This window comes from Crinia signifera, chromosome 19 (assembly GCF_055691185.1).
Source record: "Crinia signifera chromosome 19, ASM5569118v1, whole genome shotgun sequence".
Lineage (NCBI taxonomy): Eukaryota > Metazoa > Chordata > Amphibia > Anura > Myobatrachidae > Crinia > Crinia signifera.
The window spans coordinates 53,326,567-53,470,745 of record NC_139226.1 but is presented as its reverse complement, the minus strand read 5'-3'; the positions used below and the strand labels follow the sequence as shown (position 1 = coordinate 53,470,745).

At 45.7% G+C, this 144,179-nt stretch overlaps 2 long non-coding RNA genes across 4 annotated transcripts; both read left to right on the top strand.

Annotated features, from left to right (window-relative positions):
* Nucleotides 1-40,037: 40,037 nt before the first annotated feature.
* LOC146042545 (uncharacterized) lies at nucleotides 40,038-57,314 on the top strand. Its single transcript, XR_014463911.1, has 3 exons — nucleotides 40,038-42,588; nucleotides 51,375-51,525; nucleotides 55,576-57,314. It is a non-coding gene; the product is annotated as an uncharacterized LOC146042545 (long non-coding RNA).
* Nucleotides 57,315-65,009: 7,695 nt separating this feature from the next.
* On the top strand, nucleotides 65,010-120,698 carry LOC146042544 (uncharacterized). Of its 3 annotated transcripts, none has more exons than XR_014463907.1 (3): nucleotides 65,010-65,593; nucleotides 67,858-69,746; nucleotides 78,342-79,931. It is a non-coding gene; the product is annotated as an uncharacterized LOC146042544 (long non-coding RNA). The 3 variants fall into 3 exon arrangements; XR_014463908.1 differs by lacking the exons at nucleotides 65,010-65,593; nucleotides 78,342-79,931 and adding exons at nucleotides 89,305-89,438; nucleotides 120,429-120,698 and having other exon boundaries at nucleotides 67,160-69,746; XR_014463910.1 differs by lacking the exons at nucleotides 65,010-65,593; nucleotides 78,342-79,931 and adding exons at nucleotides 89,305-89,438; nucleotides 98,373-98,644 and having other exon boundaries at nucleotides 67,160-69,746.
* Nucleotides 120,699-144,179: the final 23,481 nt, after the last annotated feature.

The window sequence follows — 144,179 nt, the reverse complement described above, 5'->3', positions numbered from 1 at the left end:
CGTGGTGGTTTGGCGGTGAAAGCCGAAACCGGCGCATGAGATGTACCGGCTGCTGTGAGGTACTTATTTTCTACAAAAGTAGGTGAAAATTGTTATTTCCACCTTCTTTGGTAAAAAAAAGTGATCATTTATAGGCCCCATATATTACTTTCACACCGCTGTACCCTTTCACATTCGATTGGGGTGTGAAAATCGGAACCTGGGAATAATTTGTTCCGTACACGGCTATGTGCCTGGAGGGTAAAAGCTGGAACCTGTGAATGAAATGTTCCCGACTTGGCAAGGTGCTTGGGGGGTTAAGCCAGAACCGACGGATGAGATGTTCTGGCCACGACGATGTGCTTTTAGGAGTGAAAGCCAGAACCGACGCATGAGATGTTCTGGACGCGACGGGATGCTTTTGGGAGTGAAAGCCGGAACCGACGCAGAAAATGTTCCGGCCACGGCGTAATGGTTGAGGGGTGAAAACCAAAAACGGAGCATAGCATGAGATGTTCCGGCCGCTGTGACGTTCTTATTTTCTACAAAAGTAAGTGAAAATTATCATTTTCACCTACATTGGCAGAAATGAAGTGATAATATATAGGCCCCATATATCACTTTCACACCAGTGTACCCTATCACACTTGATTGGGATGTGGAAACTGGATCCGGCGAATAACTTGTCCATACAGTATGCAGCTATGTGCCTGGAGGGTGAAAGCTGGAACCTGTGAGTGAAATGTCACCGCCTTGGCAAGGTGCTTGGGGGTAAAGCCGGAACCGACGGATGAGATGTTCTGGCTGCGGCGAGGTGTTTTTGGAACTGAAAGCTGGAACCGACGCATGAGATGTTCTGGACGCGACGGGATGCTTCTGGGAGTGAAAGCCGGAACCGACGCAGAAAATGTTCTGGCCACGGCGTAATGGTTGGGGGATGAAAGCCAAAAACAGTATGAGATGTTCCAGCCACTGTGAGGTACTTATTTTCTATAAAAGTAAGTGAAAATTATCATTTTCACCTACATTGGTAGAAATGAATTGATAATATATAGGCCCCATACATCACTTTCACACCATTGTACCCTATCACACTTGATTGGGATGTGGAAACTGGATCTGGCGAATAACTTGTCCATATGCAGCTATGTGCCTGGAGGGTGAAAGCTGGAACCTGTGAATGAAATGTCACCGCCTTGGCAAGGTGCTTTTGTGGGTGAAACCTGGAACCGGCACAAGAAATGTTCCGGCGTGATGGTTGGGCAGTGAAAGCCAGAACCGGCGCATGAGATGTACCGACTGCTGCAAGGTACTTATTTTCTACAAAAGTAGGTGAAAATTGTTATTTTCACCTGCTTTGGTAAAAGAAAAGTGATAATTTTTAGACCCCATATACCACTTTCACACCGCTGTACCCTTTCACATTCGATTGGGGTGTGAAAACCGGAATCTGGGAATAACTTGTACGCAGCTATGTGCCTGGAGGGTAAAATCTGGAACTTGTGATGAAATGTTCCTGACTTAGCAAGGTGCTTGGGGGTTGAAGCCGGAACCGACGGATGAGATGTTCTGGCCGTGACGAGGTGCTTTTGGAAGTGAAAGCTGGAACCGACGCATGAGATGTTCTGGCCGCGACGGTATGCTTTTGGGAGTGAAAGCCGGAACCGACGCATGAGATGTTCTGGCACGCGACGAGGTGCTTTTGGGAGTGAAAGCCGGAACCGACGCAAGGAATGTTCCGGTCGCGGCGTGTGAGTTACTTATTTTCTACAAAAGTAGGTGAAAATTGTTATTTCCACCTACTTTGGTAAAAAAAATGTGATCATTTATAGGCCTCATATACCACTTTCACACCGCTGTACCCTTTCACATTAGATTAAGGTGTGAAAGCCGTAAACCGACGCATGAGATGTTCTGGCCTGCGACGAGGTGCTTTTGGGAGTGAAAGCCGGAACCGGTGCAGGAAATGTTATAACACTTGATTGGGGTGTGAAAACTGGATCTGGCGAATAACTTGTCCATATGCAGCTATGTGCCTGGAGGGTAAAAGCTGGAACCTGTGAATGAAATGTTCCCACCTTGGCAAGGTGCTTGGGAGGGGTTGAAGCCTGAACCGACGTATGAGATATTCTGGCTGCGACGAGGTGCTTTTGGGGGTGAAAGTTGGAACCGGCGCAATAAATGTTCTGGCCGCGGCGTGGTGTTTGGGGGTGAAAGCCGGAAGCGGCGCATGAAATGTTCCGGACGCGTTGAGGTGCTTTGGAGAGGTGCCAGATCCGGAGCATGAGATTGTCATGCTTTTGCGATGGGCTTGAAGGCGGGTGAAAGCCTAAACTGGCGCATGAGATGTTCCAGGCACTGTGACGTGCTTTGGGGGGTGATAGTCCCTGACAGCTCCTCAAGACTGGCTGCTGCAGAGCACATACCCGGGGACCTGCTCAGTTTGTAAAACTGAGTAACGGGTCCACAGTTAAGGGTCTAATATGTGCTGTAGCATGTATTTGCAATCACTGGGGCAGGAACTGATAAGGATGACTTGTGTTGTCTGTATAGTACTGCATTTATGTGTGTTACGATGTAAGACACATTATTAATAAATATGCATGTATGTCATGAACATATTATCGCGCCTCCTTCTTCTTTTTTTCAGGTAGACCTTCTCCACGAATGAATTGTGATGTCAACTACTTACCCAGCTACGTCTCTGGACTACTGTGACATCATTTTTACTACAGCATATTCCAAACGTCAAATTGCAGGAGCAGCTACCTACAACAGGTAAGCAGGCGCGATAATATCTTCCTGGCATACATGTATATTTATCAAATATGTATGGTCTTCCTTAAATTATGTTTAAAGTTTGATGAATTGAGGTCCTTATATTATTTTATGCAGACAGCGAGCCAAATCAGGGCTGATATCAGTGCGGGAGATAGCAGTGATATTGTCTGCATTGCTTTTTTATTGAATGTCAGTAATACTTTTTTCTACTAAAGTAGGTGAAAATAATAATTTTCACCTACTTTGGTAAAAAAAAAAAAGTGATAATTTATAGGCCCCATATACCACTTTCACACCGCTGTACCCTTTCACATTTGATTGGGGTGTGAAAACCGGAACCGGCGAATAGCTTGTTATGTACGCGGCTATGTGCCTGGAGGGTAAAAGCTGGAACCTGTGAATGAAATGTTCCCACCTTGGCAAGGTGCTTGGGGGGTAAAGCCGGAACCGACGGATGAGATGTTCTGGCCACGACGAGGTGCTTTTGGGAGTGAAAGCCAGAACCGACGCATGAGATGTTCTGGTCTGCGACGAGATGCTTTTGGGAATGAAAGCTGGAACCGACGCAGAAAATGTTCCGGCTGCGGCGTGATGGTTGGGGGGTGAAAGCCAAAAACGGAGCATGAGATGCTTCGGCCGCTGTGACGTACTTATTTTCTACAAAAGTAAGTGAAAATGATCAATTTCACCTACTTTGGTAGAAATGAAGTGATAATATATAGTCCCCATAAACCACTTTCACACCACTGTACCCTATCACACTTGATTGGGATGTGAAAACTGGATCCGGCAAATAACTTGTCCATATGCAGCTATGTGCCTGGAGGGTGAAAGCTGGAACCTGTGAATGAAATGTCACCGCCTTGGCATGGTGCTTTTGTGGGTGAAACCTGGAACCGGCACAAGAAATGTTCCGGCGTGATGGTTGGGCAGTGAAAGCCGGAACCGACGCATGAGATGTTCTGGACGCGACGGTATGCTTTTGGGAGTGAAAGCCGGAACCGACGCATAAGATGTTCTGGCCTGCGACGAGATGCTTTTGGGAATGAAAGCTGGAACCGACGCAGAAAATGTTCCGGTTGGGGGGTGAAAGCCAAAAACGGAGCATGAGATGTTTCGGCCGCTGTGTGGTACTTATTTTCTACAAAAGTAAGTGAAAATGATAAATTTCACCTACTTTGGTAGAAATGAAGTAATAATATATAGTCCCCATAAACCACTTTCACACCACTGTACCCTATCACACTTGATTGGGATGTGAAAACTGGATCCGGCAAATAACTTGTCCATATGCAGCTATGTGCCTGGAGGGTGAAAGCTGGAACCTGTGAATGAAATGGTACTGCCTTGGCAAGGTGCTTTTGTGGGTGAAACCTGGAACCGGTGAAAGGAATGTTCCAGTAGCGGCGTGGTGGTTTGGCGGTGAAAGCCGAAACCGGCGCATGAGATGTACCGGCTGCTGTGAGGTACTTATTTTCTACAAAAGTAGGTGAAAATTGTTATTTCCACCTTCTTTGGTAAAAAAAAGTGATCATTTATAGGCCCCATATATTACTTTCACACCGCTGTACCCTTTCACATTCGATTGGGGTGTGAAAATCGGAACCTGGGAATAATTTGTTCCGTACACGGCTATGTGCCTGGAGGGTAAAAGCTGGAACCTGTGAATGAAATGTTCCCGACTTGGCAAGGTGCTTGGGGGGTTAAGCCAGAACCGACGGATGAGATGTTCTGGCCACGACGAGGTGCTTTTAGGAGTGAAAGCCAGAACCGACGCATGAGATGTTCTGGACGCGACGGGATGCTTTTGGGAGTGAAAGCCGGAACTGACGCAGAAAATGTTCCGGCCACGGCGTAATGGTTGAGGGGTGAAAGCCAAAAACGGAGCATGAGATGTTCCGGCCGCTGTGACGTTCTTATTTTCTACAAAAGTAAGTGAAAATTATCATTTTTACCTACATTGGCAGAAATGAAGTGATAATATATAGGCCCCATATATCACTTTCACACCATTGTACCCTATCACACTTGATTGGGATTTGGAAACTGGATCCGGCGAATAACTTGTCCATACAGTATGCAGCTATGTGCCTGGAGGGTGAAAGCTGGAACCTGTGAATGAAATGTCACCGCCTTGGCAAGGTGCTTGGGGGTAAAGCCGGAACCGACGGATGAGATGTTCTGGCCGCGGCGAGGTGTTTTTGGAACTGAAAGCTGGAACCGACGCATGAGATGTTCTGGACGCGACGGGATGCTTCTGGGAGTGAAAGCCGGAACCGACGCAGAAAATGTTCTGGCCACGGCGTAATGGTTGGGGGATGAAAGCCAAAAACAGTATGAGATGTTCCAGCCACTGTGAGGTACTTATTTTCTATAAAAGTAAGTGAAAATTATCATTTTCACCTACATTGGTAGAAATGAAGTGATAATATATAGGCCCCATACATCACTTTCACACCATTGTACCCTATCACACTTGATTGGGATGTGGAAACTGGATCCGGCGAATAACTTGTCCATATGCAGCTATGTGCCTGGAGGGTGAAAGCTGAAACCTGTGAATGAAATGTCACCGCCTTGGCAAGGTGCTTTTGTGGGTGAAACCTGGAACCGGCACAAGAAATGTTCCGGCGTGATGGTTGGGCAGTGAAAGCCAGAACCGGCGCATGAGATGTACCGACTGCTGCAAGGTACTTATTTTCTACAAAAGTAGGTGAAAATTGTTATTTTCACCTGCTTTGGTAAAAGAAAAGTGATAATTTTTAGACCCCATATACCACTTTCACACCGCTGTACCCTTTCACATTCGATTGGGGTGTGAAAACCGGAATCTGGGAATAACTTGTACGCAGCTATGTGCCTGGAGGGTAAAATCTGGAACCTGTGATGAAATGTTCCTGACTTAGCAAGGTGCTTGGGGGTTGAAGCCGGAACCGACGGATGAGATGTTCTGGCCGTGACGAGGTGCTTTTGGAAGTGAAAGCTGGAACCGACGCATGAGATGTTCTGGCCGCGACGGTATGCTTTTGGGAGTGAAAGCCGGAACCGACGCATGAGATGTTCTGGCACGCGACGAGGTGCTTTTGGAAGTGAAAGCCGGAACCGACGCAAGGAATGTTCCGGTCGCGGCGTGTGAGTTACTTATTTTCTACAAAAGTAGGTAAAAATTGTTATTTCCACCTACTTTGGTAAAAAAAATGTGATCATTTATAGGCCTCATATACCACTTTCACACCGCTGTACCCTTTCACATTAGATTAAGGTGGGAAAGCCGGAAACCGACGCATGAGATGTTCTGGCCTGCGACGAGGTGATTTTGGGAGTGAAAGCCGGAACCGGTGCAGGAAATGTTATAACACTTGATTGGGGTGTGAAATCTGGATCTGGCGAATAACTTGTCCATATGCAGCTATGTGCCTGGAGGGTAAAAGCTGGAACCTGTGAATGAAATGTTCCCACCTTGGCAAGGTGCTTGGGAGGGGTTGAAGCCTGAACCGACGTATGAGATATTCTGGCTGCGACGAGGTGCTTTTGGGGGTGAAAGTTGGAACCGGCGCAATAAATGTTCTGGCCGCGGCGTGGTGTTTGGGGGTGAAAGCCGGAAGCGGCGCATGAAATGTTCCGGACGCGTTGAGGTGCTTTGGAGAGGTGCCAGATCCGGAGCATGAGATTGTCATGCTTTTTCGATGGGCTTGAAGGCGGGTGAAAGCCTAAACTGGCGCATGAGATGTTCCAGGCACTGTGAGGTGCTTTGGGGGGTGATAGTCCCTGACAGCTCCTCAAGACTGGCTGCTGCAGAGCACATACCCGGGGACCTGCTCAGTTTGTAAAACTGAGTAACGGGTCCACAGTTAAGGGTCTAATATGTGCTGTAGCATGTATTTGCAATCACTGGGGCAGGAACTGATAAGGATGACTTGTGTTGTCTGTATAGTACTGCATTTATGTGTGTTACGATGTAAGACACATTATTAATGAATATGCGTGTATGTCATGAACATATTATCGCGCCTCCTTCTTCTTTTTTTCAGGTAGACCTTCTCCACGAATGAATTGTGATGTCAACTACTTACCCAGCTACGTCTCTGGACTACTGTGACATCATTTTTACTACAGCATATTCCAAACGTCAAATTGCAGGAGCAGCTACCCACAACAGGTAAGCAGGCGCGATAATATCTTCCTGGCATACATGTATATTTATCAAATATGTATGGTCTTCCTTAAATTATGTTTAAAGTTTGATGAATTGAGGTCCTTATATTATTTTATGCAGACAGCGAGCCAAATCAGGGCTGATATCAGTGCGGGAGATAGCAGTGATATTGTCTGCATTGCTTTTTTATTGAATGTCAGTAATACTTTTTCTACTAAAGTAGGTGAAAATAATAATTTTCACCTACTTTGGTAAAAAAAAAAAGTGATAATTTATAGGCCCCATATACCACTTTTACACCGCTGTACCCTTTCACATTTGATTGGGGTGTGAAAACCGGAACCGGCGAATAGCTTGTTATGTACGCGGCTATGTGCCTGGAAGGTAAAAGCTGGAACCTGTGAATGAAATGTTCCCACCTTGGCAAGGTGCTTGGGGGGTAAAGCCGGAACCGACGGATGAGATGTTCTGGCCACGACGAGGTGCTTTTGGGAGTGAAAGCCAGAACCGACGCATGAGATGTTCTGGCCTGCGACGAGATGCTTTTGGGAATGAAAGCTGGAACCGACGCAGAAAATGTTCCGGCTGCGGCGTGATGGTTGGGGGGTGAAAGCCAAAAACGGAGCATGAGATGTTTCGGCCGCTGTGACGTACTTATTTTCTACAAAAGTAAGTGAAAATGATCAATTTCACCCTTCTTTGGTAGAAATGAAGTGATAATATATAGTCCCCATAAACCACTTTCACACCACTGTACCCTATCACACTTGATTGGGATGTGAAAACTGGATCCGGCAAATAACTTGTTCTAATGCAGCTATGTGCCTGGAGGGTGAAAGCTGGAACCTGTGAATGAAATGTCACCGCCTTGGCAAGGTGCTTTTGTGGGTGAAACCTGGAACCGGCACAAGAAATGTTCCGGCGTGATGGTTGGACAGTGAAAGCCGGAACCGGCGCATGAGATGTACCGACTGCTGCAAGGTACTTATTTTCTACAAAAGTAGGTGAAAATTGTTATTTTCACCTCCTTTGGTAAAAAAAAGTGATAATTTTTAGACCCCATATACCACTTTCACACCGCTGTACCCTTTCACATTCGATTGGGGTGTGAAAACCGGAATCTGGGAATAACTTGTACGCAGCTATGTGCCTGGAGGGTAAAATCTGGAACCTGTGATGAAATGTTCCTGACTTAGCAAGGTGCTTGGGGGTTGAAGCCGGAACCGACGGATGACATGTTCTGGCCGTGACGAGGTGCTTTTGGAAGTGAAATCTGGAACCAACGCATGAGATGTTCTGGCCGCGACGGGATGCTTTTTGGAGTGAAAGCCAGAACCGACGCATGAGATGTTCTGGACGCGACGGGATGCTTTTGGGAGTGAAAGCCGGAACCGACGCATAAGATGTTCTGGCCTGCGACGAGATGCTTTTGGGAATGAAAGCTGTAACCGACGCAGAAAATGTTCCGGCTGCGGCGTGATGGTTGGGGGGTGAAAGCCAAAAACGGAGCATGAGATGTTTCGGCCGCTGTGTGGTACTTATTTTTTACAAAAGTAAGTGAAAATGATCAATTTCACCTACTTTGGTAGAAATGAAGTGATAATATATAGTCCCCATAAACCACTTTCACACCACTGTACTCTATCACACTTGATTGGGATGTGAAAACTGGATCCGGCAAATAACTTGTCCATATGCAGCTATGTGCCTGGAGGGTGAAAGCTGGAACCTGTGAATGAAATGGTACTGCCTTGGCAAGGTGCTTTTGTGGGTGAAACCTGGAACTGGTGAAAGGAATGTTCCAGTAGCGGCGTGGTGGTTTGGCGATGAAAGCCGAAACCGGCGCATGAGATGTACCGGCTGCTGTGAGGTACTCATTTTCTACAAAAGTAGCTGAAAATTGTTATTTCCACCTTCTTTGGTAAAAAAAATGTGATCATTTATAGGCCCCATATATTACTTTCACACCGCTGTCCCCTTTCACATTCGGTTGGGGTGTGAAAATCGGAACCTGGGAATAATTTGTTCTGTACACGGCTATGTGCCTGGAGGGTAAAAGCTGGAACCTGTGAATGAAATGTTCCCGACTTGGCAAGGTGCTTGGGGGGTTAAGCCAGAACCGACGGATGAGATGTTCTGGCCACGACGAGGTGCTTTTAGGAGTGAAAGCCAGAACCGACGCATGAGATGTTCTGGACGCGACGGGATGCTTTTGGGAGTGAAAGCCGGAACCGACGCAGAAAATGTTCCGGCCACGGCGTAATGGTTGAGGGGTGAAAGCCAAAAACGGAGCATGAGATGTTCCGTCCGCTGTGACGTTCTTATTTTCTACAAAAGTAAGTGAAAATTATCATTTTCACCTACATTGGCAGAAATGAAGTGATAATATATAGGCCCCATATATCACTTTCACACCATTGTACCCTATCACACTTGATTGGGATGTGGAAACTGGATCCGGCGAATAACTTGTCCATACAGTATGCAGCTATGTGCCTGGAGGGTGAAAGCTGGAACCTGTGAATGAAATGTCACCGCCTTGGCAAGGTGCTTGGGGGTAAAGCCGGAACCGACGGATGAGATGTTCTGGCCGCGGCGAGGTGTTTTTGGAACTGAAAGCTGGAACCGACGCATGAGATGTTCTGGACGCGACAGGATGCTTCTGGGAGTGAAAGCCGGAACCGACGCAGAAAATGTTCTGGCCACGGCGTAATGGTTGGGGGATGAAAGCCAAAAACGGTATGAGATGTTCCAGCCACTGTGAGGTACATATTTTATATAAAAGTAAGTTAAAATTATCATTTTCACCTACATTGGTAGAAATGAAGTGATAATATATAGGCCCCATACATCACTTTCACACCATTGTACCCTATCACACTTGATTGGGATGTGGAAACTGGATCCGGCGAATAACTTGTCCATATGCAGCTATGTGCCTGGAGGGTGAAAGCTGGAACCTGTGAATGAAATGTCACCGCCTTGGCAAGGTGCTTTTGTGGGTGAAACCTGGAACCGGCACAAGAAATGTTCCGGCGTGATGGTTGGACAGTGAAAGCCGGAACCGGCGCATGAGATGTACCGACTGCTGCAAGGTACTTATTTTCTACAAAAGTAGGTGAAAATTGTTTTTTTCACCTTCTTTGGTAAAAAAAAGTGATAATTTTTAGACCCCATATACCACTTTCACACCACTGTACCCTTTCACATTCGATTGGGGTGTGAAAACCGGAATCTGGGAATAACTTGTACGCAGCTATGTGCCTGGAAGGTAAAATCTGGAACCTGTGATGAAATATTCCTGACTTAGCAAGGTGCTTGGGGGTTGAAGCCCGAACCGACGGATGAGATGTTCTGGCCATGACGAGGTGCTTTTGGAAGTGAAAGCTGGAACCGACGCATGAGATGTTCTGGCCGCGACGGGATGCTTTTGGGAGTGAAAGCCAGAACCGACGCATGAGATGTTCTGGACGCGACGGAATGCTTTTGGGAGTGAAAGCCGGAACCGACGCATAAGATGTTCTGGCCTGCGACGAGATGCTTTTGGGAATGAAAGCTGGAACCGACGCAGAAAATGTTCCGGCTGCGGCGTGATGGTTGGGGGGTGAAAGACAAAAACGGAGCATGAGATGTTTCGGCCGCTGTGTGGTACTTATTTTCTACAAAAGTAAGTGAAAATGATAAATTTCACCTACTTTGGTAGAAATGAAGTGATAATATATAGTCCCCATAAACCACTTTCACACCACTGTACCCTATCACACTTGATTGGGATGTGAAAACTGGATCCGGCAAATAACTTGTCCATATGCAGCTATGTGCCTGGAGGGTGAAAGCTGGAACCTGTGAATGAAATGGTACTGCCTTGGCAAGGTGCTTTTGTGGGTGAAACCTGGAACCGGTGAAAGGAATGTTCCAGTAGCGGCGTGGTGGTTTGGCGGTGAAAGCCGAAACCGGCGCATGAGATGTACCGGCTGCTGTGAGGTACTTATTTTCTACAAAAGTAGGTGAAAATTGTTATTTCCACCTTCTTTGGTAAAAAAAATGTGATCATTTATAGGCCCCATATATTACTTTCACACCGCTGTACCCTTTCACATTCGATTGGGGTGTGAAAATCGGAACCTGGGAATAATTTGTTCCGTACACGGCTATGTGCCTGGAGGGTAAAAGCTGGAACCTGTGAATGAAATGTTCCCGACTTGGCTAGGTGCTTGGGGGGTTAAGCCAGAACCGACGGATGAGATGTTCTGGCCACGACGAGGTGCTTTTAGGAGTGAAAGCCAGAACCGACGCATGAGGTGTTCTGGACGCGACGGGATGCTTTTGGGAGTGAAAGCCGGAACCGACGCAGAAAATGTTCCGGCCACGGCGTAATGGTTGAGGGGTGAAAGCCAAAAACGGAGCATGAGATGTTCCGGCCGCTGTGACGTTCTTATTTTCTACAAAAGTAAGTGAAAATTATCATTTTCACCTACATTGGCAGAAATGAAGTGATAATATATAGGCCCCATATATCACTTTCACACCATTGTACCCTATCACACTTGATTGGGATGTGGAAACTGGATCCGGCGAATAACTTGTCCATACAGTATGCAGCTATGTGCCTGGAGGGTGAAAGCTGGATTCTGTGAATGAAATGTCACCGCCTTGGCAAGGTGCTTGGGGGGTAAAGCCGGAACCGACGGATGAGATGTTCTGGCCGCGGCGAGGTGTTTTTGGAACTGAAAGCTGGAACCGACGCATGAGATGTAATGGACGCGACGGGATGCTTCTGGGAGTGAAAGCTGGAACCGACGCAGAAAATGTTCTGGCCACGGCATAATTGTTGGGGGATGAAAGCCAAAAACAGTATGAGATGTTCCAGCCACTGTGAGGTACTTATTTTCTATAAAAGTAAGTGAAAATTATAATTTTCACCTACATTGGTAGAAATGAAGTGATAATATATAGGCCCCATACATCACTTTCACACCATTGTACCCTATCACACTTGATTGGGATGTGGAAACTGGATCCGGCGAATAACTTGTCCATATGCAGCTATGTGCCTGGAGGGTGAAAGCTGGAACCTGTGAATGAAATGTCACCGCCTTGGCAAGGTGCTTTTGTGGGTGAAACCTGGAACCGGCACAAGAAATGTTCCGGCGTGATGGTTGGGCAGTGAAAGCCGGAACCGGCGCATGAGATGTACCGACTGCTGCAAGGTACTTATTTTCTACAAAAGTAGGTGAAAATTGTTTTTTTCACCTTCTTTGGTAAAAAAAAGTGATAATTTTTAGACCCCATATACCACTTTCACACCACTGTACCCTTTCACATTCGATTGGGGTGTGAAAACCGGAATCTGGGAATAACTTGTACGCAGCTATGTGCCTGGAAGGTAAAATCTGGAACCTGTGATGAAATATTCCTGACTTAGCAAGGTGCTTGGGGGTTGAAGCCCGAACCGACGGATGAGATGTTCTGGCCATGACGAGGTGCTTTTGGAAGTGAAAGCTGGAACCGACGCATGAGATGTTCTGGCCGCGACGGGATGCTTTTGGGAGTGAAAGCCAGAACCGACGCATGAGATGTTCTGGACGCGACGGAATGCTTTTGGGAGTGAAAGCCGGAACCGACGCATAAGATGTTCTGGCCTGCGACGAGATGCTTTTGGGAATGAAAGCTGGAACCGACGCAGAAAATGTTCCGGCTGCGGCGTGATGGTTGGGGGGTGAAAGACAAAAACGGAGCATGAGATGTTTCGGCCGCTGTGTGGTACTTATTTTCTACAAAAGTAAGTGAAAATGATAAATTTCACCTACTTTGGTAGAAATGAAGTGATAATATATAGTCCCCATAAACCACTTTCACACCACTGTACCCTATCACACTTGATTGGGATGTGAAAACTGGATCCGGCAAATAACTTGTCCATATGCAGCTATGTGCCTGGAGGGTGAAAGCTGGAACCTGTGAATGAAATGGTACTGCCTTGGCAAGGTGCTTTTGTGGGTGAAACCTGGAACCGGTGAAAGGAATGTTCCAGTAGCGGCGTGGTGGTTTGGCGGTGAAAGCCGAAACCGGCGCATGAGATGTACCGGCTGCTGTGAGGTACTTATTTTCTACAAAAGTAGGTGAAAATTGTTATTTCCACCTTCTTTGGTAAAAAAAATGTGATCATTTATAGGCCCCATATATTACTTTCACACCGCTGTACCCTTTCACATTCGATTGGGGTGTGAAAATCGGAACCTGGGAATAATTTGTTCCGTACACGGCTATGTGCCTGGAGGGTAAAAGCTGGAACCTGTGAATGAAATGTTCCCGACTTGGCTAGGTGCTTGGGGGGTTAAGCCAGAACCGACGGATGAGATGTTCTGGCCACGACGAGGTGCTTTTAGGAGTGAAAGCCAGAACCGACGCATGAGGTGTTCTGGACGCGACGGGATGCTTTTGGGAGTGAAAGCCGGAACCGACGCAGAAAATGTTCCGGCCACGGCGTAATGGTTGAGGGGTGAAAGCCAAAAACGGAGCATGAGATGTTCCGGCCGCTGTGACGTTCTTATTTTCTACAAAAGTAAGTGAAAATTATCATTTTCACCTACATTGGCAGAAATGAAGTGATAATATATAGGCCCCATATATCACTTTCACACCATTGTACCCTATCACACTTGATTGGGATGTGGAAACTGGATCCGGCGAATAACTTGTCCATACAGTATGCAGCTATGTGCCTGGAGGGTGAAAGCTGGATTCTGTGAATGAAATGTCACCGCCTTGGCAAGGTGCTTGGGGGGTAAAGCCGGAACCGACGGATGAGATGTTCTGGCCGCGGCGAGGTGTTTTTGGAACTGAAAGCTGGAACCGACGCATGAGATGTAATGGACGCGACGGGATGCTTCTGGGAGTGAAAGCTGGAACCGACGCAGAAAATGTTCTGGCCACGGCATAATTGTTGGGGGATGAAAGCCAAAAACAGTATGAGATGTTCCAGCCACTGTGAGGTACTTATTTTCTATAAAAGTAAGTGAAAATTATAATTTTCACCTACATTGGTAGAAATGAAGTGATAATATATAGGCCCCATACATCACTTTCACACCATTGTACCCTATCACACTTGATTGGGATGTGGAAACTGGATCCGGCGAATAACTTGTCCATATGCAGCTATGTGCCTGGAGGGTGAAAGCTGGAACCTGTGAATGAAATGTCACCGCCTTGGCAAGGTGCTTTTGTGGGTGAAACCTGGAACCGGCACAAGAAATGTTCCGGCGTGATGGTTGGGCAGTGAAAGCCAGAACCGGCGCATGAGATGTACCGACTGCTGCAAGGTACTTATTTTCTACAAAAGTAGGTGAAAATTGTTATTTTCACCTGCTTTGGTAAAAGAAAAGTGATAATTTTTAGACCCCATATACCACTTTCACACCGCTGTACCCTTTCACATTCGATTGGGGTGTCAAAACCGGTATCTGGGAATAACTTGTACGCAGCTATGTGCCTGGAGGGTAAAATCTGGAACCTGTGATGAAATGTTCCTGACTTAGCAAGGTGCTTGGGGGTTGAAGCCGGAACCGACGGATGAGATGTTCTGGCCGTGACGAGGTGCTTTTGGAAGTGAAAGCTGGAACCGACGCATGAGATGTTCTGGCCGCGACGGTATGCTTTTGGGAGTGAAAGCCAGAACCGACGCATGAGATGTTCTGGCATGCGACGAGGTGCTTTTGGGAGTGAAAGCCGGAACCGACGCAAGGAATGTTCCTGTCGCGGCGTGTGAGTTACTTATTTTCTACAAAAGTAGGTGAAAATTGTTATTTCCACCTACTTTGGTAAAAAAAATGTGATCATTTATAGGCCTCATATACCACTTTCACACCGCTGTACCCTTTCACATTAGATTAAGGTGGGAAAGCCGGAAACCGACGCATGAGATGTTCTGGCCTGCGACGAGGTGCTTTTGGGAGTGAAAGCCGGAACCGGTGCAGGAAATGTTATAACACTTGATTGGGGTGTGAAAACTGGATCTGGCGAATAACTTGTCCATACGCAGCTATGTGCCTGGAGGGTAAAAGCTGGAACCTGTGAATGAAATGTTCCCACCTTGGCAAGGTGCTTGGGAGGGGTTGAAGCCTGAACCGACGTATGAGATATTCTGGCTGCTACGAGGTGCTTTTGGGGGTGAAAGTTGGAACCGGCGCAGTAAATGTTCTGGCCGCGGCGTGGTGTTTGGGGGTGAAAGCCGGAAGCGGCGCATGAAATGTTCCGGACGCGTTGAGGTGCTTTGGAGAGGTGCCAGATCCGGAGCATGAGATTGTCATGCTTTTGCGATGGGCTTGAAGGCGGGTGAAAGCCTAAACTGGCGCATGAGATGTTCCAGGCACTGTGAGGTGCTTTGGGGGGTGATAGTCCCTGACAGCTCCTCAAGACTGGCTGCTGCAGAGCACATACCCGGGGACCTGCTCAGTTTGTAAAACTGAGTAACGGGTCCACAGTTAAGGGTCTAATATGTGCTGTAGCATGTATTTGCAATCACTGGGGCAGGAACTGATAAGGATGACTTGTGTTGTCTGTATAGTACTGCATTTATGTGTGTTACGATGTAAGACACATTATTAATAAATATGCATGTATGTCATGAACATATTATCGCGCCTCCTTCTTCTTTTTTTCAGGTAGACCTTCTCCACGAATGAATTGTGATGTCAACTACTTACCCAGCTACGTCTCTGGACTACTGTAACATCATTTTTACTACAGCATATTCCAAACGTCAAATTGCAGGAGCAGCTACCCACAACAGGTAAGCTGGCGCGATAATATCTTCCTGGCATACATGTATATTTATCAAATATGTATGGTCTTCCTTAAATTATGTTTAAAGTTTGATGAATTGAGGTCCTTATATTATTTTATGCAGACAGCGAGCCAAATCAGGGCTGATATCAGTGCGGGAGATAGCAGTGATATTGTCTGCATTGCTTTTTTATTGAATGTCAGTAATACTTTTTTCTACTAAAGTAGGTGAAAATAATAAGTTTCACCTACTTTGGTAAAAAAAAAAAGTGATAATTTATAGGCCCCATATACCACTTTCACACCGCTGTACCCTTTCACATTTGATTGGGGTGTGAAAACCGGAACCGGCGAATAGCTTGTTATGTACGCGGCTATGTGCCTGGAGGGTAAAAGCTGGAACCTGTGAATGAAATGTTCCCACCTTGGCAAGGTGCTTGGGGGGTAAAGCCGGAACCGACGGATGAGATGTTCTGGCCACGACGAGGTGCTTTTGGGAGTGAAAGCCAGAACCGACGCATGAGATGTTCTGGCCTGCGACGAGATGCTTTTGGGAATGAAAGCTGGAACCGACGCAGAAAATGTTCCGGCTGCGGCGTGATGGTTGGGGGGTGAAAGCCAAAAATGGAGCATGAGATGTTTCGGCCGCTGTGACGTACTTATTTTCTACAAAAGTAAGTGAAAATGATCAATTTCACCTACTTTGGTAGAAATGACGTGATAATATATAGTCCCCATAAACCACTTTCACACCACTGTACCCTATCACACTTGATTGGGATGTGAAAACTGGATCCGGCAAATAACTTGTCCATATGCAGCTATGTGCCTGGAGGGTGAAAGCTGGAACCTGTGAATGAAATGTCACCGCCTTGGCAAGGTGCTTTTGTGGGTGAAACCTGGAACCGGCACAAGAAATGTTCCGGCGTGATGGTTGGGCAGTGAAAGCCGGAACCGGCGCATGAGATGTACCGACTGCTGCAAGGTACTTATTTTCTACAAAAGTAGGTGAAAATTGTTATTTTCACCTCCTTTGGTAAAAAAAAGTGATAATTTTTAGACCCCATATACCACTTTCACACCGCTGTACCCTTTCACATTCGATTGGGGTGTGAAAACCGGAATCTGGGAATAACTTGTACGCAGCTATGTGCCTGGAGGGTAAAATCTGGAACCTGTGATGAAATGTTCCTGACTTAGCAAGGTGCTTGGGGGTTGAAGCCGGAACCGACGGATGAGATGTTCTGGCCGTGACGAGGTGCTTTTGGAAGTGAAAGCTGGAACCAACGCATGAGATGTTCTGGCCGCGACGGGATGCTTTTGGGAGTGAAAGCCAGAACCGACGCATGAGATGTTCTGGACGCGACGGGATGCTTTTGGGAGTGAAAGCCGGAACCGACGCATAAGATGTTCTGGCCTGCGACGAGATGCTTTTGGGAATGAAAGCTGGAACCGACGCAGAAAATGTTCCGGCTGCGGCGTGATGGTTGGGGGGTGAAAGCCAAAAACGGAGCATGAGATGTTTCGGCCGCTGTGTGGTACTTATTTTCTACAAAAGTAAGTGAAAATGATAAATTTCACCTACTTTGGTAGAAATGAAGTGATAATATATAGTCCCCATAAACCACTTTCACACCACTGTTCCCTATCACACTTGATTGGGATGTGAAAACTGGATCCGGCAAATAACTTGTCCATATGCAGCTATGTGCCTGGAGGGTGAAAGCTGGAACCTGTGAATGAAATGGTACTGTCTTGGCAAGGTGCTTTTGTGGGTGAAACCTGGAACCGGTGAAAGGAATGTTCCAGTAGCGGCGTGGTGGTTTGGCGGTGAAAGCCGAAACCGGCGCATGAGATGTACCGGCTGCTGTGAGGTACTTATTTTCTACAAAAGTAGGTGAAAATTGTTATTTCCACCTTCTTTGGTAAAAAAAATGTGATCATTTATAGGCCCCATATATTACTTTCACACCGCTGTACCCTTTCACATTCGATTGGGGTGTGAAAATCGGAACCTGGGAATAATTTGTTCCGTACACGGCTATGTGCCTGGAGGGTAAAAGCTGGAACCTGTGAATGAAATGTTCCCGACTTGGCAAGGTGCTTGGGGGGTTAAGCCAGAACCGACGGATGAGATGTTCTGGCCACAACGAGGTGCTTTTAGGAGTGAAAGCCAGAACCGACGCATGAGATGTTCTGGACGCGACAGGATGCTTTTGGGAGTGAAAGCCGGAACCGACGCAGAAAATGTTCCGGCCACGGCGTAATGGTTGAGGGGTGAAAGCCAAAAACGGAGCATGAGATGTTCCGGCCGCTGTGACGTTCTTATTTTCTACAAAAGTAAGTGAAAATTATCATTTTCACCTACATTTGTAGAAATGAAGTGATAATATATAGGCCCCATACATCACTTTCACACCATTGTACCCTATCACACTTGATTGGGATGTGGAAACTGGATACGGCGAATAACTTGTCCATATGCAGCTATGTGCCTGGAGGGTGAAAGCTGGAACCTGTGAATGAAATGTCACCGCCTTGGCAAGGTGCTTTTGTGGGTGAAACCTGGAACCGGCACAAGAAATGTTCCGGCGTGATGGTTGGGCAGTGAAAGCCAGAATCGGCGCATGAGATGTACCGACTGCTGCAAGGTACTTATTTTCTACAAAAGTAGGTGAAAATTGTTATTTTCACCTGCTTTGGTAAAAGAAAAGTGATAATTTTTAGACCCCATATACCACTTTCACACCGCTGTACCCTTTCACATTCGATTGGGGTGTGAAAACCGGAATCTGGGAATAACTTGTACGCAGCTATGTGCCTGGAGGGTAAAATCTGGAACCTGTGATGAAATGTTCCTGACTTAGCAAGGTGCTTGGGGGTTGAAGCCGGAACCGACGGATGAGATGTTCTGGCCGTGACGAGGTGCTTTTGGAAGTGAAAGCCGGAACCGACGCAGAAAGTGTTCCGGCCACGGCGTAATGGTTGAAGGGTGAAATCCAAAAACGGAGCATGAGATGTTCCGGCCGCTGTGACGTTCTTATTTTCTACAAAAGTAAGTGAAAATTATCATTTTCACCTACATTGGCAGAAATGAAGTGATAATATATAGGCCCCATATATCACTTTCACACCATTGTACCCTATCACACTTGAATGGGATGTGGAAACTGGATCCGGCGAATAACTTGTCCATACAGTATGCAGCTATGTGCCTGGAGGGTGAAAGCTGGAACCTGTGAATGAAATGTCACCGCCTTGGCAAGGTGCTTGGGGGTAAAGCCGTAACCGACGGATGAGATGTTCTGGCCGCGGCGAGGTGTTTTTGGAACTGAAAGCTGGAACCGACGCATGAGATGTTCTGGACGCGACGGGATGCTTCTGGGAGTGAAAGCCGGAACCGACGCAGAAAATGTTCTGGCCACGGCGTAATGGTTGGGGGATGAAAGCCAAAAACAGTATGAGATGTTCCAGCCACTGTGAGGTACTTATTTTCTATAAAAGTAAGTGAAAATGATCATTTTCACCTACATTGGTAGAAATGAAGTGAAAATATATAGGCCCCATACATCACTTTCACACCATTGTACCCTATCACACTTGATTGGGATGTGGAAACTGGATCCGGCGAATAACTTGTCCATATGCAGCTATGTGCCTGGAGGGTGAAAGCTGGAACCTGTGAATGAAATGTCACCGCCTTTTCAAGGTGCTTTTGTGGGTGAAACCTTGAACCGGCACAAGAAATGTTCCGACGTGATGGTTGGGCAGTGAAAGCCAGAACCGGCGCATAAGATTTACCAACTGCTGCAAGGTACTTATTTTCTACAAAAGTAGGTGAAAATTGTTATTTTCACCTGCTTTGGTAAAAGAAAAGTGATAATTTTTAGACCCCATATACCACTTTCACACCGCTGTACCCTTTCACATTCGATTGGGGTGTGAAAACCGGAATCTGGGAATAACTTGTACGCAGCTATGTGCCTTGAGGGTAAAATCTGGAACCTGTGATGAAATGTTCCTGACTTAGCAAGGTGCTTGGGGGTTGAAGCCGGAACCGACGGATGAGATGTTCTGGCCGTGACGAGGTGCTTTTGGGAGTGAAAGCCGGAACCGACGCAAGGAATGTTCCTGTCGCGGCGTGTGAGTTACTTATTTTCTACAAAAGTAGGTGAAAATTGTTATTTCCACCTACTTTGGTAAAAAAAATGTGATCATTTATAGGCCTCATATACCACTTAAACACCGCTGTACCCTTTCACATTAGATTAAGGTGTGAAAGCCGGAAACCGACGCATGAGATGTTCTGGCCTGCGACGAGGTGCTTTTGGGAGTGAAAGCCGGAACCGGTGCAGGAAATGTTATAACACTTGATTGGAGTGTGAAAACTGGATCTGGCGAATAACTTGTCCATACGCAGCTATGTGCCTGGAGGGTAAAAGCTGGAACCTGTGAATGAAATGTTCCCACCTTGGCAAGGTGCTTGGGAGGGGTTGAAGCCTGAACCGACGTATGAGATATTCTGGCTGCGACGAGCTGCTTTTGGGGGTGAAAGTTGGAACCGGCGCAGTAAATGTTCTGGCCACAGCGTGGTGTTTGGGGGTAAAAGCCGGAAGCGGCGCATGAAATGTTCCGGACGCGTTGAGGTGCTTTGGAGAGGTGCCAGATCCGGAGCATGAGATTGTCATGCTTTTGCGATGGGCTTGAAGGCGGGTGAAAGCCTAAACTGGCGCATGAGATGTTCCAGGCACTGTGAGGTGCTTTGGGGGGTGATAGTCCCTGACAGCTCCTCAAGACTGGCTGCTGCAGAGCACATACCCGGGGACCTGCTCAGTTTGTAAAACTGAGTAACGGGTCCACAGTTAAGGTTCTAATATGTGCTGTAGCATGTATTTGCAATCACTGGGGCAGGAACTGATAAGGATGACTTGAGTTGTCTGTATAGTACTGCATTTATGTGTGTTACGATGTAAGACACATTATTAATAAATATGCATGTATGTCATGAACATATTATCGCGCCTCCTTCTTCTTTTTTTCAGGTAGACCTTCTCCACGAATGAATTGTGATGTCAACTACTTACCCAGCTACGTCTCTGGACTACTGTGACATCATTTTTACTACAGCATATTCCAAACGTCAAATTGCAGGAGCAGCTACCCACAACAGGTAAGCTGGCGCGATAATATCTTCCTGGCATACATGTATATTTATCAAATATGTATGGTCTTCCTTAAATTATGTTTAAAGTTTGATGAATTGAGGTCCTTATATTATTTTATGCAGACAGCGAGCCAAATCAGGGCTGATATCAGTGCGGGAGATAGCAGTGATATTGTCTGCATTGCTTTTTTATTGAATGTCAGTAATACTTTTTTCTACTAAAGTAGGTGAAAATAATAAGTTTCACCTACTTTGGTAAAAAAAAAAAGTGATAATTTATAGGCCCCATATACCACTTTCACACCGCTGTACCCTTTCACATTTGATTGGGGTGTGAAAACCGGAACCGGCGAATAGCTTGTTATGTACGCGGCTATGTGCCTGGAGGGTAAAAGCTGGAACCTGTGAATGAAATGTTCCCACCTTGGCAAGGTGCTTGGGGGGTAAAGCCGGAACCGACGGATGAGATGTTCTGGCCACGACGAGGTGCTTTTGGAAGTGAAAGCCAGAACCGACGCATGAGATGTTCTGGCCTGCGAGGAGATGCTTTTGGGAATGAAAGCTGGAACCGACGCAGAAAATGTTCCGGCTGCGGCGTGATGGTTGGGGGGTGAAAGCCAAAAACGGAGCATGAGATGTTTCGGCCGCTGTGACGTACTTATTTTCTACAAAAGTAAGTGAAAATGATCAATTTCACCTACTTTGGTAGAAATGACGTGATAATATATAGTCCCCATAAACCACTTTCACACCACTGTACCCTATCACACTTGATTGGGATGTGAAAACTGGATCCGGCAAATAACTTGTCCATATGCAGCTATGTGCCTGGAGGGTGAAAGCTGGAACCTGTGAATGAAATGTCACCGCCTTGGCAAGGTGCTTTTGTTGGTGAAACCTGGAACCGGCACAAGAAATGTTCCGGCGTGATGGTTGGGCAGTGAAAGCCGGAACCGGCGCATGAGATGTACCGACTGCTGCAAGGTACTTATTTTCTACAAAAGTAGGTGAAAATTGTTATTTTCACCTGCTTTGGTAAAAGAAAAGTGATAATTTTTAGACCCCATATACCACTTTCACACCGCTGTACCCTTTCACATTCGATTGGGGTGTGAAAACCGGAATCTGGGAATAACTTGTACGCAGCTATGTGCCTGGAGGGTAAAATCTGGAACCTGTGATGAAATGTTCCTGACTTAGCAAGGTGCTTGGGGGTTGAAGCCGGAACCGACGGATGAGATGTTCTGGCCGTGACGAGGTGCTTTTGGAAGTGAAAGCCGGAACCGACGCAGAAAGTGTTCCGGCCACGGCGTAATGGTTGAAGGGTGAAATCCAAAAACGGAGCATGAGATGTTCCGGCCGCTGTGACGTTCTTATTTTCTACAAAAGTAAGTGAAAATTATCATTTTCACCTACATTGGCAGAAATGAAGTGATAATATATAGGCCCCATATATCACTTTCACACCATTGTACCCTATCACACTTGAATGGGATGTGGAAACTGGATCCGGCGAATAACTTGTCCATACAGTATGCAGCTATGTGCCTGGAGGGTGAAAGCTGGAACCTGTGAATGAAATGTCACCGCCTTGGCAAGGTGCTTGGGGGTAAAGCCGTAACCGACGGATGAGATGTTCTGGCCGCGGCGAGGTGTTTTTGGAACTGAAAGCTGGAACCGACGCATGAGATGTTCTGGACGCGACGGGATGCTTCTGGGAGTGAAAGCCGGAACCGACGCAGAAAATGTTCTGGCCACGGCGTAATGGTTGGGGGATGAAAGCCAAAAACAGTATGAGATGTTCCAGCCACTGTGAGGTACTTATTTTCTATAAAAGTAAGTGAAAATGATCATTTTCACCTACATTGGTAGAAATGAAGTGAAAATATATAGGCCCCATACATCACTTTCACACCATTGTACCCTATCACACTTGATTGGGATGTGGAAACTGGATCCGGCGAATAACTTGTCCATATGCAGCTATGTGCCTGGAGGGTGAAAGCTGGAACCTGTGAATGAAATGTCACCGCCTTTTCAAGGTGCTTTTGTGGGTGAAACCTTGAACCGGCACAAGAAATGTTCCGACGTGATGGTTGGGCAGTGAAAGCCAGAACCGGCGCATGAGATTTACCGACTGCTGCAAGGTACTTATTTTCTACAAAAGTAGGTGAAAATTGTTATTTTCACCTGCTTTGGTAAAAGAAAAGTGATAATTTTTAGACCCCATATACCACTTTCACACCGCTGTACCCTTTCACATTCGATTGGGGTGTGAAAACCGGAATCTGGGAATAACTTGTACGCAGCTATGTGCCTGGAGGGTAAAATCTGGAACCTGTGATGAAATGTTCCTGACTTAGCAAGGTGCTTGGGGGTTGAAGCCGGAACCGACGGATGAGATGTTCTGGCCGTGACGAGGTGCTTTTGGGAGTGAAAGCCGGAACCGACGCAAGGAATGTTCCTGTCGCGGCGTGTGAGTTACTTATTTTCTACAAAAGTAGGTGAAAATTGTTATTTCCACCTACTTTGGTAAAAAAAATGTGATCATTTATAGGCCTCATATACCACTTAAACACCGCTGTACCCTTTCACATTAGATTAAGGTGTGAAAGCCGGAAACCGACGCATGAGATGTTCTGGCCTGCGACGAGGTGCTTTTGGGAGTGAAAGCCGGAACCGGTGCAGGAAATGTTATAACACTTGATTGGAGTGTGAAAACTGGATCTGGCGAATAACTTGTCCATACGCAGCTATGTGCCTGGAGGGTAAAAGCTGGAACCTGTGAATGAAATGTTCCCACCTTGGCAAGGTGCTTGGGAGGGGTTGAAGCCTGAACCGACGTATGAGATATTCTGGCTGCGACGAGCTGCTTTTGGGGGTGAAAGTTGGAACCGGCGCAGTAAATGTTCTGGCCGCAGCGTGGTGTTTGGGGGTAAAAGCCGGAAGCGGCGCATGAAATGTTCCGGACGCGTTGAGGTGCTTTGGAGAGGTGCCAGATCCGGAGCATGAGATTGTCATGCTTTTGCGATGGGCTTGAAGGCGGGTGAAAGCCTAAACTGGCGCATGAGATGTTCCAGGCACTGTGAGGTGCTTTGGGGGGTGATAGTCCCTGACAGCTCCTCAAGACTGGCTGCTGCAGAGCACATACCCGGGGACCTGCTCAGTTTGTAAAACTGAGTAACGGGTCCACAGTTAAGGTTCTAATATGTGCTGTAGCATGTATTTGCAATCACTGGGGCAGGAACTGATAAGGATGACTTGAGTTGTCTGTATAGTACTGCATTTATGTGTGTTACGATGTAAGACACATTATTAATAAATATGCATGTATGTCATGAACATATTATCGCGCCTCCTTCTTCTTTTTTTCAGGTAGACCTTCTCCACGAATGAATTGTGATGTCAACTACTTACCCAGCTACGTCTCTGGACTACTGTGACATCATTTTTACTACAGCATATTCCAAACGTCAAATTGCAGGAGCAGCTACCCACAACAGGTAAGCTGGCGCGATAATATCTTCCTGGCATACATGTATATTTATCAAATATGTATGGTCTTCCTTAAATTATGTTTAAAGTTTGATGAATTGAGGTCCTTATATTATTTTATGCAGACAGCGAGCCAAATCAGGGCTGATATCAGTGCGGGAGATAGCAGTGATATTGTCTGCATTGCTTTTTTATTGAATGTCAGTAATACTTTTTTCTACTAAAGTAGGTGAAAATAATAGGTTTCACCTACTTTGGTAAAAAAAAAAAGTGATAATTTATAGGCCCCATATACCACTTTCACACCGCTGTACCCTTTCACATTTGATTGGGGTGTGAAAACCGGAACCGGCGAATAGCTTGTTATGTACGCGGCTATGTGCCTGGAGGGTAAAAGCTGGAACCTGTGAATGAAATGTTCCCACCTTGGCAAGGTGCTTGGGGGGTAAAGCCGGAACCGACGGATGAGATGTTCTGGCCACGACGAGGTGCTTTTGGAAGTGAAAGCCAGAACCGACGCATGAGATGTTCTGGCCTGCGAGGAGATGCTTTTGGGAATGAAAGCTGGAACCGACGCAGAAAATGTTCCGGCTGCGGCGTGATGGTTGGGGGGTGAAAGCCAAAAACGGAGCATGAGATGTTTCGGCCGCTGTGACGTACTTATTTTCTACAAAAGTAAGTGAAAATGATCAATTTCACCTACTTTGGTAGAAATGACGTGATAATATATAGTCCCCATAAACCACTTTCACACCACTGTACCCTATCACACTTGATTGGGATGTGAAAACTGGATCCGGCAAATAACTTGTCCATATGCAGCTATGTGCCTGGAGGGTGAAAGCTGGAACCTGTGAATGAAATGTCACCGCCTTGGCAAGGTGCTTTTGTTGGTGAAACCTGGAACCGGCACAAGAAATGTTCCGGCGTGATGGTTGGGCAGTGAAAGCCGGAACCGGCGCATGAGATGTACCGACTGCTGCAAGGTACTTATTTTCTACAAAAGTAGGTGAAAATTGTTATTTTCACCTCCTTTGGTAAAAAAAGTGATAATTTTTAGACCCCATATACCACTTTCACACCGCTGTACCCTTTCACATTCGATTGGGGTGTGAAAACCGGAATCTGGGAATAACTTGTACGCAGCTATGTGCCTGGAGGGTAAAATCTGGAACCTGTGATAAAATCTTCCTGACTTAGCAAGGTGCTTGGGGGTTGAAGCCGGAACCGACGGATGAGATGTTCTGGCCGTGACGAGGTGCTTTTGGAAGTGAAAGCTGGAACCGACGCATGAGATGTTCTGGCCGCGACGGTATGCTTTTGGGAGTGAAAGCCAGAACCGACGCATGAGATGTTCTGGCATGCGACGAGGTGCTTTTGGGAGTGAAAGCCGGAAACGACGCAAGGAATGTTCCTGTCGCGGCGTGTGAGTTACGTATTTTCTACAAAAGTAGGTGAAAATTGTTATTTCCACCTACTTTGGTAAAAAAAATGTGATCATTTATAGGCCTCATATACCACTTTCACACCGCTGTACCCTTTCACATTAGATTAAGGTGGGAAAGCCGGAAACCGACGCATGAGATGTTCTGGCCTGCGACGAGGTGCTTTTGGGAGTGAAAGCCGGAACCAGTGCAGGAAATGTTATAACACTTGATTGGGGTGTGAAAACTGGATCTGGCGAATAACTTGTCCATACGCAGCTATGTGCCTGGAGGGTAAAAGCTGGAACCTGTGAATTAAATGTTCCCACCTTGGCAAGGTGCTTGGGAGGGGTTGAAGCCTGAACCGACGTATGAGATATTCTGGCTGCTACGAGGTGCTTTTGGGGGTGAAAGTTGGAACCGGCGCAGTAAATGTTCTGGCCGCGGCGTGGTGTTTGGGGGTGAAAGCCGGAAGCGGCGCATGAAATGTTCCGGACGCGTTGAGGTGCTTTGGAGAGGTGCCAGATCCGGAGCATGAGATTGTCATGCTTTTGCGATGGGCTTGAAGGCGGGTGAAAGCCTAAACTGGCGCATGAGATGTTCCAGGCACTGTGAGGTGCTTTGGGGGGTGATAGTCCCTGACAGCTCCTCAAGACTGGCTGCTGCAGAGCACATACCCGGGGACCTGCTCAGTTTGTAAAACTGAGTAACGGGTCCACAGTTAAGGGTCTAATATGTGCTGTAGCATGTATTTGCAATCACTGGGGCAGGAACTGATAAGGATGACTTGTGTTGTCTGTATAGTACTGCATTTATGTGTGTTACGATGTAAGACACATTATTAATAAATATGCATGTATGTCATGAACATATTATCGCGCCTCCTTCTTCTTTTTTTCAGGTAGACCTTCTCCACGAATGAATTGTGATGTCAACTACTTACCCAGCTACGTCTCTGGACTACTGTGACATCATTTTTACTACAGCATATTCCAAACGTCAAATTGCAGGAGCAGCTACCCACAACAGGTAAGCTGGCGCGATAATATCTTCCTGGCATACATGTATATTTATCAAATATGTATGGTCTTCCTTAAATTATGTTTAAAGTTTGATGAATTGAGGTCCTTATATTATTTTATGCAGACAGCGAGCCAAATCAGGGCTGATATCAGTGCGGGAGATAGCAGTGATATTGTCTGCATTGCTTTTTTATTGAATGTCAGTAATACTTTTTTCTACTAAAGTAGGTGAAAATAATAAGTTTCACCTACTTTGGTAAAAAAAAAAAGTGATAATTTATAGGCCCCATATACCACTTTCACACCGCTGTACCCTTTCACATTTGATTGGGGTGTGAAAACCGGAACCGGCGAATAGCTTGTTATGTACGCGGCTATGTGCCTGGAGGGTAAAAGCTGGAACCTGTGAATGAAATGTTCCCACCTTGGCAAGGTGCTTGGGGGGTAAAGCCGGAACCGACGGATGAGATGTTCTGGCCACGACGAGGTGCTTTTGGGAGTGAAAGCCAGAACCGACGCATGAGATGTTCTGGCCTGCGACGAGATGCTTTTGGGAATGAAAGCTGGAACCGACGCAGAAAATGTTCCGGCTGCGGCGTGATGGTTGGGGGGTGAAAGCCAAAAATGGAGCATGAGATGTTTCGGCCGCTGTGACGTACTTATTTTCTACAAAAGTAAGTGAAAATGATCAATTTCACCTACTTTGGTAGAAATGACGTGATAATATATAGTCCCCATAAACCACTTTCACACCACTGTACCCTATCACACTTGATTGGGATGTGAAAACTGGATCCGGCAAATAACTTGTCCATATGCAGCTATGTGCCTGGAGGGTGAAAGCTGGAACCTGTGAATGAAATGTCACCGCCTTGGCAAGGTGCTTTTGTGGGTGAAACCTGGAACCGGCACAAGAAATGTTCCGGCGTGATGGTTGGGCAGTGAAAGCCGGAACCGGCGCATGAGATGTACCGACTGCTGCAAGGTACTTATTTTCTACAAAAGTAGGTGAAAATTGTTATTTGGTAAAAAAAAGTGATAATTTTTAGACCCCATATACCACTTTCACACCGCTGTACCCTTTCACATTCGATTGGGGTGTGAAAACCGGAATCTGGGAATAACTTGTACGCAGCTATGTGCCTGGAGGGTAAAATCTGGAACCTGTGATGAAATGTTCCTGACTTAGCAAGGTGCTTGGGGGTTGAAGCCGGAACCGACGGATGAGATGTTCTGGCCGTGACGAGGTGCTTTTGGAAGTGAAAGCTGGAACCAACGCATGAGATGTTCTGGCCGCGACGGGATGCTTTTGGGAGTGAAAGCCAGAACCGACGCATGAGATGTTCTGGACGCGACGGGATGCTTTTGGGAGTGAAAGCCGGAACCGACGCATAAGATGTTCTGGCCTGCGACGAGATGCTTTTGGGAATGAAAGCTGGAACCGACGCAGAAAATGTTCCGGCTGCGGCGTGATGGTTGGGGGGTGAAAGCCAAAAACGGAGCATGAGATGTTTCGGCCGCTGTGTGGTACTTATTTTCTACAAAAGTAAGTGAAAATGATAAATTTCACCTACTTTGGTAGAAATGAAGTGATAATATATAGTCCCCATAAACCACTTTCACACCACTGTTCCCTATCACACTTGATTGGGATGTGAAAACTGGATCCGGCAAATAACTTGTCCATATGCAGCTATGTGCCTGGAGGGTGAAAGCTGGAACCTGTGAATGAAATGGTACTGTCTTGGCAAGGTGCTTTTGTGGGTGAAACCTGGAACCGGTGAAAGGAATGTTCCAGTAGCGGCGTGGTGGTTTGGCGGTGAAAGCCGAAACCGGCGCATGAGATGTACCGGCTGCTGTGAGGTACTTATTTTCTACAAAAGTAGGTGAAAATTGTTATTTCCACCTTCTTTGGTAAAAAAAATGTGATCATTTATAGGCCCCATATATTACTTTCACACCGCTGTACCCTTTCACATTCGATTGGGGTGTGAAAATCGGAACCTGGGAATAATTTGTTCCGTACACGGCTATGTGCCTGGAGGGTAAAAGCTGGAACCTGTGAATGAAATGTTCCCGACTTGGCAAGGTGCTTGGGGGGTTAAGCCAGAACCGACGGATGAGATGTTCTGGCCACGACGAGGTGCTTTTAGGAGTGAAAGCCAGAACCGACGCATGAGATGTTCTGGACGCGACGGGATGCTTTTGGGAGTGAAAGCCGGAACCGACGCAGAAAATGTTCCGGCCACGGCGTAATGGTTGAGGGGTGAAAGCCAAAAACGGAGCATGAGATGTTCCGGCCGCTGTGACGTTCTTATTTTCTACAAAAGTAAGTGAAAATTATCATTTTCACCTACATTGGCAGAAATGAAGTGATAATATATAGGCCCCATATATCACTTTCACACCATTGTACCCTATCACACTTGATTGGGATGTGGAAACTGGATCCGGCGAATAACTTGTCCATACAGTATGCAGCTATGTGCCTGGAGGGTGAAAGCTGGAACCTGTGAATGAAATGTCACCGCCTTGGCAAGGTGCTTGGGGGTAAAGCCGGAACCGACGGATGAGATGTTCTGGCCGCGGCGAGGTGTTTTTGGAACTGAAAGCTGGAACCGACGCATGAGATGTTCTGGACGCGACGGGATGCTTCTGGGAGTGAAAGCCGGAACCGACGCAGAAAATGTTCTGGCCACGGCGTAATGGTTGGGGGATGAAAGCCAAAAACAGTATGAGATGTTCCAGCCACTGTGAGGTACTTATTTTCTATAAAAGTAAGTGAAAATTATAATTTTCACCTACATTTGTAGAAATGAAGTGATAATATATAGGCCCCATACATCACTTTCACACCATTGTACCCTATCACACTTGATTGGGATGTGGAAACTGGATACGGCGAATAACTTGTCCATATGCAGCTATGTGCCTGGAGGGTGAAAGCTGGAACCTGTGAATGAAATGTCACCGCCTTGGCAAGGTGCTTTTGTGGGTGAAACCTGGAACCGGCACAAGAAATGTTCCGGCGTGATGGTTGGGCAGTGAAAGCCAGAATCGGCGCATGAGATGTACCGACTGCTGCAAGGTACTTATTTTCTACAAAAGTAGGTGAAAATTGTTATTTTCACCTGCTTTGGTAAAAGAAAAGTGATAATTTTTAGACCCCATATACCACTTTCACACCGCTGTACCCTTTCACATTCGATTGGGGTGTGAAAACCGGAATCTGGGAATAACTTGTACGCAGCTATGTGCCTGGAGGGTAAAATCTGGAACCTGTGATGAAATGTTCCTGACTTAGCAAGGTGCTTGGGGGTTGAAGCCGGAACCGACGGATGAGATGTTCTGGCCGTGACTAGGTGCTTTTGGAAGTGAAAGCCGGAACCGACGCAGAAAGTGTTCCGGCCACGGCGTAATGGTTGAAGGGTGAAATCCAAAAACGGAGCATGAGATGTTCCGGCCGCTGTGACGTTCTTATTTTCTACAAAAGTAAGTGAAAATTATCATTTTCACCTACATTGGCAGAAATGAAGTGATAATATATAGGCCCCATATATCACTTTCACACCATTGTACCCTATCACACTTGAATGGGATGTGGAAACTGGATCCGGCGAATAACTTGTCCATACAGTATGCAGCTATGTGCCTGGAGGGTGAAAGCTGGAACCTGTGAATGAAATGTCACCGCCTTGGCAAGGTGCTTGGGGGTAAAGCCGTAACCGACGGATGAGATGTTCTGGCCGCGGCGAGGTGTTTTTGGAACTGAAAGCTGGAACCGACGCATGAGATGTTCTGGACGCGACGGGATGCTTCTGGGAGTGAAAGCCGGAACCGACGCAGAAAATGTTCTGGCCACGGCGTAATGGTTGGGGGATGAAAGCCAAAAACAGTATGAGATGTTCCAGCCACTGTGAGGTACTTATTTTCTATAAAAGTAAGTGAAAATGATCATTTTCACCTACATTGGTAGAAATGAAGTGATAATATATAGGCCCCATACATCACTTTCACACCATTGTACCCTATCACACTTGATTGGGATGTGGAAACTGGATCCGGCGAATAACTTGTCCATATGCAGCTATGTGCCTGGAGGGTGAAAGCTGGAACCTGTGAATGAAATGTCACCGCCTTTTCAAGGTGCTTTTGTGGGTGAAACCTTGAACCGGCACAAGAAATGTTCCGGCGTGATGGTTGGGCAGTGAAAGCCAGAACCGGCGCATGAGATTTACCGACTGCTGCAAGGTACTTATTTTCTACAAAAGTAGGTGAAAATTGTTATTTTCACCTGCTTTGGTAAAAGAAAAGTGATAATTTTTAGACCCCATATACCACTTTCACACCGCTGTACCCTTTCACATTCGATTGGGGTGTGAAAACCGGAATCTGGGAATAACTTGTACGCAGCTATGTGCCTGGAGGGTAAAATCTGGAACCTGTGATGAAATGTTCCTGACTTAGCAAGGTGCTTGGGGGTTGAAGCCGGAACCGACGGATGAGATGTTCTGGCCGTGACGAGGTGCTTTTGGGAGTGAAAGCCGGAACCGACGCAAGGAATGTTCCTGTCGCGGCGTGTGAGTTACTTATTTTCTACAAAAGTAGGTGAAAATTGTTATTTCCACCTACTTTGGTAATAAAAATGTGATCATTTATAGGCCTCATATACCACTTTCACACCGCTGTACCCTTTCACATTAGATTAAGGTGTGAAAGCCGGAAACCGACGCATGAGATGTTCTGGCCTGCGACGAGGTGCTTTTGGGAGTGAAAGCCGGAACCGGTGCAGGAAATGTTATAACACTTGATTGGAGTGTGAAAACTGGATCTGGCGAATAACTTGTCCATACGCAGCTATGTGCCTGGAGGGTAAAAGCTGGAACCTGTGAATGAAATGTTCCCACCTTGGCAAGGTGCTTGGGAGGGGTTGAAGCCTGAACCGACGTATGAGATATTCTGGCTGCGACGAGGTGCTTTTGGGGGTGAAAGTTGGAACCGGCGCAGTAAATGTTCTGGCCGCGGCGTGGTGTTTGGGGGTAAAAGCCGGAAGCGGCGCATGAAATGTTCCGGACGCGTTGAGGTGCTTTGGAGAGGTGCCAGATCCGGAGCATGAGATTGTCATGCTTTTGCGATGGGCTTGAAGGCGGGTGAAAGCCTAAACTGGCGCATGAGATGTTCCAGGCACTGTGAGGTGCTTTGGGGGGTGATAGTCCCTGACAGCTCCTCAAGACTGGCTGCTGCAGAGCACATACCCGGGGACCTGCTCAGTTTGTAAAACTGAGTAACGGGTCCACAGTTAAGGTTCTAATATGTGCTGTAGCATGTATTTGCAATCACTGGGGCAGGAACTGATAAGGATGACTTGTGTTGTCTGTATAGTACTGCATTTATGTGTGTTACGATGTAAGACACATTATTAATAAATATGCATGTATGTCATGAACATATTATCGCGCCTCCTTCTTCTTTTTTTCAGGTAGACCTTCTCCACGAATGAATTGTGATGTCAACTACTTACCCAGCTACGTCTCTGGACTACTGTGACATCATTTTTACTACAGCATATTCCAAACGTCAAATTGCAGGAGCAGCTACCCACAACAGGTAAGCTGGCGCGATAATATCTTCCTGGCATACATGTATATTTATCAAATATGTATGGTCTTCCTTAAATTATGTTTAAAGTTTGATGAATTGAGGTCCTTATATTATTTTATGCAGACAGCGAGCCAAATCAGGGCTGATATCAGTGCGGGAGATAGCAGTGATATTGTCTGCATTGCTTTTTTATTGAATGTCAGTAATACTTTTTTCTACTAAAGTAGGTGAAAATAATAAGTTTCACCTACTTTGGTAAAAAAAAAAAGTGATAATTTATAGGCCCCATATACCACTTTCACACCGCTGTACCCTTTCACATTTGATTGGGGTGTGAAAACCGGAACCGGCGAATAGCTTGTTATGTACGCGGCTATGTGCCTGGAGGGTAAAAGCTGGAACCTGTGAATGAAATGTTCCCACCTTGGCAAGGTGCTTGGGGGGTAAAGCCGGAACCGACGGATGAGATGTTCTGGCCACGACGAGGTGCTTTTGGAAGTGAAAGCCAGAACCGACGCATGAGATGTTCTGGCCTGCGAGGAGATGCTTTTGGGAATGAAAGCTGGAACCGACGCAGAAAATGTTCCGGCTGCGGCGTGATGGTTGGGGGGTGAAAGCCAAAAACGGAGCATGAGATGTTTCGGCCGCTGTGACGTACTTATTTTCTACAAAAGTAAGTGAAAATGATCAATTTCACCTACTTTGGTAGAAATGACGTGATAATATATAGTCCCCATAAACCACTTTCACACCACTGTACCCTATCACACTTGATTGGGATGTGAAAACTGGATCCGGCAAATAACTTGTCCATATGCAGCTATGTGCCTGGAGGGTGAAAGCTGGAACCTGTGAATGAAATGTCACCGCCTTGGCAAGGTGCTTTTGTTGGTGAAACCTGGAACCGGCACAAGAAATGTTCCGGCGTGATGGTTGGGCAGTGAAAGCCGGAACCGGCGCATGAGATGTACCGACTGCTGCAAGGTACTTATTTTCTACAAAAGTAGGTGAAAATTGTTATTTTCACCTCCTTTGGTAAAAAAAGTGATAATTTTTAGACCCCATATACCACTTTCACACCGCTGTACCCTTTCACATTCGATTGGGGTGTGAAAACCGGAATCTGGGAATAACTTGTACGCAGCTATGTGCCTGGAGGGTAAAATCTGGAACCTGTGATGAAATGTTCCTGACTTAGCAAGGTGCTTGGGGGTTGAAGCCGGAACCGACGGATGAGATGTTCTGGCCGTGACGAGGTGCTTTTGGAAGTGAAAGCTGGAACCAACGCATGAGATGTTCTGGCCGCGACGGGATGCTTTTGGGAGTGAAAGCCAGAACCGACGCATGAGATGTTCTGGACGCGAAGGGATGCTTTTGGGAGTGAAAGCCGGAACCGACGCATAAGATGTTCTGGCCTGCGACGAGATGCTTTTGGGAATGAAAGCTGGAACCGACGCAGAAAATGTTCCGGCTGCGGCGTGATGGTTGGGGGGTGAAAGCCAAAAACGGAGCATGAGATGTTTCGGCCGCTGTGTGGTACTTATTTTCTACAAAAGTAAGTGAAAATGATAAATTTCACCTACTTTGGTAGAAATGAAGTGATAATATATAGTCCCCATAAACCACTTTCACACCACTGTTCCCTATCACACTTGATTGGGATGTGAAAACTGGATCCGGCAAATAACTTGTCCATATGCAGCTATGTGCCTGGAGGGTGAAAGCTGGAACCTGTGAATGAAATGGTACTGTCTTGGCAAGGTGCTTTTGTGGGTGAAACCTGGAACCGGTGAAAGGAATGTTCCAGTAGCGGCGTGGTGGTTTGGCGGTGAAAGCCGAAACCGGCGCATGAGATGTACCGGCTGCTGTGAGGTACTTATTTTCTACAAAAGTAGGTGAAAATTGTTATTTCCACCTTCTTTGGTAAAAAAAATGTGATCATTTATAGGCCCCATATATTACTTTCACACCGCTGTACCCTTTCACATTCGATTGGGGTGTGAAAATCGGAACCTGGGAATAATTTGTTCCGTACACGGCTATGTGCCTGGAGGGTAAAAGCTGGAACCTGTGAATGAAATGTTCCCGACTTGGCAAGGTGCTTGGGGGGTTAAGCCAGAACCGACGGATGAGATGTTCTGGCCACAACGAGGTGCTTTTAGGAGTGAAAGCCAGAACCGACGCATGAGATGTTCTGGACGCGACAGGATGCTTTTGGGAGTGAAAGCCGGAACCGACGCAGAAAATGTTCCGGTCACGGCGTAATGGTTGAGGGGTGAAAGCCAAAAACGGAGCATGAGATGTTCCGGCCGCTGTGACGTTCTTATTTTCTACAAAAGTAAGTGAAAATTATCATTTTCACCTACATTGGCAGAAATGAAGTGATAATATATAGGCCCCATATATCACTTTCACACCATTGTACCCTATCACACTTGATTGGGATGTGGAAACTGGATCCGGCGAATAACTTGTCCATACAGTATGCAGCTATGTGCCTGGAGGGTGAAAGCTGGAACCTGTGAATGAAATGTCACCGCCTTGGCAAGGTGCTTGGGGGTAAAGCCGGAACCGACGGATGAGATGTTCTGGCCGCGGCGAGGTGTTTTTGGAACTGAAAGCTGGAACCGACGCATGAGATGTTCTGGACGCGACGGGATGCTTCTGGGTGTGAAAGCCGGAACCGACGCAGAAAATGTTCTGGCCACGGCGTAATGGTTGGGGGATGAAAGCCAAAAACAGTATGAGATGTTCCAGCCACTGTGAGGTACTTATTTTCTATAAAAGTAAGTGAAAATTATAATTTTCACCTACATTTGTAGAAATGAAGTGATAATATATAGGCCCCATACATCACTTTCACACCATTGTACCCTATCACACTTGATTGGGATGTGGAAACTGGATACGGCGAATAACTTGTCCATATGCAGCTATGTGCCTGGAGGGTGAAAGCTGGAACCTGTGAATGAAATGTCACCGCCTTGGCAAGGTGCTTTTGTGGGTGAAACCTGGAACCGGCACAAGAAATGTTCCGGCGTGATGGTTGGGCAGTGAAAGCCAGAATCGGCGCATGAGATGTACCGACTGCTGCAAGGTACTTATTTTCTACAAAAGTAGGTGAAAATTGTTATTTTCACCTGCTTTGGTAAAAGAAAAGTGATAATTTTTAGACCCCATATACCACTTTCACACCGCTGTACCCTTTCACATTCGATTGGGGTGTGAAAACCGGACTCTGGGAATAACTTGTACGCAGCTATGTGCCTGGAGGGTAAAATCTGGAACCTGTGATGAAATGTTCCTGACTTAGCAAGGTGCTTGGGGGTTGAAGCCGGAACCGACGGATGAGATGTTCTGGCCGTGACTAGGTGCTTTTGGAAGTGAAAGCCGGAACCGACGCAGAAAGTGTTCCGGCCACGGCGTAATGGTTGAAGGGTGAAATCCAAAAACGGAGCATGAGATGTTCCGGCCGCTGTGACGTTCTTATTTTCTACAAAAGTAAGTGAAAATTATCATTTTCACCTACATTGGCAGAAATGAAGTGATAATATATAGGCCCCATATATCACTTTCACACCATTGTACCCTATCACACTTGAATGGGATGTGGAAACTGGATCCGGCGAATAACTTGTCCATACAGTATGCAGCTATGTGCCTGGAGGGTGAAAGCTGGAACCTGTGAATGAAATGTCACCGCCTTGGCAAGGTGCTTGGGGGTAAAGCCGTAACCGACGGATGAGATGTTCTGGCCGCGGCGAGGTGTTTTTGGAACTGAAAGCTGGAACCGACGCATGAGATGTTCTGGACGCGACGGGATGCTTCTGGGAGTGAAAGCCGGAACCGACGCAGAAAATGTTCTGGCCACGGCGTAATGGTTGGGGGATGAAAGCCAAAAACAGTATGAGATGTTCCAGCCACTGTAAGGTACTTATTTTCTATAAAAGTAAGTGAAAATGATCATTTTCACCTACATTGGTAGAAATGAAGTGATAATATATAGGCCCCATACATCACTTTCACACCATTGTACCCTATCACACTTGATTGGGATGTGGAAACTGGATCCGGCGAATAACTTGTCCATATGCAGCTATGTGCCTGGAGGGTGAAAGCTGGAACCTGTGAATGAAATGTCACCGCCTTTTCAAGGTGCTTTTGTGGGTGAAACCTTGAACCGGCACAAGAAATGTTCCGGCGTGATGGTTGGGCAGTGAAAGCCAGAACCGGCGCATGAGATTTACCGACTGCTGCAAGGTACTTATTTTCTACAAAAGTAGGTGAAAATTGTTATTTTCACCTGCTTTGGTAAAAGAAAAGTGATAATTTTTAGACCCCATATACCACTTTCACACCGCTGTACCCTTTCACATTCGATTGGGGTGTGAAAACCGGAATCTGGGAATAACTTGTACGCAGCTATGTGCCTGGAGGGTAAAATCTGGAACCTGTGATGAAATGTTCCTGACTTAGCAAGGTGCTTGGGGGTTGAAGCCGGAACCGACGGATGAGATGTTCTGGCCGTGACGAGGTGCTTTTGGGAGTGAAAGCCGGAACCGACGCAAGGAATGTTCCTGTCGCGGCGTGTGAGTTACTTATTTTCTACAAAAGTAGGTGAAAATTGTTATTTCCACCTACTTTGGTAATAAAAATGTGATCATTTATAGGCCTCATATACCACTTTCACACCGCTGTACCCTTTCACATTAGATTAAGGTGTGAAAGCCGGAAACCGACGCATGAGATGTTCTGGCCTGCGACGAGGTGCTTTTGGGAGTGAAAGCCGGAACCGGTGCAGGAAATGTTATAACACTTGATTGGAGTGTGAAAACTGGATCTGGCGAATAACTTGTCCATACGCAGCTATGTGCCTGGAGGGTAAAAGCTGGAACCTGTGAATGAAATGTTCCCACCTTGGCAAGGTGCTTGGGAGGGGTTGAAGCCTGAACCGACGTATGAGATATTCTGGCTGCGACGAGGTGCTTTTGGGGGTGAAAGTTGGAACCGGCGCAGTAAATGTTCTGGCCGCGGCGTGGTGTTTGGGGGTAAAAGCCGGAAGCGGCGCATGAAATGTTCCGGACGCGTTGAGGTGCTTTGGAGAGGTGCCAGATCCGGAGCATGAGATTGTCATGCTTTTGCGATGGGCTTGAAGGCGGGTGAAAGCCTAAACTGGCGCATGAGATGTTCCAGGCACTGTGAGGTGCTTTGGGGGGTGATAGTCCCTGACAGCTCCTCAAGACTGGCTGCTGCAGAGCACATACCCGGGGACCTGCTCAGTTTGTAAAACTGAGTAACGGGTCCACAGTTAAGGTTCTAATATGTGCTGTAGCATGTATTTGCAATCACTGGGGCAGGAACTGATAAGGATGACTTGTGTTGTCTGTATAGTACTGCATTTATGTGTGTTACGATGTAAGACACATTATTAATAAATATGCATGTATGTCATGAACATATTATCGCGCCTCCTTCTTCTTTTTTTCAGGTAGACCTTCTCCACGAATGAATTGTGATGTCAACTACTTACCCAGCTACGTCTCTGGACTACTGTGACATCATTTTTACTACAGCATATTCCAAACGTCAAATTGCAGGAGCAGCTACCCACAACAGGTAAGCTGGCGCGATAATATCTTCCTGGCATACATGTATATTTATCAAATATGTATGGTCTTCCTTAAATTATGTTTAAAGTTTGATGAATTGAGGTCCTTATATTATTTTATGCAGACAGCGAGCCAAATCAGGGCTGATATCAGTGCGGGAGATAGCAGTGATATTGTCTGCATTGCTTTTTTATTGAATGTCAGTAATACTTTTTTCTACTAAAGTAGGTGAAAATAATAAGTTTCACCTACTTTGGTAAAAAAAAAAAGTGATAATTTATAGGCCCCATATACCACTTTCACACCGCTGTACCCTTTCACATTTGATTGGGGTGTGAAAACCGGAACCGGCGAATAGCTTGTTATGTACGCGGCTATGTGCCTGGAGGGTAAAAGCTGGAACCTGTGAATGAAATGTTCCCACCTTGGCAAGGTGCTTGGGGGGTAAAGCCGGAACCGACGGATGAGATGTTCTGGCCACGACGAGGTGCTTTTGGAAGTGAAAGCCAGAACCGACGCATGAGATGTTCTGGCCTGCGAGGAGATGCTTTTGGGAATGAAAGCTGGAACCGACGCAGAAAATGTTCCGGCTGCGGCGTGATGGTTGGGGGGTGAAAGCCAAAAACGGAGCATGAGATGTTTCGGCCGCTGTGACGTACTTATTTTCTACAAAAGTAAGTGAAAATGATCAATTTCACCTACTTTGGTAGAAATGACGTGATAATATATAGTCCCCATAAACCACTTTCACACCACTGTACCCTATCACACTTGATTGGGATGTGAAAACTGGATCCGGCAAATAACTTGTCCATATGCAGCTATGTGCCTGGAGGGTGAAAGCTGGAACCTGTGAATGAAATGTCACCGCCTTGGCAAGGTGCTTTTGTTGGTGAAACCTGGAAGCGGCACAAAAAATGTTCCGGCGTGATGGTTGGGCAGTGAAAGCCGGAACCGGCGCATGAGATGTACCGACTGCTGCAAGGTACTTATTTTCTACAAAAGTAGGTGAAAATTGTTATTTTCACCTCCTTTGGTAAAAAAAGTGATAATTTTTAGACCCCATATACCACTTTCACACCGCTGTACCCTTTCACATTCGATTGGGGTGTGAAAACCGGAATCTGGGAATAACTTGTACGCAGCTATGTGCCTGGAGGGTAAAATCTGGAACCTGTGATGAAATGTTCCTGACTTAGCAAGGTGCTTGGGGGTTGAAGCCGGAACCGACGGATGAGATGTTCTGGCCGTGACGAGGTGCTTTTGGAAGTGAAAGCTGGAACCAACGCATGAGATGTTCTGGCCGCGACGGGATGCTTTTGGGAGTGAAAGCCAGAACCGACGCATGAGATGTTCTGGACGCGACGGGATGCTTTTGGGAGTGAAAGCCGGAACCGACGCATAAGATGTTCTGGCCTGCGACGAGATGCTTTTGGGAATGAAAGCTGGAACCGACGCAGAAAATGTTCCGGCTGCGGCGTGATGGTTGGGGGGTGAAAGCCAAAAACGGAGCATGAGATGTTTCGGCCGCTGTGTGGTACTTATTTTCTACAAAAGTAAGTGAAAATGATAAATTTCACCTACTTTGGTAGAAATGAAGTGATAATATATAGTCCCCATAAACCACTTTCACACCACTGTTCCCTATCACACTTGATTGGGATGTGAAAACTGGATCCGGCAAATAACTTGTCCATATGCAGCTATGTGCCTGGAGGGTGAAAGCTGGAACCTGTGAATGAAATGGTACTGTCTTGGCAAGGTGCTTTTGTGGGTGAAACCTGGAACCGGTGAAAGGAATGTTCCAGTAGCGGCGTGGTGGTTTGGCGGTGAAAGCCGAAACCGGCGCATGAGATGTACCGGCTGCTGTGAGGTACTTATTTTCTACAAAAGTAGGTGAAAATTGTTATTTCCACCTTCTTTGGTAAAAAAAATGTGATCATTTATAGGCCCCATATATTACTTTCACACCGCTGTACCCTTTCACATTCGATTGGGGTGTGAAAATCGGAACCTGGGAATAATTTGTTCCGTACACGGCTATGTGCCTGGAGGGTAAAAGCTGGAACCTGTGAATGAAATGTTCCCGACTTGGCAAGGTGCTTGGGGGGTTAAGCCAGAACCGACGGATGAGATGTTCTGGCCACGACGAGGTGCTTTTAGGAGTGAAAGCCAGAACCGACGCATGAGATGTTCTGGACGCGACGGGATGCTTTTGGGAGTGAAAGCCGGAACCGACGCAGAAAATGTTCCGGCCACGGCGTAATGGTTGAGGAGTGAAAGCCAAAAACGGAGCATGAGATGTTCCGCCCGCTGTGACGTTCTTATTTTCTACAAAAGTAAGTGAAAATTATCATTTTCACCTACATTGGCAGAAATGAAGTGATAATATATAGGCCCCATATATCACTTTTACACCATTGTACCTAAATCACACTTGATTGGGATGTGGAAACTGGATCCGGCGAATAACTTGTCCATACAGTATGCAGCTATGTGCCTGAAGGGTGAAAGCTGGAACCTGTGAATGAAATGTCACCGCCTTGGCAAGGTGCTTGGGGGTAAAGCCGGAACCGACGGATGAGATGTTCTGGCCGCGGCGAGGTGTTTTTGGAACTGAAAGCTGGAACCGACGCATGAGATGTTCTGGACGCGACGGGATGCTTCTGGGAGTGAAAGCCGGAACCGACGCAGAAAATGTTCTGGCCACGGCGTAATGGTTGGGGGATGAAAGCCAAAAACAGTATGAGATGTTCCAGCCACTGTGAGGTACTTATTTTCTATAAAAGTAAGTGAAAATTATCATTTTCACCTACATTGGCAAAAATGAAGTGATAATATATAGGCCCCATATATCACTTTCACACCATTGTACCCTATCACACTTGATTGGGATGTGAAAACTGGATCCGGCATATAACTTGTCCATATGCAGCTATGTGCCTGGAGGGTGAAAGCTGGAACCTGTGAATGAAATGTCACCGCCTTGGCAAGGTGCTTTTGTGGGTGAAACCTGGAACCGGCACAAGAAATGTTCTGGCGTGATGGTTGGGCAGTGAAAGCCGGAACCGGCGCATGAGATGTACCGACTGCTGCAAGGTACTTATTTTCTACAAAAGTAGATGAAAATTGTTATTTTCACCTACTTTGGTAAAAAAAAAGTGATAATTTTTAAACCCCATATACCACTTTCACACCGCTGTACCCTTTCACATTCGATTGGGGTGTGAAAACCGGAATCTGGGAATAACTTGTACACAGCTATGTGCCTGGAGGGTAAAATCTGGAACCTGTGATGAAATGTTCCTGACTTAGCAAGGTGCTTGGGGGTTGAAGCCGGAACCGACGGATGAGATGTTCTGGCCGTGACGAGGTGCTTTTGGAAGTGAAAGCTGGAACCGACGCATGAGATGTTCTGGCCGCGACGGTATGCTTTTGGGAGTGAAAGCCGGAACCGACGCATGAGATGTTCTGGCACGCGACGATGTGCTTTTGGGAGTGAAAGCCGGAACCGACGCAAGGAATGTTCCGGTCGCGGCGTGTGAGTTACTTATTTTCTACAAAAGTAGGTGAAAATTGTTATTTCCACCTACTTTGGTAAAAAAAAAAATTGATCATTTATAGGCCCCATATACCACTTTCACACCACTGTACCCTTTCACATTAGATTGGGGTGTGAAAGCCGGAAACCGACGCATGAGATGTTCTGGCCCGCGACGAGGTGCTTTTTGGAGTGAAAGCCGGAACCGGTGCAGGAAATGTTATAACACTTGATTGGGGTGTGAAAACTGGATCTGGCGAATAACTTGTCCATATGCAGCAATGTGCCTGGAGGGTAAAAGCTGGAACTTGTGAATGAAATGTTCCCACCTTGGCAAGGTGCTTGGGAGGGGTTGAAGCCTGAACCGACGTATGAGATATTCTGGCTGCGACGAGGTGCTTTTGTGGGTGAAAGTTGGAACCGGCGCAATAAATGTTCTGCCCGCGGCGTGGTGTTTGGGGGGTGAAAGCCTGAAGCGGCGCATGAAATGTTCCGGCCGCGTTGAGGTGCTTTGGAGAGGTGCCAGATCCGGCGCATGAGATTGTCATGCTTTTGCGATGGGCTTGAAGGCGGGTGAAAGCCTAAACTGGCGCATGAGATGTTCCAGGCACTGTGAGGTGCTTTGGGGGGTGATAGTCCCTGACAGCTCCTCAAGACTGGCTGCTGCAGAGCACATACCCGGGGACCTGCTCAGTTTGTAAAACTGAGTAACGGGTCCACAGTTAAGGGTCTAATATGTGCTGTGGCATGTATTTGCAATCACTGAGCAGGAACTGATAAGGATGACTTGTGTTGTCTGTATAGTACTGCATTTATGTGTGTTACGATGTAAGACACATTATTAATAAATATGCATGTATGTCATGAACATATTATCGCGCCTCCTTCTTCTTTTTTTCAGGTAGACCTTCTCCACGAATGAATTGTGATGTCAACTGCTTACCCAGCTACGTCTCTGGACTACTGTGACATCATTTTTACTACAGCATATTCCAAACGTCAAATTGCAGGAGCAGCTACCCACAACAGGTAAGCAGGCGCGATAATATCTTCCTGGCATACATGTATATTTATCAAATATGTATGGTCTTCCGTAAATTATGTTTAAAGTTTTAAGAGGGAGTGGCTAAAAATCTTAGACACGTGTTCTTTTGCACTTATGAATTTGATCATAAAACAGAGGAATAATGACCTTAAAAAACTTGGGGATGAAATTCTTGCTTTGACTGAGATGGCTAAGCCCTTTAGTCAAACCAAAGAATATGAAGAGGCGGAGGATGAGATCACAAGAAGATTAAATAGGGTGGAGACCGATCTGATGGTTAAAAAGAGAAAGAAGTACCTGAGGGACAAAGATGATTATAAAGAGGGCCTACAGCATTGTATAACTAAAAAAGAAAAGAATTACAATAAATTTGAGGATAACAATCAGTATAGGGATTATCAACACCGTAGCCCGTATAAGAACTTTAGGGTTCCCCCATACAAAAAATACAATAATTTTAGAGAAGAAGGCTGGGGTCCCAAACGTTATAATGGAAGGAATAGATCGGGGGAGAGAAATTTTCCTACCAGACAGTTCACTAGAACATACAATGATAGACGAGAGAGATCAGAAAGAAGGGGGTCAGTGGGGAGAAATTACACCAGGCCCCATAATAATTACAAATGGAGAAGATCTCCGCCCCAAGATCATTTTCGGGGACAAAGAGAAAGGGACATTAACTCAGAAAGAAGGGATAAAAGAAACAGGGACACGCCTTACCGTGGACACAATGAGGAAGAAACTCAGAATAATTTTTTAGACAGGGGCACACAAAACCGAAGGAGGGACTAACATCGACAATAACCTCTAACACTAGAAATAATGTGATACAACCCCCAAAAAAACAGAAAAAAATAAAAAAATCTGCAAATAAAGTGAAGAGGTGGAAACAGAGAGGCAACAGGGGTAAAAGGAACTCTAAAAAGAATAAAAAGAAAAATAAGAAAAGAAAAAAGAATAGCCCGGGCCCCTCTAACACCTTAGAGGATAAATCGCAGAAAACAGTTGTATTCAATCTGAGTTCACATGTATTGAACATTGATGAACAAAAGGTCCTGGAAAAGGGGTTGAAATTTTCCCCTACGAGCACCCCTGACCAGTTTGATGTCTTCATCGATTTACAGAAAATGGTGAGGAAACTTACATTAAAGAGATTTTTTGAGGAGAAGGACTCTAATTTAGAATCTAATGGAACAGAAGAGACAATATCTGTCTTCAAAAAGAAATCCACGTTTTACCCCCAATACAAAAAGGGATGCTTCGTGGAGACATTTGACCGTCTAGTCAAAGAGGACCTAGAGAAATTACAACTCAGACCCATTAGGAATCCCAATTTCTCTAAAAAAGAAAGGGAGGCAGTTAAAAGCCTCAGGGACAATAAGGATATTACTATAAAGCCTGCCGATAAGGGGGGCAGCATAGTAGTCATGGATACCTCCAAATATCAGGAGGAAATAAATAGACAATTATCAGACTCCCAGACTTACAAAAAACTTAGGGGGAATCCCACCGATAAGATTAAGTCTAAATTAGAGAATTTTTTGGAAGTATATCTTAGGAAAAGTGTGATCACTAAAGAGGTCAAAGAGTACATCTCTATTTCCTCACCTTCTGTGCCAGTCATATATGTGTTACCTAAAATACATAAATGTAGAGAGAATCCACCAGGTCGCCCTATTGTAGCTGGCACAGGTTCCATTCTGTCTAATTTGTCTCATTATTTGGACTCCCAATGGTCCAAAAGGTACTGTCCTTCCTGAAGGACACTATTTCGGTCCTTCAGAAAATACAAGCAACAACATGGGAGGAAGGCAATTTTCTGGTCACAGCAGATGTGACCTCCTTGTATACGATCATTAGACACGACCTTGGACTCAGAGCGGTTGAGTACTTTCTGGACCTTGATATGACCCCAAATGACCTCAAAAATTTCATCTTAGAGGGAATTACTTTGATTTTAAGTAATAATTACTTTTGGTATGAGGGTTCTTACTATTTACAACTAACCGAGACTGCGATGGGTACCAGGCTGGCACCAAGCTATGCTAATTTGTTCATGGCATGGTGGGAGGCTACTTCTGTTTGGAGTGGCCATTCCTTTGGTGCCAGCCTGGTGTCGTGGTCCCGGTATATAGACGATATTTTGTTCGTCTGGAGGGGAGATGAGTCCTCTCTTGATACCTTTTCTCAGATGCTTAATGACAATGACTTGTCCATCAAACTGACATTTGAAAAAAGTGAAAAAGAGGTACATTTCCTGGATCTCTCCATCTACATAGAGAATAATATAGCAAAAACTAAGAATTATGTAAAAGGAACAGATTGCAATTCTTTTATTCCCTATGAGAGTAACCATCATGAGAATTGGAAGAAAAGTGTACCTAAGAGTCAGTTTTTTAGAATCAGGAGGAATTGCACTGATCTTGAAACGTATAACGAACAGGCAAAAATCCTCAAATCTCAGTTCCTGGCAAAGGGTTACAAACCAGAAATGGTGGAAACTGCCCTAAGGGAGGGGGCTAAACTTAATAGATTAGAAGCGATCAACAAACCCACCAAAAAAGAGAGAGACCAGAAAATGGGAGTACCCTTTATAACAAAGTACAATACACAGCATAAGCAGATCGAGCAAATCATTAAGCGACATTGGGGAATACTGAATAGGGATCCCCTATTAGCTAAACATATAGGATCAACACCAAAATTTATATATAGGAGAGCGGAGAATATCCGCAATATGGTGGTGAGGAGCGCCATTAATATACCTAATAATAAAAATAACATCAAATCAAAGGGTTTTTACAGGTGTGGTACCTGTAGTATGTGCAAGATATGCAAGTCTAGTAGTAGTAAAATCATGGAGTATGAGTCTTGTTACACAGGAGAGACCTATACCATCAGAGACTTCATCACATGTGACTCTAAGTACTGTATTTACTTATTGTGTTGCTCCTGTAATAAACAGTATATAGGTAAAACAACTAGAGCTTTGAAAACGCGCTTAGCGGAGCATGTGAGGAACATCAGGAAAGGGGTGGAAACCCACAATGTTTCACAACACTTTAAAAACTATCATGCGTGTGACCCCAGCCAAATAACTGCCTTTTGTGGTATTAGGGTTGTAAATCCCAATTGGAGACAGGATGACAGGGATGTCAAACTGTCCCAAATGGAGATGCGATTTATTTATAATTTAAAAACTTTGGTCCCCCGCGGTTTGAACGCCGATTTTGAGTTAAAATGTTTTCTTCTGTAACTATGTATTATCAGACTATTGCGGTTGGTAAACTATGACTAATACTGTGTATATTTTTTCTTGTATATTCCTGCATATGGATACTACGATCCTCGCTATACAGTTACGTTTGGTTAAAACACTACATCAAACAAATGATCTCCGTTTCATGGATACTAGGAGATTGTTTAGCGGTATCCATGACAACCTCCCTGTGAATGCTCTAGAGGCTGTAATCTAAAAGCCGGAAAGGATTTGACACGCAGATGCGTCCCAACAAACGGAAGCGCGAGTGTGCCTCATATAACAGCGCGGAAGCAAGATCAGCCAGCCGGGAGATCCTGCGTGATGCACTTGGTGGAAGTGACGCACGGAGTGAGTGGAGCGCATATGCGTTCCACCTGACGGAAGTCGTGTCTAAACCCGGAAATGGGGAGACGCGAGGTATTTGCGCTATGGACTATCAGTAAAAACTGGAGTGTCAGAGGACATAACAAATGGGCAAGTGCAATACATCGAAGGTGTTATTATGATTTATTTAGATCAATTGCTTTGTGTATTCGTGTTTGGTAAAATGTATTTAGGATTACTGTAGGATTTTATATGTTGGAAATAGGCTTAGTGAGTAATGTTATGAAATGGATTATGCCGGGTTTTATGTTAGGCCTGGAGGTTTTAGGGTATATAAACCCCCCCAGGACCTCATTTTAATTTATCCACACCCTGAGGAAGGACCAACAAGGTCAGAAACGCGTTGGTGTTTTGTTACAAGTTTTATCCAGGACCTCAAGATCTCCTGCCTTGCAAACATCTATTTGGACTTACAGCTTCGAATTGGGCCCCTATTCCGGATAAGGGTTTTCTGACGCAGCTGTAGTTCTTGGCTATGATTGGAGTGTCCTGTTTTATACAATAAATGTGATTATTTTTATACCTTTACAAATCACGCATCCTGGTGCCTATTTCCATCAATCAAAGAAACCTTTGGATGTATATAGGGCTCTGTCCCTAGGTAAGTCTATTTCCGATTGTGCCTTACATCAAGTGTTGCCATTTAAAGATACCTTTTTGTGAACCTCTCCTAGCTGGCCTAGGTGAGTTGAAGAACCTACATATTGGGTCATTGACACAATTTTGTTGGCTTACGTTAATTAGAAGTTTCTTCTTTTTTCCGGTGCCTCGAATTACCACCTTTGGAATTTGCAAAGGGCTGAGAGAAGAGAGAACAGTTTGAACAAGGATCTTGTGAATTAGCGCTGTTGGGATTTACTCTGTTGTCTGGTTATATGTTTAAAGTTTGATGAATTGAGGTCCTTATATTATTTTATGCAGACAGCGAGCCAAATCAGGGCTGATATCAGTGCCGGAGATAGCAGTGATATTGTCTGCATTGCTTTTTTATTGAATATCAGTAATACTTTTTTCTACTAAAGTAGGTGAAAATAATAATTTTCACCTACTTTGGTAAAAAAAAAAGTGATAATTTATAGGCCCCATATACCAGTTTCACACCGCTGTACCCTTTCACATTTGATTGGGGTGTGAAAACCGGAACCGGCGAATAGCTTGTTATGTACGCGGCTATGTGCCTGGAGGGTAAAAGCTGGAACCTGTGAATGAAATGTTCCCACCTTGGCAAGGTGCTTGGGGGGTAAAGCCAGAACCGACGGATGAGATGTTCTGGCCACGACGAGGTGCTTTTGGGAGTGAAAGCCAGAACCGACGCATGAGATGTTCTGGCCTGTGACGAGATGCTTTTGGGAATGAAAGCTGGAACCGACGCAGAAAATGTTCCGGCTGCGGCGTGATGGTTGGGGAGTGAAAGCCAAAAACGGAGCATGAGATGTTTCGGCCGCTGTGAGGTACTTATTTTCTACAAAAGTAAGTGAAAATGATCAATTTCAACTACTTTGGTAGAAATGAAGTGATAATATATAGTCCCCATAAACCACTTTCACACCACTGTACCCTATCACACTTGATTGGGAAGTGAAAACTGGATCCGGCAAATAACTTGTCCATATGCAGCTATGTGCCTGGAGGGTGAAAGCTGGAACCTGTGAATGAAATGGTACTGCCTCGGCAAGGTGCTTTTGTGGGTGAAACCTGAAACCGGTGAAAGGAATGTTCCAGTAGCGGCGTGGTGGTTTGGCGGTGAAAGCCGAAACCTGCGCATGAGATGTACCGGCTGCTGTGAGGTACTTATTTTCTACAAAAGCAGGTGAAAATTGTTATTTCCACGTTCTTTGGTAAAAAAAATGTGATCATTTATAGGCCCCATATATTATTTTCACACCGCTGTACCCTTTCACATTCGATTGGGGTGTGAAAATCGGAACCTGGGAATAGTTTGTTCCGTACACGGCTATGTGCCTGGAGGGTAAAAGCTGGAACCTGTGAATGAAATGTTTCCGACTTGGCAAGGTGCTTGGGGGGTTAAGCCGGAACCGACGGATGAGATGTTTTGGCCACGACGAGGTGCTTTTAGGAGTGAAAGCCAGAACCGACGCATGAGATGTTCTGGACGCGACGGGATGCTTTTGGGAGTGAAAGCCGGAACCGACGCAGAAAATGTTCCAGCCACGGCGTAATGGTTGAGGGGTGAAAGCCAAAAACGGAGCATGAGATGTTCCGGCCGCTGTGACGTACTTATTTCTACAAAAGTAAGTGAAAATTATCATTTTCACCTACATTGGCAAAAATGAAGTGATAATATATAGGCCCCATATATCACTTTCACACCATTGTACCCTATCACACTTGATTGGGATGTGAAAACTGGATCGGCGAATAACTTGTCCATACAGTATGCAGTTATGTGCCTGGAGGGTGAAAGCTTTAACCTGTGAATGAAATGTCAGCGCCTTGGCAAGGTGCTTGGGGGTAAAGCCGGAACCGACGGATGAGATGTTCTGGCCGCGGCGAGGTGTTTTTGGAATTGAAAGCTGAAACCGACGCATGAGATGTTCTGGACGCGACGGGATGCTTCTGGGAGTGAAAGCCGGAACCGACGCAGAAAATGTTCTGGCCACGGCGTAATGGTTGGGGGATGAAAGCCAAAAACAGTATGAGATGTTCCAGCCACTGTGAGGTACTTATTTTCTATAAAAGTAAGTGAAAATTATCATTTTCACCTACATTGGTAGAAATGAAGTGATAATATATAGGCCCCATATATCACTTTCACACCATTGTACCCTATCACACTTGATTGGGATGTGGAAACTGGATCCGGCGAATAACTTGTCCATATGCAGCTATGTGCCTGGAGGGTGAAAGCTGGAACCTGTGAATGAAATGTCACCGCCTTGGCAAGGTGCTTTTGTGGGTGAAACCTGGAACCGGCACAAGAAATGTTCCGGCGTGATGGTTGGGCAGTGAAAGCCGGAATCGGCGCATGAGATGTACCAACTGCTGCAAGGTACTTATTTTCTACAAAAGTAGGTGAAAATTGTTATTTTCACCTACTTTTGTAAAAAAAAAGTGATAATTTTTAGACCCCATATACCACTTTCACACCGCTGTACCCTTTCACATTCGATTAGGGTGTGAAAACCGGAATCTGGGAATAACTTGTACGCAGCTATGTGCCTGGAGGGTAAAATCTGGAACCTGTGATGAAATGTTCCTGACTTAGCAAGGTGCTTGGGGGTTGAAGCCGGAACCGACGGATGAGATGTTCTGGCCGTGACGAGGTGCTCTTGGAAGTGAAAGCTGGAACCGACGCATGAGATGTTCTGGCCGCGACGGTATGCTTTTGGGAGTGAAAGCCGTAACCGACGCATGAGATGTTCTGGCACGCGACAAGGTGCTTTTGGGAGTGAAAGCCAGAACCGACGCATGAGATGTTCTGGCCTGCGACGAGATGCTTTTGGGAATAAAAGCTGGAACAGACGCAGAAAATGTTCCGGCTGCGGCGTGATGGTTGGGGGGTGAAAGCCAAAAACGGAGCATGAGATGTTTCGGCCACTGTGAGGTACTTATTTTCTACAAAAGTAAGTGAAAATTATCAATTTCACCTACTTTGGTAGAAATTAAGTGATAATATATAGTCCCCATAAACCACTTTCACACCACTGTACCCTATCACACTTGATTGGGATGTGAAAACTGGATCCGGCAAATAACTTGTCCATATGCAGCTATGTGCCTGGAGGGTGAAAGCTGGAACCTGTGAATGAAATGTCACCGCCTTGGCAAGGTGCTTTTGTGGGTGAAACCTGGAACCGGCACAAGAAATGTTCTGGCGTGATGGTTGGGCAGTGAAAGCCGGAACCGGCGCATGAGATGTACCGACTGCTGCAAGGTACTTATTTTCTACAAAAGTAGGTGAAAATTGTTATTTTCACCTACTTTGGTAAAAAAAAAAAGATAATTTTTAGACCCCATATACCACTTTCACACCGCTGTACCCTTTCACATTCGATTGGGGTGTGAAAACCGGAATCTGGGAATAACTTGTACGCAGCTATGTGCCTGGAGGGTAAAATCTGGAACCTGTGATGAAATGTTTCTGACTTAGCAAGGTGCTTGGGGGTTGAAGCCGGAACCGACGGATGAGATGTTCTGGCCGTGACGAGGTGCTTTTGGAAGTGAAAGCTGGAACCGACGCATGAGATGTTCTGGCCGCGACGGTATGCTTTTGGGAGTGAAAGCCGGAACCGACGCAAGGAATGTTCCGGTCGCGGCGTGTGAGTTACTTATTTTCTACAAAAGTAGGTGAAAATTGTTATTTCCACCTACTTTGGTAAAAAAAAATGTGATCATTTATAGGCCCCATATACCACTTTCACACCGCTGTACCCTTTCACATTAGATTGGGGTGTGAAAGCCGAGGTGCTTTTTGGAGTGAAAGCCGGAACCGGTGCAGGAAATGTTATAACACTTGATTGGGGTGTGAAAACTGGATCTGGCGAATAACTTGTCCATATGCAGCTATGTGCCTGGAGGGTAAAAGCTGGAACCTGTGAATGAAATGTTCCCACCTTGGCAAGGTGCTTGGGAGGGGTTGAAGCCTGAACCGACGTATGAGATATTCTGGCTGCGACGAGGTGCTTTTGGGGGTGAATGTTGGAACCGGCGCAATAAATGTTCTGCCCGCGGCGTGGTGTTTGGGGGGTGAAAGCCGGAAGCGGCGCATGAAATGTTCCGGCCGCGTTGAGGTGCTTTGGAGAGGTGCCAGATCCGGCGCATGAGATTGTCATGCTTTTGCGATGGGCTTGAAGGCGGGTGAAAGCACTGTGAGGTGCTTTGGGGGGGTGATAGTCCCTGACAGCTCCTCAAGACTGGCTGCTGCAGAGCACATACCCGGGGACCTGCTCAGTTTGTAAAACTGAGTAACGGGTCCACAGTTAAGGGTCTAATATGTGCTGTAGCATGTATTTGCAATCACTGGGGCAGGAACTGATAAGGATGACTTGTGTTGTCTGTATAGTACTGCATTTATGTGTGTTACGATGTAAGACACATTATTAATAAATATGCATGTATGTCATGAACATATTATCGCGCCTCCTTCATATTTTTTTCAGGTAGACCTTCTCCACGAATGTATTGTGATGTCAACTACTTACCCAGCTACGTCTCTGGACTACTGTGACATCATTTTTACTACAGCATATTCCAAACGTCAAATTGCAGGAGCAGCTACCCACAACAGGCGCGATAATATCTTCCTGGCATACATGTATATTTATCAAATATGTATGGTCCGTAAATTATGTTTAAAGTTTGATGAATTGAGGTCCTTATATTATTTTATGCAGACAGCGAGCCAAATCAGGGCTTATATCAGTGCGGGAGATAGCAGTGATATTGTCTGCATTGCTTTTTTATTGAATGTCAGTAATACTTTTTTCTACTAAAGTAGGTGAAAATAATAATTTTCACCTACTTTGGTAAAAAAAAAAAAGTGATAATTTATAGGCCCCATATACCACTTTCACACCGCTGTACCCTTTCACATTTGATTGGGGTGTGAAAACCGGAACCGGCGAATAGCTTGTTATGTACGCGGCTATGTGCCTGGAGGGTAAAAGCTGGAACCTGTGAATGAAATGTTCCCACCTTGGCAAGGTGCTTTGGGGGTAAAGCCGGAACCGACGGATGAGATGTGCTGGCCACGACGAGGTGCTTTTGGGAGTGAAAGCCAGAACCGACGCATGAGATGTTCTGGCCTGTGACGAGAAGCTTTTGGGAATGAAAGCTGGAACCGACGCAGAAAATGTTCCAGCTGCGGCGTGATGGTTGGGGGGGTGAAAGCCAAAAACGGAGCATGAGATGTTTCGGCCGCTGTGAGGTACTTATTTTCTACAAAAGTAAGTGAAAATGATCAATTTCACCTACTTTGGTAGAAATGAAGTGATAATATATAGTCCACATAAACCACTTTCACACCACTGTACCCTATCACACTTGATTGGGAAGTGAAAACTGGATCCGGCAAATTTATTTATTTATTTATTTATTTATTTACAGGTTCTTATATAGCGCAGCAGATTCCGTTGCGCTTTACAATAGTAGACAGTGATAAAACAAACTGGGTAACAACATACAGACTTGGAGGTAGGAGGGCCCTGCTGCAAGCTTACAATCTATAGGGATATTGGTGGAAACACAAGGACAGGCACCAGTAATACCATAGCAGTCCCACCAAGTTACAAGTCCAGAAGGGTAGCTATATAATACATAAGTGCCTCAGAGGGTTATGCATGTAGAACTTAAACATTATAGGCTTGCCTGAAGAGGTGAGTTTTCAGGGAACGCTTGAATGTTTGGAGGCTATTGGAGAGTCTTATTGTGCGTGGAAGGGCATTCCATAGGATGGGAGCAGCCCGATGAAAGTCCTGTAATAGTGAATGGGAGCTGGTGATCCGTGCAGAAGAGAGACGCAGATCTTGTGCAGAGCGGAGTGGTCGAGATGGGAGATATTTTGTGATAAGTAGAGAGATATATGCTGGTGCAGTATGGTTAATAGCTTTATAACTTGTCCATATGCAGCTATGTGCCTGGAGGGTGAAAGCTGGAACCTGTGAATGAAATTGTACTGCCTCGGCAAGGTGCTTTTGTGGGTGAAACCTGGAACCGGTGAAAGGAATGTTCCAGTAGCGGCATGGTGGTTTGGCGGTGAAAGCTGAAACCTGCGCATGAGATGTACCGGCTGCTGTGAGGTACTTATTTTCTACAAAAGTAGGTGAAAATTGTTATTTCCACCTTCTTTGGTAAAAAAAAATGTGATAATTTATAGGCCCCATATATTATTTTCACACCGCTGTACCCTTTCACATTCGATTGGGGTGTGAAAATCGGAACCTGGGAATAATTTGTTCCGTACACGGCTATGTGCCTGGAGGGTAAAAGCTGGAACCTGTGAATGAAATTTTCCCGACTTGGCAAGGTGCTTGGGGGGTTAAGCCGGAACCGCCGGATGAGATGTTCTGGCCACGACGAGGTGCTTTTAGGAGTGAAAGCCAGAACCGACGCATGAGATGTTCTGGACGCGACGGGATGCTTTTGGGAGTGAAATCCGGAACCGACGCAGAAAATGTTCCGGCCACGGCGTAATGGTTATGGGGTGAAAGCCAAAAACGGAGCATGAGATGTTCCGGCCGCTGTGACGTACTTATTTTCTACAAAAGTAAGTGAAAATGATCATTTTCACCTACATTGGCAAAAATGAAGTGATAATATATAGGCCCCATATATCACTTTCACACCATTGTACCCTATCACACTTGATTGGTATGTGGAAACTGGATCCGGCGAATAACTTGTCCATATGCAGCTATGTGCCTGGAGGGTGAAAGCTGGAACCTGTGAATGAAATGTCAGCGCCTTGGCAAGGTGCTTGGGGGTAAAGCCGGAACCGACGGATGAGATGTTCTGGCCGCGGCGAGGTGTTTTTGGAATTGAAAGCTGGAACCGACGCATGAGATGTTATGGACGGGACGGGATGCTTCTGGGAGTGAAATGAAAGCCGGAACCGACGCAGAAAATGTTCTGGCCACGGCGTAATGGTTGGGGGATGAAAGCCAAAAACAGTATGAGATGTTCCAGCCACTGTGAGGTACTTATTTTCTATAAAAGTAAGTGAAAATTATCATTTTTACCTACATTGGTAGAAATGAAGTGATAATATATAGGCCCCATATATCACTTTCACACCATTGTACCCTATCACACTTGATTGGGATGTGAAAACTGGATCCGGCGAATAACTTGTCCATATGCAGCTATGTGCCTGGAGGGTGAAAGCTGGAACCTGTGAATGAAGTGTCACCGCCTTGGCAAGGTGCTTTTGTGGGTGAAACCTGGAACCGGCACAAGAAATGTTCCGGCGTGATGGTTGGGCAGTGAAAGCCAGAACCGGCGCATGAGATGTACCGACTGCTGCAAGGTACTTATTTTCTACAAAAGTAGGTGAAAATTGTTATTTTCACCTACTTTGGTAAAAAAAAAAGTGATAATTTTTAGGCCCCATATACCACTTTCACACCGCTGTACCCTTTCACATTCGATTGGGGTGTGAAAACCGGAACCTGGGAATAACTTGTACGCAGCTATGTGCCTGGAGGGTAAAATCTGGAACCTGTGATGAAATGTTCCTGACTTAGCAAGGTGCTTGGGGGTTGAAGCCGGAACCAACGGATGAGATGTTCTGGCCGTGACGAGGTGCTTTTGGAAGTGAAAGCTGGAACCGACGCATGAGATGTTCTGGCCGCGACGGTATGCTTTTGGGAGTGAAAGCCGGAACCGACGCATGAGATGTTCTGGCACGCGACGAGGTGCTTTTGGGAGTGAAAGCCGGAACCGTCGCAAGGAATGTTCCGGTCGCGGCGTGTGAGTTACTTATTTTCTACAAAGGTAGGTGAAAATTGTTATTTCCACCTACTTTGGTAAAAAAAAAATGTGATCATTTATAGGCCCCATATACCACTTTCACACCACTGTACCCTTTCACATTAGATTGGGGTGTGAAAGCCGGAAACCGACGCATGAGATGTTCTGGCCCGCGACGAGGTGCTTTTTGGAGTGAAAGCCGGAACCGGTGCAGGAAATGTTATAATACTTGATTGGGGTGTGAAAACTGGATCTGGCGAATAACTTGTCCATATGCAGCAATGTGCCTGGAGGGTAAAAGCTGGAACCTGTGAATGAAATGTTCCCACCTTGGCAAGGTGCTTGGGAGGGGTTGAAGCCTGAACCGACGTATGAGATATTCTGGCTGCGACGAGGTGCTTTTGTGGGTGAAAGTTGGAACCGGCGCAATAAATGTTCTGCCCGCGGCGTGGTGTTTGGGGGGTGAAAGCCTGAAGCGGCGCATGAAATGTTCCGGCCACGTTGAGGTGCTTTGGAGAGGTGCCAGATCCGGCGCATGAGATTGTCATGCTTTTGCGATGGTCTTGAAGGCGGGTGAAAGCCTAAACTGGCGCATGAGATGTTCCAGGCACTGTGAGGTGCTTTGGGGGGTGATAGTCCCTGACAGCTCCTCAAGACTGGCTGCTGCAAAGCACATACCCGGGGACCTGCTCAGTTTGTAAAACTGAGTAACGGGTCCACAGTTAAGGGTCTAATATGTGCTGTGGCATGTATTTGCAATCACTGAGCAGGAACTGATAAGGATGACTTGTGTTGTCTGTATAGTACTGCATTTATGTGTGTTACGATGTAAGACACATTATTAATAAATATGCATGTATGTCATGAACATATTATCGCGCCTCCTTCTTTTTTTCAGGTAGACCTTCTCCACGAATGAATTGTGATGTCAACTGCTTACCCAGCTACGTCTCTGGACTACTGTGACATCATTTTTACTACAGCATATTCCAAACGTCAAATTGCAGGAGCAGCTACCCACAACAGGTAAGCAGGCGCGATAATATCTTCCTGGCATACATGTATATTTATCAAATATGTATGGTCTTCCGTAAATTATGTTTAAAGTTTGATGAATTGAGGTCCTTATATTATTTTATGCAGACAGCGAGCCAAATCAGGGCTGATATCAGTGCCGGAGATAGCAGTGATATTGTCTGCATTGCTTTTTTATTGAATATCAGTAATACTTTTTTCTACTAAAGTAGGTGAAAATAATAATTTTCACCTACTTTGGTAAAAAAAAAAGTGATAATTTATAGGCCCCATATACCAGTTTCACACCGCTGTACCCTTTCACATTTGATTGGGGTGTGAAAACCGGAACCGGCGAATAGCTTGTTATGTACGCGGCTATGTGCCTGGAGGGTAAAAGCTGGAACCTGTGAATGAAATGTTCCCACCTTGGCAAGGTGCTTGGGGGGTAAAGCCAGAACCGACGGATGAGATGTTCTGGCCACGACGAGGTGCTTTTGGGAGTGAAAGCCAGAACCGACGCATGAGATGTTCTGGCCTGTGACGAGATGCTTTTGGGAATGAAAGCTGGAACCGACGCAGAAAATGTTCCGGCTGCGGCGTGATGGTTGGGGAGTGAAAGCCAAAAACGGAGCATGAGATGTTTCGGCCGCTGTGAGGTACTTATTTTCTACAAAAGTAAGTGAAAATGATCAATTTCAACTACTTTGGTAGAAATTAAGTGATAATATATAGTCCCCATAAACCACTTTCACACCACTGTACCCTATCACACTTGATTGGGAAGTGAAAACTGGATCCGGCAAATAACTTGTCCATATGCAGCTATGTGCCTGGAGGGTGAAAGCTGGAACCTGTGAATGAAATGGTACTGCCTTGGCAAGGTGCTTTTGTGGGTGAAACCTGAAACCGGTGAAAGGAATGTTCCAGTAGCGGCGTGGTGGTTTGGCGGTGAAAGCCGAAACCTGCGCATGAGATGTACCGGCTGCTGTGAGGTACTTATTTTCTACAAAAGTAGGTGAAAATTGTTATTTCCACGTTCTTTGGTAAAAAAAATGTGATCATTTATAGGCCCCATATATTATTTTCACACCGCTGTACCCTTTCACATTCGATTGGGGTGTGAAAATCGGAACCTGGGAATAGTTTGTTCCGTACACGGCTATGTGCCTGGAGGGTAAAAGCTGGAACCTGTGAATGAAATGTTCCCGACTTGGCAAGGTGCTTGGGGGGTTATGCCGGAACCGACGGATGAGATGTTCTGGCCACGACGAGGTGCTTTTAGGAGTGAAAGCCAGAACCGACGCATGAGATGTTCTGGACGCGACGGGATGCTTTTGGGAGTGAAAGCCGGAACCGACGAAGAAAATGTTCCAGCCACGGCGTAATGGTTGAGGGGTGAAAGCCAAAAACGGAGCATGAGATGTTCCGGCCGCTGTGACGTACTTATTTCTACAAAAGTAAGTGAAAATTATCATTTTCACCTACATTGGCAAAAATGAAGTGATAATATATAGGCCCCATATATCACTTTCACACCATTGTACCCTATCACACTTGATTGGGATGTGAAAACTGGATCCGGCGAATAACTTGTCCATACAGTATGCAGTTATGTGCCTGGAGGGTGAAAGCTTTAACCTGTGAATGAAATGTCAGCGCCTTGGCAAGGTGCTTGGGGGTAAAGCCGGAACCGACGGATGAGATGTTCTGGCCGCGGCGAGGTGTTTTTGGAATTGAAAGCTGGAACCGACGCATGAGATGTTCTGGACGCGACGGGATGCTTCTGGGAGTGAAAGCCGGAACCGACGCAGAAAATGTTCTGGCCACGGCGTAATGGTTGGGGGATGAAAGCCAAAAACAATATGAGATGTTCCAGCCACTGTGAGGTACTTATTTTCTATAAAAGTAAGTGAAAATTATCATTTTCACCTACATTGGTAGAAATGAAGTGATAATATATAGGCCCCATATATCACTTTCACACCATTGTACCCTATCACACTTGATTGGGATGTGGAAACTGGATCCGGCGAATAACTTGTCCATATGCAGCTATGTGCCTGGAGGGTGAAAGCTGGAACCTGTGAATGAAATGTCACCGCCTTGGCAAGGTGCTTTTGTGGGTGAAACCTGGAACCGGCACAAGAAATGTTCCGGCGTGATGGTTGGGCAGTGAAAGCCGGAATCGGCGCATGAGATGTAACAACTGCTGCAAGGTACTTATTTTCTACAAAAGTAGGTGAAAATTGTTATTTTCACCTACTTTGGTAAAAAAAAAGTGATAATTTTTAGACCCCATATACCACTTTCACACCGCTGTACCCTTTCACATTCGATTAGGGTGTGAAAACCGGAATCTGGGAATAACTTGTACGCAGCTATGTGCCTGGAGGGTAAAATCTGGAACCTGTGATGAAATGTTTCTGACTTAGCAAGGTGCTTGGGGGTTGAAGCCGGAACCGACGGATGAGATGTTCTGGCCGTGACGAGGTGCTTTTGGAAGTGAAAGCTGGAACCGACGCATGAGATGTTCTGGCCGCGACGGTATGCTTTTGGGAGTGAAAGCCGTAACCGACGCATGAGATGTTCTGGCACGCGACGAGGTGCTTTTGGGAGTGAAAGCCAAAACCGACGCATCAGATGTTCTGGCCTGCGACGAGATGCTTTTGGGAATGAAAGCTGGCACGGACGCAGAAAATGTTCCTGCTGCGGCGTGATGGTTGGGGGGTAAAAGCCAAAAACGGAGCATGAGATGTTTCGGCCGCTGTGAGGTACTTATTTTCTACAAAAGTAAGTGAAAATTATCAATTTCACCTACTTTGGTAGAAATTAAGTGATAATATATAGTCCCCATAAACCACTTTCACACCACTGTACCCTATCACACTTGATTGGGATGTGAAAACTGGATCCGGCAAATAACTTGTCCATATGCAGCTATGTGCCTGGAGGGTGAAAGCTGGAACCTGCGAATGAAATGTCACCGCCTTGGCAAGGTGCTTTTGTGGGTGAAACCTAGAACCGGCACAAGAAATGTTCTGGCGTGATGGTTGGGCAGTGAAAGCCGGAATCGGCGCATAAGATGTACCGACTGCTGCAAGGTACTTATTTTCTACAAAAGTAGGTGAAAATTGTTATTTTCACCTACTTTGGTAAAAAAAAGTGATAATTTTTAGACCCCATATACCACTTTCACACCGCTGTACCCTTTCACATTCGATTGGGGTGTGAAAACCGGAATCTGGGAATAACTTGTACGCAGCTATGTGCCTGGAGGGTAAAATCTGGAACCTGTGATGAAATGTTCCTGACTTAGCAAGGTGCTTGGGGGTTGAAGCCGGAACCGACGGATGAGATGTTCTGGCCGTGACGAGGTGCTCTTGGAAGTGAAAGCTGGAACCGACGCATGAGATGTTCTGGCCGCGACGGTATGCTTTTGGGAGTGAAAGCCGGAACCGACGCATGAGATGTTTTGGCACGCGACAAGGTGCTTTTGGGAGTGAAAGCCAGAACCGACGCATGAGATGTTCTGGCCTGCGACGAGATGCTTTTGGGAATGAAAGCTGGAACAGACGCAGAAAATGTTCCGGCTGCGGCGTGATGGTTGGGGGGTGAAAGCCAAAAACGGAGCATGAGATGTTTCGGCCACTGTGAGGTACTTATTTTCTACAAAAGTAAGTGAAAATTATCAATTTCACCTACTTTGGTAGAAATTAAGTGATAATATATAGTCCCCATAAACCACTTTCACACCACTGTACCCTATCACACTTGATTGGGATGTGAAAACTGGATCCGGCAAATAACTTGTCCATATGCAGCTATGTGCCTGGAGGGTGAAAGCTGGAACCTGTGAATGAAATGTCACCGCCTTGGCAAGGTGCTTTTGTGGGTGAAACCTGGAACCGGCACAAGAAATGTTCTGGCGTGATGGTTGGGCAGTGAAAGCCGGAACCGGCGCATGAGATGTACCGACTGCTGCAAGGTACTTATTTTCTACAAAAGTAGGTGAAAATTGTTATTTTCACCTACTTTGGTAAAAAAAAAAAGATAATTTTTAGACCCCATATACCACTTTCACACCGCTGTACCCTTTCACATTCGATTGGGGTGTGAAAACCGGAATCTGGGAATAACTTGTACGCAGCTATGTGCCTGGAGGGTAAAATCTGGAACCTGTGATGAAATGTTCCTGACTTAGCAAGGTGCTTGGGGGTTGAAGCCGGAACCGACGGATGAGATGTTCTGGCCGTGACGAGGTGCTTTTGGAAGTGAAAGCTGGAACCGACGCATGAGATGTTCTGGCCGCGACGGTATGCTTTTGGGAGTGAAAGCCGGAACCGACGCAAGGAATGTTCCGGTCGCGGCGTGTGAGTTACTTATTTTCTACAAAAGTAGGTGAAAATTGTTATTTCCACCTACTTTGGTAAAAAAAAATGTGATCATTTATAGGCCCCATATACCACTTTCACACCGCTGTACCCTTTCACATTAGATTGGGGTGTGAAAGCCGGAAACCGACGCATGAGATGTGACGAGGTGCTTTTTGGAGTGAAAGCCGGAACCGGTGCAGGAAATGTTATAACACTTGATTGGGGTGTGAAAACTGGATCTGGCGAATAACTTGTCCATATGCAGCTATGTGCCTGGAGGGTAAAAGCTGGAACCTGTGAATGAAATGTTCCCACCTTGGCAAGGTGCTTGGGAGGGGTTGAAGCCTGAACCGACGTATGAGATATTCTGGCTGCGACAAGGTGCTTTTGGGGGTGAAAGTTGGAACCGGCGCAATAAATGTTCTGCCCGCGGCGTGGTGTTTGGGGGGTGAAAGCCGGAAGCGGCGCATGAAATGTTCCGGCCGCGTTGAGGTGCTTTGGAGAGGTGCCAGATCCGGCGCATGAGATTGTCATGCTTTTGCGATGGGCTTGAAGGCGGGTGAAAGCCTAAACTGGCGCATGAGATGTTCCAGGCACTGTGAGGTGCTTTGGGGGGGTGATAGTCCCTGACAGCTCCTCAAGACTGGCTGCTGCAGAGCACATACCCGGGGACCTGCTCAGTTTGTAAAACTGAGTAACGGGTCCACAGTTAAGGGTCTAATATGTGCTGTAGCATGTATTTGCAATCACTGGGGCAGGAACTGATAAGGATGACTTGTGTTGTCTGTATAGTACTGAATTTATGTGTGTTACGATGTAAGACACATTATTAATAAATATGCATGTATGTCATGAACATATTATCGCGCCTCCTTCATATTTTTTTCAGGTAGACCTTCTCCACGAATGTATTGTGATGTCAACTACTTACCCAGCTACGTCTCTGGACCACTGTGACATCATTTTTACTACAGCATATTCCAAACGTCAAATTGCAGGAGCAGCTACCCACAACAGGTAAGCAGGCGCGATAATATCTTCCTGGCATACATGTATATTTATCAAATATGTATGGTCCGTAAATTATGTTTAAAGTTTGATGAATTGAGGTCCTTATATTATTTTATGCAGACAGCGAGCCAAATCAGGGCTTATATCAGTGCGGGAGATAGCAGTGATATTGTCTGCATTGCTTTTTTATTGAATGTCAGTAATACTTTTTTCTATACAGGGGTGGGGTCCTGGGGTGCACACCAATTGAGAGGTGCGACCCTGCGGAGACCTTTCAGTAGAACTGCATATAAAGTCAAAGGTGCAGGTGCACAAATTAAACTCCCAATTTAAAAATTTTGCAATAAAATTTTGCATTTTTAGCGAGGTTCTTCGCTTATTTATGGCCATAAGTAACGGCTTGCCCACCGCGTCCAGGTGACCTCATTAGTCGGGCAAGTCCCTAACATTTTGGGGGGTACAAATCTAGGACACAGGGCACCCCAAAATGGTGCAGCCGAGTGACCCCAGGGCAACACAAGACTGAAAGAAATATATAGTGAAACAAAGTGAGGATAGGTTAGTGAGAGAGGCTGCTAAAGATAGCAGGGGTAAGTAAGTGAGAGGTAAAAAAATGAGAGATAAAGTAGTGAGAGGTGAAGTAGTGAGAGGTAAAGGTGAGAAAAGAATTACATTGAAATAAAACACACAATAGGGATGAAAGTGAAAATTAAAATAAGTGTTAATTTGTGTTGCTCCTGAGGCCAAACAGCCACACCAGTCCAGGGGGGCCCACAACCCAGAAATGCACCCCCCCCCCCATCTGATAATCCATTAAACATTTGTGCAGGTCTCACCTTGCTCTGCATGCAGTCTAAGAAATGTCAGGAACCTAATTAAAACCAATATATAGGACAGGTGGGCGTGGGTGCTACCACCAGGCGCAGAAGGGGTCTCTGGCCTTTCAATGTGTATGGAAATACACGGCATTAGATATACAGGGGTGGGGTCCTGGGGTGCACACCAATTGAGAGGTGCGACCCTGCGGAGACCTTTCAGTAGAACTGCATATAAAGTCAAAGGTGCAGGTGCACAAATTAAACTCCCAATTTAAAAATTTTGCTATAAAATTTTGCATTTTTAGCGAGGTTCTTCGCTTATTTATGGCCATAAGTAACGGCTTGCCCACCGCGTCCAGGTGACCTCATTAGTCGGGCAAGTCCCTAACATTTTGGGGGGTACAAATCTAGGGCACAGGGCACCCCAAAATGGTGCAGCCGAGTGACCCCAGGGCAACACAAGACTGAAAGAAATATATAGTGAAACAAAGTGAGGATATATGTATGGTCTTCCGTAAATTATGTTTAAAGTTTGATGAATTGAGGTCCTTATATTATTTTATGCAGACAGCGAGCCAAATCAGGGCTTATATCAGTGCGGGAGATAGCAGTGATATTGTCTGCATTGCTTTTTTATTGAATGTCAGTAATACTTTTTTCTACTAAAGTAGGTGAAAATAATAATTTTCACCTACTTTGGTAAAAAAAAAAAAAGTGATAATTTATAGGCCCCATATACCACTTTCACACCGCTGTACCCTTTCACATTTGATTGGGGTGTGAAAACCGGAACCGGCGAATAGCTTGTTATGTACGCGGCTATGTGCCTGGAGGGTAAAAGCTGGAACCTGTGAATGAAATGTTCCCACCTTGGCAAGGTGCTTTGGGGGTAAAGCCGGAACCGACGGATGAGATGTGCTGGCCACGACGAGGTGCTTTTGGGAGTGAAAGCCAGAACCGACGCATGAGATGTTCTGGCCTGCGACGAGATGCTTTTGGGAATGAAAGCTGGAACCGACGCAGAAAATGTTCCAGCTGCGGCGTGATGGTTGGGGGGGTGAAAGCCAAAAACGGAGCATGAGATGTTTCGGCCGCTGTGAGGTACTTATTTTCTACAAAAGTAAGTGAAAATGATCAATTTCACCTACTTTGGTAGAAATGAAGTGATAATATATAGTCCCCATAAACCACTTTCACACCACTGTACCCTATCACACTTGATTGGGAAGTGAAAACTGGATCCGGCAAATTTATTTATTTATTTATTTATTTATTTACAGGTTCTTATATAGCGCAGCAGATTCCGTTGCGCTTTACAATAGTAGACAGTGATAAAACAAACTGGGTAACAACATACAGACTTGGAGGTAGGAGGGCCCTGCTGCAAGCTTACAATCTATAGGGATATTGGTGGAAACACAAGGACAGGCACCAGTAATACCATAGCAGTCCCACCAAGTTACAAGTCCAGAAGGGTAGCTATATAATACATAAGTGCCTCAGAGGGTTATGCATGTAGAACTTAAACATTATAGGCTTGCCTGAAGAGGTGAGTTTTCAGGGAACGCTTGAATGTTTGGAGGCTATTGGAGAGTCTTATTGTGCGTGGAAGGGCATTCCATAGGATGGGAGCAGCCCGATGAAAGTCCTGTAATAGTGAATGGCAGCTGGTGATCCGTGCAGAAGAGAGACGCAGATCTTGTGCAGAGCGGAGTGGTCGAGATGGGAGATATTTTGTGATAAGTAGAGAGATATATGCTGGTGCAGTATGGTTAATAGCTTTATAACTTGTCCATATGCAGCTATGTGCCTGGAGGGTGAAAGCTGGAACCTGTGAATGAAATTGTACTGCCTCGGCAAGGTGCTTTTGTGGGTGAAACCTGGAACCGGTGAAAGGAATGTTCCAGTAGCGGCATGGTGGTTTGGCGGTGAAAGCTGAAACCTGCGCATGAGATGTACCGGCTGCTGTGAGGTACTTATTTTCTACAAAAGTAGGTGAAAATTGTTATTTCCACCTTCTTTGGTAAAAAAAAAATGTGATAATTTATAGGCCCCATATATTATTTTCACACCGCTGTACCCTTTCACATTCGATTGGGGTGTGAAAATCGGAACCTGGGAATAATTTGTTCCGTACACGGCTATGTGCCTGGAGGGTAAAAGCTGGAACCTGTGAATGAAATTTTCCCGACTTGGCAAGGTGCTTGGGGGGTTAAGCCGGAACCGCCGGATGAGATGTTCTGGCCACGACGAGGTGCTTTTAGGAGTGAAATCCGGAACCGACGCAGAAAATGTTCCAGCCACGGCGTAATGGTTATGGGGTGAAAGCCAAAAACGGAGCATGAGATGTTCCGGCCGCTGTGACGTACTTATTTTCTACAAAAGTAAGTGAAAATGACCATTTTCACCTACATTGGCAAAAATGAAGTGATAATATATAGGCCCCATATATCACTTTCACACCATTGTACCCTATCACACTTGATTGGGATGTGGAAACTGGATCCGGCGAATAACTTGTCCATATGCAGCTATGTGCCTGGAGGGTGAAAGCTGGAACCTGTGAATGAAATGTCAGCGCCTTGGCAAGGTGCTTGGGGGTAAAGCCGGAACCGACGGATGAGATGTTCTGGCCGCGGCGAGGTGTTTTTGGAATTGAAAGCTGGAACCGACGCATGAGATGTTCTGGACGGGACGGGATGCTTCTGGGAGTGAAATGAAAGCCGGAACCGACGCAGAAAATGTTCTGGCCACGGCGTAATGGTTGGGGGATGAAAGCCAAAAACAGTATGAGATGTTCCAGCCACTGTGAGGTACTTATTTTCTATAAAAGTAAGTGAAAATTATCATTTTTACCTACATTGGTAGAAATGAAGTGATAATATATAGGCCCCATATATCACTTTCACACCATTGTACCCTATCACACTTGATTGGGATGTGAAAACTGGATCCGGCGAATAACTTGTCCATATGCAGCTATGTGCCTGGAGGGTGAAAGCTGGAACCTGTGAATGAAATGTCACCGCCTTGGCAAGGTGCTTTTGTGGGTGAAACCTGGAACCGGCACAAGAAATGTTCCGGCGTGATGGTTGGGCAGTGAAAGCCAGAACCGGCGCATGAGATGTACCGACTGCTGCAAGGTACTTATTTTCTACAAAAGTAGATGAAAATTGTTATTTTCACCTACTTTGGTAAAAAAAAGTGATAATTTTTAGACCCCATATACCACTTTCACACCGCTGTACCCTTTCACTTTCGATTGGGGTGTGAAAACCGGAATCTGGGAATAACTTGTACGCAGCTATGTGCCTGGAGGGTAAAATCTGGAACCTGTGATGAAATGTTCCTGACTTAGCAAGGTGCTTGGGGGTTGAAGCCGGAACCGACGGATGAGATGTTCTGGCCGTGGCGAGGTGCTTTTGGAAGTGAAAGCTGGAACCGACGCATGAGATGTTCTGGCCGCGACGGTATGCTTTTGGGAGTGAAAGCCGGAACCGACGCATGAGATGTTCTGGCACGCGACGAGGTGCTTTTGGGAGTGAAAACCAGAACCGATGCATGAGAGTTTCTGGCCTGCGACGAGATGCTTTTGGGAATGAAAGCTGGAACAGACGCAGAAAATGTTCCGGCTGCGGCGTGATGGTTGGGAGGTGAAAGCCAAAAACGGAGCATGAGATGCTTCGGCCGCTGTGAGGTACTTTAAAATACAACGAAATACAAAAAATGGCGCTAAAAGGGCAGCACTTTCCTAGCCAGGAGTTACCTTCCTGGTAAACAAATACAAAATACAATGAAAAATAAGGAAAAGCGCCCACAGTTAGGCAATGATGCTTACTATATCCCAGTCTCTGGTTGATATTTGAGGGAGTCTGTTATTTTCTTCCTCGATGTAGCATGTGGAAGAAAATGGGAAAAGAAAACGGAAAAACAATGTGTAGTCCAATTTTTCAAATGGGGTAAAGTTATTTGTAGGTTTCTTGGACCACTAGAAATTTTCTTTCCCAATGTGAGTAATATCTCTAGAGGTTCACCACGTGTCTCCTGATTATTCCAAGGGTGACGTACATGTATGCTTACACTAAAAAAGTATTTAGAAGGCACATCAAGGTATCTTTAATTTTCTCACATGTATGCTTACTTTCTTGTATATGGGGGTCCTCTCATCAAGGTATCTTTCAGTAAGGGACGTACTCCCAACGCGAATATCCAAACTTTTTTTATTGATAAAATATAATATATAAAAAAGCCCGTATACAAGTTTTAGTGGATTGCTTGTGGCCTATGCCTGGGAGCAATAGATGTTATATGCCCGGGAACGCTCACCAACAGCAAAGGTCTCTTAGCAAATGACATAAACTCCGTATACCTTAAAATCTTTTAGCAACACCGCACCGACGCGTTTCGACCTCCAGGTCTTTATCAAGGTGGTGTTGCATTGGTGTCACAATCCGGATTAAATACCCAGTATGGTTTCCTCCCCATTGCATCATAGGGGGGCGTTTTCCAACATAAAATGCTATTTACAATACACAAAATACATCAAAAATCTTATCACATTGTTAAAAATAACTGTCCCATTGTGAACATTAGAATATATTTACAAAAAACATATCATGTATACCTTTCAAAGAAACATGTCAATTAGGACACCGGAAGTCCATAAACCGGATGTCCATATATGGGTATTGTGTCCTGTGATATGTATACCTCCGCTCTATTTAATGCTGGTGCCAGCTATTTTGTAGTATATACATAGGAGGGGGCTACCTCCGTTCACTGTATAGTGGAGCCTGCGCCTCCTTCTCTCCGCGCCGTCATTACTAATAGTAAATGACGGGATCGCGGTTGGAACGCATAATGGAACGCACGGCCATGTTTTTTTTACAAAGCCGTGAGTCTCACTTCCTGGTAGACGTCAGAACAGCAGAGCTTAATGTAACGTGCAGGCGCACGGAGAAGGGATGGAAATTTGCATTTCCTGGTTTGATGGATATAAGTCCCTCCTGTTATGTGTGCCGTGGAACGCACGGCCATATTGTCTTTAATTTCTATATAACGTTCTTGTAGATATCTCTAATGGACTTTTGAAATAATAAGTGGACAATAAAATTCAATAATACGTTTTGCAAATGACTTCAATAGAAGTATAAGAATAGGGATATTGATATTTAAAAATCTTATAATCAAGTGAAAGAAAAGGGGGTGGTTTATATTATGTAAGATAGTGGGCTGATGTTTAAAGAAAAGAATTACACTTTTTACAAAAACCATTTTACCTCGAAATCCCCGTTTAGGCCATTTGGGGTGAGGGTTTTCATATTGTAAATAAACTTCATTTCAGTTTTTGCGAGAAGGGTTTCGCATCCTTTTTCTCTCCAATTACCCACTACCTTTTTTATCCCAATCACTTTTGATATTTCCTCAGTGGAACAATTATGTTTGTTCTTGAAATGTTCTGAGAGAAGGTGTCCCGTTAACCCTTTCTTTATATTTCGAGCGTGTTCTGCCCATCTTTCTCTTAGGGTTCTACCGGTTTTTCCCACATATTGAAGTCCACATGAGCATTCAATTACATAAATGCAATTCTTGCTGTTGCAAGTAATAAACTCCTGGATTTTAAACGGTGATCCATTTGCTGTGGGTACAAATTCTGTGGTTTTGGTGGGGGTATCTTTGTGGGTCCTGCACATGGGACACATACCACACCTGTGAAAACCTTTTGTCTTTATTCTTCCTTCCCTCTGTTCCGGGTTTGCACTTTTGACAATTTTAGATTTTAAATTGTCTGCCTTCCTATATATAAAAGTGGGCTTCTCTCCAATGTGGGTTTTTAATAACGGGTCTTTGGTTAAAATATGCCAATGTTTTTTAAAAACTTTTTCTAATTCCCTATGCTGATTATTGTATTTTGTAATAAACGCTAATTTTGGTTTTGTGCGGGAAGGTTTTGGCTGTGAGGTACTTATTTTCTACAAAAGTAAGTGAAAATGATCAATTTCACCTACTTTGGTAGAAATGAAGTAATAATATATAGTCCCCATAAACCACTTTCACACCACTGTACCCTATCACACTTGATTGGGATGTGAAAACTGGATCCGGCAAATAACTTGTCCATATGCAGCTATGTGCCTGGAGGATGAAAGCTGGAACCTGTAAATGAAATGTCACCGCCTTGGCAAGGTGCTTTTGTGGGTGAAACCTGGAACCAGCACAAGAAATGTTCTGGCATGATGGTTGGGCAGTGAAAGCCGGAACCGGCGCATGAGATGTACCGACTGCTGCAAGGTACTTATTTTCTACAAAAGTAGATGAAAATTGTTATTTTCACCTACTTTGGTAAAAAAAAGTCATAATTTTTAGACCCCATATACCACTTTCACACCGGTGTACCCTTTCACATTCGATTGGGGTGTGAAAACCGGAATCTGGGAATAACTTGTACGCAGCTATGTGCCTGGAGAGTAAAATCTGGAACCTGTGATGAAATGTTCCTGACTTAGCAAGGTGCTTGGGGGTTGAAGCCGGAACCGACGGATGAGATGTTCTGGCCGTGACGAGGTGCTTTTGGAAGTGAAAGCTGGAACCGACGCATGAGATGTTCTGGCCGCGACGGTATGCTTTTGGGAGTGGAAGCCGGAACCGACGCATGAGATGTTCTGGCACGCGATGATGTGCTTTTGGGAGTGAAAGCCGGAACCGACGCAAGGAATGTTCCGGTCGCGGCGTGTGAGTTACTTATTTTCTACAAAAGTAGGTGAAAATTGTTATTTCCACCTACTTTGGTAAAAAAAAAATGTGATCATTTATAGGCCCCATATACCAATTTCACACCGCTGTACCCTTTCACATTTGATTGGGGTGTGAAAACCGGAACCGGCGAATAGCTTGTTATGTACGCGGCTATGTGCCTGGAGGGTAAAAGCTGGAACCTGTGAATGAAATGTTCCCACCTTGGCAAGGTGCTTGGGGGGTAAAGCCGGAACCGACGGATGAGATGTTCTGGCCACGACGAGGTGCTTTTGGGAGTGAAAGCCGGAACCGGTGCAGGAAATGTTATAACATTTGATTGGGGTGTGAAAACTGGATCTGGCGAATAACTTGTCGATATGCAGTAATGTGCCTGGAGGGTAAAAGCTGGAACCTGTGAATCAAATGTTCCCACCTTGGCAAGGTGCTTGGGAGGGGTTGAAGCCTGAACCGACATATAAGATATTCTGGCTGCGACGAGGTGCTTTTGGGGGTGAAAGTTGGAACCGGCGCAATAAATGTTCTGCCCGCGGCATGGTGTTTGGGGGGTGAAAGCCGGAAGCGGCGCATGAAATGTTCCGGCCGCGTTGAGGTGCTTTGGAGAGGTGCCAGATCCGGTTTTGCGATGGGCTTGAAGGCGGGTGAAAGCCTAAACTGGCGCATGAGATGTTCCAGGCACTGTGAGGTGCTTTGGGGGGTGATAGTCCCTGACAGCTCCTCAAGACTGGCTGCTGCAGAGCACATACCCGGGGACCTGCTCAGTTTGTAAAACTGAGTAACGGGTCCACAGTTAAGGGTCTAATATGTGCTGTAGCATGTATTTGCAATCACTGGGCAGGAACTGATAAGGATGACTTGTGTTGTCTGTATAGTACTGCATTTATGTGTGTTACGATGTAAGACACATTATTAATAAATATGCATGTATGTCATGAACATATTATCGCGCCTCCTTCTTCTTTTTTTCAGGTAGACCTTCTCCACGAATGAATTGTGATGTCAACTGCTTACCCAGCTACGTCTCTGGACTACTGTGACATCATTTTTACTACAGCATATTCCAAACGTCAAATTGCAGGAGCAGCTACCCACAACAGGTAAGCAGGCGCGATATCTTCCTGGCATACATGTATATTTATCAAATATGTATGTTCTTCCGTAAATTATGTTTAAAGTTTGATGAATTGAGGTCCTTATATTATTTTATGCAGACAGCGAGCCAAATCAGGGCTGATATCAGTGCGGGAGATAGCAGTGATATTGTCTGCATTGCTTTTTTATTGAATATCAGTAATACTTTTTTCTACTAAAGTAGGTGAAAATAATAATTTTCACCTACTTTGGTAAAAAAAAAAAAGTGATAATTTATAGGCCCCATATACCACTTTCACACCGCTGTACCCTTTCACATTTGATTGGGGTGTGAAAACCGGAACCGGCGAATAGCTTGTTATGTACGCGGCTATGTGCCTGGAGGGTAAAAGCTGGAACCTGTGAATGAAATGTTCCCACCTTGGCAAGGTGCTTGGGGGGTAATGCCGGAACCGACGGATGAGATGTTCTGGCCACGACCAGGTGCTTTTGGGAGTGAAAGCCAGAACCGACGCATGAGATGTTCTGGCCTGCGACGAGATGCTTTTGGGAATGAAAGCTGGAACCGACGCAGAAAATGTTCTGGCTGCGGCGTGATGGTTGGGGAGTGAAAGCCAAAAACGGAGCATGAGATGTTTCGGCCGCTGTGAGGTACTTATTTTCTACAAAAGTAAGTGAAAATTATCAATTTTTACCTACTTTGGTAGAAATTAAGTGATAATATATAGTCCCCATAAACCACTTTCACACCACTGTACCCTATCACACTTGATTGGGAAGTGAAAACTGGATCCGGCAAATAACTTGTCCGTATGCAGCTATGTGCCTGGAGGGTGAAAGCTGGAACCTGTGAATGAAATGGTGCTGCCTTGGCAAGGTGCTTTTGTGGGTGAAACCTGGAACCGGTGAAAGGAATTTTCCAGTAGCGGCGTGGTGGTTTGGCGGTGAAAGCCGAAACCGGCGCATGAGATGTACCGGCTGCTGTGAGGTACTTATTTTCTACAATAGTAGGTGAAAATTGTTATTTCCACAAACTTTGGTAAAAAAAATGTGATCATTTATATGCCCCATATATTACTTTCACACCGCTGTACCCTTTCACATTCGATTGGGGTGTGAAAATCGGAACCTGGGAATAACTTGTTTCGTACACGGCTATGTGCCTGGAGGGTAAAAGCTGGAACCTGTGAATGAAATGTTCCCGACTTGGCAAGGTGCTTGGGGGGTAAAGCCGGAACCGACGGATGAGATGTTCTGGACACGACGAGGTGCTTTTGGGAGTGAAAGCCAGAACCGACGCATGAGATGTTCTGGACGCGACGGAATGCTTTTGGGAGTGAAAGCCGGAACCGACGCAGAAAATGTTCCGGCCACGGCGTAATGGTTGAGGGGTGAAAGCCAAAAACGGAGCATGAGATGTTCCGGCCGCTGTGAGGTACTTATTTTCTACAAAAAGTAAGTGAAAATTATCATTTTCACCTACATTGGCAGATATGAAGTGATAATATATAGGCCCCATATATCACTTTCACACCATTGTACCCTATCACACTTGATTGGGATGTGAAAACTGGATCCGGCAAATAACTTGTCCATATGCAGCTATGTGCCTGGAGGGTGAAAGCTGGAACCTGTGAATGAAATGTCACCGCCTTGGCAAGGTGCTTGGGGGTAAAGCCGGAACCGACAGATGAGATGTTCTGGCCGCGGCGATGTGTTTTTGGAATTGAAAGCTGGAACCGACGCATGAGATGTTCTGGACGCGACGGGATGCTTCTGGGAGTGAAAGCCGGAACCGACGCAGAAAATGTTCTGGCCACGGCGTAATGGTTGGGGGATGAAAGCCAAAACCAGTATGAGATGTTCCAGCCACTGTGAGGTACTTATTTTCTATAAAAGTAAGTGAAAATTATCATTTTCACCTACATTGGTAGAAATGAAGTGATAATATATAGGCCCCATATATCACTTTCACACCATTGTACCCTATCACACTTGATTGGGATGTGGAAACTGGATCCGGCGAATAACTTGTCCATATGCAGCTATGTGCCTGGAGGGTGAAAGCTGGAACCTGTGAATGAAATGTCACCTCCTTGGCAAGGTGCTTTTGTGGGTGAAACCTGGAACTGGCACAAGAAATGTTCCGGCATGATGGTTGGGCAGTGAAAGCCGGAACCGGCGCATGAGATGTACCGACTGCTGCAAGGTACTTATTTTCTACAAAAGTAGGTAAAAATTGTTATTTTCACCTACTTTGGTAAAAAAAAAGTGATCATTTTTAGACCCATATACCACTTTCACACCGCTGTACCCTTTCACATTCGATTGGGGTGTGAAAACCGGAATCTGGGAATAACTTGTACGCAGCTATGTGCCTGGAGGGTAAAATCTGGAACCTGTGATGAAATGTTCCTGACTTACCAAGGTGCTTGGGGGTTGAAGCCGGAACCGACGGATGAGATGTTCTGGCCGTGACGAGGTGCTTTTGGAAGTGAAAGCTGGAACCGATGCATGAGATGTTCTGGCCTGCGACTAGATGCTTTTGGGAATGAAAGCTGGAACAGACGCCGAAAATGTTCCGGCTGCGGCGTGATGGTTGGGGGGTGAAAGCCAAAAACGGAGCATGAGATGTTTCAGCCGCTGTGAGGTACTTATTTTCTACAAAAGTAAGTGAAAATGATCAATTTCACCTACTTTGGTAGAAATGAAGTGATAATATATAGTCCCCATAAACCACTTTCACACCACTGTACCCTATCACACTTGATTGGGATGTGAAAACTGGATCCGGCAAATAACTTGTCCATATGCAGCTATGTGCCTGGAGGGTGAAAGCTGGAACCTGTGAATGAAATGGTACTGCCTCGGCAAGGTGCTTTTGTGGGTGAAACCTGGAACCGGTGAAAGGAATGTTCCAGTAGCGGCGTGGTGGTTTGGCGGTGAAAGCCGAAACCGGCGCATGAGATGTAACGGCTGCTGTGAGGTTCTTTTTTTTGTACAAAAGTAGGTGAAAATTGTTATTTCCACCTTCTTTGGTAAAAAAAATGTGATCATTTATAGGCCCCATATATTATTTTCACACCGCTGTACCCTTTCACATTCGATTGGGGTGTGAAAATCGGAACCTGGGAATAATTTGTTCCGTACACGGCTATGTGCCTGGAGGGTAAAAGCTGGAACCTGTGAATGAAATGTTCCCGACTTAGCAAGGTGCTTGAGGGGTTAAGCCGGAACCGACGGATGAGATGTTCTGGCCACGACGAGGTGCTTTTAGGAGTGAAAGCCAGAACCGACGCATGAGATGTTCTGGACGCGACGGGATGTTTTTGGGAGTGAAAGCCGGAACCGACGCAGAAAATGTTCCGGCCACGGTTAATGGTTGAGGGGTGAAAGCCAAAAACGGAGCATGAGATTTTCCGGCCGCTGTGACGTACTTATTTTCTACAAAAGTAAGTGAAAATTATCATTTTCACCTACATTGGCAAAAATGAAGTGATAATATATAGGCCCCATATATCACTTTCACACCATTGTACCCTATCACACTTGATTGGGATGTGAAAACTGGATCCGGCGAATAACTTGTCCATACAGTATGCAGCTATGTGCCTGGAGGGTGAAAGCTGGAACCTGTGAATGAAATGTTCCCACCTTGGCAAGGTGCTTGGGGGTAAAGCCGGAACCGACGGATGAGATGTTCTGGCCGCGGCGAGGTGTTTTTGGAATTGAAAGCTGGAACCGACGCATGAGATGTTCTGGACGCGACGGGATGCTTCTGGGAGTGAAAGCCGGAACCGACGCAGAAAATGTTCTGGCCACGGCGTAATGGTTGGGGGATGAAAGCCAAAAACAGTATGAGATGTTCCAGCCACTGTGAGGTTCTTATTTTCTATAAAAGTAAGTGAAAATTATCATTTTCACCTACATTGGTAGAAATGAAGTGATAATATATAGGCCCCATATATCACTTTCACACCATTGTACCCTATCACACTTGATTGGGATGTGGAAACTGGATCCGGTGAATAACTTGTCCATATGCAGCTATGTGCCTGGAGGGTGAAAGCTGGAACCTGTGAATGAAATGTCACCTCCTTGGCAAGGTGCTTTTGTGGGTGAAACCTGGAACTGGCACAAGAAATGTTCCGGCATGATGGTTGGGCAGTGAAAGCCGGAACCGGCGCATGAGATGTACCGACTGCTGCAAGGTACTTATTTTCTACAAAAGTAGGTAAAAATTGTTATTTTCACCTACTTTGGTAAAAAAAAAGTGATCATTTTTAGACCCATATACCACTTTCACACCGCTGTACCCTTTCACATTCGATTGGGGTGTGAAAACCGGAATCTGGGAATAACTTGTACGCAGCTATGTGCCTGGAGGGTAAAATCTGGAACCTGTGATGAAATGTTCCTGACTTACCAAGGTGCTTGGGGGTTGAAGCCGGAACCGACGGATGAGATGTTCTGGCCGTGACGAGGTGCTTTTGGAAGTGAAAGCTGGAACCGACGCATGAGATGTTCTGGCCTGCGACTAGATGCTTTTGGGAATGAAAGCTGGAACAGACGCCGAAAATGTTCCGGCTGCGGCGTGATGGTTGGGGGGTGAAAGCCAAAAACGGAGCATGAGATGTTTCAGCCGCTGTGAGGTACTTATTTTCTACAAAAGTAAGTGAAAATGATCAATTTCACCTACTTTGGTAGAAATGAAGTGATAATATATAGTCCCCATAAACCACTTTCACACCACTGTACCCTATCACACTTGATTGGGATGTGGAAACTGGATACGGCGAATAACTTGTCCATATGCAGCTATGTGCCTGGAGGGTGAAAGCTGGAACCTGTGAATGAAATGGTACTGCCTCGGCAAGGTGCTTTTGTGGGTGAAACCTGGAACCGGTGAAAGGAATGTTCCAGTAGCGGCGTGGTGGTTTGGCGGTGAAAGCCGAAACCTGCGCATGAGATGTACCGGCTGCTGTGAGGTACTTATTTTCTACAAAAGTAGGTGAAAATTGTTATTTCCACCTTCTTTGGTAAAAAAAATGTGATCATTTATAGGCCCCATATATTATTTTCACACCACTGTACCCTTTCACATTCGATTGGGGTGTGAAAATCGGAACCTGGGAATAATTTGTTCCGTACACGGCTATGTGCCTGGAGGGTAAAAGCTGGAACCTGTGAATGAAATGTTCCCGACTTGGCAAGGTGCTTTTGTGGGTGAAACCTGGAACCGGCACAAGAAATGTTCCGGCGTGATGGTTGGGCAGTGAAAGCTGGAACCGGCGCATGAGATGTACCGACTGCTGCAAAGTACTTATTTTCTACAAAAATAGGTGAAAATTGTTATTTTCACCTACTTTGGTAAAAAAAAAGTGATAATTTTTAGACCCCATATACCACTTTCACACCGCTGTACCCTTTCACATTCGATTGGGTTGTGAAAACCGGAATCTGAATATAACTTGTACGCAGCTATGTGCCTGGAGGGTAAAATCTGGAACCTGTGAATGAAATGTTCCCGACTTGGCAAGGATCTTGGGGGGGTTAAGCCGGAACCGACGGATGAGATGTTTTGGCCACGACGAGGTTCTTTTAGGAGTGAAAGCCAGAACCGACGCATGAGATGTTCTGGACGCGACGGGATGCTTTTGGGAGTGAAAGCCGGAAGCGACGCAGAAAATGTTCCGGCCACGGCGTAATGGTTGAGGGTTGAAAGCCAAAAACGGAGCATGAGATGTTCCGGCCGCTGGGACGTACTTATTTTCTACAAAAGTAAGTGAAAATTATCATTTTCACCTACATTGGCAGAAATGAAAATTATCATTTTCACCTACATTGGCAGAAATGAAGTGATAATATATAGGCCCCATATATCACTTTCACACCATTGTATACTATCACACTTGATTGGGATGTGAAAACTGGATCCGGCGAATAACTTGTCCATACAGTATGCAGCTATGTGCCTGGAGGGTGAAAGCTGGAACCTGTGAATGAAATGTCAGCGCCTTGGCAAGGTGCTTGGGGGTAAAGCCGGAACCGACGGATGAGATGTTCTGGCCGCGGCGAGGTGTTTTTGGAATTGAAAGCTGGAACCGACGCATGAGATGTTCTGGACGCGACGGGATGCTTCTGGGAGTGAAAGCCGGAACCGACGCAGAAAATGTTCTGGCCACGGCGGAATGGTTGGGGGATGAAAGCCAAAAACAGTATGAGATGTTCCAGCCACTGTGAGGTACTTATTTTCTATAAAAGTAAGTGAAAATTATCATTTTCAACTACATTGGTAGAAATTAAGTTTCAGAGAAGCAGCGCTGATGTCACAATGAATAGATTGAACAACTTTATGGTGAAAAAACAATTTATATCACAAAGATAAATAAAAACATTACATACATTTGCACATGACAATATCGCACAATAAAAATGTTAAAAAGAAGGTCTCACTCTTTGATTGGATATGGATCCGTAAGGGCCAATGCCCTATTGAGTATCAGTCCAGATTGGAAAGTGCACTTAACCAATGGTATATCTGCTGATTGGGAAGATGAATGGGGAAAAGATTTTGGGGGACAATTCACCGGTCCTCTCTATGTTCACGGATAGATGGTAGTAGCCGCTGGAGGAATCAATGGAGAAATGTCCGTATTTTATCCCTTAAAGGACCTCTATTGGCTTTCAGAGAAATTGGTATTCAATACCCCATTTGGGTACCTCCCATATATGAAATTGCAGTGAATGTTGTAAGCACTGAAGGAGGGTGGGCAGGAATTCTCCAACCTGGACTAGGTTTGATAAAGGGGGGATGGCAGAACCTCTAACAGGTGGCTATGATGGTGTTGGCTCACCTGGAGGAAAAAGCTGCTGGTTGCCCCTGGTCACTATTGTGGTGGAGAGTTATCAGTCCCACTTGAGGTATTTGATGAGGGACCACTGTCTCATACAGGTGGCTATGGATGGCGGGGCTCACCTGGAGTTCAGTGTCCTGTAGAGGTCTTGGAGGGTGGATCAGAGTTGAAATTCCCAAAAGTAGGCAGACGATGGACTGGATGGTAATATGGGTCCAATCTGTAGGAGTGAGAGGCTGCACCTGACGCGTTTCGCCACTAGCTTGTGGCTTTTTCAAAGGTGGCTTCTAGTGTGGTGGCTAGGGGTATATATACCCATACTAATGAGTAGCCAATTGACATTCAATCAGAGTAATAATACATTACAATCATAATTTCAATGTTTAATCATAAAGTAGGAGACAAACATACTGATATAGTAGGTATAATACCATAAAACATTTAATATTCCCAGTGGGTATCTGTTAAATCATGAAAATATATTGTGTTAATAATTATCACTTCCGGGTCAAAAGGTCACTTTGTTCCCCGCAAGTAACACAGTTATGGACAGAGGGGAGGACATTTGGTACTAACAGTCTAGGTTGGAAAACGAGTCCTCAGTTAGCTGCCTCTGTGTTATTTTCTAAGAAAACGATATTCGTAAGCTTGGATTCATAGCGATATATGGGTGGAACGCATATGCGTTCCACCTGCCGAGAATGACTTCCCGCTTCCGCCGGAAGCTCAGTGGTTGTATTGGCCGGAATTCGGCCATATGACACGTGTACTAACACGTGGTCCAGGCTTGACAAGCCCTAATTTGTCTAGATGCGGTGACGCTGTATACCCGCGTCATCGCATCTTTAGGTGGTATGTTATGCGTCACTTCCGGGGGAGCGGAGCCAGTCGCCATAGAGATGGAATTTGTTTATCATGGATGGGTGCAGTATTAGAACTGCCCCTTTATTTGAACAAAAGCAACTTTATTTTAACACATGAATGTTACACTCGGATATCGTTTTCTACTATTAACCCCTGCCCATAGCGAAAAAAAGTCATTATTTTTCTGGGGAGCATTATTAGTAAGCAATTTTGCATATATACACAGCAAGGTCATGGGGATGAAAATAAGTACAATATATATAAAAAAAGTTAATAATATTTGATATGGTAGAGAGTGTAAATATATAGGACTTCACATATCAACTTATTATATATGGAAAGAGATGCACAAATACAAATAATAATAATAGAAAAAAAAAAAAAATATATACACATATATATCCAACATATAACCTAAATGGTATTTTATTACTTACAAAATAACGTTAATTGGTGGATGTATGAAGACATAATTTATACGGTATAATTTTTATATATATATAGCAGTACATTATGGAGAGACTCTTTTTATAGTTTATCACCATATAGCTTTTGTGGTGGTTTATCCAGGCTAATATTGTATTAAAAAAAGGGGGGGGGGGGGGGGGGGGTAGGGTCTAAACTAATTTATACTAAAAGAGGGGGGTCTTATCGATATTATATAAGGATTCTTTATATTGAAGAGGGCCCGCTGTTGTCCTTCATGGACATATTATTATCTTCGACACCTACACATAGTCACATGGTACAATCCATTAAATGATACAGAACCAGACAAGGAAAGCAATAATTGTTCTATAATACTATGTTTAATTCCATTGCCTCGTTGAGGCCTTTTTTAATACAATATTTGACATCCCTTTTTCTTTCTTTTCAAAGGTACAAGAACCATGCCAGTCCAACGCACGAAAATCGTGGTGGGCAACACCCACACCCTAAAGTCTCCAGTTGGGATTGTGCGCATTCTGGCAGTCGGGGTCCCCGCCGCCTGCCCGCATCCCCCCCTAACCCCCCATAACCCCGTCCGTCTCCCTGAGGCGGAGACGAACAGGGTTTCCATCGCGCTGGCGACGGAGACTGAGACGCGCGTGCGCGTGAGACGCACGCGCTTCCCAGTGTATTCGCTGGCGCGGCTGCTGGCGGGTCGCCAGGGCGGACGTTCTGGCGATCCGCCAGCCAGGATGGGACCTGCCCCATCTGTAGTATGCTAATTATTATAAGAACTTAGAGTTGCTTTCTCTTACCATAACCCACTTTTAGGTTCTTCTATTTATCCAATTGTTTGCTATTACATATGGCGTGTATTGGTCCCATTATTCCTGTTAGACCAGGGCACACACCAACCGAATATAAGCGAGAACCTATGTACAGTATATGGGCATGGTAGCAATGGATTACTTGGCCTAACCAGTCCGCAATACCTACTAACAGTCCCCATTTTCCGGGTCACCTAGCTGGTGCACAGGTTTAGTCATTACTGTCACATTTTCAAACATGCTGCATTAGTTCCTAACCGACACATTTTATGGACCCACAGGTGTCTTGTAAAACATAAACTGTTGGTACCGTAGATGTTGAGGACCGGTTGGGCCACCCATGACTTATCTGTCGGTGTTCAAATGCACATGCCCCGTTTATACTTCTTAGTGATCAATGCAACTCGGTGCAGGATGTGGTTAACATTGCCATCAGCGGTCACAACACCCAAACAGCAGAAACCAAGGGTTAGGTTCCACAGTATGAAGCCTTTTAAGCATAATTTGCATTCTTTGATATTTCACACTTCCTCTCTGTAATATAAAGACATTGCATTGGCTGATATCCCTCTGTCATCACCGTCCTCTTTAAGATTATTTTTGATTTCTGTGGTTTGGTAAACTTGTCTATTCATCCAGATAAGGTTGGCCTTTTTTCCAATGGCATTTTAATTTCCTGCCGGTCTTTAGATTTTTGGTTTTTCTCGTGGTCCTCCGCTTTGTCTACCTCCTCCTCTAACGACATTTCCATATTCTCATCCACCAACGATTCCCCTCTTTAACGTCCTGTGACGTCAGCTGCTCACTCCTGGCAGGCATCGTCCCGTCCGCATAGCCATGGGAACACCCAGTATTTTATGGGGATGTCCGTAAATCGCTGGGCGAACCCCCTCTCCGCTGCCGTCCGCCCCCGGCCCACCCCTGATGTTTGCAAAGAGCTCGGCAACTATGCAAGCCGGTGAAGCCATTCGCAAAGGGGAACTGTACATGTGCATAATCGATCATGCGCAGTCCCACAAACATCGGGACAGAGCAGAATATCGCAGAAATGTGAGTCAATCAAAATGACCCCCTATGTCCTTCTGCCTTTGCACCTCTGCCTAGTGTTCATTCTAGCACCCGCTATCTTTGAAAACCCATGCAGTTCCTCTTCCTTGCCTGGGGTGTCGCTGTCTGCTGTGGTGTTTCTAGCACAGTTCGGGTTTGCATATCAGTGCACAGACCACACTGTGCTAGAAGCACTACAGCAGACAGCGACACCCCAGGCAGGGAAGAGGAACTGCATGGGTTTTCAAAGATAGCGGGTGCTAGAATGAACACTATCTGCCTTTTAGACACTTTTTTTGTGCTCCTCTGCCTTCTGTATGAGTTGCACTGTGCCCAAACCTCAGTAATATTTGTGCTTTATAGCATACACACACTTTATTTTGTGTCCTTTTTCTTTGATTCCTTTGGAAAACAACCATGTTGCAATTGCATTGTTTTTTTCCAGGTCACTTGGCAGATGAATATTTATATATTTAGCCTTTTCCCAGTATTGGCATACACATTTTCTATTGTTCACTTTATAGTGTCCTCATCCAAACCTAAAATTAGCTCTGTGCTACACATGCAAAGTTTAATTTTGTTTTGCACGAACTGTATTGTTAGTTTATGCTTTTTGTACACCAGTGCCTCCTGAATAATATTGTAAACCTTTAAATGTATGCTTTTGTTATTGTTTTTTTACCTGAAGTATTATTTTTGTGTATCTCTACTTGTGCTTTTTAGAAAAGATAAATAAATACATTGGTGTATAAACCTAGACGATGTTTATTTGCATGATACTTTTTATTTGGTTTTGCATAACAAACAACACGAACCCCCCCCACATACATGGTATAGTTGAAATGTATATCAGACAGAATCACTAAGCTAAACATACATTGTACAAATTGTTAATGTTCAAAAGGAGAACATGGATGAGCCAGGATTATTTATACATTCACAATATTCCAGAACATCTCAGGATGTATATGTATATACCCGAGGGCGCCTACTCGGGCATAGTTTGAGTTTCCCATACAATTAAAACATAAACATGTTCGCTCAGAACTGGCTCATCTAGGAGGAGCTAATTTGCCAATCATTGCATTGGTTGTCAGTAGAAAGTGATTCAGCAGTACTAGCTATACCAGCCAAACGATTCGGTCCAATCCTATTAGTATAGGTCATAAAAAATAACAACCCCCCCCCCCAAACACCCAAAGCAACCCACCTATATAACCCCCCTCCCTGTACTACCCAACCCCAACTAGGGTGCACTTGGATCCCTGAACTGTACCCCCCCCCCCCACCCCGGCTATCTATCTAACTATTCCCTTCCCCCTCCCAACTTGACCAACCTCCCCCCCCTTGCTAATACAGGATATTGTATCATAGTAAATGTAGCAACTTGGGAGCGTAACCCCCAGACTCCAAAGGCATCAGATCAAACAAAAAAATAAAAAAAATTCAGCCTCCCGATGAAATATGTCAGACCACATTATATCCAGTTACCTAATCTAAACGGATATATATAATAGGCATTTTGTGTTAGGGATACAAGGAGACATTAAACACAGGCATCAGCAGGGGCATGGCCTAACTGAGCTAGCGGGTGCACGCGGGGAAGCTGAGCTCCGTACAAATCCTGTACTTCTATCCTGCCTGCGGAGTTTCTGGCTTCCCTGCCCTGCTTGCCTTGATCTCTGGAGACCTCCCGATCCCGATGGACCGCTGAATGCCCACCTGACCGTCATAACTTGGACGAGCAGAGACCCCTGGCCTGCTATCCCTGCTGCGGCCGAGGCTAGGCACCATCTTGGATTTTCTATTTGGCGTCCTGTGTTTCTCTCTGCTTAATCTCCACGTTATTTCTGGGTGCTGCAGCGGGCTGGTTACGGGCGCTGGCTGCTCCCTGTTACAGTGAGCGGTGAGAGCGGGAAGTGTTCCCGTTAAGGGCGCGCTGCCACGGTCCGCGCAGGGGGTGTCTGTGCCATCCTGCCCGCTTGCTCCCTGGACTGTGGCCGCCTGCACACATCCTCCTAGCCCTGACGCCTCGGACCTCCAACAAATCCTCTAATTTTGGGATACAACTTACCTACGGTGGGAATTAATATTGTACAGCGCCCTCACATTGCCGGTTAGTACCTCTGACGAAACAACAGGTTGCAAAGACCCAACATATTTGGTCTGGCTGTTTTACCCTTGGTAATCATCTCATCTGGGCATCCATTGATCCACTCCAACTGTGGTGAGCTCTTTGGTGAGACTGAACTTTCTAGAAATTATCCCAATCCCGGCGGAGTGCTAGCTTAAGATAAGTAAGGATGGAAGGAAAATATTGGACCACTAAAAAATAAGCAAGGTACCCGGGTAATAGAAGAAGTAGAGAAAGCGGAAATATTCAATTAATTTTTTTCTTCGGTATTTACAAGGGAAGAATTTTCAGAGATTCTCCCACAGATTCAATGATCAGCTCTTAATTGTTCCCAAACGGTATGTTTCAGTGATGAAATAGTCAAAAATATATTAGTAACAAATCTCCTGGCCCGGATGGAATACCATTATATCTGATATTCAATGAATCCTTAAAATCAGGGACAGTACCAAGGGACTGGCAAACAGCCAACGTAGTGCCAATATGGAAGAAAGGTAGCAAAACTAACCCTGAAAATAATAGACCAGTCAGCCTTACATCCATTGTGGGGAAAATATTGGAAGCAGTAATAAGAGATAGTATCCAACATTTCTTAAAACAGGAGAAGGTGATAAATAAGGCTCTTCATGGGTTCGTCAAAAATAGATCATGCCAGACGAGGAAGTCAGTAGGGGGTGCACTTGAGGAAATCTGTTACTGTAATACTGTACTTCTTGATTTCGCTAAAGCTTTTGACACGCTGCCTCATAAAAGGTTATTAATAACACTAGGTAATTTAGGGATAGGAGATAAAATTTATAATTAGATTAAAAACTGGTAACAGAACAGATATTGGTGGTAAATGGCATGCATTCCAGATGGGATAAGGTCCAAAGTGGAGTCATACAAGGTTCAATATTAGGACCCAACTTGTTTAATATATTCATTAATTATATAGGTAGTGACATTGCAAGTAAGATTGCACTTTTTGCGGACGATACAAAATTGTGTAAGGAAATGAACTCAGGAGAGGATGTGGATACTCTACATTGTGACTTAATTAAACTTGAAAAGTGGGCGGAAAGGTGGAAAATGCAGTTTAACGTTAAGAAATTTAAGGTAATTCATTATGGGAACAAAAATGAACAAGCTACTTACAGGCTAAATGGAGTTAATATAGGTGTAGTAGAGAAGGACTTAGGGGTCATTGTAGATGATAAATTGGGTAATAGTGCACACTACTCAAGTACAGCAGCAAAAGCAAAGAAGACACTGGCATGCATTAAAATGGGAATGAATTCAAGGGGTGCCAATATGATAGTGCCCCTTTTCAAGGCATTGGTGAGACCACACTTAGGGCCTTATTTTGGTTCATTCTTTCTGACAAAATCCTTGGGCAAAACCATGTGCACTGCAGGTGGGGCAGATGTAACATGTGCAGAGAGAATTAGATTTGGGTGGGGTTTTACTTCAAAGTGAGATCTATATTGCAGTGTAAAAATAAAGCAGTCAGTATTTTCCCTGCACAGAAACAAAATTACTCACCCAAATCTAATTCTCTCTGCACATGTTACATCTGCCCCCCAGCAGTGCACATGGTTTTGTCCAGCTAAGAAGGATTTTGTCAGAAAGAATGAACCAAAATAAGGCCCTTAGAATTCTATGTCCAGTTCTGGGCACCGCACATTCAAAATGACATAAATGAATTGGAACAGGTACAGAGAAGGGTGACTAAACTAGTGAAATGTCTTGAATCACTAGAATACAAAGATAGGCTAACCAAGCTGAATATGTTTTCACTGGAGAAACGGAGGTTCAGAGGAGATATAATTAGTATGTTCAAATACAGGATTGGGAATGAAATGTTCAGTGTCAGGACTATACTCAGTACACACAGGCATGAGGCTCCAGGAAAGGAATTAAGAGGATTCTTTACCATTAAAGTAGTGAAATTCTGGAACAGATTGCCGGAAGAGGTGGTTGCAGCAACTACTGTTAATGAATTTAAATCAAAACTGGATACATTTATGGGCACTAAGGGAATCACATAAATATGACTTACTCAAGTCAGTAGCTACATGTCACATAGATTGACTGATGTCTTTTTTCAACCTTGATTACTATGATTACTATGTAAAATGACTGAACAAAGCAATAAAAAAAAAAAAAACTGTGAATACAAACCATATAATCACGTATACATGTGGCAAGCAAAAAGTGGATAATACATACAAATCACATGAAATTGTGCTTGGCTACACATGGCCCAATTCAGACCAAATATGCTGATTATCTTGACTGGGCATGTTCGGTGCGCTGTGTGCATGTACGGTGTCCCCTTGTGAACAAGTCAGCGATGGCTGTTGTTTGCAAGTTGATTGTCAGCCGGAAAGCATTGAGACGCGGTGATAGAAACTGGTGGTGCAGTGTTTACCTGAGCTCCAAAGATTCACATCCTAGCAATCAGGTGTCTAAACCAGGCCTGCAATTTAGTTGTATGTACAATACTCTATCAACAGTACTCTATCAACAATTACAAAGGAAGTAACATAAACATACAAGTAATCAACAAAAACATAGGACAAACTCCACTTAATAGTATGTTAAAATGCTGGCATCCGCCCTAAAGTCACCCTTCTCCAAGAGATGAAGAAAGTCCACTAGGGAGGCCTATGGTTAAGCCATGCAAGAGTATCTCTCCAACCCCTTCTGCACTAACTGACAGAAAATTAAAAATATATGTATAAAATTGAACATCTTTCAATGGAGAAACCAAAAAGGCACATGAAACCAAAAAGGCAATAAATATTAGTGTTAGGAAGCAGAAGCTATATACAGAAAATGAAAATACTAAAAGGTCAATAATATATTAAATATTTTAAATAAATAGTGTTAGTGAAGAAAATAAAGTGCTACAGTGCTACCTTGCAGCAACCCCATAATACTCTAATGCTGGGTACACACCAGGACGACTAGGGCCCGATCCCCTCAATCTAGATCCAATTCCGACCAATTGGATGTAGATTGTGTGGTGATTGGGCCCTTTTCTGACCTGGTGTGGACCGATACCGATCCGATGCGCGGTCCCGCGGGTCGGTCGGCCGTTATTGAGATCCTACCTGCTGCAGGTAGGATCTCAATAACGACCATACAGCCAGGTGCGGGTCGCCATCGGATCGGACCCGTGAGCGGGTCGTCAGTGTCTCGTCCGACCCGCTCACGGTGACGCGGGGGGGCACGACCCGCTCACGATGTGCATCGTGAGCGGGTCGTCCTGGTGTGTACCCTACATAAGGGGGATATTCTGCTTCACTCGGAAAGGCACAATCACTCTCTAATGGACAAAACCATATGGACTGCAGGTGGGGCTGATGTAACATGTGCAGAGAAAGTGGGTGTTTTTGGGTGTTTTATTGTTTCTGTGCAGAGTAAATACTGGCTGCTTTATTTTTACACTGGAATATAGATATCAGTTTGAAGTACCCCCCCCCCCCCCCCACCCAAATCTAACTATCTCTGCACATGTTACCCATGTGCATATGGTTCTGTCCATTAGAGAGTGATTGTGCCTTTCTGAGTGAATCAGAATAACCCCCTATGTGGCACCTAAGGACCTGCACATCCTCCTAATGCAGGTTCCTTTCTGCCTCTCACAACAGACATATACTGTATATACTGGCAGATAATCAATTACTTTAGTAAAGCCACTCAGGGGCATGAAAGGGAAGGAAAAAAGATTCTGGGTAAGAAAAAAATACATTGATTCCCTTCAGCACAATGATTGGCATTATAACCATTTTTTTCTTATCCAGTATCACCCGTCCCTTTCATGCACCTGAGTGGTATTACTAAACTAACTGAGAATCTGCCAGTATATATATATATCTCCATATCATAGGCGAATCTAGAATCATGGTAATGGGTGGTCCCAGATCTAGACATAATAGCAGGGGGACCTTTGCGCGGCATAGACGCATGTCAAAAAGGGGGCGTGGCCTCATGGGAAGGAGGCATGTCATCACAAAAAGGGGTGTGGTATTACACTTTAGACCTGGGGTAGCCAACTCCAGTCCTCGAGAGCTACCAACAGTACATGTTTTCCAGATCACCTTACAGAATCACAAATGAAGTAACTAGCTCCACCTGTGGATCGTTTAAAATGTTTCAGCTAGTAATGAGTGCACCCGTGCAGCAGCTAGGTTGTCTGGAAAATGTGAACTGTTGGTAGCTCTCGAAACTGGAGTTGGCTACCACTGCTTTAGACCATACACAGTAATGCCCATTACACATTTTAGCAAACTCCATAATACCTATTACACATAAAGCCACACGCCGTAATGCCAATTACACATAAGGTCACACACCATAATGCCCATTACACATTGTGCCACACATCATGATGCCCATTACATACTATATAACAAACCGTAATGCCCATTACATATTTGCCACATAAGTGCTGCTTACCTACGTGCTCATTGCTAGGGGGTTCTTGCTTGATGGCACCATAGTACCCATTACACATGATGCCGCACACCATAGTACCCATTACACATGATGCCGTACACCATAGTACCCATTACACATGATGCCGCACACCATAGTACCCATTACACATGATGCCGCGCACCATAGTATCCCTTACACATGATGCTGCGCACATAATGCCCCTTACACATGATGCTGCTCACATAATGCCCCTTACACATGATGCTGCACACTGTAATGCCCCTTACACATTAAGCCACACATTATGCGTAATGCCCCCACATACCGCCACTTGTAGCGTCCCTTAAGCAATGCCCCCAAAAGTGTCACTCCATCTCTCCCTGCTGCTGCGACTGAGATCAACCTCGAGCTTCAGTGATGCCGAAGGGGGAACTGGCAGCCGTTGAACTGGGTGGGGGTCGGAATTAGCGGGTCCCATGTTATCCTATAGGGAAAACGTTCCAGCTTTGCCTGGCAGTATCTCCGGTTCCCAGGGGGCTAGAGACACGGGGCTGGGCTCGTTGAAAAGCCCCATCCCTCAGCTACAAAATGGGCTAATGGGTGGTCCAGTGCACCCCCGGATCACCCCCTAGATTCGCCTATGCTCTATATGTCTGTCTAAAGGCCCATACACACTGGATGATTTTGAGCTGAAAGCCACTCAGTTTACTCGTTTGAGTTGCTTTCAGCTCAAAAGCCACTCAGTGTGCACGGGGCAGTGATGAGCGGTGATGCGCGCTCCCGTATCATCGCCACTCATCTGCTGGTATTACCAGCAGATGTGCAATGGGGTGGATGGCTTTCCATGGTGCTCCAATAATAAATGAGGATTAATCCATATGTCCTTAGAATCACATGCATGTAATAGGAGCCTGTCCCTCTTTAAGTACAGTATAAATAAGTGAAATGATCACAAAAGTGATCATCCGTTTCCAGGGGATATGTTGGAAATATTACTTGATAAATAAATAGTGACCTTACTTTAGTCCATCTTATTAGAAAGTGAATACCAGCTACATAGCAACATTAAGGGGGATATCCAATCGAAATGCAAAAACCACCTGATTACAATTTTTGCACTTCTGAGTCAATTGTCGAATAAGATCCATTGTAGGAAAATTCTGCAAATGCATTTAATGGCTACCCCGGAAGGCAAATGTGGCTTTGGACCTACAAATGTCCCTCAAATTGCCAATATGCAACCTGCCATAAACCATTGCAGGGTAGGATGACCATATAACTGTATAGTCCGACCAGGGGCGTAGCTAGCGTGAGGCAACCCCCGCGGCCGCTTGGGGGAGCGGGGGCACCTGCACCCTCATACCCCACGGTGCAGTGCAGGGACTGGGTCGGGACGCGCTGTCAGTCAGCGGCGCCGGCAGCAGGAACTCTCTCTCTCTCCCCTCTGACGGCAGCTAAGCTCCAAGTGTCATAGAGACAGGCTGCCGCTGGCTGCAGATAGAGGGAGCTAGTGTGCAGATCCTCTAAGCTCCAGCCTCCAGCGTGTCCTGTCCTGTACGAGAGAAGGCCTGCCCTGGAATCTTGTGGCCAGCAGCTGAGTAGGTACTAGGTAGTGGTACACTTTGATGAAGTTTGAGGGAGTGGGGGAGGACTCAGAGGTGGTATGTTTGTGTGTATATGCTGTGTGTGTGCTTGTATGCATGTGTGTATGTATTCTATGTGTGTGTGTGACTGTGTACATGCTGTGTTTATGTATTCTGTGTGTATGTTTGCTATGTGTGTCTTCTGTACATGCTGTGTATCTTTTTTGTGTGTATGCTATGTGTTTGAAGTTATGCTGTGCTTGTGTGTGTGTGTGTGTGTATCTGATGTGTGTGTGTGTATCTATGTTATGTTGGTGTCTGTACATGGTGTGAGTATGCTATGTATGTGTGTGTGTGAATGTATGCTATGTGTGTGAATGTATGCTATGTGTGTGAATGTGTGCTATGTGTGTGAATGTGTGCTATGTGTGTGTGTGTGAATGTGTGCTATGTGTGTGTGTGAATGTGTGCTGTGTGTGTGAATGTGTGCTATGTGTGTGAATGCCCCTGCTCTCCCCTCAGACCATTTGCACTACTAGCAGTAATGGAAGCTGAAGCTGCAGTCATACATATATTTACACAGCAGCTACAGTTAGTAAAGAGTAGACACAGCAGAAACTGAGGTATGTAGTGGGAATAAAGGGGGGGGGGACTTGTGTGCAGGGTGTGCATCATGTAAGGAGTGAATAAGATATTGTAGGTATAATGGCTAAGAGGGGTGGGAAATGGAATGTCATAAAATTCTGATGACAAATAATTGGCAAGGAGGAAATGTGCTAACATTATGATGAAAAATGTGAATGGTGGGAGGTGGGGGCATGTTATAAAAAATATGGACAGGTAACACAAATATCATGAGAAGGGGGCATGTGAAGAAAAATTAGAATGGTGGGGGCAATTGAGGATAATTGTGATGGGCAGGGGAGACATGTGAAGAAAAATGTGGGAATAGGGAAATTAAATGAAAAATGTAGTAGTGGGCCGTGAAGGAAAATTGAATAGGCAGGGTGTGTGCATGGATGAGAAGTTGATGAGCATGCAAGACTTTCAATATATTTTGTAAGGTCTTTGGTACTTTCTACAGATGGGCAACGGAGCCTGCCTCCGGTCCCCGCCCCCGTCGCCCTCAAACCCCCCACCCTGAGCGTCCCCCTAACCCTGCCCATCTCCCTGAAGCGGAGAGGGGCAGGGACATGCAGCGTCCCCGCCGAGAGACTGGGACGTGCGCGCGTGTGAAATGCTCGCGTGTCCCAGTTCAGTGTAGCCCCTGCCGCCAGTGCTCGCCAGCGGGAAGGGTCTGGCGAGCCCCGGCCAAGGATGGCAGGGGCTCCATCTGTATATCCATGCCTCTTTCCTTTCTTTACCTCTGCCACAATCTACATTTGTCCCTCTAGGCACCCCTCTCCCCACTCGTCCTTCCTCATCTGTACATCTGCTATCTCCTCATCCTCATGTGGGCCTGCGCCTCCTCCATCCATGGCTGGTGGCTGCCATTCAAAGTGACCAACAGAAACAAGAATTATGGCAGGTAAGCACAATTTACATAACACACATGTTGTGTGTGTGTGTGTGTGTGTGATATATATATATATACACACACACACACACATACGTGAGATGTGTCTTTACATATTGTGTCATATTGTGAAAGGGGGTCCTAAGGTAAGTCGCATATAGTGTAGGTGCACTATTTGGGGGGGGGGGGGGGGGGCGCCAGAAAGTTTTTTGGCAGGGGGGAGCAAAATTTATAGTTACGCCACTGAGTCCGACAACGACCATCGGGATAAATCACAATAATAACCTGTTTCTTATTTCCCTATTATAGCTTTATTCTTTACATTGTTCAGCAAATTCTAGGCTGTATTGTTTTGTTCCAAGGACATATATGGTCATTTCCATATCATGTACAGTAGAAGAATTTGCTGTCACCAAGTTTTTGGAGAATTTATTTTGTGTAAATGTATTTTTACTGTTACAGTATCTCATTCTTCTGCTCGATGATCAATTTAATAAATTGCCCCTAAGCACAACTGTACAGATCATCCATACATTGTACACTATAGAGAAAAATGGAATTTGTACTCTATGGTGATCCTGCCACCTTCTGGCCCATCTGCGGTATTGTAAACACATGCTCCAATATACGAGACAATGGGCCAAATGTATCAAGCTTCACAAAGTGATAAAATGGAGAGTAATAAACAACCGGCCAATTATCTCTGTCATGTCACAGGCTGAGTTTGAATAAGGACCACTTTAGAGCTTGATACATCTGGCCCATAGACTTGTTAGGTTTTATTTTGTCACATTAGAACATTTTAAATAAAATATCATTTTTAAATACAATTCATACCTTACAACTTTGGCCATCAGGGAATCTGGAATGGCGGGTGTGGCATAGTGCCGTGACCCCTGTTGTTGTCATTTTGGGGGAGTGCTCAGCGCTCCCTGAGCAGCCGGTCTCCCCTCCTTGCACTGTTAGATACCATGAGTGCATCTATTCGGTGATCACCAGCTGCTTTGCAGAGCAGAGGTATGCAGACTTGCCTACCCTCCCACATTCACCGGGATGCTCCCGACTTTTACATGAGCCTCCCGCTGCCCCGCCATCCCCCTCATACCTCCCAGTTTTTGTGACCCCTCCTTTGAAATCCAGACTGCGTGTGTGCGCACATCCGGAAATGGCAAGTGTCGGGTGTGCCCACGGGAGGGCACAGCTGTGTGTGTGCACTTACAGGAAGTCTCTGCATCAGGAGGAGCTGGAGACTAGAGCAGGCAGCCGGGGCTCTGTTTCACTCAAGCTGGCCCCAACCACCACACACACAGAGCAGGCTCTGGCTCCATGCTTCAGGCCGGGAAACGCTCATTAGGTCTACAACAACTAGGTCGACAAGCATTGGGTCGATGCCATTAGGTTGACATGGGTCAAGGTCAACATGGATTTAGGTCGACATGGGTCTAGGTCGACATGGGCAAGGTCGACAGTCAAAAGGTCGACATGGGGTTTTTCACAGATTTTTGAGCCGACATGTGCCGTCAGGCGGTATTTCATGCCCTACCATCCACTAGGGCGCGGTGGGAGAATAAAATAGTGTGCCGAGCGTAGTGAGGCAACGAGCCTGAAGTATTGTAAGCGAATTGAGAGATGCAGGGGTATGCGGTGCACTTGAAACTGTGTCCATGTCGACTGTGATTCGGGTCAAAAAACTGAGAAAAACCCCATATTGACCTTTTGACTGTTGACCTAGATCCACGTCGACCTTGACCCATGTCGACCTTAACCCACGTTGACCTTGCTGCATGTTGACCTAGTGGTGTCGACCCAATGCTTGTCGACCTAGTTGTTGGAGGTATGCAATGTTGTATCATTGTTCTAAGAGAGATGTATGGGATCAGTAGTTGGGAGGCATTCCGCCTCCAGGTGAGGTAGCTTTCAATTTAGAAATGTAGTAATGTATGTGACATTATTATATACAGTAGCAATACACAAAGGTATGACCCAAAGTGGATAGTATTATCATGTAGTGTTAGGATCAACGTATCAAAGACACTGAAGTGGTGGCGACTTAATGATATCTTTGCAAATACTGTATATTTAAGCAAGACTACTAGAACTGAGCGTTTTTAAAAATCTGAACCTGCCCACCATTATGGCATCTGAAGCAATCCCGCTGTCATATCTCAAAGTTTTACCTTGTTTGGCACTTTCAAAAATTGCCATTGAAATCAACTGGGGGCCGCTGATTGGCTGAGACAACTGGTGGGCAAAATTGACTGTAAATCAATGTAATTAAGGTTAATAATACACTTGTGCCCTCATTCGGGTTGATACACAAACCTGCAAAATTTGCAGCTTTGCATGTTCTATAATGCCAACCCGCACACATGTAAATTGATGTTTTGCATAAACATCCATTCGCAGGTTGCGTGCGGGTAAAAAATCATTCGATGGCCGCTGTATGGGAAGAGGGCGGGCAGCTGACTTACGCTAACATCAGCTGCCCACCCCCCCGCACCCACGTCACCAGCGAATTACAATGGGAACACCCATTGAAACGATGGACATTCCCATGGGCGCGACAACGGCCTGCCGCCCCACACCCCCCACCCGCAGTGCTGTGTGTGAGCAGACGTTGAATAATCAATTCACCATTGAATCAATTCACCATTTAGCCACTAAGCGGCTGCACATGCGCATAAATGATTATGTGCATGCGCAGTCATCAAATATCGCTCACCGTTGCAAATTCGCAAGTCCTCACTGCCCAATTGCAGCACAGCTGTTTCGCTCCCAGGGATTCTGACAACTCCCTTGGGTCCTAGTGCTCTGCTGCTGTTACCAGTCAACCAGGAAGGGCAATTAACTCCATGCAGCCCCAGTCCATAAAGGCTCTATAAACAGCAATTGGCCGCAGTCAAAGTTTAAGCACACAAAAAGGGGTACCACAAGAGTGGGCTACCACAAATTTCCCTGCTGGAATTATGCGTGTCCTCAGGCATACTAAAATTATTCCCAGTCTTGAGCAAAAGTCTTCGGAATATCACAACAAACTTAAACATTTAAATGCAATCAAGTTAAACATAAACAGGTATACATTTCTACTTTTTACTCCATCACATAAATGGCTAAGGGTCAAGCAAGGGTATGTCCTAAGTGGCCCCTATCCCTCCACCACAGGACTCCTATCCCTCTGTGGTACAGGTTCTTCCATGATGCACATGGATGGTACCCTATATCACGATGTGCAATCTGCTATATCACTGAGCCTGTAGTGTGCCTTTATTATGTCTGATGGACCTCTTTATAGTCTGCTGTATATGAAATTCAAACTCTTCTCCAGTAAGCGTTGTATAATCCTGAAGCTCTGGGCTTCTGGGTTCCAATGGCTCCACTTTTTCTGTCATGGCCACTGCTCCTTTTCTGGTCGGTCGCACTGGCATCAGTCTGCCTGAAGTTTTGAAGCCTAGTAATTGTTTTCTGTTCTTGGGATGTACTCCCGATTTGGTTCAGGGGAAATCTGAGGCCTAGCTATCTCTTCCAGGCTTTGCTGTACTGCCTCACTCTGCACAACTGGTTTCTTCCTTTCTTCCAGCAGTTTACATTGCTTTTGGACGTCAGGTTCTGGTGGTCAGGGCATTTGGTCAGTTCAAGGAGGATCGATGTTAGGCCTATCAATCTCACTGTTAAACTCTTTGGGTTCCTCTCTGCTTGCACTTTGCCGGTAATCTTGCTGGTAGTAGGGTGGAGGCTCTTTATAATGCAGACAGCACCAATGTTGGCTTTGCTCTGTGGCAGGTCTGTTACCTTGTACCGGGGCTCCATTCGAACTGGTCACTTTCACAGCCTTTATGCATTTCTTTCCATTTGTCAGCTCAAACTCCACAACTTCACCACTACTGAGACTCCTGAAACTGTTTTCAGGATTGGTATTCATATACACTTTGACTGGTATCCGCACATTTGATGAATCTATACCCCTGTGGTACACTGAACCACAGGACATGACCTGCCATTGATTTGTTATCAACGGCATTTCATACACCAGAGCATTGTGCTCTGAATCACTTCAGGTGTACCTCCTCGTATGGGACTTCTTGAGGTCTGTTGGCATAAGGCCTTCTTTGAGTATTGATTTGATTGGCGGGGAGTCGTCTTGACCCCTGTAGAGCATCCCACTGTTGTCAGATTCTTCTACTGGATTTGAGGTGCCATCTTCCATGTTCATTTTCCATCTGTAACGGACGTATTTCACAAATTATTTCAATCGCTTCCAAAACCGATCAGGCTATGGCCACGAAGGGGGCCTGACTGGCTTGAGCTTGTTGAATGGTGGTTCCTTGAGTTTTCTGGGGCTCCTTAAACTCTTTGAAGGAGCTTGCTCTTTGCGTGCAAGAATCTTCTGCATAGGTCAGTAGCCATGGGGCTCCACATAGTAGGGCATGAGTGCAGGTGGTATCACTGTGGGTGCTTTAGGCAAACATCTTAGGCTTGTTGTTGAGTCTGCGTACATCTTGCCATTCACATCTATCTATCATTCTACAGGTATCTGTAATCCTATGCATAGTTGTGATAGCACCCCTGTGATGGTGTGATATCATACCTGTAATCCCTGAGGAAATGTCTGAATTAGGACCTCTTCCAATTTCTTCATGCAGGAGTCTGTGGCAGAAGGATTGAAACCCCAAGGAGAACTCCACAAATAGAATGCTACACAAAATAACAGTGACAATAGTTTATTATGCAGGAATATATTGGTCACCACTGCAGAATCAAACTTGGTTAATGTCAAAATGCATGTAACAATAATTTGCATAATACACTGGTAAGATGTTGGGCTCAATCACAACCGCAAATGACACATTGAAAGGGACATAGAAAATATCCTTAGTTATTCACATATATTACAGGTAATGGCACCTTCAATTATAATGGTCACAGATAAATAATATGTCATGAACTGTCATAATATATAAACTGTCTACGGGATGGCACTGCACCAATCATGTGCTGGGGAATGTCTTCCAGATGAAAGCGTGAAATGAAGCAAACCTGTGCACAGTATTTGTAATCCAAATTGGTTTTATTGAACAGGCACTTGTTGTGTAAAGAATAAGCTTCCAACAGGTGGTGCTAGGTACAGCATAGGCTTCCGATGGAGGATGTTGTGACTAACAAAACCTCCTGTCTCTCTGTGCTGCTGGCAGTAAGGTTCCTGATAAGGGCTCTTCAGGATGTCTGCAGCTGCTGGCTCTGTCCAGTCAACCAGGGGTGTGGTATAACACACCGACAGTCGGGATTCTGACAGTCATTACTCCGATGTCGGAATCCCGACTGCACAGCGGGGGGAGCACAATGAAGCCCCTTGCAGGCTCGCTGACCTCGCCACGCTGTGGGCACGGTGGCGAGCTGTGCTCGCCAACTATTTTATTCTCCCTCTATGGGGGTCGTGGACCCCCACGAGGGAGCAGTCGGGATTCTGATGTCAGAGTAATGACTGTCGAATCCTGACTGTCGGGGAGCCGTCCGGCACCCTCAACCAGGAAGGGCAATTAACCCCTGCAGCCCTAGTCCATGAGGTCCACAGTTTAAGCACACAAGAAGGGTACCACAGGAGTGGGGTACCACACATACACACTATATGCACAAAATATCTTTAACGATAACCATCATTTGGGATGCAGTTCATTTATTGTCTGTCAAAATACGGACGACCAAAATACCGGCAACCATTGGTACATATACAGACAAGTTCAAAATGTCAACTTTTTGGCATGTCGACATTGTAAATATCTGTATTTTGTCCATGTCAGCATTTTGAACATGTTAGTATTTTGACTCTCTGCTGATGCTTGTCGGTATTTTGACTGTCTGTATTTTGAATGTCAGAAATCATAATGAACCCCTACAATCCCTGTTCAGGAAGAGCATGAGACTTGTACAGAACTCACACAGGTGGCTAATCTGCAGCTTCTGTAGCAGCAGAGGCAGAAAGTGTTTGCGAGCCTGGTACAAAATCCCAGTTGCCCTGACTTGCAAACTCTTTCACACTAGCCACCTGCCATGGCATAAAGCCAGGCGTGTGGCATAATTGGGAGGTGGGCCCAGGGCAGCGCTGGGAGATGTCCCGGGTCTAATCCTGGTCAAGACCCGGGTTGAAATCCTGGAAAGTTGGACCAGGGACAATTTTTTCAGGACCCTGAGATTTATGAGGTACTGCCTGTGCCGCTACTGTAGCTCCCTGCCGCCGCTTATCGGAGAGTCACAGAACCAGCCGCCTGCCACACGGACCACACCGCTGCCCCACGCCACATGGACCCCACTGGCAGCACTACCGGCTGATCGCACCACAGACCACACCACAAGGACCCTGTTGACTGCCACTAGGAGCTGCACACCCCAAGTGCCCCGCTGCCTGCCTCCGCCACACGGACCTCACTGCTGGCTGCACGCCGGTGCAACCACAGGGTCCGGGTCCGATGCGCACGGGAATACGCATGTCAGGGACAGCCGATTTGGTCCAATTTCAAGGCCCGATCCGTTGGAATCGGCTGAAATCGGACCAAATTAGCTCCGTGTATGGGCACCTTTACATGAGAATAGACTGGATGCTGCCTGGCACTTGGTGTAGTGGTAGAGTCAGACCATATTTTGCATTTTGCTGTGAATCCTTAAACCAAGGAGCACCCTCTGAATCATAGTGTTCACTCTAGGATTTTTTTAGGGCAGGGTGGTACCACTGAAGAGGGCACATGTCCACAGAAAGCGGTGCAGCCTCATGACATGCCCCCTTTTTCGTTACTTTGGCCAGGTGCCCAACCACCCCTACATCAGACGTTACCTTACCTTTAATATAACTTTATTTCTGTGACCACAGTTCTATAGTGTGATTCTTGTAACAGTGGTATCACCACCACCAGCTTATACAGAAGGCTAGCATAGGTGTGTGCACATTGTGTGTTAGGGGTGCACAGGAACCCCCTAATGCTGTGCCCCACCCTTATGAACACCTCTGCCGCTACCAATACCAGCAATACCCTTAGCCAAAGACTTTTGCTTTCTAGCACAGTATTCATTCAAAGAAGCGCCCATCAATCAATTATATGTGTGTTTGCATTGTTAATTGAACTAGACCATTGTCATATCACTAAATACCTACGGCATCCATATATGTTTATGACTTTATTTGCATGTACTGTTACACAGAGTAATTAGAAGATTAAAACTGAAATAGGCAGAAGATTTTGGTGTGGCTGAGAGACTTTTTATACGGTAGCGAGTGCCAATAGATGATGGAAGACACGCCTGATTGGCGGTGTTAGATACGCCCAATAGGTGGAGCTATGCACACTCCTTTGACGGTGCACCCCCTAATAAAATGTGCTGCACACGCCTATGAAGGCTAGTTATGTATAATGGACGCTACAGGCTACATACATATGGTAAGACATTACCACCACACAGTCCGTGCGGTATCTAGACATTTTGGTGCCCTGTGTCAGGAACAAATTTGCTGCTCCTATAGCAAATAAAGGCACAGTGTACACGAAGGCACACGTAAAAAATTAGGGGCATGGATTTATAGGGAAGGGGCGTGGCCACATAATACCAATAGCACTGTAATGTTCATTACACACTTTGCTGCACATTATAATGCCCATTACACATTATGCCGCACACCGTAATGCCCATAACACATTAAGCCGCACACCATAATGGCCATTACACATCACACCATAATGCCCCTTACATTCTACACAGCAAACCGTAATGCCCATTAAACACACTACATGGCACACTGTAATGCCCATTACACAATATGCTGCATACTGTGATGCCCATTACATATTATTCTTACATGTAATGCCCCCAGTACTGTTTATAAACTTAATGCCACCAGTAGTGCACCTTAAACAATGCCCCCAAAAGTCCCACTTAAATTTTGTTCCCAGTCCAGTCAGGCCGGCATCCTCTGCCTTCACTGCTGCTGTGGTGAGAGGAGGAGAGCAGAGCAGCAGTGAGAGATGTGCTCGGTAGGGTGGGGGAGAGGCAATCTACAAGCTCCACACTGCTGCCAGCGGAGGGGCATCCGTCGCTAGAGGGACAGGGTTGGAGCAGGTAAGAGGCAGCTTCTGCTTCCAGCTGGGAGTGTCCCAGAGCTGCTGCCAGCCAGAGTGGGATGGGGAGGAGAGGCAGCTTCAATCTCGGGGGGGAACTGCAGCCATGCGCACAGGGCAGCAACGGACTGCGGCCCACAGATCGGAACCCCGGTCACCGCAGTCCCTGTATCGGCGGGTGGCGTGCTCACCTAGGACACAAAAAGAATGGGCCCACTGATGTCAGGGGTGGGCCCAGCCACCACCGTCACTATTGGGGGCAGGACCGGCACCTATGTAGATGTTGGGCTTCCTTCCCCCAAGCTCTCCCTCGCATCGATTGACACCTAACGTGGCGGAGGGGACGTCCAGACCCGGGCCCGCTGTTTTAGGCAAAAGGATTTGCCTAGCGGGAACACTACTTCTATATAACCACATGCACAGGTAAAATGCTCTAAGTAGCATTGCACCCATGTCAGTATCCCAGGGCCTGCTACTCAATGTACATATGCGGGGAAATGTAATAGGGTCCAAGTTTGCAGAGGTTTGGGATTTTGTCTGAGATTGACCATATTTTTAAAGCAGCAGCCATTTACAAGGCAAAATAAACCTGTTTTTTTCCTTGATGGCTGCGTTAAAATTGAGGGCAATCTCTGCGATATCCTGGACCTCCGCAAAGTCTGACCCAGGAGGATTCATCTCTCAATCATTGAGGTGAAACCCACAGGACATGTCCATGCTGAAGTCTTTAAAAGAGTAGAACATGGTAGGACTGTCTAAAGAGTAATACCCTTTGACAAATTTACAACCCCCATATTGGCTTGTCATTTAAAATTTATTGCAGTAATGTTTTGTTTCTATGTTACAGACACAAGAAAACAATAATGCATCCTCAGGTGAGATTCAGCACTCTCCAGGGCTTTATATGTCCACCTGTGCCACCCCATCCTCCACCAGTGGCCCATTTATAGTAGTCCATACTGGGATTAGGGCAGTGCCAGATTAAGCCTTCGGGGGGCCCGGGGCACTTTAGACAGGGGGGCCACCTTGCACTTGTCATTACTGGCCGCAAACTGCATAGGAGAATATTACACTGTCAAAACACAGAGTAAAGGCAGTATAAACTTGGTCAATGGGTAACTGCAGGGGATATATACAGTAGATTATATATATATATATATATATATATATATATTATATATATAAGAAAACTTAAGGAATCCGCACACTTAAAGGGTTATTTTGAGGGTGCCCGTCAGCAAGAAATCATAGAAAACGGTATATCAGAAGATATAAAGAAGCAGCACTCCTTCTTTAATTTTAAAGTCCAAACAAACAATTTATTCCATAGGCAACTGAGCATCAGATTTTTGCAGCTTATCAGTCGGCATTAGCATGCCTTTACCAGTAGTGGGGGTCACAAACATAATCACCCATCCTAGTAGTGTAGGGAGAACACAGTCACAGTCGACGGATCCGTTTCGGCTCAATAGAGCCTTTCTCACAGACTGACCCAATAATACTGATACTCGTGCAGTGTTAAATAGCCATCACCATAAACTTCAATCAAATCACAACAGCTGCTGTGCATCACAGTCCAGCCAATCATGGCATGTAGCCCAATCACGCCCATGCCCGGAACTCCATATATGGAGTAAACAATCATGCACCTATCCCACTCACGTGGGTCTCACCTGCCACTACAGGACCCCGAGCTCACTCATCCAGCTGCGGCGGTATTAGCTCAGGTGCTGGAGACGGAGGTGGAACGCAGCGCTTCGCGCCGCGCTACCCGCGTCATCACTATGCACCAGGTCCAATCAGGGAAGCCGGCGTGTCGCATCATCACCTGACGCGATCCCGGCCACTCCCCTGGACCAGCTCTGGAGCGCATCGCCATGTTGGAGAGGGCAGAGTACTCTGCGTGCAAGGTGTCCAGGGATGCGGACGCCATCTTGTGGAGGTCACTGAAAGACCTTAAGTAATCACATCTGAGGCAATATCAACACCAATTTAAGGCATTTAGCGGCGGGGGCAAATAACCAGATAGGCTTGCTGTTATAGCACATCAGTTGAGTGAATATAGCATGACAGATGACAACATATAATATATACAATATTTACAATGGGGAAGGTTTCATAAGGATATCTCTTGGTCCTAACTCAGGTTTCATAAAGGTATCACTTAATCCTGAACAAGTGACAAATGGCCCGATAAGATCGGACAATATCTGAGCGGGGGATAACATGCATGTCATGGAGTCACAGATAAGCGGAAATAGGGTATTCTTCATTGAGTCCAGATGGTGATAAGGTATCCAGTTTCCGAATCCACTGGCATTCCCTCTGTAGCAACATTTTATGTCTATCACCTCCTCTTCTGAGAGGAGGTATATGGTCAACCAGCATGTACTTGAAGTCCCTTATCGAATGTCCGGCCTCTATAAAGTGCCTTGCTACCGGAGGTGTATTAATATCAACCCCATTTAGGGCCTTCTTGATCGACGATCTGTGCATCGCTATTCTCTCCTTCGCCATTCTGATGGTTTTACCCACGTACAATTTGCTACATGAACAAAGGGTGACGTAGATGACGAATTTGGATTCACAATTCAGGCGATGATAGATCGGGAATGTCTGTCCGGAGATTGGATGGGTGAAATGTGTGCCCGTGACTAGGAAGCTGCAGTTGGCACATTTTGTGCATTTGTAGGTACCATTCCTAGAAGTCAGCCAACCACTAGATGTCTTAACGGGGCTGATGTCAGAGTAGGAGACCCTCTGTTTCAGATTGCTACTCCTTTTGTAACTGAACAGTGGAGCACTGGCACAATCCGGGCCCAGCACTGGGTCAGTGCTCATGATGTGCCAGTGTCTCTGTACAGACGATTTAAGGAGTCCCGAATTAGTGGAGTAGGTGGTAGGAAACACTATTCTATCAAGACTAGAGTCTTTATTCGATGGTTTCAGTAGGTCTTCGTGTTTTATAGCTTTACATTTCTGTACTGCTTCATGGACCTCTCTTCTATCGTATCCTCGATCAAGAAATTTCAGTGCCATAATCTGCAGTTCGTCATTAAGATCATCCGGATTAGATGTAATTCTCGCAACCCTGATGAGCTGCGAGAAGGGCAACCCTCTCTTAAGTGGCTGTGGATGGAAACTGTCATATGCCAAGAGTGTATTCTTGTCAGTTTGTTTCTTGTATACTTTGGTATCGTATCCATTATTGTTGACAGTTATTGTTACATCCAGAAAGTTAAGGGAGGTTGGATCGCTTGTACAAGTGAACCTGATCAGGCCAGGTAGGCCATTGAGGTAGAGGACAAAGTCATCAAGTTGCTTCTGTGTGCCAGTCCAGACCATAAAGAGGTCGTCAATGTACCTCATGTAGATTGCCACATATTTAGAATATTGTACATTGGACATAATATGAACTTTTTCGTACTGGTACATGAACAGGTTGGCATAGGATGGGGCCATATTGGACCCCATCGCTGTGCCAACCCGCTGCAGGAAGAACGCATTGTTAAATAAAAAGTAGTTCTTATGCAAAATTATGTCGATAAGAAGAAGCAAATAATCAACAGGTGGGCCTGTATAGTTTGTGTTCCCCACCAGAGTCTTACGGACTGCCTCTATACCTTCCCTGTTGGAGATGTTGGTATAGAGGCTACTGACGTCCAGAGTAGCCAGTATGCTGCCAGGTGGGGGTCCCCCGAATCCCTGGAGTTTGACTAAGAAGTCAGTAGTATCCCGTATGTAGTAAGGGGTGCATTTAACTACCGGTTGTAGGAAAAATATACAGACGTAGATTCCCACACTTCCCAGAGTGACTCTGACCAATCCTCCCGACCTAGGAGACCGCCGTTTTTTCGGGAGCGCGTACATACGCGCAGCCGAAATCGGAATACCCCAAAAGGACAAGAAGAGGGGGACAGCGACACAAGGGGAAGAGGGGCGACCTCCAAGTCAGGCCCAAGGAACAAGTAGTGTACAACCTCTCTGATTATACACCCACCAGAGAGGAAATGACGGTCCTGTCGAAAGGACTCACTTTTATACAAACGTACAAACAAAAGCCCATTGATCTAGAAGTAGAACTGTACAAATTCCAGCGTAAATTGAACCTAATGGACTTTCATAAAAGACGGGGTCCCACGACTGATAGGACGGTAAGCCTCTTTAAACCGAGGAGTACATTTGACCCACCCACAGTCAACCCGTCAATTGCCACTTTCTTTAGGCTGGTCAAAAATGACCTACATAATGCCTCTGAAAAAGTCAAAATTAGGTCCAATCTAACTAGAGCGGAATCAACAGCAATACGCTCCTTGCATGACAACAAGAAAATAATAATCCGCCCCGCTGATAAGGGCGGGGGTATTGTAATCTTGAATCATACAGACTACGTGACTGAGATTATGAGACAGCTCAATGACTCAAACTGTTACAAGAAACTGACGTTTGACCCTACCTCCAATTACAAGAGGGAAATAGACTCAGCAATAGATCTGGGACACACCAATGGCTGGGTTGATACCCAAACCTCACTCTTTCTTAAACAGGAGTTCCCCAAGGTGCCCCTAATTTACATCCTACCGAAAATACACAAGAGCATGGTGGCTCCCCCTGGCAGACCTATCATTTCTGCCAGGGGTTCATTGAGTCAACCCCTGTCCCAATACGTCGACTACCACCTACAACCGGTAGTTAAATGCACCCCTTACTACATACGGGATACTACTGACTTCTTAGTCAAACTCCAGGGATTCGGGGGACCCCCACCTGGCAGCATACTGGCTACTCTGGACGTCAGTAGCCTCTATACCAACATCTCCAACAGGGAAGGTATAGAGGCAGTCCGTAAGACTCTGGTGGGGAACACAAACTATACAGGCCCACCTGTTGATTATTTGCTTCTTCTTATCGACATAATTTTGCATAAGAACTACTTTTTATTTAACAATGCGTTCTTCCTGCAGCGGGTTGGCACAGCGATGGGGTCCAATATGGCCCCATCCTATGCCAACCTGTTCATGTACCAGTACGAAAAAGTTCATATTATGTCCAATGTACAATATTCTAAATATGTGGCAATCTACATGAGGTACATTGACGACCTCTTTATGGTCTGGACTGGCACACAGAAGCAACTTGATGACTTTGTCCTCTACCTCAATGGCCTACCTGGCCTGATCAGGTTCACTTGTACAAGCGATCCAACCTCCCTTAACTTTCTGGATGTAACAATAACTGTCAACAATAATGGATACGATACCAAAGTATACAAGAAACAAACTGACAAGAATACACTCTTGGCATATGACAGTTTCCATCCACAGCCACTTAAGAGAGGGTTGCCCTTCTCGCAGCTCATCAGGGTTGCGAGAATTACATCTAATCCGGATGATCTTAATGACGAACTGCAGATTATGGCACTGAAATTTCTTGATCGAGGATACGATAGAAGAGAGGTCCATGAAGCAGTACAGAAATGTAAAGCTATAAAACGCGAAGACCTACTGAAACCATCGAATAAAGACTCTAGTCTTGATAGAATAGTGTTTCCTACCACCTACTCCACTAATTCGGGACTCCTTAAATCGTCTGTACAGAGACACTGGCACATCATGAGCACTGACCCAGTGCTGGGCCCGGATTGTGCCAGTGCTCCACTGTTCAGTTACAAAAGGAGTAGCAATCTGAAACAGAGGGTCTCCTACTCTGACATCAGCCCCGTTAAGACATCTAGTGGTTGGCTGACTTCTAGGAATGGTACCTACAAATGCACAAAATGTGCCAACTGCAGCTTCCTAGTCACGGGCACACATTTCACCCATCCAATCTCCGGACAGACATTCCCGATCTATCATCGCCTGAATTGTGAATCCAAATTCGTCATCTACGTCACCCTTTGTTCATGTAGCAAATTGTACGTGGGTAAAACCATCAGAATGGCGAAGGAGAGAATAGCGATGCACAGATCGTCGATCAAGAAGGCCCTAAATGGGGTTGATATTAATACACCTCCGGTAGCAAGGCACTTTATAGAGGCCGGACATTCGATAAGGGACTTCAAGTACATGCTGGTTGACCATATACCTCCTCTCAGAAGAGGAGGTGATAGACATAAAATGTTGCTACAGAGGGAATGCCAGTGGATTCGGAAACTGGATACCTTATCCCCATCTGGACTCAATGAAGAATACCCTATTTCCGCTTATCTGTGACTCCATGACATGCATGTTATCCCCCAGCTCAGATATTGTCCGATCTTAGCGGGCCATTTGTCACTTGTTCAGGATTAAGTGATACCTTTATGAAACCTGAGTTAGGACCAAGAGATATCCTTATGAAACCTTCCCCATTGTAAATATTGTATATATTATATGTTGTCATCTGTCATGCTATATTCACTCAACTGATGTGCTATAACAGCAAGCCTATCTGGTTATTTGCCCCCGCCGCTAAATGCCTTAAATTGGTGTTGATATTGCCTCAGATGTGATTACTTAAGGTCTTTCAGTGACCTCCACAAGATGGCGTCCGCATCCCTGGACACCTTGCACGCAGAGTACTCTGCCCTCTCCAACATGGCGATGCGCTCCAGAGCTGGTCCAGGGGAGTGGCCGGGATCGCGTCAGGTGATGATGCGACACGCCGGCTTCCCTGATTGGACCTGGTGCATAGTGATGACGCGGGTAGCGCGGCGCGAAGCGCTGCGTTCCACCTCCGTCTCCAGCACCTGAGCTAATACCGCCGCAGCTGGATGAGTGAGCTCGGGGTCCTGTAGTGGCAGGTGAGACCCACGTGAGTGGGATAGGTGCATGATTGTTTACTCCATATATGGAGTTCCGGGCATGGGCGTGATTGGGCTACATGCCATGATTGGCTGGACTGTGATGCACAGCAGCTGTTGTGATTTGATTGAAGTTTATGGTGATGGCTATTTAACACTGCACGAGTATCAGTATTATTGGGTCAGTCTGTGAGAAAGGCTCTATTGAGCCGAAACGGATCCGTCGACTGTGACTGTGTTCTCCCTACACTACTAGGATGGGTGATTATGTTTGTGACCCCCACTACTGGTAAAGGCATGCTAATGCCGACTGATAAGCTGCAAAAATCTGATGCTCAGTTGCCTATGGAATAAATTGTTTGTTTGGACTTTAAAACCAAAGAAGGAGTGCTGCTTCTTTATATCTTCTGATATACCGTTTTCTATATTATATATATATATATAGCAGTTTTTTGTCCAGAAGGGCAAAATGAGTCGTCACTCCACGTTTTTTCCCCAAAATTCAATTGTATTAAAAAGAGAAATACATTACAACGTGCTCCAGCAGTGTCATCAACGTTTCATGGCCCCTACGGCCATTTCGTCAGGATGTGGGCTGCGGGGTAAGGTGTACCAGTGCCAGGACAGTATTTCTCTTTTTAATACAATTGAATTTTGGAAAAAAAACGTGGAGTGCCGACTCATTTTGCCCTTCTGGACAAAAAACTGCTGTGTATCTACTTAGGTACGGCACCCCGGACGCTGCTTTATCATCCAGAGTGCCAAAGATTTCGCATATATATATATATATATATATATATATATATATATATATATATATATAGTTAGAGAGATAGAGAGAGAGAGAGAGATGTGTGGTAAGTGGCACTCCTTTGGACTTCACAAAAATGACTATGCAGACGCAATCAGCTCCAACATTTCAGATTTTACTCAGTTTTCAAGGATAGAACCATTTCTTTGAGTGCAGCACCCGGGCAGTTGTCATGTGTATCTTGGAGTGCCGGTAATCACGTATCTATTTATATATCTATATCTATATATATCTATATACAAACACACACATACATACTTGCATGCATACATACATACATACATACCACATGAAAAGCCTGTGTTTGACCCAGTGTTGCCTCTGATTAAAAACCCTCCCATGACTAGGCTGCTGCTGCTGTTCTCCATGGGCCTGAGACGCATGTAATGAGCTCTACCAATCAGAGCTCAGCACAAACGTCTAAGCCTCTGCCCTCTGTTCCAAAGTGTCATGGGACTTAGTCAACTCCCAGTAATGCACTGCACACTTGTGCAATCAGTATGCCTTGGCTCCTGATGCTCAGCACCATTAATCATTGTCACATTGGCAGATAGGTGAAGCTGCAGCACTACCCCATTCCCATGCACAAAACCTTTAGCTAAAAAAAAAAAAAATGACCAGTTTTGATTTTGCAGTGTAAATGATTGCCACTTTAAAAAAACTGGAGATTTCTTACCAAATCTCTCACTTTCTGAATCTCTCATTCTATTAAATCTCACCCTACATCCCTGGCCCCTCTATATCCTACAAAACATCCCTGACCTCTTTTTACCCTAAACAATATCCCTGACCACTCTTTTTAGCCTACACTACATCCCTGGCCACTTTATATCCTACACTACATCCCTGGCCCCTCTATATCCTACACTACATCCCTGGCCTCTCTATACCCTACACTACATCCCTGACCCCTCTATATCCTATACTACATCCCTGACCCTTTGTATAGCCTGCAAACTACATCCTTGGCCCCTCTATAACCTACACTACATCCCTGGTCCCTCTACAGCCTACACTGCATCCCTGACCTCTTTATACCCTACACCAGTGGTCTCCAACCTTTTTCGGGACGGGAGCTACTCGCGACAAAATAAACCGCCCGAAGAGCTACTAAATGTAAGAAAAAAAATTAAAATCTGCATAATACCCCAAAAAATGCCCTTTACACATAATGCCACACACCGTAATGCCCCTGACACCTTATGCCACACACTGCAATGTCCAATATGTCACAAACATACCTCCCAACACGAGGCAGAGGAGACATCCCAAAATTAGAGGGTTCACCTACTACCGTGGAACTCCTGCGAGGCTACATCCCCCATTTTTTCCAATATGAGGGCATGGTCAGCTCTCTAAGAGCTGTAGCCACATGTGGTGCGGCCATGGAAAATGGAGATGTGATACACATATGTCCCCAATAGTACAGTGCCAGATACACATGACCCCAATAGTGCAGTCTGTGATGCCCATTATACCTATGCCGCATACTGTGATGCCCATTATACATATGCCCCGCACCGTGATGCTCCATTATACATATGCCACACACATGATGCCCATTATACATATGCCTATTATACAGTACATATGCCCCACAACTTGACGCTCCATTATGCAAACGTCCCGCAGCGTGACGCTGAATTAAACATATGCCACACACATGATGTCCATTATACATATGCCGCACACCGTGATGCCCATTATACATATGCCCCACATCGTGATGCTCCATTATACATATGCCCCACATTAAGCTCCATAATACATACAGTATGCCACACACACCGTGAGGCTCCATTATACATATGCCACACACAGAGATGCACCATTATACATATGCCACACAATGTGATGCTCCATTATACAAATGCCCCACTGCGTGATGCCCATTATACATATGCCCCACCGTGATGCTCCATTATACATATGCCCCACTGTGATGCTCCATTATACATATGCCCCACTGTGATGCTCCATAATACATATGCCCCACTGTGATGCTCCATTATACATATGCCCCACTGTGATGCTCCATAATACATATGCCCCACTGTGATACTCCATTATACATATGCCCCACACACTGTGATGCTCCATTATACATATGCCACACTGTGATGCTCCATTATACATATGCCACACTGTGATGCTCCATTATACATATGCCCCACACACTGTGATGCTCCATTATACATATGCCCCACACACTGTGATGCTCCATAATACATATGCCCCACTGTGATACTCCATTATACATATGCCCCACCGTGATGCTCCATTATACATATGCCCCACTGTGATGCTTCATAATACATATGCCCCACTGTGATGCTCCATTATACATATGCCCCACTGTGATGCTCCATAATACATATGCCCCACTGTGATGCTCCATTATAACTATGCCCCACCGTGATGCTCCATAATACATATGCCCCACTGTGATGCTCCATTATACCTATGCCCCACTGTGATGCACCATAATACATATGCCCCACTGTGATGCTCCATTATACATATGCCCCACTGTGATGCACCATAATACATATGCCCCACTGTGATGCTCCATTATACATATGCCCCACTGTGATGCTCCATTATACATATGCCCCACACACTGTGATGCTCCATTATACATATGCCCCACACACTGTGATGCCCATTATACATATGCCCCACTGTGATGCTCCATAATACATATGCCCCACTGTGATGCTCCATTATACATATGCCACACTGTGATGCTCCATAATACATATGCCCCACTGTGATGCTCCATTATACATATGCCCCACTGTGATGCTCCATAATACCTATGCCCCACTGTGATGCTCCATTATACCTATGCCCCACTGTGATGCTCCATTATACATATGCCCCACCGTGATACTCCATTATACATATGCCCCACTGTGATGCTCCATTATACATATGCCCCACCGTGATACTCCATTATACATATGCCACACACCGTGATACTCCATTATACATATGCCCCACTGTGATGCTCCATTATACATATGCCCCACTGTGATGCTCCATAATACATATGCCCCACTGTGATGCTCCATTATACCTATGCCCCACTGTGATGCTCCATTATACATATGCCCCACTGTGATGCTCCATTATACATATGCCCCACTGTGATGCTCCATTATACATATGCCCCACACACTGTGATGCCCATTATACATATGCCCCACTGTGATGCTCCATAATACATATGCCCCACTGTGATGCTCCATAATACATATGCCCCACTGTGATGCTCCATAATACATATGCCACACACCGTGATACTCCATTATACATATGCCCCACTGTGATGCTCCATAATACATATGCCCCACACACTGTGTGCACACAGTTTTCATTTTTTTTTTACCTAATGTAGTCTGAGCAGAGGCTGTGGCGCAGGACCTGAGCAGAGGCTGTGGCGTCGATGAGAAAGTGCGCTGGGGACGTCAGGAGGACGCGGCATGAAGTCACTTTCAGACCTCCTGCCGCCAAGTGAGGATGGAAACGCTACGCGGCAGGAGGTCACTTCCGCCACGTCAGGACCACAAAAGCAGCATTAAAACACTTTCTGACCTCCTGCCGTCAAGCAAGGTACCGCTACGCGGCAGGAGGTCACTGAAACAGCCCCGAGCTACTGGAAAAGTCCCGGCGAGCTACCCGTCGCTCGCGAGCGACGGGTTGGCGAACCCTGCCCTACACAATATCCCTGACCCCTATGTTTAGCCTACACTACATCCATCGCCCCTCTATATCCTACACTACATCCCTGGTCTCTCTATACCCTACACTACATCCCTGATCCCTCTATATCCTACACAATATCCCTGACCCCTCTGTTTAGCCTACAATACATCCCTGGACCCTCTGTATCCTACAATTAGGGTTGCCACCTCAGTCATTGGGGATTCCTGTAGATACTCTCCCCCCTGTTAATAATGTGCGCCCGCTCCTGGGAAAGTGGGCGTGGCCTAAAAGGACATACATCTGAGACATATATATATATATCCCTGGCCCCTCTATAGCCTATACTACTAACCTGACCCCTCTGTTTATCCTACACTACATCCCAGGCCCCAATATACCCTACACTACATCCCTGATAAAAATAAAACAAAAGGTAAAGTGGTCAAAGTACACTGAGACACAGAAATGTTTGGGGAGTGAGCCATGGTGTAGGAAAAAAATGCTGCAAATGCTGGCAAATGTAGTTCTTCACAACTAAACACTCATATTATCTTTATACTAATGAAACATGTAGAGGGAGACACAATGGGGGAAATTTACTAAGACAAATATGTCTGAAATTTCCGGGATTTACTATGGCCGATATACGCTGTTCATATTCTTTTCACAGGCGTATTCATTTTAAAATGCATACTACATCAAAATAATAGGACTCATTGAGCCGGACCTGGTTCCAAAAATACGGGGGACAAAAAGCATAGGGGTCCCCCGTATTTCTGAAACCAGCCCTGGACTCTTGGACCGGTCCTGGATCCAAAAATCTGGGGGACAAAAAATCTGGGGGTCCCCCGTATTTTGAAACCAGCACCGGGCTCCAACAGCCCGCGGTGTAATGCCACAGCGGGGGGACACTTTTTATATAAGGTCCGCCGGCCGAATCATGAGCACCGTGGCTGGTCAGCCTTGGACGGGGTACCAGGAGCAGTGGCAAACGCAGGATTTTCAGAAGGGGGTTTCCAGAGGGGCGGAGCAAAGCACAGAGATGGACACTTAGGTGACCCAGTATATGCCGGGTCAGTTAAAGTATTATAGATATATATATATATATATATATATATATATATATATATATATAGCGTGGATAGATCAGGCGGCACTCAAGGATTTTCAATGCAAAAACGTGTTTATTCCTCCGACATGTTTCGGGGTATTGCCCGTCCTCAGGGATCCCTGAAGACGGGCAATAGCCCGAAACATGTCGGAGGAATAAACACGTTTTTGCATTGAAAATCCTCGAGTGCCGCCTGATCTATCCACGCTGTATAGGGACACCACGATCCCATGAGGAAGGCACCAGGTGTTACACCATTTATGACTGCGGAGTGCCGGGCAACACTGGAAGTATATATATATATATATATATATATATATACACATACAGGGGCATCAACAGCAGTGTAGACCCCTGGGCATAGCAATGTATTGGGGCCACTACTGATCCTCCAGCGGTAGGGGTGGGGGAAGCTTTGATGTCCCACAGGTGGTAGGGGGTATTATATCAACTGCTCAGCATGTAGGGCCTGGATCAGTAATTTCCACTAATTACCCCTTTACTGCACAGATGGTGGGAGATGGGGTGGGAGAAGGGGGCACTGGGCTGAATGAAGGGGCCCTGACACATAACTTCCAGGGTGGTAGAGGATGTTTAATATGCAGAGGAGGGGCGTATAGTGGAGTGGGCTTATTATTCATACTTTTCTGGTGGGAGGACAGCTTGCTTGACTGTAGATATCTCCAGTTCCCAGAAATACATTTATTAGATTTTAATGGATTTAAAAACTAGAGAATCCCACCTACCAAATGGTATTGGGGACTAGGGAATCAGAGTTCAGGAGACAGAGCAATCTGCCAACGAGAATATAAAACTACATACCAGGTGTGTGGAGCTGGAGCAGTAACCAGCTGCTGGAAGGCTGATATCTCTGGTTCTGGGAACAGTAGAGACAAGCTACTAGTGTTCTCCAATGAGGGAGAGTCCCAGCTTTCGGATTATACCCTCAGAGAAACTCTAAGTCAGAGAGAACCTGAAATATCTGACTGGGAAGAGCAATTAACAGGCTTGGATGGGGACCACTGCTTTGAAGTCAGATATCTCCGGTTCCCAAGGGCCGATTTTTAAAATTCTTGTACCCATGGAAAGAGGGGACCCTCAGCTTTCAGCCTAGGGCCCTTAGAATCCTGGGGGGGTTCTGGGTACCCAGAAACCCCCCCTGCGTGCGCTACTGGGAGGTAGCACCAGTGACCTATACAGAACTCGGCACAGTATCTAGATGAGGCCGCACCAGTGACCTATACAGAACTCGGCACAGTATCTAGATGAGGCTGCATCAGTGACCTATACAGAACTGGGCACAGTATCTAGAGGAGGCCGTACCAATGACCTATACAGAACTGGGCAAATATCTAGAGGAGGCCGCACCAGTGACCTATACAGAACTGGGTACAGTATCTAGATGAGGCCGCACCAGTGACCTATACAGAACTGAGCACATTATCTAGATGAGGCTGCACCAGTGACCTATACAGAACTGAGCACAGTATCTAGATGAGGCCGCACCAGTGACCTATACAGAACCGGGCACAGTATCTAGATGAGGTGGCTCCAGTGACCAATACAGAATTGGGCACAATATCTAGATGAAGCCGCACAAGTGACCTACTGTATACAGAACTAGGCATAGTTATCTAAATGAGGCCGCACCAGTGACCAATACAGAACTGGGCACAGTACTTTTTTTTATTTTTAAATTTCAACTTTATTTTCATTTTTCTTTTCTTTACACATAAAAAACGTATGTTTAAAATAACAGGAATACCTTACATACAATACCCTTCAGTTTCCCCATACCAGAACCATCCATTTTATACTGTTGTTTTACAACTGATCTTTACATCAGGGGGGCGAACTCCACCTCTCCCGCGTCTTTATGGTTTATTTAATTTTGTTTATTATTTATTCGTACCTTATTTGGTCCTTACTTATGTCAACCTTACTATATACTTTCCATAATTAGTGTTTTGTTTCTTCAGTGTTCACCCCTTCACTCTCTCTATTTGGGATTTAACTATTTCTACATACCTACTCCCTGTGTACTATCACCTCCTTTCATCTACTTCATATATGTGATCTTCTCAAATCTTATTTATTCTATTCTTGAAATAGTTTCTATGTGCTTCAACTTTTATTTTATCTTATTCTAATATATGTGAGATTCAAGTGTCTATTTCTTTAAATTTCATTATTCACTCTATTGCGTCCTATTTATTCTATTCTTGGACCTTTTTATATATAATTTCTATGTGCTCTATCCTTTTATTTTATCTTCTTCTAGTGTGTGTGAGTTTCACGTGTCTATTTCTTTAAATTTCATTTTTCCCTCTATTTTCTTCCCCCCTCTTCGGGAGCCGTGGGGTTCGCCCCTCGATTTACACTTATTCCACCTGTATCCTCCCATAGGGAAATTTTACTTTGACTAGTTCCAGTCAATTTTATTTCATTCCAAGGTTTTTGGCATGCATTCCGGTATTCTTTACATTACATCTTACCATAACATTTATAACTAACTTCTATCCCTCCTCCCCCCTCCCTCCCCTCTGAGGTTGATTTTTACTTTTCTTGCCTTCACCTTCCTGCCTCATATTATAGTCCTGGTTGCTTTGGTCTTCCTTAACTATTGAGACTCCCCCTTCTACATCTTCCAGTTGTTCCAAACCTTATAAAAAGTGGTTATCTTCCCCCTTGCCATGTACGTGAATTTTTCATGTGCCATAGTAGTATTTATAAGGGCTTTCCAAGTATCTACATCAGGGCCCTCTTTGGCCATCCACTTTCGGGCTATACAGGTCTTGGCCAGAGTAAATGCTATAATAACAAACAGTCTTAGATGTTTTTCCATCGCTCCCTTCTTTATATTAGACAGTACGCAAGCGGAAGGTGTACAACTTTCCCTAGGGACTCCTCTATCGACCAGTGCTTTAATCACATTTTCCCAAAATTCAGTTACCTCTGGGCAGGACCAAAGCAAATGCCAAAATGTGCCTATGTTGTTTGTACATTTGGGACAATTAGCACTATCTCTCCCACCAATTCTATATAATAATTCTGATGTCATATACGTTCTGTGAACTATAAACAGCTGAATCTGTTGCTGACTCACTTGGTTGGTTGCCAACCGTACATTTGCAAGAGTCTCCTGCCATTCCTGTTCGGAAATAGGACCTAGGTCTATCTCCCATTTAGACTTTAATTCCACCAGATCATACCTATGGATTTCTTGACCAAGAGCCCGATACATATAGGATACCTCGTGTCTCCCCGGGCATCTCTTCAGCAGTTTTTTAGTCGCCGCATGTTCTAATTTCGGGCTAGCCCTTCCAAATTGAGTATTGCAGGCATGGCGCAGCTGCATATAGCTAAACAGGTATTTAATGGGGAGGGAAAATTCGAGCTTAAGGGACTGGAATGACCTTAACTCATCGTTCTCATATAATTGTCCCAAGACTTTGACTCCTTTTGGTCCCCATATCTTTCCTACTTGTAATTTCCCTAGTTCTGTTAAAGCTCTAGCTCCTTCCAGGGGCGTTTCAGGGTCTATTCCCTGGCTTCCCAGTAGTCCCTCCACCTGTTTCCACACTAGACTCATCTGTCTAATAATTGGTGGCCATTTCCGTCTCGTATTGCCACTCAGTAGCATCTCTAAAGGTGTATGCCCAGAGGTTAAAATCCTTACTATCTCTCTAAAACCATCCTCTTCTGTCCCGCTTTGGATCAGTATTCTTAGGTGTGCCAATTGTGTGGCTAGGTAGTACAGCCAGAGGTTCGGCAGTGCCAGTCCTCCCTCCCCTTTTGGCCGAGTTAAGGTTTCTAGTTTTAATCTTGGTCTTTTATTAGACCAAATTAAGGATGATATTAATCCTTCTATTTGGCGAAAAATCCGTCTTGGGAGGTATACTGGGGAGTGCTGTAGCACATATAGGATCTTCGGCTGCACTATCATCTTAACCAAATTGATTTCCCCCGTTATCGTCAAAGGGAGACACCCCCAGGGTTCTATTTTAGATTTAATGTACTCAATTTGCGGGGTTATGTTTAATATTTCGAACCTTGAGGTGTCCCTAGTGACCCTTATCCCTAAATACTGGAACTCCTCAACCAATTTAAGTGGAGCCGGGGACGTAACCAATGGAAGACATGGGCCCTCCAGGGGTAATATGCATGATTTACTCCAATTGATGTTGAGGCCCGAGTATCCTCCGAATCTCTCCACTATCCCCACCACCCCCGGCACTGCCTCCAGATGATTATGTACAAACAGCAGAATATCATCTGCATATAAAGCTATTCGGTCTTCCTTTTTCCCAATATTAATTCCCTTTATTAATCTACTTTTTCTTATGAGGCATGCCAGGGGCTCGATGGGCACAGCGAAGAGACCCGGGGACATCGGGCATCCCTGCCTTGTGCCCCTTTTAATCTCGAATCTAGGGGATATATAATTGTTTACTGAGACTCTTGCAGCTGGACGGTAATATAATAGTTTGGTCCAATTAATGAACACTGGGCCAATCCCTATCCACTCCATGGTTTCCCATAGATAGGTCCATTCGATAGTATCGAAGGCTTTAGCCGCGTCGAGTGAAATGACGGCCGCATCCTGCCTCTCCTCCTGCTGAACTTGCAGATGGAGAAACAGTCTTCTCAGGTTGGAAGTTGTGGACCTTCCCGGCATAAATCCGGCTTGATCACTATGTATAACTTCTCTTAGAACCTGACTCAACCTATTTGAAAGCCAGAATTTTAACATCATTAGTTAACAGGGATATTGGCCTGTAGGATTCCACCTCTTGGGATCTTTATCTTTTTTTTAAATTACTGTTATTAAAGCTTCTGACATTGAGCCAGGAAGTTTTCTATGTAGATAAACTTCATTGAACAAAGTCAGGAACCTAGGGGAGAAGAATCTACTATACTTCTTATACAGTTCTTGGGGTATCCCATCCATTCCTGGCGCTTTTCCCCCTGGAATAGAGACTATTGCCGCATCAATCTCCTCCAAGGTTATGGGGGCGTCTAAAATTTCCCTAGAAGCTAGGGACAGAGTCGGATATTAGCTAGATAGCTTCGGATCTCCTCTGGGGTATGTGTCTGGCTGGATTGATATAGTTGGGAGTAGAATTGTCTAAATTCCTCGGCTATCTCAGGTGTCTGATAGACTGAGCTTCCTTCTTATACTTTTATTTCCGTTACTGTATTTGCAAGTCTATCCTGTCTTACAATGCCCGCTAAGAAACTCCCAGGCCTATCCCCTTCAATATATCTTAAATGCCCTGCGTATAATTCACGCATTTTTTCCTTTTCCGCTAGGCATTGTCGCCAGGCCTCTTGGGCATCCCTCCATCTTATTTTATGTTCCTCGGTGCTACTAAGGAGATATACTGATTCCATGGTACAGCAGTTTTTTTCCAGCTCCCTTTCTTTAGCCCGAAATGATGCCTTTCGGCCTGCTATCTCCCTTATCAAGGTTCCCCTAACACTGGCTTTGAAGGCATCCCATATAACTTCGATGGGTGCTGAACCATTATTGGTCGCAAAAAACTCATACCACATAGCTTCAAATTTCTCCCCAGACTCCAGTTGTGTCAGCCAGAATGTATTTAATTTCCAGAATGTGAATCCCCTTTTATCACCTAGATCTACTTTGTACATTATTGGGGAGTGATCTGAAATACCCCTTGTTAAATAAGTGATTTCCTGGGTGTTCGGGATCAACTCTTCAGACACCACTACTAAGTCTATTCTTGAGAATGTATCGTAGGATCTCGAAAAGCAAGAGTATTGCTGTACATCCGGGTATTTTTCCCTCCATACGTCCCGTAACCCCATTTCCTTAACTGTTTCTGAGAACCCTGTTTTCCGTATTACGCCTCCCATACTCCTTGCCCTCTTTCTATCCCGGATTGGATCTATTACATTGTTAATATCCCCCAACATAACAATGGGAACATTTGGATATAGTGCCATGAAGTCCGCTGCTGCTCTCAATACGTCATAGCTGAATGGTGGTGGTATGTATACCGACATCAGCAGCAGAGTCCTAGGCCCAATCCGACATTTTATAAAAATGTATCTTCCCCATTGATCAACTGTGATCTTATCCATAGTGAATGGGACCCCCCTACGTATCAACACTGAGACCCCCCTGGAGGTGGAGGTGTGGGTCGAGTGGTAAGCCCACCCTATCCAAGGTTTTTTTTAATGATAACACCTTACCACCTTCCAGGTGGGTCTCCTGTAAGCATATTATATCTGCTGCCTGCTGGCGGATATTCCTCATGACAAGGGATCGTTTTATTTTGTTGTTCATTCCTCTCACGTTCCACGTGAGGAAGCTATAATTTACCGACATTCAACTTTTCGCTTGAACATATGACCAGGGGTAATTAATTTTATCTCAATAACCATTCCATCACAACATAAGGCTTCCTTACTCCCATTTTTCATCAACCTAACCCTTTCCCTCCCACCTCCTCCCCCCCTCCCACCCCCCTCCCTGCATGCCCTCCCTCTCTTTTTCCCATGACATGCTTCATATCCAATCCCGCCCACATCAACCCATTCCCTTTCCTATTTACACTGTGTTGAATTGAGGCAATCAATATAATGGCTACAGGTTGGGGGCTCTCCCCCACTCCCAGAACCATTATGCTCACAGGATCCCCAGTGAGGCAATTAATCTTTTTCTATCATGGAGGAGTCATTCTCCAATTTCTCCATCGGAATATGAAGCAGGAGACCGTAACCCAGTCGTATTCCTGTCACCCTTTATACTAAGAATATCATTTACTATCATAGCAAAAAAAAAAAAAAAAACCCTCTTAGTTTCAGCAATTAGTGAGGCCCATCTGGCCTATCTTACATCACCCTTTACTCCTTGTCCTGACACGTTAAATAACATTCATTATACATTTGCCTGGAGATTTAAATACCAACTTAACTACTACTTCTTTTGATGTTTTAGGAAAAGATTTAATTTCCCCAGTGGACCCCCCAGGGCCAATCTAATGGCTACATGTTGGGGGTTCTCCCCCACTCCCAAAACCATTATGCTCACAGGATCCCCAGTGAGGCAATTAGTCATTTTCTGTCAGAGAGGGGTCACTCTGGAGAATCTCTGTTACAATATCAAGCAGGAGACAATAGACCAATCACATTCCCGACACCCCCTTTAAACACTCTCATTTATGGGGGGAGGGGGGGAAGGGGTGGGGGGGGGAGGGAGCGGGAAAAAAAAAAGGGGGGGGGGAGGAAAAAGGGGGGGGGGGGAAATAGAAAAGGGGAGACAGAGAACACGTTTTTACTTTTTTACATATTTTACACCTCACATACTTAATCATTTCCCTGTCCCGGGTTTCAGCCTATAATTGAGACCAATCTGGCCTCTACTCTACTCCTTATATGACAAGTTAGCTAGAATTCATTGCACGTTTGCCTGGGAATTTAGAGTCCAGCCAGGCTGCAGCTTCTTTTGGTGTTAGAAAAAATTTGGTATTTCCCTCATGGACCACCCGGAGCTTAGCCGGGAAGAGCACTGCATATTGAATCTCCAACTCTCTCATGCATTTCTTGATCTCATAGTATTGTGCTCTTTCCCGCTGAACCCCGATAGCATAGTCCGGGAACACTGAGATCTTTGTAGTGTCCCATAGTAATGGACCTTTGAGTCTAGTTAATCTGAGAATTGTGTCCCGGTCTGAGTAATGGAGTATTTTTGCAATATAAGTTCGGGCTGGTGCCTCCGGGGGAGGTGGTCTCATAGGGACACGATGGGCTCTCTCCACTGAAAAATATTTAGAAAAGGCCTCTTGCCCATATACTTTTATTAACCAGTTCTCCAGGAACAGTTCTGGATTTGCTCCTTCTATCTTTTCCGGCATCCCTACAAATCTCAAATTATTTCTCCTGAAACGTCCTTCCATATCCGTCATCTTTGTATTGAGTGATTTAAGTTGAGTGGCCATATCCTCAATTTGTGCTGCCAGAGGGGTCACTGTGTCCTCTAATACTGAAGTGCGGTTTTCCACTTCTTTGACTCGCTCTTTAACCCTCTGGACTGACTGTTTAATCACGTCGAGGTCCTCTTGCACCTTCTCAATTTTATTAGCCAGGCGCCCCTCGCTTGCCGCGAGGGCATCCAGCACTTTTTGTATAGAGGATTCGCTTTGTTCTGACTCTGGAGGGGTAATCGGAGGGGAAATCCCTTCTCTGGTAGTAGGTGTTGGGGTGACGGGCTGCCTTGAGAATTTTGCCAGCTTATTAGCTGCAGCTGTGTTCTGAGTTTTCCCCATTTACTATTTTGGGGAAAAAACTATTCTGCTATTTGCGTTTTTTGGGGAGAATCCTCCTATACTCGGAGGAAGGAGACAGAGGGAGAGGGCGGGTGTAGAGTGTCTTTTTATGGCCTTTTAGATATATAATAGTATAGGTCTCAGTCCGAGCTTTTATTTTCTGATTTGCAGAGATGTAGTTCAAACCTCTATTTTTAGAGTTTTTTAAGTGCTTTATAAAGGAAAAAGAAAAAAAAAATGATGCAAGGTTACTCACGTACAACACTGGCCCCTATGTTTGACCGGGGAACACCACTCAGCTCCAATCTTTCCTGCTAGTACCAGGCCAAATCCTGTTCCTCTGGACGTCTCTCACCCGTCCCTCTTCTCCCCTTCTGCTTTGGAAGGTATTAGCACCGCTCTGGCTGCTGTGAGTGTTGTCCGGCTCAGTCCTCTACCAGCCAAACCCGCACCTCCTGCTTCACTCCCTTGCTCCCAGGCGCAGTTTCAGATTCTTTCCGGGGTCACCACTGCACTGGGTTCCCCTGCTCTGTCAGCAGCCGCCTCGCTCACTCGGCGGTACTGCTGTACGTCTCCGGCTTCCAGCCCCTCACACTCGTCAGCCTCTGACGTCCCCTCCGCTCCCGGCGTCCTCCGTCCTCTCACTTGTTTCAAGCCGCCGGCGCCCTGGGCACTTCTCCTCCTCTCTCAGCACCGCGCCACAGGTGATACGGCAATGCTGCTATCTGACTCCGGCTTCCAGCCCCGTGCACTCGTCAGCCGCTTGCGTCACCTCCGCTCACGGCGTCCACCTTCCTCTCACGTGGTACAAGCTGCCGGCGCCCTGGGCACCTATTCTCTCCTCTCCACGCCGCACTGCACAACGTCACAGGTAATAGGAGCAGATAGTGAAGGGGACATAACTCCTCTCTTTGCCGGGGTTGATCCTTCCTCACTGGGGAGCTCTGCACAGGATCATTGCCATTATTATGGAGCGGGAGAGAGCAACGACCTATGTCTCAATCCCTACCCTCCGTAGCCACGCCTCCAATCGGGCACAGTACTTTAGACAAGGCCGTACCAGTGACCTATACAGAACTGGATACATAACTAGAGGAGGCCACACCAGTGATCTATACATGGGTGCCGGATGGAGTCCCTATAGTCGGGATCCCGACAGTCATTTACTCGCAGTCGGGATCCGACTGTTAAAACAAAGACAGACGGGTTCCCGACGGCCACCGGCTATTCTCCCTCGTGGGGGTCCACGACCCCCATAGAGTGAGAATAGAATAGGCGGCGAGCATAGCGAGCCACCGTGCCCGCAGCGTGCTCGCCATGCTGTCTGAGTCTGGCCAGTCGGGATCCCGATGTCGGGCTAATGACTGTCGGGATCCCGACTGTCGGAACCCTATACCACACCCCTATACAGAACTGGACACAGTATCTAGATGAGGCCGCACCAGTGACCTACAGTATACAGAACTTGACACAGTATCTAAATGAGGTTGTGCCAATGACCTACAGTATACAGAACTGTACACAGTATCTAGATGAGGACGTTTCAATGACCTATACAATGGCTTTATTCTTTCTTTCTTTCTTTCTTCCTCTGATTCCTCTCCTAAGGCACCAAGCATCTGCCTTCCTTATTGCTTTTTGTATATTGCTTACCTGTAAACCTGAAATATTGATCTATTAATTCAGTGAGCCAGGCAGCATGATTTTTTTACATGATCTACCCCAAGTAGATCCATGGTCTTTGGGATCTTATTGCTGGGTTTGTGATATTCTATAAATACTTGTGGCTCCATCAACCATTCTACTACTGGTGTAAGGTACACTGTTTGATAGTTACAGTATTTGCTTCTTCCCTGCTTCCACTTTTGTGCAGTGGTATTACATTCCCTCTATTCCAGTCCTCTGGAATTGTACCTGTAGATGGAAACTGGTTGACTATATAGTTTAATGTAGCTACCAGCACACCTTTAATCTCTTTTAGGATCATTTGATTTATCCACTTTCCATTTTGAGAGTTCTGGTAGGACCTTCTCCTCTGTAAATGTTCTTGTAGTTACCCAATTTCACTCCTTCTGTAGTGAATATGCAAAAATAATAACTTTGATCATCTGCTATTGCTTTGTCTCCATCTGATCTGCTATCGATTCCCTCTGTGTATTATTCCTCCTGTTGTGATAATTATTTCCTTTATTCTACAGGTTTCCCTATCCAGGGGTAGAGGCAAAAGCTCTGCTGCTGAGAGTGACCTATCACCAACTGCTGTATTATAACAGATGAGCTTTAGAGAGAGGGGTAGATGGGCATTTCTTATAGGACTTTGTGTAATCATCCACCAATGGGCTTAGTTATAAGAGAGATCCTTGACACTGGCACAGGGCGCTGGGAGACATGTTCCGGATCTTCACTTCAGCATCATCACTGCACCCCTCCCAAATACAACATCTGAGTTAAGGGTTGGTGCTTCACAAAGAGAGGGAAACCTGCCACACCGGGTTCCTCTGACCCTCCTTATCTTTCACCACAGATTACATATTCCCTAAGATTCGCATTCCGAATTGAAAAAGCCACACTGAGCGCGGCAAAACGCGTTTTTGAGGAGTTCCTGAGCACCACAGAGCGAGGACTGGAGGGACAAGCACATATTTGCAATTGTCAACTTGCATGTCCCATCCAACTACGGTCCCGGCAAAGTTGGTGGAGACGGCACAGAGAGTGTTTCTTCTAATTACAAGGAAGGGTGAGTATACTCGAGATGGGGTACTCAGAGTAGAAACAGGCGCCTAGTGGGGTGTTGTGCCAAGCTGCTCCAACTAAGGGGTTTCACCCCTCTAAAAATATGTATATAGAAACCAGAAAAATGTGGAGCGCTAGTTCGGATCAATTGAATATTACAATGTTAATTTATTAAAAGAAGATAAAAATACATGAGTAGCAATGACAATAATAAATTGAAATGTGTATCAATCGCGAAAATGGACAATAAAGGTTAATACTTATTATGTCTGGAACACTGCTTGATTTGTATTGTTCCCAGGGAGGTGGTGACTCCTTGAATCACTTGGGGGTATGTCACTTGGAATGCCGTACCGGATAAAGAAATTTTGCTGGAGGATGTTCTTATTCACGATTATTTCTGGTATCCTCACGATAAATGCAAATTTTTGTAATCCCCAGTGGGTTAGTCCACACTGGAGGAAGATCTTGTTCAGTTCTTCCACTTCTGAAACTTCGCTCCTGATGGCTGAAGTGATGATGATCCTTGCTAGGTGCAGGAAGGTGTCACACTCTGTACGCACTTATCAAAATGAACTTTCAGGTTGTGCAAGCTGTTTAAGTGAGGATTCAAGGATTGAAGACTGTTGGATTGTGCTTTTAGACAGCATTCTTCTAATTACTGCTAACCTGGAGGAGTGAACGCACAGCCCAGCAATTCGGGCACCGTCACAACAGGAGTGTGCTCTCACCCCCCAACGCAGAACGTACCCGCTGAGAACAGTCAGTTCCTGCTTTCCATTCGGCCCACTGGCCGGTGCATCAGCTTGGAGCTCGTCAGACGCCGCAAGGTGTGAGCGGTGGTGCGTGTTTCCAGTGACCAATTAACTGGTCATTTCTATTAGCGGCAGCCCAGCACGAAGGTCTGGCAGTCGGTGACGGCTGCTCCCACATCTACTGAGATCTGTCTACCAACAGTGGATTTCAGAATACCGCTGTCATCCCCAAACTACTATTATTGGAGACCCAGGTGTGAGTACATACCAACTAACTTACCCATTATATATTGGTAGGACATAAAACCTTAAAATTGTTGGGACACTTACTCTTCGTTTTGGGACTGATAGAAAACTGTACAAATCTGTGCATTTTGACGTGTACTAGTCAGGACATAGCAAATACGGGTAACTAATACGGATGTTCAATTGTATGTGTTTTTTCCTGTGGTCATTTTAAATGTACCCTTTTTTTGCATGCATGCAATTAATTAATTTTATTGTTATTTATTAAAATAAATTGTCTTTTGTGTACACACAGCGCCCACTGTTTTTTTCTTCGATATTCCCTAAGATGTCCATAGACAAGTAATCATGCAAAATAATGACAGCAAGCATGAATCTTAAGATGACCTTTACCCTTTGAAAACTGTCCGGTGCCTCTAGTGGACTCAATGTGGGGGACATGCGGTCTTGATTTGGACTGTCTCCCTTGTGCAGGTCTGTAGTCTTGGCATTGTCCAATGGCAGCACAACATTTAAACATGTATTTGTATCATCATGCCCAGACTACTGCAATGCCATCTACCCTGTTCTCACAGCAAAATAAATTCACTGCTTACAGCTGGTACAAAATGCAGCTGCCATTATATGACCCCATCTGGCCCCATCCAAGCTTCATAACACACATCCTCTGCCCCCTCCACTGGGGAATTGTCGGTACTTGTGTATTATCACGGCGCCCACAAAATCGGCCGCAAATCGCATGGAAAAATCGGATGCGATTTTGCGGCCGATTTTTGGACGATTCTCGACTGATTTTTCACTTTTTCCGGCCGATTTGCATGCTGTTCCATCATTGCACACCTTGCACACCCCCGATTTCCATCGTAGTGATGAATGCCATGCGATTCATGTGAAGCGATTCGATTTGTAATTGTACAATCACCCTGATAGGTGTTAAATGCACCACCATTGTTAACGCCACCCCCACTATCAACGCCAACCCGAAGCGTGGCGAGCGTAGAGACCCCGCGAGAGGCGGCTGTAGGCGTCCTCCGACCTTTTCATACCCCCATTATCCACGTCAGCGCAGAGTTGATTTTAGATAGTGTGGCGAGCGTAGTGAGCCACCGAGCCCGAAGCGTGGCGAGCGCAGCGAGCCCCGCGAGGGGACGCGGAATACAAAGTATTCCATAGGACACAAGGCATGTGTGTGTGTGTTCCCTGCTGCTGCGGGCAGGTGAGCTGGCTGGTGAGTTTGGACGGGCAGGAGTAGGCGGAGCAGCAAGCGGCAGGGAGGGTGGGCGCCGGGCGGACTAACTGACAGTCATGTCAGTGAGAAGGGCGGCGGACATTACTCACCGAGTCACCGCCGCCGCGCTTCCGTCGGCATCCAGCGGCCGCAGACAGTGCAGCATTGCCCAAAACAAATATGGCCGCCGCATCTGTGCATTTAATATATGCATATATGCGGCGGCCATATTTGTTTTGGGCATTGCTGCCGTTGGTGACCAGGCTGGGCTGCGGCCACTTCTAACAAAGGTAAGCGGCCCAGCCTGAGTGAAATCTGGTCCGGCCCACCGGGAAACGGCCCGGTTTCCCGTGGGCCAATCCGCCTCTGCTCTACTCAATATCCCACCAGTATCTCCGTGGCCTCTGTATTACATAAAATGCTTTTCTGTGCCTCATTGTCTCTGTGCGGTATTGGGCTCCCTCCCTCCCATGCCTTGTGTCCTATGGAAGCAATAAATATGATCACTCCGAATAAGGCCCACTATTTATTCCATGCATTCTCCACTTTTACCACAAGATGTCACTGTCAGTTATATATCCCATTCTTCAACCTAGAAACAGTATTGTGTATTACCAGTTATATATCTAATGCTGTGTACACACGGGGAGATATATTGCTCAGCCATATATTGCTGAGCAATATATGGCTGAGCAATATATTGCTCAGTTTCTCCTGTTCATCAGCGACCAGAGATGGTCGCTGATGAAAAAGAAACTGCCAGGGGGAGCCCGGCAGTGGTAATCAGCTCAGTGGCAAATGCAGGATTTTCAGAAGGGGGTTTCCAGAAGGGTGGAGCAAAGCACGGAGATGGACACTTAGGTGACCCAGTATATGCCGGGTCAGTTAAAGTATTATAGATAGACCAAATGTATATAAATAATAATAATTATATATATGTATATATATTATAAATATACATACATATAGGGGCATCAACAGCAGTGTAGACCCCTGGGCATAGCAATGTATTGGGGCCCCTACCGATCCTTCAGCAGTAGTGGTGGGGGAAGCTTTGATGTCCTGCGGGTGCTAGGGGGTATTATATCAACCGCTCAGCATGTAGGGCCTGGATCAGTAATTTCCACTAATTACCCCTTTACTGCACAGATGGTGGGAGATGGAGCGGGAGAAGGGGGCATTGGGCTGAATGAAGGGGCCCTGATACATAACTTCCAGGGTGGTAGAGGATGTTTAATATGCAGAGGAGGAGTATATAGTGGAGTGGGCTCATTATTCATAATTTTCTGGTGGGAGGACAGCTTGCTTGACTGCAGATATCTCCAGTTCCCGGAAATAGATTTCTTAGATTTTAATGGAATTAAAAACTATAGAATCCCACCTACCAAATGGTATTGGGGACTAGGGGATCAGAGTTCAGGAGGAAGAGCAATCTGCCAACGAATATATAAAACGACATACCAGGTGTGTGGAGCTGGAGCAGTAACCAGCTGTTGGAAGGCTGATAGCTCTGGTTCTGGGAAAAGTAGAGACAAGCTTCTAGTGTCCATCAAAGGGGGAGAATCCCAGCTTTTGGAATATACCCTCAGAAAAACTCTAAGTTATACAGAACCTGAAATATCTGACTGGGAATAACAATTAACAGGCTTGGATGGGGACCATTGCTTTGAAGTCAGATATCTCCGGTTCCCAAGGGCCGATTTTTACAATTCTTGTATCGATGGAAAGAGGGGACCCTCAGCTTTTAGGAGAGGCCCTTAGACTCCTGGGGGGGGGGGGTTCTGGGTACTCAGAAACCCCCCCTGCGTGCGCTACTGTTCTGGGTACTCAGAAACCCCCCCTGCGTGCGCTACTGTATAGCACTGGCTTACTGACACATTGTATGTATCTATAGCAGTTCACCCTGTATAGCACTGGCTTACTGAAGCATTGTGTGTAACTATAGTAGCCTACCCTGTATAGCACTGGCTTACTGACACATTGGGCGAAATGTAATAGGGTGCGATTTTTTTTTGCGATTTTTCCCGCAAAATATGCCGTTTTCGCCCATTTCCCGAAAATCGCATATTTTATAGGGTGCGATTTGCGGGAAAAATCGCATTTTTTAAAGGTGCGATTTTTAGTTAGACTAAAAATCGCATCCAGATGTTTTCCCATTAAAAAGGATAGAAGTCGCATATTTAATGGGTTGCGATTTTAGTAAAGCTTACTAAAAATCGCAAAAAAAATAGACCAGGTTCTGCCTGGCGCTTTTATCAGAAACATGCACAGATCATTGAGATCTGTGCATGGTTCTGTTGTAAAAAAATAGTTAAAACAAAAAAAAAGAAAAAAAACGGCGTGCGGTCCCCCCCCTAAGCATAACCAGCCCCGGGCTCAAAAAGCCGGTGCTGGTATCATAAAATCAAAGGAACAATCAAGTTGGGGTTCCCTGGATTTTATAAAACCAGCACCAGGCTCAAGGTCCGGCGCTGGTTCCCAAAATACGGGGGACAAAATGACTAGGGGTCCCCCGTATTTTAAGAACCAGCACCGGACACAACCAGCCAGCAGGGTAATGCCACAGCCGGGGGAAACTTATTATATAAGCTCCCGCGGCCAAAGCATTAACCCCCTGGCTGGTCAGCATGGGCAAGGGGTCCTGGGGAAGTGGGGACCCCCCCAATGAAGGGGTCCCCCCCTCCAGGACTTACCAGCCCATGCTGATAGTCCAGGGCTGTCCCCGATGCCCCTGGGCGGTGGGCATCGGGCTGATGACTTGTGTAAAAAAAAAGGATAAAAACTATTGTTCTTTACTGGCGAACTATGAGTCCCAGCAAGCCTACCCCGCATGCTGGAACTTGGAGAACCACAAGTCCCAGCATGAGGGGCATTAAAGGGCCCGCTGGCACTTGTAGTTCTGCAGTGAAAAAAATAGTGCACAAAAATCACACTGACACCCTGTAAAATAAAACTTTAATACACACAAAACACACACACACACTGATACTTACCTACCTTGAGCCCGTAGGTCGGTCCCTGGGTCCGGGCTCCGGGGCTCCAGGGCAGAAGAGTCCGGTTCCGGGGCCTTGGTCCTGGTTCCGGGGCTGGTCCTGGGGTTCCGGGGCTCCTGGCGTGAAGAATCCGGGGTCCGGGATCCGTGGTAGTCCCCAGGGGTACCTAAGGAGGCAAATCCTACTCACCTGCTCCCCGGCGGCGACCTCCGTTGACAGCTCTGCTCCAGACTGGTACCCGGCTTGAAGGACTTTGCCCGGCGCTGAGATGTTTCCTCTTCGCCGTCTCTGCACAGAATGATTTCTCGGCCAATCAGGAGCCGAGAAAGACGGCTCCTGATTGGCCAGAAATCATTCTAACTAGAGACGCCGACGAAGTAACATCTCTGCTCTGGATGCGCTGAGATGTTACTTCGTCGGCGTCTCTAGTTAGAATGATTTCTGGCCAATCAGGAGCCGACTTTCTCGGCTCCTGATTGGCCGAGAAATCATTCTGTGCAGAGACGGCGAAGAGGAAACATCTCAGCGCCGGGCAAAGTCCTTCAAGCCGGGTACCAGTCTGGAGCAGCGCTGTCACCGGAGGTCGCCGCCGGGGAGCAGGTGAGTAGGATTTGCCTCCTTAGGTACCCCTGGGGACTACCACGGATCCCGGACCCCGGATTCTTCACGCCAGGAGCCCCGGAACCCCAGGACCAGCCCCGGAACCAGGACCAAGGCCCCGGAACCGGACTCTTCTGCCCTGGAGCCCCGGAGCCCGGACCCAGGATCCAGGGACCGACCTACGGGCTCAAGGTAGGTAAGTATCAGTGTGTGTGTGTTTTGTGTGTATTCAAGTTTTATTTTACAGGGTGTCAGTGTGATTTTGTGCACTATTTTTTTCACTGCAGAACTACAAGTGCCAGCGGGCCCTTTAATGCCCCGCATGCTGGGACTTGTGGTTCTCCAAGTTCCAGCATGTGGGGTAGGCTTGCTGGGACTCATAGTTCACCAGTAAAGAACAATAGTTTTTATCCTTTTTTTTTACACAAGTCATCAGCCCGATGCCCACCGCCCAGGGGCATCGGGGACAGCCCCGGACTATCAGCATGGGCTGGTAAGTCCTGGAGGGGGGGGACCCCTTCATTGGGGGGGTCCCCACTTCCCCAGGACCCCTGCCCATGCTGACCAGCCAGGGGGTTAATGCTTTGGCCGCGGGAGCTTATATAAGTTTCCCCCGGCTGTGGCATTACCCTGCTGGCTGGTTGTGTCCGGTGCTGGTTCTTAAAATACGGGGGACCCCTAGTCATTTTGTCCCCCGTATTTTGGGAACCAGTGCCGGACCTTGAGCCTGGTGCTGGTTTTATAAAATCCAGGGAACCCCAACTTGATTGTTCCTTTGATTTTATGATACCAGCACCGGCTTTTTGAGCCCGGGGCTGGTTATGCTTAGGGGGGGGGACCGCACGCCGTTTTTTTTTTTTTTTTTTTTACAACCAAAATCGCATATATGAAAATGCGCACATTTTCAGGACTGAAAATGCGCACATTTTCAGGACTAAAAATCGACCTAAATCGCGGCAAATCGCATTTTTTGCCGCTAATTCGCATCTCATTACATATGCGAATTAGCATAAAAAAATGCGATTTTTAAAGGTGCGATTTCTGGCGAGTTTGGAACTCGTTCCAAAAATCGCAGCCTATTACATTTCGCCCATTGTGTGTAACTATAATAGCCTACTTTGTATAGCACTGGCTTACTGACACATTGTGTGTGTAACTATAGTACCCTACCCTGTAGAGCACTGGCTTACTGACACATTGTGGGTGTCTATAGCAGTTCACCCTGTATAGCACTGGCTTACTGACGCATTGTGTGTAACTATAATAGCCTACTTTGTATAGCACTGGCTTACTGACACATTGTGTGTGTAACTATAGTAGCCTACCCTGTATAGCACTGGCTTACTGACGCATTGTGTGTAACTATAATAGCCTACTTTGTATAGCACTGGCTTACTGACACATTGTGTGTGTAACTATAGTACCCTACCCTGTAGAGCACTGGCTTACTGACACATTGGGTGTGTCTATAGCAGTTCACCCTATATAGCACTGGCTTACTGACGCATTGTGTGTAACTATAGTAGCCTACCCTGTATAGCACTGGCTTACTGACACATTGTGTGTAACTATAGTAGCCTACCCTGTATAGCACTGGCTTACTGACACATTGTGTGTAACTATAGTAGCCTACCCTGTAATAGCACTGGCTTACTGACGCATTACATGTATCTATAGCAGCCTACCCTGTATAGCACTGACTTACTGACATATTGTGTGTAAGTTTAGCAGGTCACCCTGTAATAGCACTGGCTTACTGACGCATTGTGTGTAACTATAGTAGCCTACTCTGTATAGCACTGGCTTACTGACACATTGTGTGTAACTATAGTAGCCTACCCTGTAATAGCACTGGCTTACTGACACATTGTGTGTAACTACAGTAGCCTACCCTGTAATAGCACTGGCTTACTGACACATTGTGTGTAACTATAGTAGCCTACTCTGTAATAGCACTGGCTTACTGACGCATTACATGTATCTATAGCAGCCTACCCTGTATAGCACGTCTTACTGACATATTGTGTATAGCTATAGCAGCCTACCCTGTATAGCACTGACTTACTGACATATTGTGTGTAAGTTTAGCAGGTCACCCTGTAATAGCACTGGCTTACTGACACATTGTGTGTAACTATAGTAGCCTACTCTATAGTATGAAAGTAATATAAAGGTGTTCAAATCGTGCTTAGAATGCATCTTGGTGGATGAAGACACAGGGATGGTGTCCCCACACCATATAAACACATGAAAGAAAAAGATCATATGCAAGACCATATGAAATCGTGTCTCGTTCATCAGCGCTATCAATAGATAATACATCCCTATGAAGGTATATTAGTCTCCTCTTCTCCGCCTCAAACTGGTCTATACAGTAGAGATGACCGCAGTATTGAAAGGGATTCTTGTTATATATGGATACCCATCACCGAAGATGCCTGCCTGAGTGGGGAGAAAATACCATACATCCCTATATTATTAATTTATTTATTTATTAGCAGTTTCTTATATAGCGCACACAGATTCCACTGCACTTTACAGAGAATATTTGAACATTCACATCAGTCCCTGCCCCAGTGGAGCGTACAATCCATATTCCCTACCACATGTGGATTGGGCGTCTCCTCTTCTCCGTTTGTATGAAATAAAGTGTGGCCAAAATCGATAATCATCTGACTATACCACTCTCCAGTGGTGTGTACATAAGGAGAGAGATAAGTGTGCCACGTGTGCTGTTCATCAAGGCTTGTTGGTCTTTTTGTATGCTGTACACTGTATTGTCAGGACATAATTACCCATTTCCTTGTCTGCACCAAATAATCTCTGGACTTGAAGTGTTCGGAAGAAGCCTGCTGTGTCTGTAAGGAGGATATTTATCAAAGATTGGAGAGAGCTAAGTTACCAACCAATCAGCTCTTAGCTGACATTTTTGAAACACAGGCCGTAACATGGCAGTTAGAAGCGGGTTGGCTGTTTTTATCTCTTTCCAACCTTTTTCACTTGGATAACTTGTTATAATTTATTATCCACGTGGCCTACAATTGGTAATGGTAAAGTATGGCGAGGGAGGCACCATACGAGCAGTGTTCCCTCTAAGCTGTGCGCGTGTGCGCGCGCACACAACTCGACGAGCGTGCGCACAGACATTACAACAGAGCGCACAAAGCAGCAGTGGTCCCTTTTTGCAGTTGTGGACTCAATTAATGTGTGTTTCACCCAATAACTACATTGTGTGCTGTGTTTTGAATGTTTAAATGTTTAATATCATTTTGAAGTAAAGTTAACACAAATGCAGAACGTCATTTTCCAGTGACGCACAAACATTTAAATTTCCTTCCAAAGTTGCACAGCCAAAATCTTTTGCCGCACACAGCCTTCGTAAAATTAGAGGGAACATTGCATACGAGGGTACTTGGTACACTAATTGAGGGTCTATGTCGACTGTTGTTGACCTAGGCACTAAAAATCTTAAAAAGTCATGTCGACCTTTTGCTTGTCTCAAACTTTAGTCCATGTCAACCATAGTGCATGTAGACCTTTTTACTGTCGACCAATAGTGATTGACCTAATGACCATTGACCTAGTTATCGTCGACCTACTAATACACTTTTTGACAGACAGAAATGCTAATATTGCATTGTGTGTATTATTTTAGCACAAACTTGTTAGGAAGATGCAAAATATCAGTCACTGTGAACAAGGGGCCTCACTGCAGCGCTTTTGTGAAGTGGCCATTTTGTTTCCTGAGGTAACATTTTGAATGTGCCGCAACCTACTGTATGAACACCCCAGGCATTTGTAACATTACTGAAATTACAGGATTTTAATGGCTGTTTTAAATACTGCAAGGACCAAAGCAAGGAACCCTCTGAGATGTGTGTAAACAGGAGAATGATAAAGACCTCAGTAGAGGTGGAAACGCGTCGGAGGGGCCCAGAAAGTTTCTGTTTGGTGAGCATCGTGGATATCTTTACCCGTGTCCCTGGATCTCAACGGAGGTGTACCGGTACCTGCTTAGAGTCCTTGGATACCTTATGCGATCGATGAGAGCTGCCTAAACTCAGTTCTCTACTTAGAGGGTAATTATCCACCTGCATCCCACCAGTACTTGGCCCATTATTGTTTTGGTGTGTTATTTGTGTTTGCATGTTTTATATTATATGATATTGGATTACTTATTAAAAAGAACTTACTTCACTATTGGATATCTTTGTGCCTTTTATCCTGGTCTGCAAACCCACGGTTAATACCGAGGAAGCAGATTTGTCTACACAGGAAAAGAGGAAAAAAGGTGTCCGAAATTTAGCTAAGGGGTAATCCGGGAACAGTGACCCTATCCCCGATTCGGAGGCGGAGAAGAGGAACGTTGTCCACTCACTAGGGACGTAACATTCCTTTATCTATTGGTGTGCGCCGGTGAAGGGATCTCCTCAATCTGTGTATCTATACACTAAACCTGTTGAGGAGAATGATGGGGTCTCCTCCTAGACCAAGGGGTCTCCTCCTAGACCAAGGAACCCTCTGAGATGTCCTGTATATAGACACAATAATGATGAGGTAATGGCTGCATCTCCTCATAGACCAAGGAACCCATCTGAGTTGTGTGTAGACAGGAGAATGATGGGGTAATGGCTATGTCTCCTCATAGATCAAGAAACCCTTTGAGATGTCTGTAGATAGGAGAAAGGAACCAAGGAACCCTCTGAGATGTATGTAGATAGAAGAATCATGGGTAATGGCTATGTCTCCTCATAGACCAAGGAACCCTCTGAGATGTGTGTAGACAGGAGAATGAAGGGTAATGGCTAGGTCCTTCTCATAGACCAAGGAGCCCTCTGAGATGTGTGCAGACAGAATTATCGGGTAATGGCTAGGTCTTCTCATAGACCAAGGAACCCTCTGAGATGTGTGTAGACATATTTAAAAAAGCATTCACTCAGCATGGAGACGCTCCAAATGAGGAAATAACCACAGAGATACAGTATTATTCACCACTCATTTTATTACCCAAATTGTTGTTGGAAATAACACATGATGGGGTATAAGATGGGAATTCTGTTGAAGATGGGATGTTGCCCATAACAACCAATCAGATTCTATCTAGTATATCCTAGACAATACTAAATAAATAATTTGTCTATTATCTAGACTACTCATTTATTTAGTATCGTATAGGAGATAATAGATACAGTCTGATTGGTTGTTATGTGCAATATTCCATATTTAACAGTAGTTGAAATGTAGTGGGACGCCTCTACATTGGGAGTGCATGCCACTCCGTGATGGTGACAGGGGTGCATACCACTCCTTGGATGGTGTAGGGGGTGCATGCCACTCCAGTGACAGGGACGCTTGCCACTCCGTAAATGATGACGGGGGCGCATGCCACTCCGTGGATGGCGGCGGGGGTGCATACCACTCCGTGAATGGTGACGGGGGCGTATACCACTCTGTGGGTGGTGACGGGGGGCCACTCCATAGATGTTTCCTGGGTCTCTTGCCGCTCCGTGTAGGTTTCCTGGGACTCTTGCCACACCATGGATGCTTCCTGGGACTCTTGCCACACCGTGGATGCTTCCTGGGACTCTTGCCACTCCGTGGATGCTTCCTGAGACTCTTGCCACTCCGTGGATGTTTCCGGGATCTCTGAATACCAGTCCATTGAGAATGGGTTCTCATGCCACTCTGTGAATTGAAACGGGGTCTCTTGCCTCTCCATGGATGGTGATGGGGGCGTATACCATTCCGTTGATCGTGGCGCTGGCTCTTGCCACACCGTGGATATTGACGGGGGCGAATTCCTCAGTGGTGAGGAAGCCTGTCTCTCCCTTGGTGCCGGTGGGGCCTGTCTCTCCCTTGGTGCCGGTGGGGCCTGTCTCTCCCTTGGTGCCGATGGGGCCTGTCTCTCCCTTGGTGCCGGTGGGGCCTGTCTCTCCCTCGGTGCCGGTGGGGCCTGTCTCTCCCTCGGTGCCGGTGGGGCCTGTTTCTCGCGGGGAGGCGGTGGGGCCTTTCTCTCGCAGGGAGGTGGTGGGGCCTTTCTCTCGCGGGGAGGCGGTGGTGCCTTTCTCTCGCGGGGAGGTGGTGGTGCCTTTTTCTCGCGGGGAGGCGGTGGTGCCTTTCTCTCGCGGAGAGGTGGTGGTGCCTTTTTCTCGCGGGGAGGCGGTGGGGCCTGTCTTACCCGCGGTGCCGGGGGCATCTGCCTCTCCCGGGGTTCTTGTTTGGCTTGGCTCTCTGTCGGCAATTGGGCCATTTCCCCTCTTGTAGCAAGTTTGACTCACTGCGTCACCTTAATTAAAGATAAAATAGAAATATTAAATAATAAATAAGCTATACATAAATATCCCTTCTAGTCATAATGGACGGAAACACAACAAACAGAGGAAAAATCATTCGATGCGGGTGCTTACGCGTGAATGTGTAAGCGTACGCGTTGCAACATAGTGCGGGTATTTGTGTGGCGGGGTGGGCGTGCCTTTGGCGGGATGGAGTTTACCTGCTTGATAGGCAGCGGAAATAGGCAGCCAAGCAAGCCCTTTACGCTACTATACGCGACCTCTCTGGGCGCCATGAAAAGCAAAAAGTGAATATGGTCCCCGATCTCCTGTCACAATTCATTTTATATTCATACGATTATAATCCGGAATCACAATGCTCCGCTAGTAGGATCAGTATAAATATGTGTTACACAGCTGACCACAGATATGCAGGTATCAGCGAATGCAATACCATAATGGAGTAATGGGGGAAATAAAGGGCTTTATTATTTAAAGTCCATTTATCAGCAACCTCATTTGCAGTGAAATGTGGGCATAATATCGGTGCCCATTGTCACATGCAAATTGTGATTATTTAACCACCAACAAAAAAAAAAGGGTTTAAACCAAAATAAAAAAGTGTTTGTGTGTGTGTGGGGGACACGAACCCACTGGAATCGAATAACCATTTTAGCTCATATTGAACGCCAAAAATGTTGGGGGTCATTGGCAACCGGCACTGATATAAATAATAAATAACCCCACAGGTTTGGGCAAAGACCCCCTGAAACACCCACTAAATTGGGACATAACCGCCTTCTATGCTATGACACGCCCACTTTCAGGTGAGCCTCGCCCCTTAAGAAATCCATGAAGAACCCCAATTGCTCAAACAAAAAAGTATGAATAGAAATAAGAGCGCACTTACCTTGCCACTATAGAACGGGACGCAGCGCGGGGCTGCTCCCGTTTATCTCCTCCTTCCTCCTCTCTCTCCTCTCTCTCCTTGCTCCTCTCCAAACACAATATATGAACTGAAAATGCTGAATAATCAGACACGTTCAAAAGCTCTGACTGCACAAGTCGGGACCAGGCAACAGAATGACTCCTAGTGTTCCGCCCTGGCTCACCAGGCATTGTGACATCATAGAATCACTGTTATGTCATCACAGGGCCATTGTGATGTCATCACACAGGTATTAGCAGCAGCCATACAGGCAAATATATGTATACAAATAAAGTGGTGCCCATACACTAGTAAGAGTTATCTTCAGATCTGGCTGGTTGGAACAAAAACATGGTTATGGATGAGTGACAGTTTGTCTGTTTTCCAACATTTCCAAGCAAAGGATCAACTGTCATTTGCTCTCATCCATAACCATTTTTTTGTTTCAAGCAGCCAGATCTGAAGATAAATCTGCGTGTGTATGGCCACATTTAGACTATGTGTATGTATAAGCAAGGGCAGAATAGCATATCTCCTACCTGCCTCAATTTACAACCCTGAAAGGGGCAAATATATTACCAAAGTGGGAGGCGCTTTGCAGATTGGGGCAGGGTTTTTTATACCAATATAACATGTCTTAATGCTGTCAAGTGTATCAGGCCTTGCCAAGTACCATACTAAAGTTTGGGTAGGGGTCTGTCAGTGCTGCTTCAGCCTCTGTGGGGGTCTGTTCGGGCACCGCTACTGGTCATGTGCGACCCAGATAAAGCCATTAAAGTGAAATGCGCATTGGCGGAACACCTGTGTTGTTATGGTAACAGTGATAGGTTACTGTGTGTGGCCTAGACAGAAGGGCTCAATAGTGGAGTTACCTGTAAGCCATAGGATAGATAGCTGCGGAAGGCTGATTGGATATACTGAATCACCTCTATGCAATATTGTTAGCAAACGAGATATTGATAAAGATATCGCTTCACCTGGTGGGCAAACGATCTAGGTCTTAAACACTGAATGATACCATTAACGATTTATAAGCGGAATGTTAGGAGTGAATCACTGCTCTCTGACCGTCAGTGTAACATCTACCTACCCTGTATATCACTGGCTTACTGACACATTGTGTAACTGTACAGTATATAACGTTTTACTGACAAATTGTGTGTAACTATAGGGGAAACGGTCATCTGTCAGACCAGACTTAGGTCGACAGTCATTAGGTCCACCCCGGAAGGTCGACTGTCCCCAAGGTCGACAGGGTTAAAGGTCGACATGGCTCAAGGTCGACATGACTTAAGGTCGACATGGGCCAATGTCGACATGTTTTTAGGTCGACAGTCATTAGGTCGGGTTTCAGGGTTAAAGGTCGACATGGCTCAAGGTCGACATGACTTAAGGTCGACATGGGCCAATGTCGACATGTTTTTAGGTCGACAGTCATTAGGTCGACATGAGTTTTTCACTGTTCTTTGAGCCGACATGTGCCGACAGGCGTTAATTCATGCCCTACCATCCACTAGGGCGTGCTGGGAGAATAAAATAGTGTGCCGAGCGCAGCGAGCGATGCGAGGGGCTGCGGTTCGACTCCAACTGTGTCGACATTCGGGTAAAAAAAAAGTGAAAAACTCATGTCGACCTAATGACTATCGACCTAAAACTATGTCGACCTTGGCCCATGTCGACCTTAAGTCATGTCGACCTTGAGCCATGTCGACCTTTAACCCTGTCGACCTTGGGGACAGTCGACCTTCCGGGGTCGACCTAATGACTGTAGACCTAAATCTGTTCTGACAGATGTACCGCTTCCAACTATAGTAGCCTACCTAGTGTTCACTCTAGAAGTTTTTTAGGGCAGGGTGCTGATCACGGGAAGGGCACATTTTTCATTCGCGAGGGCACATTTTTCATTCGCGAGGGCATATTTTAATTTAAAAGGTCAAAATGGTGACACCTGATCTTCAAACCATCAGCACGTTATTGCTACAGTATATAATCCACCTTGTGACACCCGAGCGTCATACCATCGGCACATTTATGCTATATAACCGTCTTGTGACATCGGAGCATCACACCATCGGCACATTTATGCTATATAACCGTCTTGTGACATCGGAGCGTCACACCATCGGCACATTTATGCTATATAACCGTCTTGTGACATCGGAGCGTCACACCATCGGCACATTTATGCTATAGCTATATAACCATCTTGTGACACCTGAGTGTCACACCATCGGCACATTTATGCTATATAACCCATCTTGTGACACCGGAGCGTCACACCATCAGCACATTTATGCTATATAACCCATCCTGTGACACCTGAGTGTCACACCATCAGCACATTTATGCTATATAACCATCTTGTGACACCTGAGCGCATACCTCCCAACTGTCACGATTTTAGAGGGACAGTCACGATTTTCGGGTCCTGTCCCGCTGTCCCACCCGCGGCAGGCATTGTCCCGCTGCGGGGGGTGGCAGTTGGGAGACCCCCCAATCTAGTAGAATAGACGCTGTGCAGCGTCTGTTCTCGTATGAAAATGAGGTCGCGGCTAATTAGCATAAGCCGCACCCTCATTTGCATACGCCCGCCCCCTTTTCGTGTCCCTATTTGTTAACGTCAAAAGTTGGGAGGTATGTGAGCGTCACACCAACAGCACATTTATGCTACTGTATATAATCCATCTTGTGACACCTGAGCATCACACCATCGGCACATTTATGCTATATAACCATCTTGTGACACCTGAGCGTCACACCATCAATTTGCATGTGCACTGCACTCGTACTGCGAATGAATAGTATGGGTCTGTGACATCGGTCATACTTTGACATCATAATGTCAGTGATGGAGAATGGGCAATAGTGTTGTTGGCACCCATTAAGTATTGCCTATTTCAAGCACAAATTCCTTGAGTTTAGCCATGTAAACCTGATAAATTTATGAATACTGCTTTGAGCTTTGAGTACATTACTTCTGACCACCTGAGACCCCCTGGCCACATCCTGTATTTATTATGGACAATGTTTTGATTGGCAATATGCATACTGTGATTACAGAAAATGTGAGTGGATCAATATAATGCAAACAATGCGCCCGGAATTGAAACGTTAAAGTTGGGTTCCTGCAACTTCCCTATGTATACTGGACAATATTATATGGCCAACAATGGTGGTTATTAGCATTGCACATGTAAATAAACTTGCACATATGAAACAGACCTTTGACACTTATCTGTGATCAATATAATCAACTTTGCCATCCATGTCCCTGGCCTGCTCCCAGCCCTCTGGCAGGGGTAACTCTCCGGAGCGGGTTATATCCCCCATAAAGTCCCCCAGAGGCAGCGCTGAGGAGTCCGTGTGGCCTGCGGAGAGGGGGCAGATGAGCCGGGACCCCCCTACACGCTGCACTCGGGCGCATTAACAAGTGCGCGGCGGCGGGGAGCGGGAGGGCTGCATATCCCAGGGTGCCCAGCTGTCCATCACCGGCCCCGGGGGCCAAGCACTGACTCCAGCCAGCAGGTGTCACCACCAGCAGGCTTCTGGGCCGGTGCCTTCAAGGGGACACACTGTCACGCACAGAGCAGCCTCTGCCCCGTGATCTCCTGGTGCTCAATGTCCCCCCCGCTGCTGCGGCATGTCAGGGCTGAGGGGGGAGTGTCCACACGCTGCCGCGCTAGCAGCTTACACTGTCAGTGGGAGGAGACTTCTAGCGCGGCAGCGGCTATTAACTATGCAGGGCGGGCAGAAACAGGCAGGGCGGAAATCGGCAGCTATAAAAGGGGCAGGGCGCAGCGCCCTGTGAAATAAGCCTAGCGGGAACACTACTACCCTGTATAGCACTGACTTGCTGACACATTACATGTATCTATAGCAGCCTACCCTGTATAGAACTGGCTTACTGACACATCGTGTGTATCTATGGCAGCCTATCTGTATGGCACTGGCTTACTGACTCTTTGTGAGTAACTATGCAGTAGCGCACGCAGGGGGGGGGGTTCTGAGTACCCAGAAACCCCTCCCCCCCAGGAGTCTAAGGGCCCTAGACTGAAAGCTGAGGTCCCCTCTTTCCATGGGTTCAAGAATTTAAAAAATCGGCCCTTGGGAACCGGAGATATCTGACTTCAAAGCAGTGGTCCCCATCCAAGCCTGTTAATTGCTCTTCCCAGTCAGATATTTCAGGTTCTGTCTGATTAAGAGTTTTTATGAGGATATATTTCAAAAGCTGGGATTCTCCCCCTTTGATGGACACTAGTAGCTTGTCTCTACTGTTCCCAAAACCAGAGATATCAGCCTTCCAGCAGCTGGTTACTGCTCCAGCTCCACACACCTGGTATGTAGTTTTATATACTCGTTGGCAGATTGCTCTGCCTACTGAACTCTGATCCCCTAGTCACCAATATCGTTTGGTAGGTGGGATTCTCTAGTTTTCAATTCCTGGAAACTGGAGATATCTGCAGTCAAGCAAGCTGTCCTCCCACCAGAAAATTATGAATAATAAGCCCAGTCCACTATACACCCCTCCTCTGCATATTAAACATCCTCTGCCACCCTGGAAGTTATGTATCAGGGCCCCTTCATTCAGCCCAATGCCCCCTTCTCCAACCCAATCTCCCACCATCTGTGCAGTAAAGGTGTAATTAGTGGAAATTACTGATCCAGGCCCTACATGCTGAGCGGTTGATATAATACCCCCTACCACCTGGGGGACATCAAAGCTTCCCCCACCCTTACCGCTGGAGGATCGGTAGGTGCCCCAATACATTGCTATGCCCAGGGGTCTACACTGCTGTTGACGCCCCTGTATATATATATATATATATATATATATATATATATATATATATATGTGTGTGTGTGTGTGTGTATATATATATATATATATATATATATATATATATATTTATATATATATACATATATATAATTATTATTATTTATATACATTTGGTCTATCTATAATACTTTAACTGACCCGGCATATACTGGGTCACCTAAGTGTCCATCTCCGTGCTTTGCTCCGCCCCTCTGGAAACCCCCTTCTGAAAATCCTGCGTTTGCCACTGCTATGGCAGTTCACCCTGTATAGCACTGGCTTGCTGACGCATTGTGTGTAACTATAGTAGCCTACTCTGTATAGCACTGGTTTACTGACACATTTAATGTAAATTTAGCAGCTCACCCTGTAATAGCACTGACTTACTGACACATTGCATTTAATTATAGTAGCCTACCCTGTATAGCATTGGCTTACTGACGCATTGTGTGTAACTATAGCAGCTCACCCTGTATAACAACTGGCTTACTGACACAGTGGGCGGGATGTATTAATATACATCGCCGCCCTTCGCCGCTGTCCGCCGCGATGCCAGCGCATATGTACTAACATATGCGGCTGGCATCGCGATGCAGTGACGGAGACCCTGCCTGCCGCCTCCTGATGCCTACACGCTGGGGACAGCTAAGCAGGCTGTCCCCGACGCCTCCTCCTCCCCCCTGCAGCTGGAAGGACGTCCGGCTGCGTTGATAGGGGGAGGAAGGGCTTACCTTCCGGGGTCCAGGAGGACCTGCAAGAAGGGTAGGCCCAAGGGAGGGGGAAAGGGGGGGTCGGTGAGGTGGTGGGGTTGCGGCGGGTGGCGAAAAGAAGCCCATAGGCTTCTATATGTAGCTACCCTGCCCAGCGAAATCCGTGCGGCCGGGTAATGGTACATAGGAAAATGCGGTAAAACGGGGGTTTTACCGCATTTTCCCTTTAGTACATCCCGCCCAGTGTGTGTATCTATAGCAGCTCACCCTGTATAGCCCTGGCTTACTGACACAGTGTGTGTATCTATAGCAGCTCACCCTGTATAGCCCTGGCTTACTGACACAGTGTGTATCTATAGCAGCTCACCCTGTAAAGCACTGGCTTACTGACGCATTATGTGTAACTATAGTATCCTACTCTGTATAGCACTAGCTTACTGAAGCATTGTGTGTAACTATATCAGCCTACTCCAGGGGTTCCCAATTTTTTTTAATCACGGCACCCTAGAGCAGGCATTGCCAACCACGGTCCTCAAGGCACACCAACAGTGCAGGTTTTGTAGATATCCAGACTTGAGCACAGGTGACTTAATTAGTATCTGAGGGATTCTGAGTAAACCATCTGTACTGAAGCCTGGATATCACTAAAACCTGCACTGTTGGCGTGCCTTGAGGACCGTGGTTGGGAATGCCTGCCCTAGGCCCCAAAAAATATATATAGACGACCAACCTGTATAACACTAGCTTACAGAAGCATTGTGTGTAGCTATATTAACCTACTCTGTATAGCACTGGCTTACCGACACATTGTGTGTGTAACTATAGTACCCTACCAGTGTCAAACGCAGGATTTTCAGAAGGGGGTTTCCAGAAGGGTGGAGCAAAGCACGGAGATGGACACTTAGGTGACCCAGTATATGCCGGGTCAGTTAAAGTATTATAGATAGACCAAATGTTTATAAATAATAATATAAATATATATATATATATATATATATATATATATTATAAATATACATACATATAGGGGCATCAACAGCAGTGTAGACCCCTGGGCATAGCAATGTATTGGGGCCCCTACCGATCCTTCAGCAGTAGGGGTGGGGGAAGCTTTGATGTCCTGCGGGTGCTAGGGGGTATTATATCAACCGCTCAGCATGTACGGCCTGGATCAGTAATTTCCACTAATTACCCCTTTACTGCACAGATGGTGGGAGATGGAGCGGGAGAAGGGGGCATTGGGCTGAATGAAGGGGCCCTGATACATAACTTCCAGGGTGGTAGAGGATGTTTAATATGCAGAGGAGGAGTATATAGTGGAGTGGGCTCATTATTCATAATTTTCTGGTGGGAGGACAGCTTGCTTGACTGCAGATATCTCCAGTTCCCGGAAATAGATTTCTTAGATTTTAATGGAATTAAAAACTATAGAATCCCACCTACCAAATGATATTGGGGACTAGGGGATCAGAGTTCAGGAGGAAGAGCAATCTGCCAACGAATATATAAAATGACATACCAGGTGTGTGGAGCTGGAGCAGTAACCAGCTGTTGGAAGGCTGATATCTCTGGTTCTGGGAAAAGTAGAGACAAGCTGCTAGTGTCCATCAAAGGGGGAGAATCCCAGCTTTTGGAATATACCCTCAGAAAAACTCTAAGTTAGACAGAACCTGAAATATCTGACTGGGAATAACAATTAACAGGCTTGGATGGGGACCATTGCTTTGAAGTCAGATATCTCCGGTTCCCAAGGGCCGATTTTTACAATTCTTGTATCGATGGAAAGAGGGGACCCTCAGCTTTTAGGAGAGGGCCCTTAGACTCCTGGGGGCGTTTCTGGGTACTCAGAAACCCCCCCTGCGTGCGCTACTGCAGCTGGTCGCAGGAGCATGTTCCTGCGACCAGCGATCACCACAGGGGCAAAAACGGGAGTGCGCACCCGGCGATATATCGCCGGTGCACACTCCCATTGCGGGCAATATGGTCGCTCAGCGACCATATTTCCCGCGATTTTGGACAAAATCGCCCCCGTGTGTACGCACCTTAAGGCAGTGGTTCCCAAACTGTGTGCCGTGGCTCCCTGGGGTGCCTCGGGACACTTGCAGGGGTGCCTTGGATTGGTGGTCCAGGATCAATTCAAATTATTTATGGTCAATCTAAAAGGCAAAAACATTGCTGGTGGGCTGTCAATAATAAAATATGTGGACAAACAAGCTAATCCTGTCCCTCATCCATAATTAAACATTTGTATGACATATAAAACAATTTACTTAATTTTTTTTTTAAATTTTTGAATAAGAAACTTTTGGCCTAGGGGTGCCATGTAAGAAATTCTGATGCTCTAGGGTGCCGCAATTTGAAAAGGTACTTCTTTACTTTCACAACGCCACTAGATAGGACAGATAGGATACTAGATAGGATACGATTTTGTATGCGATTTGACATAAGATATCGCATAAGATATAGGATAAGATTTACTATCCATTTCATTACCCCACTATCCACTAGGGCGTGGAATTGATTTTATATAGCGTGGCGAGCGCAGCGAGCCACCGAGCCCGAAGTGTGGCGAGCGCAGCGAGCCCCGCGAGGGGACACGGATGTTGTTTCAAAGCAAGTCCCCAATATTGCATGCCATTTGCATGCAATTCCATAAAATACATTCCGTGTCCCCTCGCGGGGCTCGCTGCGCTCGCCACGCTTCGGGCTCGGTGGCTCGCTGCGCTCGCCACGCTATATAAAATCGACTCCACGCCCTAGTGGATAGTGGGGTAATGAAATGGATAGTAAATCTTATCCTATATCTTATGCGATATCTTATGTCAAATCGCATACAAAATCGTATCCTATCTAGTATCCTATCTGTCCTATCTAGTGGCGCCGTGAAAGTAAAGAAGTACCTTTGAAAAAGTTTGGGAACCACTGATCTAAGGCATACATACTGTATTACACAGGAGTATGTCAGCCACAACTGTCCACGGCCTGAGGAGCTTACTATCTTTAGTCCCTATCACCTGTATATACACACGCACACATAATTTCTGTCAAAAGCCAAAGGAGGACCAGAAACTATGGAGAGTACATATAAACTCCACAATTCCCTGGTATAGAGATCCTGTTACACCATCACACTGAGCAGATGAAGAAAGAACTCAGGGGTCCTAAACCCAGAAGTCCTTCCATTGCACAGGATTGCCCCTATTTCACATTTCCTATAGTGTGTTTGTTTCACTCTCTGTGGGGTGCGCGGAGGTTGGCCAAGTGGGAAATCACAATGCTTTCCCCCATACACCCTATCCCCCATGGTGCTGGCAGTGGCAAATGCTGGGGCTGGTGACAGGCTCTCCGATGCACTGCATACTGCAGCCCCTGCATATTATACCACACTTCAGCCCCTACACATTATACCACACATTACACCACAGTGCTGCTCCGCACATTATGCCACACTGCAGCCCCCACATATTATACCACACATTACACCACAGTGCAACCCCTGCACATTATACAACAGTGCAGCCTCCGCACATTACACCACATTGCAGCTACTGCACATACCACAGAGCAGCCCCTACACATTATACAACAATGCAGTCACCGCACATTAGACCATTCTGCAGCCCCTACACATTATACCACAGTGCAGCCCACACACATTACAGGACACTGCAGCCACCGCACATTACACCATAGTGCAGCCCCCGCACATTACAGGACACTGCAGCCCCCGCACATTACACCATAGTGCAGCCCCCGCACATTACACCATAGTGCACCCTTCGCACATTACACCAAACTGCAACCCCCACACATTATACCACAGTGCAGCCCCCACACATTATACCACACATTACACCATAGTGCAGTCCCCACACATTATATCACACATTACACCACAGTGCATACCCCACACATAATACTACACTGCAGCCCCTGCACGTAACATCACAGTGCAGCCCACGCAAATTACATCACAGTGCAGCCACCACACATTATACCACACATTACACCATAGTGCATACGGCACTGTGAAGCCCCCACACATTATACCACAGTGCAGCCCCCACACATTATACCACATTGCCTGATGACGATGTGAAATAAAACATTGAAATGTTGCATTACATTTCGCTATTTGTGACTTCATTCTGCATGCCGCAAAACTGTACTATATTCTGGGCTCCTCTCCTTGGGATCTCTATTGGAAGGCACCAAACCTTTATTTCAGTGTACTGTAGTTCTGCCTGTTCAGGAATATTACAAATTACACCACAGTGCAGCCCCCACACATTACACCACAGTGCAGCCCACACACATTAAACCATACAACAGCTCCCACACATTATACCAATGGTTCCCAAACTGTTGGCTGTGGCACTCTGGGATGCCTCAGGACCCTAGCTGGAGTGCCTCAGGTTGGTTGTCAAATTAATTATTGTTAAGGTGATAGGCCAACCCAGTGCTTATGGCTGCCAATCATGTCATTCACTACATAAATAAACCTAAAGATGTTATGTAAAAACAATTGATTAAATTTAATATTCAATTTATTTAATTTTTCCATAACAAACTTTTGGCCATGGGGTGCCATAGATAAAATTCTGATACTATCGGGTGCCGCAAATCTAAAAAGTTTGGGAACCCCTGCATTATACCACACTGTGG